Source organism: Pseudophryne corroboree, chromosome 3 (genome assembly GCF_028390025.1).
Source record: "Pseudophryne corroboree isolate aPseCor3 chromosome 3, aPseCor3.hap2, whole genome shotgun sequence".
Taxonomy (NCBI): domain Eukaryota; kingdom Metazoa; phylum Chordata; class Amphibia; order Anura; family Myobatrachidae; genus Pseudophryne; species Pseudophryne corroboree.
The window spans coordinates 506,678,415-506,813,394 of record NC_086446.1 but is presented as its reverse complement, the minus strand read 5'-3'; the positions used below and the strand labels follow the sequence as shown (position 1 = coordinate 506,813,394).

Here is a 134,980-nt window from a genome sequence, read left to right as displayed (position 1 = left end):
AATCTACTGGGGGCACAGCTACAGGGGGCATATCTACAGGGTGCACAGCTACAGGGGGCATATCTACTGGGGGCACAGCTACAGGGGGCATATCTACAGGGTGCATAGCTACAGGGGGCATATCTACTGGGGGCAAATCAACTGAGAGGCAAATCTGGGGCAGGGGTGGACTGGCCCACAGGGGTTCAGGGGAAACCACCGGTGGGCCCTACTGCCTGGGGGCCCACCCCTTCTTCTAGGGATCAGGTTCCAGACTGTACTGTTACTAATCTAGTACATTATCTAGTACATTATCTAATACATTATCATGCATGCACTACAGTATTACTATTTACTGTATATATTTTTCTAGGGGACCAACACTTGCAAAATGGTTAGGCAAACCAATGTGGTGGCTGGGCACACTCCCTCTAGAGACTGGCCACACCCCTAAACATGGGCCCCTACCACTGTATTCCCCCGGTGGGCCCTACATGCCCCAGTCCGACACTGATCTGGGGGCACAGCTACTGGGAGCATAACTGTGGCCATGCCCCTTTCCTATGAAGCCATGCCCCTGTTTTTTTTGCGCGCACTAACTGTTTTGCCGCGGGGTGGGTGGGTGGGGGGGAAATGGGCACCAGTAGAAACTTTCACACTGGGCGCCACAAGGTGTAGAACTGGCCCTGGTTGGGACCTGAATCAGGCCCTCTATGCCTGTACAGAGCATAGGGTGTCTGGCTGCGAGTAACATCATGGGCACTATTCAATTGTTTCTGCGCGATAGCATCATTTCAGCTCGCTACCCCCAGGGGTGGTAAGCATACCCGCCAACATTTTACACATAAAAATCGGTACAAATTAGAAAAGGGGGCGTGGCCACGGGTATTTTCTAATAGTTTCAATGGAAGTTTAGAGAGCCAAAAATCAGTATATACCATAAAAAAATGTACTGTACCTATTAAAAAGGTACAGTTGGAGGGTATGAGTAAGCTGAAATCTGCGAAAAGTGACCCATTTGGGACTTTTGCATCGCGCCCATTTGTTTAGTCAGGCTTAGTTACTTTACGCTGCTAAATCTGTCTGATATGTGCAATAAAATAGATCAATTGAATATCACCCTGCGATCTACCGTCACACCGCGATATAACAATTGAATGTTGCCCCATATGTCGCACACTTCAGTGTACACAGGAAGATCCTGGCTAATATGAAGTGAATTTCCCTGATGCCTCAATCACAATCATTAAAAAAAGAGGAAAAAAAAGAAACAGGTGCCCTGTGTCCAATTGGGGAGGAGGTCGTTAGGTCGACAAGCATTAGGTCGACATACATTGGGTCAACCACTGAAGGTCGACATGCATTAGGTCGACATGGTCACTAGGTCGACATGGTCATTAGGCCGACATGTACTAGGTCGACATGCAAAAAAGGTCGACATGAGTTTTTCACAATTTATTTTTATTTTTTCACCTTTTTCATACTTAACGATCCCCGTGGACTACAATTGGGAACGGTAACCTGTGCAGAGCACAGCGGAAGCGGAGTGAGGCACCTTGCCTGAAGCATGGCGAGCTAAGCGAGCCATGCGAGGGGACGCGGTGCACTAATTGGGGTTCCCGGTCACGAGAACGACACCAAAAACAGTCAAAAAACTCATGTCGACCTTTTTCCATGTCGATCTAATGACCATGTCGACCTAATGACTATGTCGACCTAATGCATGTCGACCTTCAGCGGTCGACTCATTGTATGTCGACCTAATGAATGTCGACTTAAAGAACCACACCCGTCAATTGTGTAGGGCGGCCAAGAGCAAACTCAGAGTTCTCTCCCCATTGTTAATCTGCCCCTGAGTTGGACACTGCACAGATGATGTTCTTGACAGCTCCCCCTGCACCCTCCATGGCATGGCAGCAATGTAAGATAGTCTCATTCTCAACTACAGTATTAACATTTTTCCCTTTAAGCAGCTGATTAAAAAAACAAACAAACAAACAAACAAACAAAAAAACAGCCCTACAAATGCTATTTTCCCCCACCAAACATCCCTTGTGTTAGAAATGTGAAGTTATGTTGCGGCCTGCTTTGAAAAACAAACCACTAACAAGTGGAAACCCACAGCCGCAGTGCTATGCAGAAATCCCTTTCAGAAGTCACATGAGCAGCGTTCCCAACTGATTGTGATACTGTAGTTGTGCTTAGGTGAATCACACAAGATTCCATGTGACACAGTCATACTCTAAGGGGGAACCCCCCTCCAACCCCTTCCCTCCCCTCCCATTCCTCCCTTCCCTCCCTCCCTTCCCTGTGTTATAATATATCCTGTACAGCTATAAAACACCACCTCGGCAACTCACAATGGCTAACACTAATAAAATGTATGTAAGTATTTTTATGAGCCTTCTTACATTTCAGAATCTAGCTGATTGAAAGGAAGATTTTTGTTTTACTGGTTTATTATTGTTTCAATTCAGGAAATAGAAAATACACATAAATACATTCATTTATGCAGTACAGTTTGCTCTAACACACAGAGATGCTGTGGTGCTGATGCAGATGTGTCCTCATACACTCTTGCCGCACTCGCGCCAAACAGTCCTACTTGGCATGCCAGGTCCCGTGTGACTCAACTTGTGCTGTGGTGCAAATAAATTGCAAAATATAAAGACAAAGGGGGTCATTAAGAGATGAATGCAGATCGTTGCATATGCAGTCACATCTGCGTTCATCTCTGCACATGCTGGGGGCCGCCCAGCACAGGGCAAGGCCACCCAACATGTATGAGGATGCCCCCCAATGCGTCCACGCATTGGATCTAGGGTTGACCCCTGGCAGCGCAGTCAGCTGCCATTTTTCCCCCGAAGCATCTGCTTGTGACTTCACGCAGTCGCCTCCAAAACAGTCCCAGTCCGCCCCTTTTTTCCGATGACACCCCCGCAATGCCTTAACCCTGCCCCCACAACTCTGTGGCCTGTCAATCACATTGCAGTTGTATCCAACGAGCAGTTTGGCACCACCGACAAACTGCGCTGTGGGCTGCTATAGCGGCAGGGTCTGAATGACCCCCATATTCCTTATTGAATATAAATGAAAGCTGCAGAATAAAGTAATTTAAAAGTTCAGGCACAATATTATAAAATATATGTACGTTTCTTAGATACACGGCTAGCTAGTGTGCATTAGTGTGTATTTGCACCAGCCCACATGCACCGGCAATTGCTGTGGCCACTGGCAGGGGTTTATAATAATAATTTTACTTATATACACTTAACAGACTGTAGACACAAAAATATACAGAGTCAATAAACGCATAAAAAAGATAATACTGAGATCATGGAATTACTACCGAGGATGTGGCAGTCATTTTGAGTCATCAGTTACAGGGATTATTCATCCTACCAACGAAGGGTCCTGGTAAAGCAGCCATTTTAGTTGCACTACATAGAATCACACCAGGCAGAACAAGCAATACCTGGAACTGATGACAGATAATGGACAAGAGAAAATGAAATGACAAGATATACGTCTCCGCGCGAGTCTGTATCCATTCGCAATTACGCACTTCTTTGCTGTATTAATACTACATTAGACTGCTCTTTTCCTCCTCCATACTGCCTCTTGAATCACAAGCAGAAATAAGTGTCACATACCTCCCAACCGTCCCGATTTTCACGGGACACTCCCTTCTTCTGAGACTGTCCCACCTGCGGTGTCCCGTGGTGAGGGTTGAGGTGGGGAGCAGTTGGGAAGCTCCTGTCACTCACTGATAGACGCTGTGTGCATCTATTCACGGGAGACAGAGGGTCTGGGAGCATGCCAGCAGCTCACAGAGTGATGGGCATGCCCCCATAGCGACAGAACACAGAAACGTGGCTCAGGATTGCGGCACTCCCGCAAAGTCATGCCCCCTTTTATATAGACCATGTCCCATTTTCAGCCTCGCCAGGGAGTCCCACGTTGCCATCTCCCGATGTTGGGTGGTATGGTATCAGATTAAGCAATCTGCATACATGCAACCTTTTTGTGGCCATGTGTAGTACAAATTGGCAGAGTTTACACTATGAAAATGGACCTACAAATTCCTACATCCAACTCGGCATAAGGCCCTGGGAGATTCATTACTGAATACATTAAAATGGAGCTGTCTACTACAGTGAATGCAGCTATTTTTGAGAACAGCCAGCCGCTTACTGGGAACTAGTGCCTCCAGCCACAGGCTTTGTAGTGAATAGACAGGCAAGATATTGGCTCAGAAAAAGAATTGCTACCACCACTGTAGACAATATAAATCATCAAATTCAATTACACTGTGTGTATGAGACAGGAGGACATTATCAACATTGACATATACATACACATACGTAAAAGCCTTAAGTACTTGTGATCACTAAATAATAAAAAATTTCCACAGGGAAAGAAAATATTTATTTTGTAATATGCCTCAGCAGAAAACTGCAGATACTCATATAAGCTGCCTCCTAACAAAGCTGCCAAAAGTCCTACATTTTCCAGATTCCATATGTCCATAGCACACAACTTTATGTAGCTACTAGGAAGGCTGAGAGCCCCTCACTGGGCCTCTGTCCCTAAATCCACTACAATGATCTTATTATTTCACATTGGTGACAGAGAGGCCTGCGGCATGGTCTAGGGAAAGTTACGAGTTTACAGACTTCAAGGAGAGGAAACAGAGGTTACTACGAGACCCCTGGCTTTCCTGTCAGATTTATCTGGCTACAAAAGGATCTGGGGGGGGGGGGGTGTTTTGTTGGGGGTTACAGGCTTTTAGAAATTCCCACAAACATTAATATAATCTTGGTTACACAAAGTGAAATGCATTTTTCTGTGACTTCTACAAAATAATGATTCATTCAAATTCCATGGCAGAAAACAGGCAATACTAACATATCTTAGATAAAAGTATATGGACAACCGAAACATAAGCAGACCCAGCAGGGGGTGTGGGTGGGGGGGGGGGGGAGTGTTCCAGTTGCCCAGAAACCCCTCTCCTTTTAGCCAGCTGTTCAAATTATGATTACAGTAGCAATAGTATATAATACACTTACTAGAGCTGCCACAACAACATAAAGTGTAAGGGACAGAGCAGTGCTGCTGCACATGCCCAGTTTAGCAGCTTCTTCTACCAAGTTTGCTGTATGTGGGGATCTAAATGCTCAATCAGTGCACTGGACCAGGGAGTAGCTGCCAGGAAGAAGAGGAAGGCACCTTACCATGAGGTGGGAGAGTGTGTGCTTTGAAGGTGCAGTTCTGTCTTCTACTGGTTCTTTAAAGTTTATTTACTATGTAAAGTTTAACCTTTTCATGACCGCTTAGTACAGAGGTCCTCAAACTCGGTCCTCAGGACCCCACACAGTGCATGTTTTGCAGGTCTCCTCACAGAATCGCAAGTGAAATAATTAGCTCCACCTGTGGACCTTTTAAAATGTGTCAGTGAGTAATTAATACACCTGTGCACCTGCTGGGTTACCTGCAAAACATGCACTGTGTGGGCCCCCGAGGACCGAGTTTGAGGACCTCTGGCTTAGTATAAGTTAAATATGTTGGATACAACCAATACCAGGGGTTCCCAACCATCTGTGCTCAAGCATGCATATCACTAAAACCTAGACAGTTAGTGCACCTTGAGGACTGAGATTGGAAACACTGGCCTATACCATCTACACCATTTGTAGTGTTAATTATTAATACTGTATTCCATACAATATCCAGTATATGAAAAGACCAACATGTACATATTCGTCCATGGTCGGTACTAGGTTCTTTTACCTCTCCCACCGACTCCCGCACTTGCTCCAGTGTTTTGTTGTTGACTACATTTGGAAACCCTCCTCTAGAAAAACTGTGTTTGCCCCTGTGAAACATCACACCTATGCATGCTTTTGGAAATGTTCAAAGGTGAAGATACTTCAACTTTAAAGCATAAAATAATTGTAATTATTATTATTATTATTATTATTATTATTATTGTTATTAAAATAAGGAAAATATTAAAAGCAAAAAATAATAAATATTATTATATAGAAAATAAATGCAGGGATAAATGGGAAAATAGTAACCTTAAAATAGCTGCATATCGCAGATCTCTGGCCTTTATACAGGTATATTGAATATAATACATCTGTGAAAGATAGTGGCACAGCCGTGGCAGACATGATGGCAGTCTAAGGGGTCTATTTACTAAGCCTTGGATGGAGATAAAGTACCAGCCAATCAGCTCCTAAATACCATGTCACAAGCTGGGTCTGGAAAGTTTCAGTTAGAAGCTGGTTGGCTAGTACTTTATCTCCGTGCACTTTATCTCCATCTAAGGCTTAATAAATAGACCCCAAATAAACAATATGACTGTATAGAATATTTACATTAATCAAGAACTAATAGCCTAAAAGTAAAAGCCTAGTAAAAAATATAATATACTACTAACACACTTCTCCAAACAAAAAATCATAGGCCTCAGGCCATACATTGCTGCCAGAGTAACGTCCAATAGAAAACTAAACCACCACCAAACTTACTCCAAACAGCAAATCAGAGGCCTGAGGCTAGTACAGGTGATTGGAGGTGGAGTATTTAGTGGAAGCTATAGCATTAATTACTATAAGGAACAGCAAATTAGAAACATGGAACAAAGTATTAAAAATCAAGCTTTCAAATATGAGTTATCAAATATAAACTTTTCCTACCAGCAAATCCCAGTTCTCAGGCCAATATAGGGGAATCAAGTCAGAGTAGCAGCTTGTAGAAAATTGATACATTAATTAATAAGTTACTAACATACTGAATCCAACCACCAAATCACAGGCCTCAGGCCAATACAGGCATAGTAGACAACTGATAATTAATCTGTTAATAACAAACTGAACTGTATTTCTATAAATTCGGTTTGGAGATAACCTGTTGACATTTTGATCTTCCATAGTATTATACACGCATTCATACTGTTGCCATCACTATTTAAATTCATTATACGATGATGATGATGATGATGATGATGATGATGATGGTGTTGGCGGTGGAGATTGCATGTCATACTATTTATCCATGTTGCTGGTAGCTGATGCTGGACTGCTTGTTATATATGATTTTACAGATTTTGATACATAGTTACATAGTTACATAGTGATGTTGAAAAGAGGCAAAATGCCCATTTGGTTCAAACTGTATTTTGTGATCAGCTGTTCATATTATAATGCACCTGCTGAAGTAATGGTTTAGTACCAATTGACAACTATGACTCTTACCACTCCCAGATATTAATGTCACTATGTTAAATGCTATAACCATGGGTACTTTTTCCAGTTAGAAATTTGTCCAGTTTGTCCTTAAATGTATTTACAGAGTCTGCCGTTATTACCTTCTCTAGCAGGGAGTTCCAAATCTTTATTGCCCGTACCGCGCAGAACCCTATCCTACATTGTGTACGGAATTTTCTCTCCTCTAGCCTCAGCGAGTGCCCACGTGTCCTATACAGAGTTCTTTTAATAAACAAATCCCCTGCTAAGTGCTAACTCCTTGTAATGACCCTGTACATATTTGAAGATATTAATAATGTCTTCTCTTAGACGCCTCTTTTCTAATGTATACATATTTATCCTAGTAAACCTTTCCTCATACTCCAGTGTCTCTAACCCTTTAATCAATTTAGTAGCTCGCCTTTGAACTCTTTCTAGTTCTATCTTTTTTATAATATTATAACACAATATTCAAGATGTGGACATACCAATAATTTGTACAGTGGCAGGATTACATCCTCGTCTCTTGTGTCAATGCCCCGTTTTATGCACGCAAGCACTTTACTTGCCTTTTTTGCTGCATTTTGACATTGTGTACTGTTATTAAGCCTATTATCTATGAGCACGCCCAAATCTTTTTCCACCACAGTTACCCCTATATTTTCCCCATTTAGAGTATAGGATGCATGTGTGTTTTTTGTCCCAAAATGCATAACTTTGCATTTTTCTATATTGAACCTCATTCCCCATTTAGACACCCAGGTTTTGAGCTTAAATAAGTCATTCTGTAGAGATTCCACATCGCTTTCTGACTTAATTACCTTGCACAGTTTAGTATAATCTGCAAAGATTGACACTGTGCTTTCCAGGCCTATTCCTAGATCATTGATAAATATATTGAACAGTAGCAGGCCAAGTACGGAGCCTTGTGGTATTCCGCTGACTACTAGTGCCCAGCTGGAGAACATTCAGTTGACCACTACTCGTTGTACTCTGTTATCCAGCCAATTACCTATCCGTGTACAAATAGTATATCCTAGGCCAAGTTCCCTTAATTTGATGATCAGTCTCCTGTGAGGCACTGTATCAAAGGCTTTTGCAAAATCTACATACACCACATCCACTGATTTTCCCTGGTCAAGATTCTCGCTCACTTCCTCATAGAAGCTAATTAAGTTAGTTTGACAATTTAATTAGCTTCTGCCCTTTACAAACCCAAGCTGACTTTTGCTAATAATCTTATTAACCTGCATATAATCCTCTATACTATCCCTCAAAATACCTTCCAATATTTTACCCACTATAGAGGTTAAACTAATTGGTCTATAGTTACCAGGATTATTTTTAGTTCCCTTTTTAAATAAAGGCACTACCTCAGCTATGCGCCAATCCTTTGGTACCATGCCTGATGTAATTGAACTATGGAAAATCAAGTATCGGGGTTTTGCTAGCTGCGACTTAAGCTCCATAATATACCTCGGATGAAAACCATCTGGGCCTGATGATTTATTAATCTTTATGTTGCTTAGTCTCTCCAAGACTACTTCCTCACTTAAACAAGCATCAAGCCAAGAGTCATTACCTTCACTATCGTTATGCACTACTCTCACCGTCTGATCCTCCCTGGTGAATACTGAGGTAATGAAATTGTTCAGTATTTCAGGTTTTATTTTATCATCGGTCATCAAAGCTCCCAATTCATCTTTTAATGGGCCTACGTTCTCCTTCTTTAACCTTTTACTGTTTATGTATTTGTAAAACTTTTTAGGATTGGTTTTACTCTCTATAGTGATTTGCTTTTCGTTTTACAATTTTAGCTGCCCTTATTACTTTTTTGCATTTTCTATTGCATTCCTTATAATGCTGGAATGACTCCTCCCCTTCGTTAGATTTAAATGTTTTGAAAGCACACCTCTTTTTAGACATTGCTTCTTTGACCTCCTTATTAAGCCACATAGGCTTAGGTTCAGTACTCCTTCGTTTACTGCTCATGGGAATGAATTTGTGAATATTGCTATCAAGCAACCCTTTTAAAGCTACCCACATTTCCGATGTGTCTTTACCATGAAACAAAACTTCCCAGTCAATGTCGTTTAGTGCCTATCTCAGCATATTGAAGTTAGCTTTTCTAAAGTTAAATGTTTTAGTTCCCTTATAGCTATTCTTCTTGAAACTGATGTTGAATGTGATCATATAGTGGTCACTGTTTCCCAAGGTCTCCCCAACTTTAGTGTTTGATATAATGTCCACATTATTGGTAATAACTAGGTCCAGAATAGTTTTACCTCTAGTTGGGTCCTCGACTAATTGACTCAAGTATTGATCCTTTAATGTATTTAAGAATCTGCTGTTCCTAGTTTTTACACATAAATCGTTACTCCAATTTATATCCGGATAGTTGAAATCCCCTAACACTAGGATGTCCCCCATTCCCGCAGCTTTTTCAATTTGCAGTAAGAGTTGTTCCTCGTCATGTACGCTAATATCTGGTTGCTTGTAGCACGTGTCAATGATTAGTTTCTTTGCTACTGTGCCCCCACTTGTGATCTCAACCCATAGTGATTCCATGTTATCTCCAGTCCCCTTGTAAATACCAAATATTAAGTTTGGTTTTAGAGATGGTTTAACAAAGAGACATACCCCTCCTCCTCCTTTTGGTAGCCCTATCCTCCTGAAAAGAGAATATCCCTCCAAATTCGCAACCCAGTCGTGAGAGTCGTCCTACCATGTTTCCGTAATACCTATAATATCAATGAATACATATAAGAGAAGAGAGCGCATAAAGTTTTATATATTTTTATTACAATTTAAAAATCCTAAAAATCCTTTCAACATTAATAGATGCATATATTACTAAAGTGCTAGTTGAACCACTCAATCAATAATCACTATAGTGCTGCTACAGATAAATCATTAATCATCGGTCTATACCAAACCAACTTAGTCCATATAATTATATTTAGTAAACAGCTGCCACTTAGTATCAACTCAAGTTCCAAGGTTACTTTTGTTTTCACTTAGATGTTTACTTTGTAGCTAACTGTCCCATACACGAAAAGACCACTCGTTGGGTTGAACCGTGGTATTTGAAATGAATAAATGCTGCAGCATTAGTTGTGTTTTACTCTGAATGACCACTTAAATAGATCTTTCACATGTGTTGGATATTTTTGATGTAGATAAAATATCCTTTCATCCACTTGAACAAGTGTTATAATATATATTGCAGGGATAGAATCTGTTGTTCGTCTATGGCACTGTTTCTCACCTCACTGCGGGCTGGGTTACACTTTCCCCGCTGTCTAGGAGCCACTTACAGCCGTAACATGCCGCCGCTGTTAGCTCTGATGTTCCCGTTTTGCTCCGCCCGCTTGAGTCAGATAAAACAGACCGCGATGAAAGCTCCCAGCCACGGTTACGTACCGCTCAATCTCCCCCTTTGCATCCAACTTCTCTCTGCCGGAGATCATAATATTATAGTCGGTAGGGAGAGGTAGAAGACGTACCGCTGGACTTTAAACCTGCTGGGGCCGTAGTGCTTCCCACCTCCGGAGTACGGGTGCACAAAACGGTGGTTTGTCAGACCTCGCCAGTCAACAGCTCCTGCAGCAGTGTGGTCCGTATCAGAGTCCCATGTGGATTTCAAAGCACAAGAGTAAGACACTCTTAACGCGTTTCTCCATTGTAAGATTCTAACGGTTTCCTCAGAAGATAGCCACCTGTATTATGCACCCTTATTTAAACAGAGTCTCCTCCAATCACATGTTCTTATTCATTATAAGGAACAGGTGTGCTACAGGTGTATATGCATATACGTTTCTCTATATATGACCAGCCAAATATATTTCATTCAACAGATAACAGGCATTATATCCTACATCTTTAAACCAAAAAATGAATATATTTTATACAATCAATCACATAAAAATTTCTTTAAAAAGATATTATTAATTTAATCATGATAGCACGTGAGGAATATAAATTAACATAATTTCGTCAATATAAAGGATAAGTGGATCCATAATGCTCTCCTAACTATCCACCCAGGATCTGGCCTGGTGGAGAGAGCCTCTGACTTACAATCAGTCATCCTGGGTTCAAATCCCATTCTGTCTTTGATATAGACCTCCATTTTCTTGTATTTATAATTTACTCTATATTATCCACTTATACTTTATCTGCAATACATTACAAATGTTACATATAATTCATTTAACGTTTAACCATAAAAATACTACCTAGTACCCAAACAGAACTATTCTTTTATTCCTGGTTAGATAAATACTTCTACTCCATAAAACCATGGTCTATCCAACTCTTAGGGAATTTTCTAATGGTTTCATAAGTAAACAAAGAATACCAATATATCCAAAACAATTTAGAGGACATATAAAGGAGAAGAGGGAAATAAATAAAGAGGAAGGGAATACAGAGGCAAACATACTATTATTACTACAAACTAAGCTCATATGTTATCATTTTTTAAAAGCCTAGAAAAGAGGAAAAAAGGGGGGGGGGAGGGGAGAGGGGGAAGGGGGAGGGAAGGAGGGGGAGGGGGTGGGGGGAGGGAAGGGAAGAGGGGGGAGGGGAAAAAAAGGAAGGAACAAGGAGAGGAAGAGATTTTATTTTTAATAAGACCGGCAAACTACTACTGACTAGGCTCATATGTTATTCATTTCTATATTATCATTAAGCCCCAAAGGGGATAATGAACCCAAAGAAAATATCCAGAAAGCCTCTCTCCTGCAGAGACAATTGAATCTATCACCCCCCCTAGCTGTAATGGGTATATGCTCAATACCCTGTAATTTCAAGCCATCTATTTTGCCCATATGTTTTTGTTGCAAATGCCTAGACAAACTATGTGTTTTTACTCCTTTCACTATATTTCGCCTATGTTCTAGAAATCTTGTGTTAAGCTTTCGAGTAGTTCGTCCTACATATTGAATACCACATATGCAAGTTATCAAATAAATTACATATGTGGCGTTACAATCAATACGACTTTTGATCTCAAAATCAATGTCATACGTAGTAGAATGAAAACAAGTACTCTTGTGCTCTAGATGCTTACAGGTCATACAACCCGCCCGTCCACATCTAAAGCAACCATTTTTTAGGGGGTCAGAACTAAGCCACGTTTGTCTATAATATCACACTGAGATTCTGATACAAGCCATTCCAATTCCCCCATTTTACCCGATATGCTTCTTGTGTTCCCAAGCATACATTTTAGCTTAGCATCTCCCTTGCCCATTTGTTTTAATGGTATCATATCTATATCTACAAGTGCCTTACTAGACTTACCCTTACCGACTGTTATTCTCTTCCCTCCCTTTCCACCCCATCATACTTAATACAGCCTTCCCCACTACATCTCTATTTTACCCATTAAGACTTTCTAAACCGCGCCCCAGATGTTAGTATCTTCCCTTATGCTATGGACATCATTTTCTATATACCGTATTGTTGAGCCATATTTGTCATTAGGTGATAAATTGGGAATATCTTGGGCAATACCTGTGTCAGTATTTCCAGTGTCAATACCCATGCAAATACCCTTGCTCTTGCCGTCTGATCTTTCGCTCCCCAAATAACATAACTTTAATGATCTTGCTGCAAATAACGTAACAGGGAGGAGGTGCCTAAATGGTTAACGTCTCTACCGCTACTTATTTTGGCACTACAAATTCCGCAGATTGCAAAATGTTGCCAGGATTTGGGTAAAAATAATTCCACTTGGAAGAATTGGCTTTTTTGGTCTTTTGCCCAGGCATGTCAATATGTTTCTTATCACTGGCAAGAAGTGCTTCCATTGGTGGATGACTTACTGTACTTTGACATCCTCCTGACTTCCAGCAACTTGTTCTTGCCCAACACATTCATCATCAACAACCTCATTAGTGTCATATAAACAATTATCCTCTTCATCATGTTGCACTTCTAAATTAGCATCCTCAATTTATAAACCATCATGATTACTTTTACTACTACCTTTTCCTCACATTTTCAGAGGATTCAGAAACAGAGGCTTCTCTATGATTACAATGTCAGAATCGAATTTTGAGACTCACACATAGCAATCGTGGACACCCTGTAATCTTTTGAGAATGTCAATATTGGGTTTATACATTCTATCCATGAAATTATAGCATAATTGAGTAAAGGAAACAGCACAATTATGTTATAATGTAGCACAAGCAAACAGCAGTTTATTAATAAACATTAGGTATTCAACAATGTATACTGGTTCATAACCACAGAATATTGGTGCATTGTCAACATTTCGTTACATGTGGGACCTGTGTCAAGATCTCAGTCCTGCCTGCTGAAATGAGCAAACCAATCTGACTGCTCTAGTAGGTCTATAAATACCCCAGCTAGAGCAGGCAGATGATTTTGCTCATTTCAGCCGGCAGTACCGATGTCTTGACAAAGGTCCTACAGGGCCTGAACCATTGATTTATGAGTGGATCTGGGTCATCCGAAGAAAGTGGAATACTTTGAGATTTAGCTCCCGGTCTGATGAAAAAGTTGGCTCGTTGGCTTGTCTGCTGAAAACTTGTGTTAGGTTTGTGGAGCACTATTTTAGTTGGACAGACAATTTGGACATTTGGTTAGTTGGATGGCTGGAGAAAAGTTAGTCTGATGGCCAGCATATGACTCTCCTCAGGGATCTGTGAAGTTTATGAACACATCTTAGGTGGTTATTCAGAGATGAATGCAGATTGCTGCATATGCAGCCAGATCTGCATTCATCTCCACACATGCTGGGGGCCACCCAGCACATGACAAGGCCCCCCAGTATGTGTGAGGCCGCCCCCTAAGCATCCGCAATTAGATTGTGCCCTGAAAACGGTCCCACCCTGCCCCCATTTTCCGCCCCTGCAACGTTTGTGCCTGTCATTCACATTGCAGCCGCATCCTTCAGGAATGTGTAGGAGTGCGGCTGCATCCAGGATCGGGCCCTTAGTGTTCTTTTTGTGCACTGATTTGATGGTTTTAAAGGTGACACATCTAGATTCAAAGCCAGAAGATGCCTGACTGGCTCTGGCTTTCGCAATAGGCATTCTAGTGCATGAAAGACCAGTAGCAGGACAACAACTCACAATAGATGCCATGCTCGGAGCCTTTCCTTGCCACTGCATGTGTTGTATGGCATGTTGGCAATTTTCTATTTTACCATACCTCCCAACTTTCCCGACAGTCCCGCTATTCGGACACTGTCCCACTGTCCCACCCGCGAGTCGCAGTGGGGGGAGGGGGGGGGGGAGTTGGGAGATCGTGTGATGCACATGGCATCTAAACAGTGCTGCGAAGTGAGGTGGGGGCTGCCCAGTTGCTCAGGGAGCGCTGGTCACGCCCCCAAAATTACGAAAACGGGGGTCAGATGGCAAGCTCCGCCCCTTCTGACAAGGCTCTGCCCCTTCTGATGAGGCCTCGCCCCCTTTCCGGCTGCGGCAGCACCTCCGGCGCAGCAGATCCCTCTTCCATAACGTCAAATGTTGGGAGGTATGATTCTACTACAGTAGCTTTTACCTTCATAGTTAGAGGTGATGTTTTCTTTAAGATTGTCAAGCATTGTTTAGATTTGGAGTGCCTTTTCTTACAACTTCTTCTTACCCCTTGACCTTCTTTAAAGTAGATGTTGAAGAAGTACAATGACTGCCAGCACTAGTACTGGGTTACTTCTGTTCTTCTATCCACTAATTCATAATTAATTGTTTTACACCAGGTCAAGAGTAAAGCAACTGGTTGAACTTAATTGTCACCACACCAAATGAAAGTACAGTACAATGTGATAGTGAGATGAGGGACTGTTACCTTTACAATGCAGTTTTATTAAAAGACTTGAGATTTCTTTTGACACCAGACATTTTTTTTTTTGCACTTTAATTATTTTGAGGTGCAGCTGATAGGGATACAACCACACCCGGTAAAGTACCGTAATATACACTGCCACTCAAAACACAGAATCTTCCCTTGAAATATAATTCAAATTAAACTATAAAAGGCTTCAGATTTTTTGGACACCAGTAAAAAAAAGTCTTTAGTATTTTACAGAGCATGGACACGGCCACTACCAATAAGTACACAATCTTCCCCTGAAATATGATTTAAATTGAAGACAAGATTTTTTTTTTTTGCATTTTTATTAATGTGAAGTGCAGCTGATGGGGACAAGGCTACACCCAGAAGTAAAGTAATATACGCATCTTGTTGAAACACAGTCTTGCCTTGAAAATTAAATATGATTTAAACTGAATTATAAAACACTTGAGGTTGTTTTTTATTACACAAAAAAAGTATTTTTTGCACTTTTATTATTTTTGGGGTGCAGCTGATGGAGACATGACCATACCCAGAAATGTACAGTAATATATGGTGTCTCTCAAAAACAATATTCCCTTGAAATACTGTATGATTAAAATTTTTATAATAAAAGCCAAGATGTAAAAAACAACAACTGGAAAATTTGTCTTCCTTGGGGTGCAGGACACTGAGATATAGCATAGTATTTTTGGACAGCTAAGCTTTAAATCTCACTGTCTCTGGCTTTATACACAAGTGGCAATATACTGTATACTGCAGTGTAGATAGATGCACAGACTCCAGTCTTCCTGTTTTCCAGGGAGGCTTCATGCCCTTTCCCAAGATAGCCACTGAGACCTCTACTGAGCATGTGCAGTAAGCATCATGAGACTGTGTTAGAGCATCACAATAGAAGACACATGTCAGAGCTGTTATCACCGGCAATATACAAGAATTTCAGCATCCCTGCACCATTACCGGTGTGCAGTATACACTCACTGGCTGGTGAGCTGTATGAAACTCTGCTCCACTTCATCACTAGTGTACATGTAACAGTGAGTATGGCTGTACCCAGAGCCGGCGCAAAGTGCTCAGCGAGGTCCGCAATGCAGGGAGGCGCCGAACTACACAGGCGCTCTCCCCACTCAGCTGTTCTGCTACAGCACTCGCTGACAGGCAGCAGCAGAGCAACAGCATCAAGGTGCCTCAGCACCGATCCCCCAGTGCTGTTGCTGCTGCTGTAGCTAGGAGGTGTTTTCCTGCAACAGCAGACTCAGAGTAGCCATCTAGTAGCCTAAGCGCCCATCCCTTCCCGCAAGCCCCGCTCCCTCCGCAGCCCGCGGCTCCCCCTGGATAGGGTAAGTTGAGGAAAGCTGCTTCTTTAATATCCCCTTTTCCGATCTCTGCACTTTCCAGTTCTTTGCTTAACCCCTGCTTCCCACCAGTTTCCTCTGTGCACCAAATATCCCACTCCTTTCTCCACTGTCAGCTCCACACTGTACTTTTCTGTTCCTGTCTCCTTAATTCTCCTATTGCGGTTATTATGTGTGTCAGGGGCACTACTATTGCACTATGGGCCTTATTCAGAGTTGGACGCAGCCGTTGCATTTGCGCGCACAGCCACGTCCAAAAGGTCTGCGCACACACAGCGGCTGTAGTGCGCGTATGTAACCCTTCACTCTGCGATTGCATCCTGGTAGGATGCAATCGTGTAGTGATTGACAGGCAACAAGCGTCCGGGGACAGCAACAGGTCAGGACAGCAGGAAATGCAGGCATGTCATGGCCGTTTTTGGGGCCAGCTGATGCATCGCGGAAACCTCAAATAGAGTTTGACCCCTACCTATGCAGCATGGCTGTGTACGCAGGGGTACCGCAGCCATGTTTTTACTCATCAGCTGGCCCTGAAAACGGCCATGAGACGCCTGTGTTTCCTGCAAGTGGAAACATGGTGGCTGTACTCTATTTGAGGTTTTCACAAAGAGATCGCATCATGGGGTGTGTGTAAACTGCGCTACTACTGTGGGCATTATGTGTGACTGTTGTGTGTCGTAACGCGAAAATGGGGCACTACTGTGTGGTGTAGTGTGCACTATGGGACTAATTCAGATTTGATCGCAGCAGAAAATTTGTTAGCTAATGGGCAAAACCATGTGCACTGCAGGGGGGGGGGGGGGCAGATAAAACATGTGCAGAGAGAGTTAGATATGGGTGGGGTGTGTTCAAACTGAAATCTAAATTGCAGTGTAAAAATAAAGCAGCCAGTATTTACCCTGCACAAAAACAAAATAATCCACACAAATCCTAACTCTCTCTGCACATGTTATATCTGCCACACCTGCAGTGCACATGGTTTTGCCCAACTGCTAACAAATTTGCTGCTGCGATCAACTCTGAATTACCCACTATGTGCGGTGTAGTTTGAAAAAGATTGTGCTACCGTGTGATGTAAACTGAATTGGGGGTACTATTGTGTGGCCACTCCCCTTCCTTGTGATACCACATCCCTTTTGTGTGGCGGAGGGAGGGCGCAAATTTATATTTTGCAGGGGGGGGGCGCCGAACACCCTAGCACCGGCCCTGGCTGAACCTGCTAGCTAGCAATAAACCAACACCACTGGTTAAGTAAGTAACTGGGCTGTTCATAGTTTGAGTCATTCGCTGGTGTTTGCCTATATAACTCTCTAACACATAATTTCCAACATAGTAAACATACACAGGAGCCTGTTTGCACTGGACTGCAGTTGCTAGCTAGTGTCTGGCAAACACATACACAGTGACAAAGATGCACACAGTGTTTTATACACTTCACACTCACTCCATCTACCCAGGGGCGGATACAGAAGAAAATGATAGGGGGGGCACCATGGAAGGGGCAAGTACATTTGCGTGCAGCTTTGGTGCATGTGAGGTCGCGCTTCTTATACCATGCCCACAGTTGTAGCGCTCATTATGCAATGTCCACTGTACTGGCAGTGCCCCTTATATAGACCCCATAGTAGTGGTGCCCCTTATGCAATGCCCGTATTGCCCCCAGTAGTAATGTTGCTTGTAGTAATGCACCCAGTCATTGAGCGCCCTAGTAGTTATGCCCCCAGTGGTAATGACCCTGCAGTTATGACCCCAGTTATGACCCCAGTAGTTTACCCCCGCCCCCTTTAGTTTAGCCTCCCAGTGGTAATGCCCCCAGTAGTTTGCCTGCTTGTAGTTTAACCACCAGTAGTAATGCCCCCCTGTAGTTTGCCCCATTGTAGTTTAGCTCCTGTAGTTATGCCCCCCTTGTAGTTTAGCCCCCAGTAGTAATGCCCCCAGTAGTTTGGCCCCTGTAGTTATCCCCCAGTAGTTTGCCCCCTGTAGTTATGCTTCCCTGTAGTTTAGCCCCCAAGTAGTAATGCCCCTGTAGTTAAGCCACCAGTAGTAATGCCCCTGTAGTTACGCTGCCAGTAGTAATGCCCTCCTGTAGTATGCCCCCAGTAGTTAGCCCCTTTGTAGTTGGCCCCCAGCAATAATGTCCCCCAGTAGTTTTCCCCCAGTAGATGCCCCCCAGTAATAATGTCCTCCAGTAGTTTGCCCCCAGTAGTAATGCCCCCTAGGAGTTTGCCCCCAGTAGATGCCCCCAGTAATAATTCCCCCAGTAGATGGCCCCCAGTAGTAATGCCCCCAATAGATGACCCCCCAGTAGTAATGCCCCCAGAAGATGCCCCCCAGTAGTAATGCCCCCAGAAGATGCCCCCCAGTAATAATGCCCCCAGTAGATGGCCCCCAGTAGCTGGCCCCAGTAGTAATGCCCCCAATAGATGACCCCCCAGTAGTAATACCCCCAGTAAATGCCACCCAGTAATAATGCCCCAAGTAGTTTGCCCCCAGTAGTAATGCCCCTTGTTGATGCCCCCCCCAGTAGTAATGTCCCCCCGTAGTTTGCCCCCAGTAGATGCCCCCGCTGCACTAAGGAAGAAAAAAACATCATACTTACCGAGCCCCGTTCCCGCTTCCAGACCGCTGCAGTCCTCCTCCTCTCTTGGCGTCCGCTCCTCAGTCAGCACTATGAGAGAGACGTCATGACTGACGTCTCTCCCATAGCGCACGCCGCACAGTGACAGCGCCGGAAGCCGGAGCTCAGTACTGAGCTCCTGCCTCCGGCTGCCGCTGTGCAGGGAGACGGGCGCCCACTGGTAACACAATCTCAGCGGGCGCCCGTCATCTCCCTGTGCGGCGCCGGGAGGGGACGGGGGACGGAGGCCACAAATGACAGGGGGGGCACGGGCCCGAGTGCCCTACCCCCCCTGGATCCGCCACTGCATCTACCTAGAACTCTCTAATGGCGTCTGTTGGAGCACAGCTACAGCCCATATCCTCTCCATATACTCTCCTGTGTGAAATGGCGCCCGATCATAAGGAAGGGACTAACGTGCAATCCAAAACATGAGAGAGCTAAGATTTCTGGAAAAATAAAATTTTACTTCATTTTGAGAACCAAACATGCTGGGAAGATCCAAGCCAGGACTCTGATCCGCTTGGAAACCCCAAGTCCGGGTGTTTCCAGATTTCAGCAAAACTGAACCACTCATCTGTAATAGAATATTGAATGTATATTTGTGGAGTCACACAAGGAACACTATATTTGTTTGCCTCCTTTTCTGGTAAAATAATCCACAAATCTTGAGAGTTAAGGATGGAGAAGTGCTGGAACACCCCACATTTGATTCCAACATACCCTGACAGCCAAAAACCTAAGGCATGCACTTTTATTACCCCATTCCCACCACCAGAGCCATATTTAGACCTCATTGGGCCTTAGGCAAGATACTGGTTTGGTCCACCCCTTTTTTTAAACACTATATGATTTATGTTTTTCTGGTAGGTGGACAGGGCTGCCTTATATTACAAGTATATTACAAGTACCTGGGCACATTAACATAAAAACGAATTGGTAAATGAACTATCATCTTGAATTGACATACTAATAATTGATATATGAATTATGATGTATATTACAATACAAGTTGAGTATCCCATATCCAAATATTCCGAAATACGGAATATTCCGAAATACAGACTTTTTTGAGTGAGAGTGAGATAGTGAAATCTTTGTTTTTTGATGGCTCAATGTACACAAACTTTGTTTAATACACAAAGTTATTAAAAATATTGTATTAAATGACCTTCAGGCTGTGTGTATAAGGTGTATATGAAACATAAATGAATTGTGTGAATGCAGACACACTTTGTTTAATGCACAAAGTTATAAAAAATATTGGCTAAAATTGACTTCAGGCTGTGTGTATAAGGTGTATATGAAACATAAATGTATTCTGTGCTTAGACTTAGGTCCCATCGCCATGATATCTCATTATGGTATGCAATTATTCCAAAATACGGAAAAATCCGATATCCAAAATACCTCTGGTCCCAAGCATTTTGGATAAGGGATACTCAACCTGTATCATGATCATGATGTATATTATACAGGTTGAGTATCCCATATCCAAATATTCCGAAATACGGAATATTCCGAAATACGGACTTTTTTGAGTGAGAGTGAGATAGTGAAACCTTTGTTTTTTGATGGCTCAATGTACACAAACTTGGTGTAATACACAAAGTTATTAAAAATATTGTATTAAATGTCCTTCAGGCTGTGTGTATAAGGTGTAAATGAAACATAAATGAATTGTGTTAATGTACACACACTTTGTTTAACGCACAAAGGGGGTCATTCCGAGTTGTTCGCTCGTTATTTTTTTCTCGCAACGGAGCGATTAGTCGCTAATGCGCATGCGCAATGTCCGCAGTGCGACTGCGCCAAGTAAATTTGCTATGCAGTTAGGTATTTTACTCACGGCATTACGAGGTTTTTTCTTCGCTCTGCTGATCGGAGTGTGATTGACAGGAAGTGGGTGTTTCTGGGCGGAAACTGGCCGTTTTATGGGTGTGTGTGAAAAAACGCTGCCGTTTCTGGGAAAAACGCGGGAGTGGCTGGAGAAACGGAGGAGTGTCTGGGCGAACGCTGGGTGTGTTTGTGACGTCAAACCAGGAACGACAAGCACTGAACTGATCGCAGATGCCGAGTAAGTCTGAAGCTACTCAGAAACTGCTAAGTGTCTATTCGCAATTCTGCTAATCTTTCGTTCGCAATTTTGATAAGCTAAGATTCACTCCCAGAAGGCGGCGGCTTAGCGTGTGCAAAGCTGCTAAAAGCAGCTTGCGAGCGAACAACTTGGAATGACCCCCAAAGTTATAAAAAATATTGGCTAAAATGACCTTCAGGCTGTGTGTATAAGGTGTATATAAAACATAAATGCATTCTGTGCTTAGATTTAGGTCCCATCACCATGATATCTCATTATGGTATGTCATTATTCCAAACTACGGAAAAATCCCATATCCAAAATACCTCTGGTCCCAAGCATTTTGGATAAGGGATACTCAACCTGTAATATACTTATAAGGCAGTCCTGTCCACTCCCCACCTACTATAAAAAATCAATCTTACATAATTGAATAATCATTATGTAGTAATAATAGATAATAGCTTGTTTACCGTACCTGCCTGTACTGCAATCCTCAGTCAGTCTGACTCTGACTTTCTCTGTCCCTCTGCTCCTCACTGTTACTGCATGCTGGCAGTGGCAGCTTCCATTGTGCTGGGGCTGGGTGGCGGCCCCTCCGGAGCTCTGCCAACAGTGTGACTCTAGGAGTGCTGGAGGAGGTCCGCATGACGTCATGACATTATGCAGTGGTCATGCAGTGCTCCTCTGGGAACGTTTTGCAGAGGCACAGAAAAGGAGCCCAGTGACAGTATTAAGGATATTAAGACTGGTCTGAGCCCCATTACTAAGAGTCTGTAAAACATTTAACTAGAAGCCAACCTTTGTGATGGATCATGCATGTTCCGGATATCGTGAGGGAACCACGGGCCTCTTGGGACTCAACGGCCCCTAGGTTACCTTGTGGGAAATCCGTATCTGCTCACCACCTACACGTGTGGAATGAGTCCTAGTGCTGTCAGCATAAAGCTGGTTTTCCTAGTTTGAAGGGTGGATTTGTTCCCCTTAGTGAATTCAGCTCAATGCTGAACATGCTGAGAGTGCCAGACATTATGGCAGGGGAACCCCATGCTGCGTGTTCCCCTGCCCAATCTGTCAAAGCCTAGTAGCTTTTTTGAGGTGACCCCATACTTTTTGTTGACCCAGTTTAGCCCCTACTGGGAACTGAATTATTGCACGCACGGTGATGGTCCGTCTTATGTGTGTGTTATGGCAATCTCCAGGGTGGGCAGTGAAACTGGTTGTGTACGGTGATGCTCCACCGCACACATAGGTGGTCATTCCGAGTTGTTCGCTCGCTGCTATTTTTAGCAGAATTGCTAATAGGCTAAAGTCCGGCAGTTCTGCGCATGCGTATGCACCGCAGGGCGCACGCGCTAAGCAATTTTACACAAAACTATTCTATTTTACTCACGGGCAAACAAAGCTTTCCAGTCGCTCTGTTGATGGGAGAATGATTGACAGGAAGTGGGTGTTTCTGGGTGGTAACTGAGCGTTTTCTGAGAGTGTGCTAAAAAACGCAGGCGTGCCAGCAGAAAATGCAGGAGTGGCTGGAGAAACGGGGGAGTGGCTGGCCGGACGCTGGGCGTGTTTGTGACGTCAAACCAGGAACTAAACGGACTGAGGTGATCGCAATCTAGGAGTAGGTCTGTAGCTACTCAGAAACTGCAAGGAAATACTTAATAGCAGAATTGCTAATCTTTCGTTAGCAATTCTGCTATGCTAAGATACACTCCCAGAGGGCGGCGGCTTTGCGTTTGCATTGCTGCTGAAAGTAGCTAGCGAGCGAACAACTCGGAATGACCACCATAGTAAGCAATAAATAGACGGTGCGATACACCAAAGAGTATATCAGAGTCTACAGATGCTGACAGTGGGCCTCATTCAGGTGTGCTTGCACCTATGCCCATCGTTGCAAAGTACCGATTTTCTGCACGTGTGCCAATGGGTCCTGCAGCATAGGAAGCAGAGAGGCAGAAGACTATCAGTGATTGACAATCTTCTGCCATCTAGGGGGTGGGGAGAGGGCGGTGATGCTCCATTTGTGAAAACAGCCTCTGCGACAGGCGGCTTGCGCAGCACTATGGGTGCCAGAAGACGCCTGATTGTGGGAGAGAGGTCCGATGCTATGTCCTATGAATCATTACTGCAGCAGGAGGTGTGTGCTTGTAATAAACGTCTCCTGCTGCAGGAAGAAATTAGCAGTGATAGCACCTGCGACCGCATCTGAATGACCCCCAGTGTGCAGCATCTCAATGCTTTCACAGTCAGACTTTATAGCTGCATTTGCATAAAGTGGCATCTCAGTCCATATCAGCCTTTAGTGTTTGTTCCTGAGATTTGGGGATTTTAAGTAAATATCTTTGTTTTAGGGGATAGCCATCAACTGGGTCATTGAAACTATTATTTATTTATTTGTATTTATTAATTTATTAACAGTTTCTTATATAGCGCAGCAAATTCCGTCCGTTGCACTTTACAATTGGAAACAACAGTGATAAAACAAAATTGGGTAATAGCTGACAATCATAGAGGTATGAGGGCACTGCTCGCAAGCTTACAATCTATAGTGAAATACAGATGTAGCCACACTCATTGCAGCTGTGCTTAGTCACGGGTGCGACTAGGTTGCCATGATGTGTGCGCTTGGTGGTGTGCACATGCATATATTCACACCCACAATGCATACACACTGCATTGCCTGGGTGCGAATAGGCACAGCCAGGCGCGGCTATTCGTTGCCATGATGCGTATGTATGTACGTATGCATCGCAGCAACGATGAGCTTGTCTACATCTGTAGACATTGATACACAAGGATAGGTGTTATCTATTGCACATTGGTCCCCCAGATTGCAAAGGTGGGCTGTTTGATATGGTCACGCAGCAATATTAACCTGGAGTCAGGAGAATGGGAAAGAGAACAAAGAGAAAATATTTGAGGATATGTGTAGACTGTACAGTGGGGATGTAATTGGATGGGAAAGTTTATGAAGGCTATGAGGGCAGTTCCGGAATTTGATAAGCTTACCTGAATAGGTGAGTTTTCAGGGAACGCTTGAAGGATTGTAGACTAGAGGAGAGTGTTATTATGCATCCTGAAGAAATTCTTGCAATCGTGAATAGGAGCGAATAATGAAGGAGGATGAGAGACCTAGATCATGTGAAGATATTTTGAGATAAGCAAAGAGATGTACATTGGTGTAATTTGGTTAATGGTCTTGTGTGTGAGTGAAAGTATTTTATATTAAATACGGTAGAATACAGGTAACCAATGGAGGGGTTGGTATCGTGTGACCGTAGGTCACCATAGCAACGCCGGGATTCCAGCATTGAGATGCCTGGCAGGGGGGCGAGGGCAATGAAGCCCCTTGTGGGCTTGCTGCGCTTGCCACACTGCGGGCTCGGTGGTGAGCTGCACTCGCCACAGGTTCTATTCCCACTCTATGGGTGTCGTGGACATCCACGAGTAGGAATAGTCCCTGTTAGTTGGCATGGCGACTGTAGGGATTTGAAGGGATGGGATGTCACATAACTACATCCCCAATGGAGGGACTGACAGAGTGGATCGACAGACAAAGAACATCTAGCAAGGAAAATTAGCATCGCATCTGCATTCAGAATGGATTGTAGTGGTGAGAGCCTATGTTTGGGAAGACCAGTCAGGTGACTATTACAATAATCAATGTGTGAGATAATGAGAGCATGGATTAGAGTTTTTGTAGTTTCTTGTTTAAGGTATGGTCGTATTTTGGATATGTTTTTTACATGCATGTAGCATGATTTTGAGACAGATTGCATGTGGGAACAAAGGACAGTTCATAGTCAAGGTTGACACCTAAGTAGCGAGCTTGTGGAGTAGGATTGATTGTCGAGTTCTCAACAGTGATAGAGATATCAGGTTGGTAACTACTATTAGTTGGTGGAAACATAATTAATTCTGTTTTGGAAATATGAAGTTTGATGTGGCGAGATGACATCCAAGGTGGAATGGCATAAAGGCATTCAGTGACATGGACCAATACAGATGGTGACAAATATGGGGAGGACAGGTACAGTATATTTGTGTACAGGTGATACTGAAATCCAAAAGAATTGATTAGTTTGCCAAGAGATGAAGAATAGAGAGAAGCAAAGGACTAAGACTGAGCCTTGCGGTACTCCAACTGATAGAGGTAGCTGAGAGAAGGTGGATTCTGAAAAGCGGACACTGAAAGAGTGATAAGATAGCTAGGATGACAAACAAGAAAGATGAGAAACAAGAAAAGGCTGTGTCCTGAAGATTGAAGTGTTTGTATGAGAAGAGAGTGGTCAACAGGGTCAAAAGCAGCAGATAGATCTAGAATAATAAAAAGTGAGTAATGACTTTGTAGTGACCAGATCATTCACTTCTTTAGTCAGTGCTGTCTGTGTGGAGTGTTGGGAACAATAGCCTGACTCAAGTGGGTCCAATAAGTTGTACGAGTTAAGAAAATGTGTGAGGCGAGTGTAGGCAAGTCACTCAAGTTGCTTGGAGTGACATAGGAACTGAGAGATGGGATGGAAGTTTGAGAACGAGTTTGGTTCAAATTTTTATTTTTAGAATGGTAGTTATCACTGCATGCTTGAACAGTGAAGGAAAGATGCAAAGAAAGAAAGGTTCAAGTGGCCTGCGCTAAAATCACTCCTTATACGTGTACAGTTTATTACAGGTACCTTTAAATGACCCGTGTTATTAAAATATCATATGCATATGTGATTTTACGGGTATGGTGTAACCCGATCAGGTCGCCAGCTGCATCAATTAGGAGTGCAGATCAACACAACCTTTTTTTTGTAGTGAAGGAAAGATACTAGTAGAGCGAGAGAGAGATTATAGATTTTAGTTAAGGTTGGGATTGGGATGAGCACAGAAAACAGAGCTTTACTTATCTGTGAGGGTATAGGATCAAGAGGAGAGATAGTAGAGTAGAATGATGAAAAGACTGTAGATACTTGGGGCAGGATGTAATGGAGTCCGAGATCGCCAGAGGTGCTGGATACTGGACGATCTCTGACATTTTTTTAAAGGTGCAATCACTTACAAGGCATGGTTTTGCCTTGTAAATGATTGCCCCTTTAAAAAAAAGTCAGAGATCATCTGGCATCTCGTACCTTCAGCAATCTCGGATGCCATTACATCCTGCCGCTCATCTTCATTTGTGGGATCAAATGAAGAGAAGGTGCCAGAGGGTTCAGGTAGAGAACTCAGCAGGTCACTGGCTGAGGAAGAGCATACCATTTGATATTGAATCTTATCAATCTTATCCTTGTAGTAGGAAGCAAGATCTTGCGCATTGATAGTGGCTGGTGGGTTTGGTGAGGAGGGTTGAGAAGTGATTTAAATGTATTATAAAGGTGCATAGAGTTAGAGGCTTGAACAGAGATGAGATTTTGGTAATATGTTTGTTTGGCAGTGTCCATGGCATTACGATAGGAATGGAAGATAGTCTTATATGTGAGGAAGTCACTTGAAGTATGAGATTTACAACACTGACATTCAACTTTATGTGAGAGTTTTTGTAGGTGTCTTGTTAATTTAGAGTGCCACGGTTGACATCTAGGCCTACGTGGAGTGTGATGTGTAGCTGGTGCCACTTCATCAAGGGTGGTTTCCAGAGTCTAGTTCAGGTGTGATACAGCCATGCAGAAATTGATGAGAGCAGTTGTTGCAGAGAGGTGGAAAGTTCTTAATTGTGTTAATATTTCTGCAGGTTTGAGGAGGTTTGGAGGACTTCAGTGACATTGAGTTTGAAGTAATGGAGGAGAGCATGCAGGTGACAAGGTTGTGATCTGAGAAAGTGAAGGGAGTGTTACTGAATTCATAAATTGAGCATAATCAGGTGAATACAAGATCAAGGCAGTAGCCCTCCTAATGAGTAGAGGAGTCAGTCCATTGAGAGAGGAGGTTAGATAGAGAAGTTTGGAGGCATAAGGAGTAGATTTCGGACTATCAATAGCAATATCGAAATCACCCATGATGATGGTGGAGATGTCAGAGAATAGAAAGAGAGGGGGCTAGGCAGAATAGTCTTCCAGAAATTGGTTGGGTTGCCCAGGTGGGCGATAGATAGCTGCAACACATAGAGAGAAAGGAGAGTATATGCTGATAGAATGTACTTAAAATTATGTGAATATGAGTTATGGAACCTGTGGTAGAACTGTGTATATGAAAGACTTGGAAAGTAATATGCCAACCCCAACTTCTTTACTGTTACCAAGCCTGGATGGAGGTGTGGGTGAAGTGGAGACCACCATATAACAATGCTTCAGGGGAGGCTGTGTCTGTGTGAGCCATGTGTCTGTTATAACCAGTAGTTTGAAGTTGTTAGATATGAAGAGGTCATGGATGGATGTTAATTTGTTGCAAACAGAGCATACACTAGATAAGGCACATTTTAGTGATATGGAGTGCAATGGGAGACGTGACAGTTATGAGGTTAGCTGGATTTCTATATTACTGCAAATCAGGTGAATGTGAGTGGGCAAGTGGTTGGGGCCCGGATTCAGTTCAATATCACCAGTTACTAGAAGCAGGAGAAAGAGCTAAATATTCTTGTAGGAGTTTTTTTTATGGGAACAGGTTGTGGATGTTATTGTCAAAGTATAAACATAAGTAAAAAGCTCAAGAGTTTTAATAAGAGGGGAGTTGATAATTGAGCTGGCAATATGTATAGAGGGTTGAGTTGCAGGAAGAATGTAGGCTGTAATTGTATTGAAAAAAATACCATGAAGTGTAATGAAGAAAAGCAGTTGGTGGTACATGGTGTGTTTAAAGTAAAACTAACGTTATTCAGGCTTATAATGTAATGAAGTTGCATCTAAACAAATACTATGGCTAATTAACACAGGCTACCAGTGAGGCAAATTTGGAGATGATGAAATGTTATAAATTAAACTGTATTTGACAATCAACAGCAGATATGAACCGTTGATGGCTATTGCTAGCTGTAGACACATGAATGCAGCGGGCAAATCAGAGAAGGGTGGGGCTAAGCAGGGACAATGTGAAAAAACACTATTGCGGCACAACTGGACTTCTGCCACAAAACCATTGACCATTGGTGGAAACCATTGATGGTTGCTAACCATCGATAGTTGACAGTCATACCTTTTTAGGGAATCACTCATACTTAATACTGGGCATGCTGCAATCTTATCTTCCAGCCTGGTTTCAGAGTAGGCAGCTATGTGTGCAGCTTAGCCACACACACAATTTGGTGTTTCAGACACAAAAAGATAGCAATGTACTCTGGCAATGCATATGCCCTATTTCCAGGATATCATTTCCAACCTTTCTTTATAATATCCATTGCGCAGGGCATCAAGTCAGCCTCCAGCTCCAGTGGAACTACAATCCTGAGCAGTGATAGCGCTGTACAGTAATGCAGCAGGAGGTGTCTATTACAAGCAGATGCCTCCTGCTGCAGTAGTGATCCCCATGGTGCCGCACAAGCCGCCTGTCACAGAGGCCTGGAAATCTCCATTTTACGACGGAGATCCCTAGCCTCTTCCCTCCTGCTAAATGGCAATGACACGCCTCCGTTTTCACAAATGGAGACCGTTGCTGCACCCTCCCTGCCCCCCAGATGGCAGTAGACTTTCAGTTACTGACAGTCTGCTGCCGTCCTGCTACCTGTGTCACAAGACCCGTTCTACGCGTCCTGTGCATGCACAAAGTACCGAAAATCAGTACTTTGCGATGATGGGCACAGCTCCAACCGCATCTTAATCAGATTAACCAAATATGGGCATGCTGTTGCTACTAGCTGATACCGTATGTACTACCAGTTCCAGTGTATCAAAGGGGAAGAGGTTACAATACCGCTATTTGGGATCCCGGAGGACGCAATCCCGAATCCCGACTAGCGATGAAATTCCGCCGCCGGAATCAGAGGGCCACAGGCTGTTCTCCCTCTATGGTTGTCCAGAGGGAGAATATAACTTGTGGTGAGTGCAGCAAGCCACTGTGTCCGCAGCATGGTGAGCGCAGCGAGCCTGCAAGGGGCTTTCTAGCGCTTGCCCCGCCTGCCGGCATAATGTCCGGGATCCCGCTGTCGGTATACTGACGGTCGGGATTCTGGCCGACGGTTTTTCATACTGATCCCGTATCAAAATAATCCCTGTCTGCTTCTGTGTAACTACAAACAGCATTGGTGGTGATTCCGAGTTGATCGCTCGCTAGCAGTTTGTAGCAACCGTGCAAACACTAAGCCGCCGCCCTCTGGTAGTGTATTTTAGCTTAGCAGAATTGCGAACAAAATGATCGCAGAGCGGCTATCAAAAAAAATTGTGCAGTTTCAGAACAGCTCCGGACCTACTCAGCACTTGCAATGAGTTCAGGCTGTTCAGTTCCTGTTTTGACGTCACGAACACGCCCTGTGTTCGCCCAGCCACGCCTGCGTTTTTCCTGGCACGCCTGCGTTTTTTCGAACACTCCCTGAAAACGGTCAGTACACACCCAGAAACGCCCTCTTCCTGTCAATCACTCTGCGGCCAGCAGTGCGACTGAAATGCTTCGCTAGACCTTGTGGAAAACTGCATCGGCCCTTGTGAAAGTACGTCGCGCGTGCGCATTGCGCCGCATATGCATGCGCAGAAGTGCACTTTTTTTGCCTGAACGCTGCGCTGCGACTGAAAACAGCTAGCGAACAACTCGGAATGACCCCCATTAGCAGGCTAGGCTATATGAGACTTGTAGTTCCACAACAACTAGGGAGTCAGAGCCTACAGAATTCTGCAGTGAGTTAAGCACACAAAACAAGGGCACTTGTGACAAATGTCACATTCCTCGGTGACATCACTCAGAACAGAATGAGTAAAGCCACTTCTGATGTCCTCCCCACTCCCTGCATCCTCCTCGCTCCAGTCTTATTTATAGAACGCGATCTCTGCTCGGGAGTGATGTCTGCGACACACCCGCCAGACAGCGTCATGGGGCGTCTTTTCTGTTAAAGGGAAACTTATATCCTCACACTTCTAGCATCTAACCTCAAATAACTCATTCTGACCACCGAGGGGGAACGACACGCATCTCCTGGATCTGCTGCATCTGGCTGCTCTCCCTACAGCTGCTTTCTCATTGGGGTGGAAACCACTAACCTTCACAGCTAACACTCGGTAAGTTTTCATATACCGTACAGTTGATATTAGCTAAAGTTTGTATTAGGATACAATGTGCATGCAGTGTATGTTTAATGAAACAATATTTATTGCTTTAATGCAGCATTGTCTCTTATCTGTGTTATGCGTGTATTCTCTCATGCATGTACAGTATTTGGCTAGAGGCTGATCGCTGTGGTTCCTGCTGTCTTTGCATTACGATGTTGGGTGTGCCTTTGATTCATCGCACTGATAATACTGCATATAACGGGACGCACACCCATGCCGTTATGCTAACACTTGTCTTCCCCCCTCTATGTAACAGGTTATACTGTTCACACTTTTTCCAATTCTCTAATGGTTTTACATGCTTCATTGAGGTTTTTTATTGTAATTTTTTTTTATTGTAATGATTTTTTTTAAATCGTAGTACATAATAGCTGTATACTAAAATAATAGGTTCAGATATACAGATATGATTAGTAAATAATAGCTGTATACTAAAATAATAGGTTCAGATATACAGATGTGATTAATAAATAATAGCTGTATACTAAAATAATAGGTTCTGATGTAAAGATGTGAATATATTTGGAAATGACATTATATTAATGCTAATTTGGGGTGTAAGATATATTCAGTGAATGTGAAACTGCACCTAAATAAGAGCTCTTGTTTTTATGCTTATTTATGACAGTAACAGAGTGTATTTTTATTATTTGTAATCCTCAAACATAACCCTATTCACTGGAAGACACTACCTGAAACCATTGGACCATATTTTGCTCTAGATATTGGGGTCTGTGTAAAATGTAGAAAATGACATATTTGTAGCAAGTCCTTGATGTGCTGTACTAGAAATGTTCAAGTGTCTGACAGAATCATATGTAGGATATCTGCACTGGATTTCTGTATCTTTTCAGGAAGCCAGATTCTGCTCAGTTTGAGATGGAAACTCCAAATTCCACACTTTCATTAATCCTAAATGTCAGTCACGAAAAAATAATAATAATAATAAAAAGCCTTGGATACTAACTCACAGTCCTGGAAGAACTTGGAAACAGATGTGGAGAATTTGGAATTCTGGGTGTGTTGGTTAGAGGAAAAGAAACCTTGGTGTTAACTCTTTGGTGCCAAAGCTGGACAATTTGGAATTCTGGGTGTGTTCTGGTTAGAGAAAAGAAACCTCGGTGCTCTTTGGTGCCAAAGTTATGGTTACAATAAGGATGGTTAAACATGCACAGAAGTAAAACATTAACACTACAACATTTTGTCATCACTAATTGCTGCTGAGCAAGCAAACACAGCAGTTCTACTAAAGATACGTCCAACTTGCTTCAATGGGGGATAAAATCCTTACTAACAAATCGCCCCATAAAAATGATTGAGTTGTGATGCCCAAGCTCCCCCTGGTGGCCAATGGATGGATAGATACAGATTGACACACCCATGGCTGGATCTTATCCTGCAGTATTCCCTCTCAGTGACTTCAGAGAGCTGTTGCTGGTGGGAGAAGAATAACAGGGAGAGAGGGAGACAGTGGAATTAAACCAAAGTTTTATCTATTTCTGCAGGAATCCAAATACTTGACTGAAAATGCTCCTTTTACTGCTTGGGATCATTCTTCTGCATATTGCCGTCCTGGTGTTGTTATTTGTGTCCACAATCGTCAGTGTAAGTAATTAAAACTTTTATGCCAAATTTTTTTATGCAGATAAAGTAATAGCTTTAAACATGTGTGTCCACATACATGTATCTGGGGAATCTAGACATTGATGTCCATGTTTAATCTTGTTGTTATTCTTGCATAATTTTTACCATGTGCCACAAATGTATTGGATACAAAATATGTCTATTTTATCTGCCGCTATTATAGAAACTAGTTAGTTTGCCTTTCCAGAACTTGTAATAAAAAGATTATTTTATATATTTAGAGTTTATTTTTTGTAAATGATAAGAAATGACTGTATGTGTGTGTTTCTGTATAACGTTGCAGAGACTGAAAAGGAACAATACAGTAAATTTATTATTTATAACTATGGAAAGAAAAATAAACATTGTGTATTCTCATTATAAGCTTTGTCAGGTGACTAGACGTAAATAATATATAGGCTGTCTCTGCTAGTCTGGACAGAATCTGTTTTCCAGATGTGCAGGGGAAGGGGGCGCCATATATTTCATATGCATTGTGTGCTTCTTGGAGGGAAAGGGCTGTGATGAATTTTGCACTGGGATTGAAAATGTGAAATTTGATGCGTGATATGCGTGGAGCGACTCAGCTGGAGGCTGCCTATTCCCATACACATACACTATACAGCTTGTAAATGAGGTGGGAGTGTTACTGGTTCTAACATTTCTCATACGTAAACTAATAAGTTGCCCAAGGCATGGGATTTTGGGGGTTGGATTTAAAACTACAACCAGATGAGAGCCTTGTCGATTTATTTTCCCTTCCTATCAAAAGGACATTATTGAAAAGCATGAAATAAAAAGCTAGCTGGTCATAGAGTATAGTGTCACAAAGTGTCCTTAGTCAGATTGAACCAAAATATGGTACTTTCAAAGTGACTTAAGGCCAGTACTCACTGGCAGATGTGGGGAGAGATGTGTGCTGGGGGAGCGGGGGTGTGTGTGCTAATTTCACCCAGCGGGTGGAGTGAGCGACCCGCTAGATTGGCCTGAGAGATCACTGCTTAAAATCTAAGCAATCTAGTCAGATTGCTTAGATTTTAAGAAGCGATCGCTCCGTGAGTACCCCCCTTATACCTTATACATAAACAGAAGCCATTATTGCAGATGGCACAAATTTGCTTCAGGGTCTTCTATTAAAGAGACGCTGTGGACTCCTCCCATCTGCAAACATGGAGATTCAGGGTTAATTGTCATTCAGACAGTGTTGACAGAGTGTTTCCTTGCTGGAGTCCTTGGTATTTTAGGGATTACCTACGCCAGAAACGTACACACCACCGGCACTATGGTTGTTAGGGATTGTGTGTTAGTTTATAAACAGCCCCAACCCCCTACCTGCGTGCTGCGAGCACTGGCTGCCGCCCAATGTTGGCTGCTTACAGGATACAGGGCTAGGTTAGGAAATGCTGCATCTTCATGATCAGTACTTTATGGCAGGAGTTTTCTGGAAAAGTTTTTATTGCTTTACTTCATTAGAGCTATTTCTAGAACATATAGTTCAGTTTTAGAAGAAATGAGGGTTTAGTCTTACCTAAAATAAAATTAGTTTTTAATAGTGTCTGTATTTCAGCAGTACAGACTGAATGCTTTATGCTGATGTATTTAAAATGTTATGCATGTAATTTTTTATATATATATATATATATATATATATATATATATATATTTATTCATATATTAGGGACAATATCTTGTTTTGTTCAGAGTGACTTATATCTGGATGTATCATCTCATACTGGGGCAGATTTATTAACCTGGAGAAGGGATAAAGCAGTGATAAGCGCAAGGTGATAACACACCAGCCAATCATTACAGATTTGCAAAATGACAGTTAGGACCTAATTGGCTGGTGCGTTATCACCTTGCACTTATCACTTCATTATCCCTTCTCCAGAGTGTAGTATGGTATGCCGGCGGCAGGGCTCCCGGTGGCCAGCATACCGGCGCCGGAATCCCGACCGCTGGCATACCGACAGCTGGGCAAGGGCAAATGAGCCCCTTGCGGGCTCGTTGTGCTTGCCACTCTGCGGGCACTCTACACGCTCCATGCTATCTATTCTCTCTCCAGGGGGGTCATGGACCCCCAAGAGGGAAAAAAGGTGTCGGTATGCCAGGTGTCGGGATTCCGGCACCAGCATACTGTGCGCCGTGATCCCAACAGCCGGCAAACTGAAGACCACCCCTTCGCCAGGCTTAATACATCTGCCTCACTGTTTTATGTTCTCTATAAAGAAATGGGAATAGGCTGCCGGGGCTTCTTGGGAAATTCTGGATTATTCTTCTATTCCTGTCCTTGTACGGGCTCTTTACACATTCTATTGGATTTATATTTGCTAAAAACACATAGGACTGGTCTCTTACGTATGCTTAGCAATCCTGTAGGGTCCCTGGTCAGAGATTACCATCTCTGTTCTTAGTAGGGCTGTATGGTCCCTGGCCAGAGTTGCTTCAATAAAAAGCAATCAGCACATTGTGTAATGTCTATAAAGCACTGGACATGGTAGCACTTAGCCTAATGGTCAGATAACAACCCCTGTAGATAATAATGAATGAACTCACCGTCAAATAGGCAGAACATGAGACTATAGTAACTCATAAGAATAGACTCTTCCCTTACAATTACTTGTGATTAGAGCGCTATGTTATGTTTTCATAATGTGTAATCTTTCCCATAGGGGTCATAGGTGTTGGCAACAAAATCGGTACAGTCTGGGCAGGTCAATGGAAGGGGTTAAGGCACCTGACAAAATAAGCAGCGCCCCCTCCTGGCCTTTATAGATGCTAACGCCACTCCCAGTTACACATTATTCTGTTGATACTGCGCATAAAACAAAAAGGGTAACAGTAATGATTTTATCAGCCCACAGTGTCTATAGTTAGTGTGAGCATTGTAAGAATGGCAGTCCGTATGGCAATGTGCAGCAGAGTTAAAGGGCCTCCTGTTTGCTTTGTGATTCTAACACTCTGGATTTTTTTCTTTCTTCATCAGAGCTGGCTGGTGAATAATAGCTATTCGGCAGATCTGTGGCAGAATTGCAGTGAGGGCGTCAGCAGCACATGGAACTGCCTCACTGCCTCAAACAATGGTGAGTAGACCTGTGGTGAACGATAGGTGAAAGGCAGGATACCCATAAAACCATCAAAATCTCGACTGAGGCATCAAAGGAAGGAATTTAATGATTGTACTTACCTACAGTATCATATTCCCACTTATCAGGTGTGGTAATTTTTCCAGCAACTACCAAGTATATACTGTAGCTAGATGGATGGATGTGTCCTCACTTACTGGGCATCTTAACGCCATTTGGAGTAGTAGTGTACTGTATTTATCATTTTCTTTAAATTTAGATTCTTAGTCACATTGCAGGTGCAGCTGATATCCGCTCACAGTGTACTAAACATCCTAGGCTGCGGCTTTAACTGCACAGGAATTGGTATAACCTGTACAGTCCCAGATCAAGCACATGATAATTGGAATGGGGAAAAGACGCAGCTGCTCACATCGGAGCCCTAATAACACAGATTCAGCTGTCAGGATCCTGGCGGTCAGTATACCGACACCGGAATCCCGACAGCCGTCAATGCCTCCAGCCAGAATCCTGGCGCTATTTCCAGTCGTACTGTCCACGACACCCACCTAGTGGGAATTGATCCTGTGGCGAGCGCGTTTTTAGACCTTGTAATTATAATTTCTTGTCACCTCGATTCGTAGCAACAAGAATCTAAGATTTGCCAGAATGTATTAAAACACTTGCAGGTGGATGCAGTCAATTAGCTGGGTGTCGTAATTCCGGCAGTCAGGATACTGACACAGGAATCCCGACATACGGCAATGCCGCCAGCCGCAATCCTGGTGCAGCAGGGCTATTTCCACTTGTGGGTGTCCACAACACCCATAGAGTGGGAATAGATCCTGTGGCAAGTGCAGCGAGCCACCCAGCCCACGGCGTGGCTAGTGCAGCGAGCCTGCAAGGGGACTCCTAGCACTCGCTTGCTGCTGGCACTCTGGGGGACAGGATGCCGTTGGCTGTATTTGGACGGCATCCCGTCCGCTGGTAAAGCATACAGAATCCATATATGTATGTGTATATATATATATATATATATATATATATATATATAGCTATACACACTCACACACACATAATTTTTTTGCTGACCCCTTGTTGTATAAGTAAAGGATAATGATGATTTTAATATCACACCTGTCTCTTGATAAACTGGGCGCCAGACTACACTATAACTAAACAAACCATAAATCACTTTGGAGGTTATTTATGAGCTTTGCCCTTTCAATTCTCAAATAGATTGGCTACAACTTGGATAAAAATAGAGTTATGGACCATTGCTTCTACTTAAATCTCAAGTTTCAAACTAGTTGAAGAACTCTCCAACTTCATAGCTGGAATAAGTGTTGTGAAAAATATTTTCCTTGTAGTGCCCTCTTGTGGTGGATTGGTGTAGCTGTAAGTCATTTATTCATGGTTGAATCCACAATAGTTAACATGGTGGAAAATAACTCGTGAGTCATTTGGCTGCCGCTCAAACATTTGTCCATGATTCTGACACATAACATTCTACAGCTGTAGCGTCACTTTGTTATAAAATAAAATTACTTTTTTACTTGATAATTCTTACGATGAAAAGTCCACAGCCACATATTTGTTAGGCAGCCTGTGTGATAAGGTTTTCTCTTACAGTATCTTAGGGAGATGTCATCATGGAAGGCTACTGGCAAAAAATAAAACATTTTTTGGGTGTGAGGGATGGTGATTTTGCGAAAAGCAAATAAACCAGCCACCATTTTTTGTAGAGTGGTATCTTCTTATTTTTTGGAGGGCGAAGGGGGGCTGTGCAGAGAAACCATTTCTATTTATGGGGACGCTGTAAGGAGAAACCATTGATTGTAGTTTGAAGTGTTCTTTTGTAAATACAAGCATGCCTACCATTTTCTTCATACAGCTTGTTGGATGTCCTCAAAATTGGAAATGCATTTTGTGTGCTTAACCACTAAATGGAATTCAGTAGTAGGCTACACGAATAGGAATCAGTGACATCGCCTAGGCACAATATGTCCCAGTGAAGTCATTAGTTCCTAGTGAACCGGAAACATCTTAAAACTGGCTGCCTGATTGCACTTTAGAGTTAGACTATTATTATCATTCTTTATTTATAGGGTGCCAAAAGAGGGCAAACCAAAAGACCGTATGGGGGAAATAAATTGTTTTGTGGGTGCCCACTGGAGCTATTCAGTTGTTGAATTGCTCTGTTGGGTGCCATCTAGTGGCAACCGTTGCAAAAAAATGAATTGGATTACCCCCCCCCACACACACACACTTCCTTTGTAAAGTAGAAGAGCACAATGCATCAAAAAATGACAAATAACAGCTCTCAACACAGCTAATGATGCAAGGGATTATTCAGCAGAAGGTGTAACTTGCACCCATGGCATGGGACATTGATAGAGATGCAACCAACAAAATAGCGTGTGAGAGTCCAGGGACAGAGCACCTAAGGAGGAGGTGTGAAGTGTAGCTGGTGTGCAAGAGAAGTAGGTAGTGAGAACAGGAGGGCCATGTCCATTGGTGTTGACAATCTAAAAGGGAGGAGGGAGACAAACAGATGACACAGGGAGATAGTCAGTGTATGGGAACCGAGGGCAGGAAGGAAGAGTGATAGAGATGAAGGATGCAGTGGAGTTAGAAAGGGCCATGCCTTGCACATGCGTGAGCAGCTGGAAAAGGATTTTGTAGGGGAATTGGAGCAAGTGCAGGACTTAGCAGAAAGGAGAGGCAGGTGTTGAGCCTGAGAAGAGGAAGATAAGTCTAGCTGCAGAGTTTAGAACAGATTACAAGCGAGATGAGAGCAGCAGAGGTCAATTTGGAGGAGGTTGCAGTAGTAGACTAGAGATGAGAAATTATCAGAGAGTAGGCAATCATTTTAGTTGCATCCTGGGATAGGAAGGGTCTGATGCAAGAGATATTGTGGAGCTGGAAGCGACAGGATTGGGCAAGTTTAAATGTGGGGGGCGAAGGAGAGATGGGAGTCAAAAATGACACCCAGGCAGCAGATTTGGGGGACAGAGACTATCCCAATTAACCAGATTAGCAGTCCACAAAATAGAAGTGGTGCTTTTGTGACGATTGGGGGCGTGATTTGTGCAGTTTAGGAGCTGGTCTATTTTTCTAATATTTTGCCAATATATATATATATTGGAAGGTATGCCAATTTTGCAGTGTCAGATCTGTTGTGTTCTGCCATTTGGGGGCCTTTGCATAATGAATAAGCTGCTGGTACATCCCAGTGCGGATTCTTCCTTCTTTCTTTAACACATGTGCTCAGCAGTGTCCCTCATTCAGTGATTAGCAAAGACTCTTGAATGTAAGAGACATTAATATCATAGCCCACACTTGCACTTGACTGTACCGTCTCCCGTCTCATTCTATAGAAAGTTAAGGCATGTCACAGTTACAGTAGCTGTGCACCAATTCATCACAAGGTAAAAGATGGAATAACTTTAAATCCGATTTTCTTAAAGAGACCATCCAAAATATTCCACCTTGGTACTGATAGGCCCATTTCAAGCTAATCACTTTTGTGATTGAGCATTGAAGTATTTTATAAAGAGGTGCAATATTGTTTTAACACTATCCAAATACTGTAAATTCTAATAAATAAAATAATAGTCACTTTTTTTTTTTGTACTGAATAAGGTAGGGAGAAAGGATGTAGAGTAAGAACCCAGACAACTATTTTATCAAAATCACTAGAAACATTTTGGAATCGTTACCTGAGAAAGGGGTCTATTCATGGAGCAGTGAAAAGAGTGGAGAAGTGAGACAGTCGAGAAGTTGCCCATGACAACCAATCAGCTGCTCTGTATAATTTTATAGTATGCAAATTATAAATGTTACTTCAATGCTGATTGGTTCTTCTCCACTGGCTCACTTCTCCACAGTTTTCACTGCTTCATGAATAGACCCCATAGAGATAGTTTATAGTCATCTTTAACATACAGATGTGTTCTCCTACAACTAGCCTCAATATACCGTGCGGCTTGACATGCCTGACGGGAGTGACCCGCCAGGTCCCATGCAACTCTATTAGCGCCGGACAACTTTTTGCATCTTTTTACTCAAAAATGAGTCTTAGTCTTAATGTCATGCGATTAGGATACTCCTGGAGACTGTGCTAATTAATTTGATATGTGGCACTTGTATATCTGTGTGCAACTCAGTCTGTATATGAAGCATGTCGAAACTGGGCATGGAAAAAAGCTGCAGCCGCTGTATCGTAGCATTTTGTATACAAATTCAGACTCATTCGCACACAGATATACCAGTGTCTTCTGGTGCTAGTCACATCGCATTGCAAATAAGATGCATTTTCAGGTAAAAAGATACAATAAAGACACAGAGTTGCAAGGGACCTGGCGTTCCAAGAGAGACTGCAGCAATAATGTATGAGGGCACATCTGTATGTCTATTTCTGCAGCAGAATCAGTAAATTGCAAACCTACTGATTAACTGGTAGAAGGGAGTTAAAATACAAGAATTTGTTTTACATCAAAATCATCCAAATGTATGGTTAACCATCACATGTTAGAATTACATTATCGATACGTAGTAATAAATAAGTTTAAGTAAGAGATGAAGTATATACATTTCTCAAAATAATTAGGGTGGGATATAATGAAGTCCGAGTTCAGAACTCATGGCTTGTACATGATTGCCCCTTTAAAAAAACATCCATGTTCAGCCGGCATCCGGTACAGCCGACGAACTCGAACTTCATTACATCCTACCCTTAATGTTCTAACTATAGGAGTCTTTGAAATATTAGTGGAATAGTCTCATGGCTGAGGATAGGGACACATTGTACAAAGGCTCAGCACAGACTGACTGATGGATAGTACACCTTTATTTTATGTGAATATAAAATGTTCTAGTAATATGTTGCATGTGTAAATACTAAATAATTCAAAAGTAGTGTTCCATTGTCTAGAGAGATCCTGCTTGAACATTCCAATAAAAGCATTATGCTTTATTAAATGTGTCCTTCATTATTAGACTATTAGAGCCTTATGGGTATACTGGGGTTGTCCCTCAGAGAGAGCATTACTAGACTATTAGAGCCTGGTGGGTATACTGGGGTTGTCCCTCAGAGAAAGTGTTATTAGACTATTAGAGCCTGGTGAGTATACTGGGGTTGTCCCTCAGAGACAGCGTTATTAGACTATTGTAGCCTGGTGGGTATACTGGGGTTGTCCCTCAGAGAGAGCATTACTAGACTATTAGAGCCTGGTGGGTATACTGGGGTTGTCCCTCAGAGAAAGCGTTATTAGACTATTAGAGCCTGGTGAGTATACTGGCCTTGTCCCTCAGGGAGAGCATTACTAGACTATTAGAGCCTGGTGGGTATACTGGGGTTGTCCCTCAGAGAGAGCGTTATTAGACTATTAGAGCCTGGTGAGTATACTCAGGTTGTCTCACAGAGAGAGCGTTACTAGACTATTAGAGCCTGGTGGGTATACTGGGGATGTCCCTCAGAGAGAGCCTGGTGGGTATACTGGGGTTGTCCCTCAGAGAGAGCGTTATTAGACTATTATAGCCTGGTGGGTATACTGGGGTTGTCCCTCAGAGAGAGCATTACTAGACTATTAGAGCCTGGTGGGTATACTGGGGTTGTCACTCAGAGAGACCTTCATTAGACTATTAGAGCCTGGTGGATATACTGGGGTTGTCCTCCAGAGAGAGCCTGGTGGGTATACTAGGGTTGTCCCACAAAAAGAGCGTCATTATGCTATTAGAGCCTGTTGGGTATACTGGGGTTGTCCTGCAGAGAAGAGTGTTTGTCTTCTGGGATGATTGCTGGTTTCAGTTTTTATGAAACTGTGTGGGAATAACACAATGCTTATACAATTTGTGTTCTTTCATTTGTTCAGTAATGCATTGACTTTCCCGATCCATACATGTGGCACCAGCTACATAGGCTGTTCCGTAATTGTCCATTCAAGATGCTTTGATTGATGTGTCTTGAAGCGTGTACAATGGAAACTTAAACCACTGCAACTGTTTTAAGCACTGAAACTTAAAACAGTTGCGTGAGCAGTGTTTTTGTAAAAGTCCCTCAAAGTGTTCATACATAGAAGACTGGGCCTAATTCAGACCTGATCGTAGATGTGTGAGAAAACAAACATCTACGATCAATTTTTCTGACATGCGGGGGGACACCCAGCACATGGCAAGTCCGCCCTGCATGCCGGTTTCAGCCCCACACCCCGCAGACATGAGAGAGAATCCGACAGTGGCAATGCTTTCACATGTTTAGTGTAGCCCTCTGCCTGCGCATAGCGATTTTTTTCATATCAGTGTCAGGGTCTGAATCAGCCCCACAATCCAAACAGCTGTGACTGGATCTCTGACAGATTTAACTATACATGTACCTACTGTACACACGTTTGACTTAATCTGTGAAACCTGACTGTTCAGTTGGATTAACAACTGAGAACTTCCAAATAGCCTATGGAAGTTGGTCCACTTGACCATCATAAACATTTTGGGGTTAATCCTGCTAGCTGAGATCCCTCATAGCAGAATAGGAGTGGCTATGTACTGCATTTACAGTACCTCACAGATCTGCTATATACTGCATTTATGGTACCTTTGGACTCGCAGATTTTTATTTGCAGGGGTGCATATAAAAATGTGTGAGCCCGGGGCAAGCCCGCGAGGGTACAATGGTGCATATACAAAACAAAATACCCTAAAACAAACAAAGAATGAATAACACATTAACGTGCTGTAAGGGCAATAGAGAACCTCCCTCTTCTGTCACTTCCTGGTCATTGCCATGAAGGGAAAATACAGTGCGAGTAGTAAGAAAGGCTATAATGCATATGTGAAGTGTGATACCCGGGTAGCGCCGGGTCCGTCAGGTTAGCATTTCCTTTTATTCTCTTCAATGGCAATAACCGCATAAACAATGATGGGACAGCAGTCTCTGGGAATCAGTAGTGCGACGTCCGCAAACTGAGATTCTTTTCGGTGCGTTCTCCCCCTATTCGCTGGGGGCTCTCTGCAGTCTGTGTAAACGGGATCTCTCATGGACTTATCACTGGGGGCCTTCTACCACATGTGGTTTCCTACCATTCACCCAGATAGTCCTCTCCCAAAGACTCACACCTCCTGTCTAGGGTACCCCTGAAGGTGGGGCTCCCCTTTGTTTCTTCCACTGATTGCTCATGCTGTTGCTGCTCTCACACTGCGGATCTGAATATTTCTTGCTCTTCCTAGCAGCACCTACATGCTGCTCCATAATTCCAGGGGCTGTGGGATGCCATGCCTGTACCACAGCCCTAGCATGGGCTCTCATCCCTGGTCACTTAGCCTGTGCCTTCCATTCCCAGTTATCAGCTCACACTGAACTCCAGCCTGTCCTTTCTTCCTTGTCCTAAACCCCCCCCCCCCTTCCGACATGTGGCAGGGTCTGCCAAAACTGGTTTAACTGGTTTGGGTCATAAACTTCCCCACTCACTGATAAGAATCAAATGGCTTTTGGAATTTCCAATATCTGTTAACATTCCAGTATGCCACATACACCACTGCTAAAATCTTGCGTGTCCCCACACAATATACCCATGAGCTTGCAAAAAGTCTAGCAAGGAACAGTCTCTTATACTGTACAGCAAGGTCAAAACATAACACACAATAAACAAGCATAATTGCAGTATACATCACACACAATATAACAATCACATGAGCAGAAAAACATGGTATGCAAAACATCACTTTAAACACAAATCACATATACTGCTGCCTTTTTCCTGTGAATTACAGTCCTGGGTCACAGATGATCATGAATGTTCTAACATCTTCTGGCAATTGTGCCAGACACTTAGAACCTGCCCCTACCGGCCCTTGTCTCCCCCACTTTGCTGTGTCAAAAGAGATAGGTGGCTCTCATGGGCCCCTCCCAATAAAGTTTTCCCCAAATTGTTGGTACCGATCCTGTTTGTGACGCCAAATGTGACACCCAGGCAGCACCGGTCCGTCAGTGATTTTAAAGCATTTTTCGCCAGGCCATCTCATCACAAACAGCAAGCAGTTTCTTCACAGTTCAGACAGGGTTATCACGACAATCACATGTAATTTCTTGTTCTCCTCTCTCCAGCACAATATTCATATGGGTTACATCAGGTTAGCATTTCCTTTCATCCTCTTCAATGGCAATAACCGCATAAACAATGATGGGACAGCATTACATTACAAACCTGCGCAGTCTCTGGGAATCAGTAGTGCGGCAGCCGCAAACTGAGATTCTTTTCGGTGCATTCACCCCCTATTCGCTGTGGGCTCTCTGCGGTCTATCTAAACGGGATCTCTCATGGACTCATCACTGGGGGGCCTTCTGCCACACGTGGTTTCCTACCACTCACCCAGATAGTCCTCTCCCGAAGACACACCTCCCGTCCTGCTGCTAGGGTACCCCTGAAGGTGGGGACCCCCTTTGTTTCTTCCACTGATTGCTCATGCTGTTGCTGCTCTCACACTGTGAATCTGGATATCTCTTGCTTTTCCTAGAAGCACCTACATGCTGCTCCATAATTCCAGGGGCTGTGGGATGACATGCTTGTCCCACAGCCCTAGCATGGGCTCTCATCCCTGGTCACTTAGCCTGTGCCTTCCATTCCCAGTTATCAGCTCACACTGAACTTCAGCCTGTCCTTTCTTCCTTGTCCTAAACCCCCCCTACATGTGGCAGGGTCTGCCAGAACTGGTTTGGGTCATAAACTCCCCCACTCACTGATAAAAATCAAATGGCTTTTGGAACTTTCCAATATCTGTTAACATTCCAGTATGCCACAGAAGCACATTATTAACGGGAAAAACATACAATACATTGATTCATCCCATCCTGAGTGATTTCACTAGAACTTAATAAATTGATAGGCTGCATTCTCACAAGTACTGATTCAGCCTATACAATGTGTTAGAAACAGAAGCAACCAGTGGCGGATGCTGCTCGTAGACTGCAGCACAGACCACACATTGCAGGGGGAGGCGAGTTAATACATTTAAACATACATGTAACGTATGTAATATATGTGCTGGGACTTACCACAGACATCAGCAGCGCTGCACCCAGGACACAGCACTCAGCTTGTCTTTCCTCTGTAAGCCCGCCTCCAGACTCCTGTATAACTAGCCAATGGGAGTCTGCGGGCGGGCTTATACAGGAAAAGTGAAGCTGAATACTTCGTCCCGGGTGCAGCAATGGCTGTGAAATGCACAGAGCTGCTGATCCCCGGGGTCAGGCAGCCAGCACATATAGTACATACAACATTACATGTATGTTTATATGTGTTAACCCCCCGCCCCCATGGGCAGCAACCGCCACTGGAAGCAACTCAATATCCTTCCGCTTTCATTACCTTCAGCTGATGTCCATTTGTACCAAAAGAATGTCTAAAAGATCCTGGCCAACATATATGATCGTTCATTTAGCATCTGCAAGGTTTTCCAAGTTTAGACAATTGATGGATAATGCTTGCATACAATAACTTAAGGCTCTTGTGCTCTTTTATAATCTATAAAAATTAAATGTTATCAACATGTTAAGTGCTTTTCTGTTTATAGAGTATGAATCAGTAACAATTTTGTATGTTCATTTACAGAATGGCTCCAGTCTGTCCAAGCAATGATGATCCTATCTATAATCTTCAGCGTTTTGTCCCTGTTTCTCTTCTTCTGCCAGCTGTTCACCCTTACAAAAGGTGGACGCTTCTACCTAACTGGGATCTTTCAAATTCTTGCAGGTAAGTGATACTATGATTCTGTCATATTTTCAAAAAAGTTTTCTGCTTTTAAAGGTTGCGTTTTGCAATGGTACGAACACAAAATATCAGGCTACAGCATTATCTTGGTTTTGCTGGGTATATTTGACTAGGGTCAGGACATCTATAATTAATTTTTAAAAACGGGTTACACGTAGACATTCAGTAGAGTAAGTGGTTGGCGCTAAAGCCTGTAGTCAGTAGGAACTTTACATTAGCAGCAGCAGCACAGAGCACTTTAGCTCAGTTAACATGTATTTTCTTAAGTAAGTTTGAAGTTAGAATTTTCTGGGTCAGTGAAGGGAAACCGGATACTCTATGTTTTGACCTCCTAAAAATTTGCATTCAGTAATAATTATAATTAACACTTTTAATCAAAGAAGGAGACACCATATATCTTATACTAGACCTTAAGGGCCCTACACACTTGCCAATGTGTGAGGCCGATATGAACAATGAAATTGTTCATATCTTTGTGTGTATGCACCAATGATGCGAGGCCCCACAGTCATTCATCGTTGGTGCCGGCTCGTTTATGCCTGCAAGCCAATATGGACAATAACGTCCATATTAGCATGCAGGGCTATGGAGCCGGGTGACGTCAGGGAGTGAAGAAACTTCACCCCCCCACCCCCGCCGCCGGTGTCAGCCGTCAGGCACCTTTGGCGGCAAATCGACAAATGTGTAGGGGGCATTAGATAATAGTCAAATCGCACACTAACCCCAAAACCCTCATCGGGCCCTTACAATGTCCTTACATACTAAGCAAAGCCATAGACCCTTAAGTTCCCATTTACCCTCAATTCCCTCTTAGACTGCTCAATAAAGGTGGTAACTGCCTGTTGCCCATAACTTGTCTAGACTTGCATAGCATCTGATTGTATAACAACAGTATGAATCTGTTTGAGGCAGCACACCAAATAATATTGTGGGTGGGATGTAATGATGCCCGAATTTGGCGGCCATGCGGGATGCTGGCCAAACTCGGACGTTTTTGTAAAGGGACAATCACTTGCAAGACAAAACCATGCCTTGTGTAAGTGATTGCCCTTTTAAAAAATTCTGCGAGTTTGGCCGGCATACCGCACGGCCGCCAAATTCAGGCAGCATTACATCCTGCCCACAGTGTTATTGGTTAACTTACACAACTGTAACCAACATGGAGTTTTCACGTTTGGTTGAAGTTGTCCTTTTAGTTAAGTATTTCCAAAAATACAGTTACCATGTGTGAAGGAATGTCTGCAGAGTTCATATAAATGCGTGCTAGAGATTACTATTCATCCTTCCATTCAGTCGGGCATTCTATTTGAGTTCTGGATTATCAGCTTTCCGTGCTGTTGCATAGCTGGTCGCTGACTCATTGTGGGATATTAATTGGGCAGCTGTCTGTTCTTAATGGTTACATTGGTACCTAAAATACCAGTGATATGCTAGCAAATATAAGTTATTGTAACATGACATTGCTATCTTGTATATATATCCCCTTAGAAACCAAAAATACAAATGGGCTAATTTAATTAAATGGTGTCATGTGCATAAATTTTCTGGAATGCATAACACTGAGCAAGTGTTTGTTTCTAATTCTATGCTTTATTAGAACCTCAATGGGTTACATCCGATTTGTGCATACAGCACTGCACCATTTTATTAGTGAAGGAACACAATTGAGATGAAAAATTCAGTAGACTTTAAGTTAGGGGGCGTGATGTACTAAACGGAAAATGGGGTAAATGCCCGTTTACCGTATTTTTGGAATGTACTATGCCCCAGCCGCCGGGTCAGTGCCGCGGAGGGGTTTGCCAGCTTTTGCTGGTAATACCACATAGAAGCCTATGGGCTTCTCTCCTCAGCGCTACGTGAGGGATCCCTGCGCAGGCCCCCGTCACCCTGCGCATGCGCAGACTGACTCCCCGGGCCGAATCCTGGAAGTCAGGCTCCCGCTGGGGATCACGGAGGACAGCTTTTATCGGAAGAGCTGTCCTCCGCAATGCTAATCGCATTTGTAAGTAGATCGTGGCGTTAATACATCCCGCCCCAGGGAGCAGAGCCATCTCATCTTCTGTTCTCTCTTTGTTACTGTATCTTCATCCCTGACTGTACAGGTTTGCAGAATATGGTGGCACAATATTAGCAAAATATATTTATAAAATTATTACCAAGAATAGTGTGCATAGAAATAATTGATTATTATAATATTGGGATGCATGCCTGCCCGTCTACCCTCTAATTTCAAAAACGTCTTTCATTCCTTTAGAATTAAAAGTTGATAATGGTGTTCTATTTACAGAGAATGTGTTATTTCATGTCATCAGATACTATCGACTGGATGTAATGGCGTCCGAGTATGCCGGAGGTGCGGGATGCCGGCCGAACTCGGAGGTTTTTTAAAGTGGCAGTCATTTACAAGGCATGCCTTGTAAATGACTGGCACTTTAAAAAAATGTCTGGGTTCGGCCGGCATCGCGCATCTCCAGCATACTCGGACGCCATTACATCCCGCCGTTTATGTCTGAGTTTCACATATATTATAGGACAACACCTCCCAAAACAAACAAAAAAATAGCTCATATTGTGCCAATAAAAGTATAAGTACCTTGTAAGCACCATTGATGGATCTGCCGGGGGCACTGATGACTGCAAAGGTTGCATGCCGCACTCTGCTCAGCTCTCAGCGCTGCCCAGCAAACTGCTCACTGGCATTGCAGGAAGGAGTGTGGTATGGGACCATTATAGTCATAAGGCATCCTGGTGGATACAGTGAAACGTGCTTATAAGGTAATTATATTTTTCTTTATTTGAACTTTTTGAACGTCACCTAAAACTATTTTGTTTTGTTTGGGTCATGTAAAATATGCATAGAAGATCCATAATTATACTTGCAGCAGCTCTTTAATTGTTCAAGGCAGTTTAATCTCTGCGCCACCACCCTCTTCATGATCTTTGAGTGACATTATTCTTGTCTTCCAGGAAATGCCACTGACACAGTCTTGCTGTTCTTTAAATGTCGGTGCCACACAAGTAGGAGGTTTGGCTTGTTCGAGCCAAATGACCTGGCCTACAAAATGCCCACTTGTGCATTTTCGTAAACAAAGCTCTCATTGTGACACAGTCACCCCAGCCAGGAATGTAGGTGTCCTGCGGCCAGTTTAGAATGCAATAATAAAGGAATGGCCGGTGCCACAGAATATGCTGCAGCAGACAATGCAGTTCTCACAAGTACATTATAAACTGAAAAACAAAGGCCACTTAGCGAAAGGTCCTAGCACTGTTACATAACTCTGTAAACCAATTTTCATGAACATTTCACCATTGCTGGTATTTGACATGAGTGAAGAATAATTTTACTTGTGTACTGAATTTCCTGTCAGTCTGGTAGCAGAAAATAAAAGATTGTTATAAGCTATACAATAAAACTGTATATAGTGTATACTTGATGCTAAAGCTAGTCAGTGCATTGTACATTGATCAGCTGCAAGAATTTTGAGCGTATAGGATGGCAGGGTTGAGTATGGATGACCGGCGGTCACCTTACCGAAGCCGGGATACCGGTGTCTAGATTGCCGGTGGGGGTGAGCGCAACAAAGCCCCTTGCGGGCTTGCTGCGCTCGCCACGCAGTGGGCTCGGTGGTTCACTACGCCCGCCACAGGTTCTATTCCCACTCTATGGGTGTTGTGGACACCCACAAGTGGGAATAGTCCCTGTCAGTCGGCATGCCAACTGTTGGGCTTTCCACCCGAAGAGATTCCGGCCTCGGTAGAGTGACCGGTGGTCACATAACTGCATCCCGGATGGCACTACAATACTGACCTGCAGCCATACACCTGAGACAGGCACTGACAACGAAGCACAGCTCTTCTCAATAAAGTAATTAGCGTACTCGCTTGTGATTAGCTTACTCCTGGTTTACTGGTCAAATGTTCAGCCAAAGAAACCTATACATCAGCAATCACAAAAAAAACTATTTGCAGACTCTTGAGGGTTTTTTTCCCCAGTTTTAAAGATTCCCCAATCCACCAATCTGGGCCCATACATTACAGATATGTAGATCATTTTCAGCAAATACAGATCTGCCAATCTTGAAAGGCTCTTCAGTTTACTAGAAATGGCCTGTAAATCTGCTGATTGTTACCATACACTAGCAATCTACAGCCCCAATTAATCTGTGAAATCCATCATGTTGGACAATCTGATTTACCACTCCCAATCGATTTTTGTTTGGAATCTGTGATCTGAACCCCATTCATTTCAGATTTATTTATTCAATTGTCTGAAAAATGCCAAATTGCCCCAATTGAATGCTGATGTCAATCAATTTAGAGGGAGAAGGTATTTTCTAATTTGCTCTAAAATCCTCAGTAAATTATTTCCAGTTGTGACAGGAGCTACTGCAAATTGATGGTAGCTGAAAGCTGAGAGACTATTCATAGAAGATAAAGAACAACAAACCCAGATGAGAAATCAGCTATTCCAGAGAGAAAATGTTTACCAATATAGTCTGTAAATGTTAAATACTTTTTAACTTTTATGAATGGGTGCTACCCCTAGTGGACAATTTGTCCGTAAATATGGTAGAATGCTTATTTAGCCTTAGGATGCAACATATTTTTTGGGGAAAAAATTCTCAGATGTACGAATATCCTATTTTTAGAACCTATGGTTTCAAGTAGTGATGAGCGGGTTCGGTTTCTCGGAAACCGAACCCCCCCGAACTTCACGCTTTTTACACGGGTCCGAGGCAGACTCGGATCTTCCCGCCTTGCTCGGCTAACCCGAGCGCGCCCGAACATCATCATCCCGCTGTCGGATTCTCGCGAGGCTCGTATTCTATCGCGAGACTCGGATTCTATATAAGGAGCCGCGCGTCGCCGCCATTTTCACACGTGCATTGAGATTGATAGGGAGAGGATGTGGCTGGCGTCCTCTCCGTTTAGATAGAGAGTGAGACACTTGATTTACTGGAGCATTAGGAGTACTCAGAGAGTGCAGAGTTTTGCTGATAGTTATACTAGTGACCACCAGTTTTATTTATTATTTAATATAATCCGTTCTCTGCCTGAAAAAAAACGATACACAGTCACATACCATATCTGTCCTCAGCCTCAGTGTGCTGCATGATAATATCATCTATGTATATCTGACTGTGCTGAGTAGTGCTCACTGCTCACACAGCTTAATTGTGGGGGAGACTGGGGAGCAGTTATAGCAGGAGTACATATTTAACAGTGCACACTTTTGCTGCCAGAGTGCCAGTGTGACTGACCAGCAGTGACCACCAGTATATTGTCTGCCTGAAAAAGTTAAACACTCGTGTGGTGTTTTTTTTTTTATTCTATAAACGCATTCTGCTGACAGTGTCCAGCAGGTCCGTCATTCATTATATTTCTATCTTCTTCATACTAGTAGTTTAGGAGTCTGCAGTGCTGACAGTGTCCAGCAGGTCCGTCATTATATAATATATACCTGTCCTGCAGTAGTGATATATATATATTTTTTATATCATTATCATCCAGTCTATACTAGCAGACGCAGTACGGTAGTCCACGGCTGTAGCTACCTCTGTGTCGGCAGTCGCTCGTCCATAATTGTATACCTACCTGTGGTGGTTTTTTTTTTTTCTATCTTCTTCATACTAGTAGTTTAGGAGTCTGCAGTGCTGACAGTGTCCAGCAGGTCCGTCATTATATAATATATACCTGTCCTGCAGTAGTGATATATATATATATATATATATATTTTATATCATTATCATCCAGTCTATACTAGCAGACGCAGTACGGTAGTCCACAGCTGTAGCTACCTCTGTGTCGGCACTGGCAGTCGCTCGTCCATAATTGTATACCTACCTGTGGTGGGGTTTTTTTTTCTATCTTCTTCATACTAGTAGTTTAGGAGTCTGCAGTGCTGACAGTGTCCAGCAGGTCCGTCATTATATAATATATACCTGTCCTGCAGTAGTGATATATATATATTTTTTATATCATTATCATCCAGTCTATACTAGCAGACGCAGTACGGTAGTCCATGGCTGTAGCTACCTCTGTGTCGGCACTGGCAGTCGCTCGTCCATAATTGTATACCTACCTGTGGTGGTTTTTTTTTTTTCCTATCTTCTTCATACTAGTAGTTTAGGAGTCTGCAGTGCTGACAGTGTCCAGCAGGTCCGTCATTATACAATATATACCTGTCCTGCAGTAGTGATATATATATTTTTTATATCATTATCATCCAGTCTATACTAGCAAACGCAGTACAGTAGTCCACGGCTGTAGCTACCTCTGTGTCGGCAGTCGCTCGTCATCCATAAGTATACTAGTATCCATCCATCTCCATTGTTTACCTGAGGTGCCTTTTAGTTGTGCCTATTAAAATATGGAGAACAAAAATGTTGAGGTTCCAAAAATAGGGAAAGATCAAGATCCACTTCCACCTCGTGCTGAAGCTGCTGCCACTAGTCATGGCCGAGACGATGAAATGCCATCAACGTCGTCTGCCAAGGCCGATGCCCAATGTCATAGTACAGAGCATGTAAAATCCAAAACACCGAATATCAGTAAAAAAAGGACTCAAAAATCTAAAATAAAATCGTCGGAGGAGAAGCGTAAACTTGCCAATATGCCATTTACCACACGGAGTGGCAAGGAACGGCTGAGGCCCTGGCCTATGTTCATGGCTAGTGGTTCAGCTTCACATGAGGATGGAAGCACTCAGCCTTTCGCTAGAAAAATGAAAAGACTTAATCTGGCAAAAGCACAGCAAAGAACTGTGCGTTCTTCGAAATCACAAATCCACAAGGAGAGTCCAATTGTGTCGGTTGCGATGCCTGACCTTCCCAACACTGGACGTGAAGAGCATGCACCTTCCACCATTTGCACGCCCCCTGCAAGTGCTGGAAGGAGCACCCGCAGTCCAGTTCCTGATAGTCAGATTGAAGATGTCAGTGTTGAAGTACACCAGGATGAGGAGGATATGGGTGTTGCTGGCGCTGGGGAGGAAATTGACCAGGAGGATTCTGATGGTGAGGTGGTTTGTTTAAGTCAGGGGAGACACCTGTTGTCCGTAGGAGGAATATGGCCATTGACATGCCTGGTGAAAATACCAAAAAAATCAGCTCTTCAGTGTGGAAGTATTTCAACAGAAATGCGGACAACATTTGTCAAGCCGTGTGTTGCCTTTGTCAAGCTGTAATAAGTAGGGGTAAGGACGTTAACCACCTCGGAACATCCTCCCTTATACGTCACCTGCAGCGCATTCATCATAAGTCAGTGACAAGTTCAAAAACTTTGGGCGACAGCGGAAGCAGTCCACTGACCAGTAAATCCCTTCCTCTTGTAACCAAGCTCACGCAAACCACCCCACCAACTCCCTCAGTGTCAATTTCCTCCTTCCCCAGGAATGCCAATAGTCCTGCAGGCCATGTCACTGGCAATTCTGACGAGTCCTCTCCTGCCTGGGATTCCTCCGATGCATCATTGCGTGTAACGCCTACTGCTGCTGGCGCTGCTGTTGTTGCTGCTGGGAGTCGATGGTCATCCCAGAGGGGAAGTCGTAAGACCACTTTTACTACTTCCACCAAGCAATTGACTGTCCAACAGTCCTTTGCGAGGAAGATGAAATATCACAGCAGTCATCCTGCTGCAAAGCGGATAACTGAGGCCTTGGCATCCTGGGCGGTGAGAAACGTGGTTCCGGTATCCATCATTACTGCAGAGCCAACTAGAGACTTGTTGGAGGTACTGTGTCCCCGGTACCAAATACCATCTAGGTTCCATTTCTCTAGGCAGGCGATACCGAAAATGTACACAGACCTCAGAAAAAGACTCACCAGTGTCCTAAAAAATGCAGTTGTACCCAATGTCCACTTAACCACGGACATGTGGACAAGTGGAGCAGGGCAGACTCAGGACTATATGACTGTGACAGCCCACTGGGTAGATGTATTGACTCCCGCCGCAAGAACAGCAGCGGCGGCACCAGTAGCAGCATCTCGCAAACGCCAACTCTTTCCTAGGCAGGCTACGCTTTGTATCACTGCTTTCCAGAATACGCACACAGCTGAAAACCTCTTACGGCAACTGAGGAAGATCATCGCAGAATGGCTTACCCCAATTGGACTCTCCTGTGGATTTGTGGCATCGGACAACGCCAGCAATATTGTGTGTGCATTAAATCTGGGCAAATTCCAGCACGTCCCATGTTTTGCACATACCTTGAATTTGGTGGTGCAGAATTATTTAAAAAACGACAGGGGCATGCAAGAGATGCTGTCGGTGGCCAGAAGAATTGCGGCACACTTTCGGCGTACAGGCACCACGTACAGAAGACTGGAGCACCACCAAAAACGCCTGAACCTGCCCTGCCATCATCTGAAGCAAGAAGTGGTAACGAGGTGGAATTCAACCCTCTATATGCTTCAGAGGTTGGAGGAGCAGCAAAAGGCCATTCAAGCCTATACAACTGAGCACGATATAGGAGGTGGAATGCACCTGTCTCAAGCGCAGTGGAGAATGATTTCAACGTTGTGCAAGGTTCTGCAACCTTTTGAACTTGCCACACGTGAAGTCAGTTCAGACACTGCCAGCCTGAGTCAGGTCATTCCCCTCACCAGGCTTTTGCAGAAGAACCTGGAGACATTGAAGGAGGAGCTAACACAGAGCGATTCCGCTAGGCATGTGGGACTTGTGGATGGAGCCCTTAATTCGCTTAACAAGGATTCATGGGTGGTCAATCTGTTGAAATCAGAGCACTACATTTTGGCCACCGTGCTCGATCCTAGATTTAAAACCTACCTTGGATCTCTCTTTCTGGCAGACACAAGTCTGCTGGGGTTCAAAGAACTGCTGGTGAGAAAATTGTCAAGTCAAGCGGAACGCGACCTGTCAACATCTCCTCCTTCACATTCTCCCGCAACTGGGGGTGCGAGGAAAAGGCTCAGAATTCTGAGCCCACCCGCTGGCGGTGATGCAGGGCAGTCTGGAGCGACTGCTGATGCTGACATCTGGTCCGGACTGAAGGACCTGACAACGATTACGGACATGTCGTCTACTGTCACTGCATATGATTCTCTCCCCATTGAAAGAATGGTGGAGGATTATATGAGTGACCGCATCCAAGTAGGCACGTCAGACAGTCCGTACTTATACTGGCAGGAAAAAGAGGCAATTTGGAGGCCCTTGCACAAACTGGCTTTATTCTACCTAAGTTGCCCTCCCACAAGTGTGTACTCCGAAAGAGTGTTTAGTGCCGCCGCTCACCTTGTCAGCAATCGGCGTACGAGGTTACATCCAGAAAATGTGGAGAAGATGATGTTCATTAAAATGAATTATAATCAATTCCTCAGTGGAGACATTCACCAGCAGCAATTGCCTCCACAAAGTACACAGGGAGCTGAGATGGTGGATTCCAGTGGGGACGAATTGATAATCTGTGAGGAGGGGGATGTACACGGTGATATATCGGAGGATGATGATGAGGTGGACATCTTGCCTCTGTAGAGCCAGTTTGTGCAAGGAGAGATTAATTGCTTCTTTTTTGGTGGGGGTCCAAACCAACCCGTCATTTCAGTCACAGTCGTGTGGCAGACCCTGTCACTGAAATGATGGGTTGGTTAAAGTGTGCATGTCCTGTTTATACAACATAAGGGTGGGTGGGAGGGCCCAAGGACAATTCCATCTTGCACCTCTTTTTTCTTTCATTTTTCTTTGCGTCATGTGCTGTTTGGGGAGTAGTTTTTGGAAGGGCCATCCTGCGTGACACTGCAGTGCCACTCCTAGATGGGCCAGGTGTTTGTGTCGGCCACTTGGGTCGCTTATCTTAGTCACACAGCTACCTCATTGCGCCTCTTTTTTTCTTTGCGTCATGTGCTGTTTGGGGGGTGTTTTTTGGAAGGGCCATCCTGCGTGACACTGCAGTGCCACTCCTAGATGGGCCAGGTGTTTGTGTCGGCCACTAGGGTCGCTTAGCTTACTCACACAGCTACCTCATTGCGCCTCTTTTTTTTCTTCTTTGCGTCATGTGCTGTTTGGGGGGTGTTTTTTGGAAGGGCCATCCTGCGTGACACTGCAGTGCCACTCCTAGATGGGCCAGGTGTTTGTGTCGGCCACTTGGGTCGCTGAGCTTAGTCATCCAGCGACCTCGGTGCAAATTTTAGGACTAAAAATAATATTGTGAGGTGTGAGGTGTTCAGAATAGACTGAAAATGAGTGGAAATTATGGTTATTGAGGTTAATAATACTTTGGGATCAAAATGACCCCAAAATTCTATGATTTAAGCTGTTTTTTAGGGTTTTTTGAAAAAAACACCCGAATCCAAAACACACCCGAATCCGACAAAATAAATTCGGTGAGGTTTTGCCAAAACGCGTTCGAACCCAAAACACGGCCGCGGAACCGAACCCAAAACCAAAACACAAAACCCGAAAAATTTCCGGTGCTCATCACTAGTTTCAAGCAGACACATGTTAAAAATGATGCACTGACAGCCTAGTAATCTCTCTCCACCCAAGCACCTGAAAATAATGTAAGCTGAATATATAAGCTTGCGAGCAGGGCCTTCCTACCTCTATGACTGTTTGTTATTACCCAGTTTTGTTTTATCATTGTGTCCAGTTGTAAAGTACAATGCAATTTGCTGTACTATAGAATAAACTGTTAACAAATAAATATATATATATATATATATATATATATATATACACAGAGAGTAAAAACCACAGCACTCACCGCACCAGAAGCGGGGCACAGCTATGCACTTACCACTCACAGGGTGGGGTGCATGTAACACTGCACTCTCCACCACAGAAGCGGGGTACACAGCTGTACTTACCACTCACAGGGCGGGGTGCATGTAGCCCATGACCACATCGCTCTAATAAATACAAACAGAGAACCCAGCACTCACCAAAGTACATTACATCTAGCAGGCAGATGATGCAGCAGTGTGGTAGTCAGGTTTTAAGACTCTGTGATAGTGTAGGACCTGTATGAAGGTGGGGTACCTTGAATCGGTATACAGGCTTCCGTGCATTGGCCAATCCACCAACTAAACCCCCATCATTTATTTATTGAATTGTTGAGGATAAGTGAGTTTACTTTGGTGAGTGCTGGGTTCTCTGTTTGTATATATATATATATATATATATATATATATGACCAATATAGACTTACCTCTAGTTTAGAGGTACATATACAGTATATCTTGAACTGAACTGTAGCCATAGGAACTTAAGTAGCCAATTAAATTGTTTTTAACACTGGACTTCTCATATATGGCTGAAAATATTTCTGTTTAATTCTAAATTCTTGTTTCTCTTCTTAGGGCTGTGTGTGATGGCTGGAGCCATCATCTTTACTGTGCGGCACACAGAATGGAATAAGGACCCCGCGGCCAACTTTGGATTTGCCTATATCTTGGCATGGGTGGCTTTCCCGCTAGCCGCTATTAGTGGCATCATTTATGTCATCTTGAGGAAGCGTGAATAAACACCACCACATCTGGAAAGATAAAAGCTCAATACAAAGTTTAAAGGGGATCCTAAAGAAGTGAAACCAAAAATTTCAACCTCCCCTCACCAAAGAGAGAGAGTATGGTGGGGGCAGGTTCCTGTGTTAATTGAAGATGTAAATAGTATCTATGGTTTAAAAACCTATTTATAACACTTTTTACATATATGTACATAGTATTGTTTGCTTATTTTGACCTCTAGCTTCTGTAAGCTAAAAAAAAGTATTTGTGTCTACTACAAAATATATTTTTTGTGTGGACAGCATCCCAAAAACAAGCCAATTTGTGTGCCTTAAAATAAGATATGAACAGTCTTAACCTGTACCAATTCCTACCCCATATGGAGTGAAATGCAATTACCTGCATTAAAAACATGGCTTCCTTAGCAGATACAAAATGGCTGATGCTAGAGCAAGAGAGGTGCTTATAGTGCAAAGGCTGTTTTGAAGCTAATACTCCATAGCAGTTAAGTGTTCACCGGGCTCATACATAGAGAGAGGCTAGGGACCTGGATGGAACTTATACAGGGGTAGAGGCCGCAGTGCGCCGGTCAGCGAGCCAAAGCAGAATTGGCAATGAGGCTGAGCTAGCGGGAAGGTCATTCTTCAAAATGCCATTTGACTTTTGCACTGAAACCACGCCAAAGTACTGTGGAAGATTTTTATCATTTGTGAATATGACAATCAAGCCTTGTTATATTTCACCTCTTTGGGCATTGTGATGAAAACAATAACGTAATTATCTCCTTCTCACACCAATGTGTGGAGGCATTGCTAAACACCACAGTTGGTTTGTGGCAAAATCCTTTAACGTTGGTTTCTTTGTGTTATTGCTTTCTCAAGTAGTGTTTTCTTTTTCTGGCCTTCTCATTAAGGGGCAAAGGTCTTTTTGAATTGACCCTACACTGCCAGCGGAGCTTGCAAATTTTTGCAACACCAAAAAGTGAGATGGACTTGACCAGCTGGATGTGTGCCTGTCTCTATAAAGAGATTTCAAAGAAATTTAGAAATGTTTGAAGAAAAGTACAATATATGTTTATTTTTTATTTTAACCAATGTGCATGTATTATACGTAAATAAATATATAAATAAATATATATAACAAGGTAGCCAGAATTGTTTACCAAATGTTTTGCTTCTAAAAAACCAACATAAATAATTGACTTATCATTTCTGAAACCTGACTGAAAGAAATTAGAAGTAGTTTCTCACCATGTAGGATAAAATGAAAAACTGGTGCTATGATAATTTTTTTGGACCATTCCTTATATTTTAACACTTGTCTAATTTCTGACCCAGTAACAGCTTATGTTTTTCGTTTTCTTTACTGTTTTGTTATTTTCAGAATAAAACCATTGAACTTGTCTAGTTCTCTAAAGTGAGGTCTATGTGAATATTTAATAAAAAAAAAAAAATGGCTGCTTAGAAGACTGGTGAAGTGATTATTGTAAGCTCTGTTATGAATTGATGATGATAGGGTCACATGATTCAATGACAGAAGTGGACACTGACTTTGTCTGATTCATTAGAGGCAGATTTTGTGGTAAAGTGACACAACAGTAATTCTATGTACTGTGCATCAGTAGATATGGTGAATAAATTACAGTACTTAAGGGTCCCCTGACACTCAAAACCCGTGGAGGCAACCATTTTCAGACCTGCAACTCTATTCATTCACTGAGACCTAGTTGAGACCTTGATTCAAATGGTATCTTGTGCATTTTCATAGGTTGGATTCTCATAAGAACTGGTTCATCTTACAACAGCTTGGCTGGGGAACCGGTTAAATTACACACACTCACAATGCTAAGACCAGAATCTCGACTAGCGGTGAAACACCACTGCCGGAATACCGGCAAGGTAGGTGATTCTCCCTCTATGGGTGTCCACAACACCCATAGAGGGAGAACACTGCTTGTAGGAGACAGGGGCCCCATCCCCCCCTAAATACCATATGACATGTCCAACCACACCTGCAATTTACCAAGTCCACATCCAATATGAAAAAGGTTGGCCGCTTTTGGGTGCTAGAGACTTGAATTATCTGAGATTATTAGAAATACTGGGGGTAAATAACACTATAATCTATAACATTAATAGGAATTCTACAATATTTCATACTCAGAAGACCACCATGCTGGGTGGGACATGTTTTTCTGAGGAATATACATTTGCACTTTTAAAATGACTTGGTCTGGTGATTAACTATATGGCCCTCTCCAATGTGTAAAATACTAATCTGGACTCTTTAGTTCCTGCTAGTCTTTTTACTTTATGTTTTCCATTGTTTGTACCAAATATCTGTGCACTAAGAAGAAAAAATTAAATAAAATTCAGAGTAACTCAATTGCTGTATGTCTGAGCATCTGTCCATATTGGAAACAGAAAATAAGCTGATTTTATGAGGTTTTCCTAATTTAATGCCTGCCTCCCAACAGTCCCTATTTAGGATGAACGGAATGGTCCTAACTAGGGGCCTAATTCAGATCTGATCGCAGCAGCAAATTTGTTAGCTAATGGGCAAAACCATGGGGTTCATTCCGAGTTGATCGCTTTCTAGCTATTTTTTGCAGCGCTGCGAACAGATAGTCGCCGCCTATAGGGGAGTGTATGTTTGCTTTGCAAGTGTGTGATCGCATGTGCAGCCGAGCGGTACAAAAAAGTTTTGTGCAGTTTCTGAGTAGCTCAGAACTTACTCAAGCGCTGCGATCACTTCAGCCTGGTCTTGTCCGGAATTGACGTAAGACACCCGCCCTGCAAATGCTTGGACACTCCTGCGTTTTTCCAACCACTCACAGAAAACGGTTAGTTGACACCCACAAACGCCCTCTTCCTGTCAATCTCCTTGTGATCGGCTGTGTGAATGGATTCTTCGTAAAATCCATCGTTCAGCAACGATCCGCTTTGCACCCGTACGATGCGCCTGCGCATTGCGGTGCATATGCATGCGCAGTTCAGACCTGATCGCAGCGAGAAAAACTTAGCGTGTGCGATCAGGTCGGAATGACCCCCTCCCCCATGTGCACTGCAGGTTGGTCAGATATAACATGTGCAGAGAGAGTTAGATTTGGGTGGGGTGTGTTCAAACTGAAATCTAAATTACAGTATAAAAGTAAAGCAGGCAGTATTTACCCTGCACAGAAACAATATAACCCACCCAAATCTAACTCTCTCTGCACATGTTATATCTGCCTCACCTGCAGTGCACATGTTTTTTTTGCCCATTAGCTAAAAAATTTGCTGCTACGATCAGATCTGAATTACCCCCTAGAGGTCAGAGCGTTGGGACGTATGTCCTGTTCTTAGCTATTTTGCATAGTGGTGAATGGGTGGTGCACATACCTGCTTTTGGTGTGCACAGTATTCCCTGATTCCCCAACTTAAAAAGTAGGAAGATATGTTTTAGACTCCACTTTCCAAAATATTACACATATATTGCAAATACAACCATCTAAATCTATGAAAATGGGAGTGACTTACTCAGCGGTACAGCAAATCATCTTGCCGAAAGAGGCCGATACTTAAAGCAACATTGTCATCCTTTTCATCCCTTACCCAAGTTAATATAAGCATATGTATGAAAGTAGAATATACTATAAAAGATGAAAATTGTTGAATTACTAAATCTACAAACAAAGAAAATAAATTAATATGTGAACTAATTCCATCATGTTATAGGCCCTACATACTGGCAGATATCCTGTCGAGGTGCCCAACGGCCGATGCGGCGGTGGGGGGGGAGGGGGGGGAGAGTGAAGTTTCTTTACTCCACCCGGCTCCATAGCACTGCATGCTGATATGGACGAGATTGTCCATATTGGCATGCATGTATAAACGAGCTGGCACCAACGATGAACAAGCGCGGGGCCGCGCATCGTTCATCATTGGTGCCTACACACTGAAAGATGTGAACGATATCTCGTTCATTACTGAACGAGATCGTTCATATCTTTCAGTGTTATCGCTGAGTGTGTAGGGCCCATTACTCTATAAGCAGGAGGTCATATAAAAATGAATAGATGACTTCTTTTAAACACACCGCCAAACTTGTTTTCTCTGACCTGATTCCACATAATTTGCATGTATGATTAGATTTAGAGTTCTTCTTGTATTAACTCTTTAAAATTCTCTTACTGGTAAGGAGATAATGTTGGCGGGGATACAGCAACCTCCCATCAATCTGTCATTCATTTCACTTGTATTTTCTGCTCCTGAGATACAGGGGGACATTGAAAGATTTATAGGAGTGACGTGTACAAAATCAAATTGAAATTGCAATGTAAAAATACAGCTGTGCAGCATTTGTGGGCTTCACACAAAAGCAACCAATATTTACCCTGCATGCAAAAAATAACTGTATTTGCAGCCCTTGCTTTGCTACATGGTTTATCTAGGTGCAAAGTTGTCCAGGTCTGCATGTGACCTGCTGAATATGAGAGCGGAGAGTATTTTACTGCAATTCAACGGTGTTTACAGCAAATATGTTAGAGTAGGACTTACAGCAATGTGGAAGCCCTGACATGGCGTGCAAACTTAAATCTTTTGCTCAAAATAGAAACTAATTCCTCAGGCTTCCACAGGTTTGCAGTGGGTATAAGCATTGGCAATAAGTGTCGTTCTGTTTCCTCAAATATAAGAAACTTGTATTGCAATGTGGGTATCAAAACAGAAACTGATGCGTTTCCACCCTTGGCTATCTACATTACAGATGGCTGACCAGTACCACAATATGCAGAAACAAATAACTTCAATACCAACTGCTGGAATTTAAAAAAATAGCAGAACCATTACCAGTAATCATGTAACATACATCTAACTAAGAAACATCCAAAATACAATCATAGCATTGCATCACTTTATTACATCATTTAGCAAATTTTCCAACCATTTTTGAACGTCTATGTGTTTCTCCTCAATCTCCTACTCACACTATCTCCCAGATATATAGTATTATTATTACAGCCCCCACCATTTACCATTTCATGGGAAAAAGATCTCCAAGATCTAGTTACACAGTTTAATTGGGAATCAACATTTCAAAACACTTAAGCGAGCTCCCTCTGCTTATCCACGCTAGAAAATCTTTATAAGATTCTGTATAGATGGTATGTAATTCCCCTAATTCTCAATAAGATGTATCCCACTTTATTTGGCCAATGTTGGAGATGTAAGTCTGCTCTAGGGAGTTTCCTACATATACGGTGGAATTGTGCTCCTTATATCTCCATATTGGTCTGGGATGTTTAAATGCTCAGAGTTAATGCTCAAAGGTGAGGTGCCCAAAGATCCAGGATTCTGGTTACTCAATTTAACCTCTGCTAGCACAAATACCTATAAACACTCGCTGCTCAGACACCTTAATAACACATCCAAGGCAATAATCCCTCGATCAAAGATTGGCTCAAGAAAATTAAGTATTTCATGGAGATCTTATCTCTTTCTCTTCAGGGCAAATCTCTAACTTTGCCGCTATTTGGCTATCATAGCTTGAATTTAAGGAAACACCCACATATCGAACTTATATGAGTTCATAAGTTGGTTCCTGGTGTTTTTGAATTTCTATTTAAACCACCTACGAGTATTACCTCCCGTCCCTTGCGAATTTAGGGGGTAATTCAGATCTGATCGCAGCAAAAAAATTGTTAGCAGTTGGGAAAAACCATGTGCACTGCAGGTGGGGGCAGATATAACATTTGCAGAGAGAGTTAGATTTGGGTGGTTTATTTTGTTTCTGTGCAAGGTAAATACTGGCTGCTTTATTTTTACACTGCAATTTAGATTTTAGATCAAACACACCCCATCCAAATCTAACTCTCTTTGCACATGTTATATCTGCCACACCTGCAGTGCACATGGTTTTGCCCAACTGCTAATAAATTTGCTGCAATCGTATCTGAATTAGGCCCTTAGATTGCTGGAAGTGGAGATGTCCATACCATGTTTACTTTATACCTCCATAGCTCAACATCCTGTTTTCACTAGGGTTACTCATTTTCTCTTGCCTTTCTTACTCATTTCTTTCTTTCCTTTCTCTCCTTTTTATTTTTTTCTCCTATCAACTGTTACGACATTGAGTTACGAAGATAGACAACTTTATACTGTCTAACATGTACGCAGTTACTTCTGGAAGACACGGTACATAGCATTGATATGTCCCCAGCTTTGTGTCATCAATTTTTTATTGGTATTGTTTCGATGTATGTGTCTATCGCTCTATCTGTATGTCCATTATTTCAATAAAAAAAACTTTACATAAAAAACAAAATACAATAATATTTTACACAAGACACTGCAAAAACTCTAATCCATGCACTTATTATCTCCTGCATTGATTATTGCAAGAGTCTCCTTACTGGTCTTCCCAAAAATAGTCTCTCACCACTGCAATCCATTTTAAATGCAGCAGCAGACTGAACTTCCTTGCTAGATGTTCATCGTCTGCGAATCCACTATGTCAGTCCCTCCATTGGTTACCGGTATTCTACCATATTCAATATAAAATACTTTTACTTACATACAAGGCTATTAACCAAACTGAGTCAACATACATCTCTTCGCTCATCTCCAAATATTTCCTTACCGGACCTCCCCACTCTTCGCAAGATCTGAGTAACTCTGTGGAATGCCCTCCCCACGCACAATAAGACTCACCTCTAGTATCCGAGCTTTCAAGCGTTCCCTGAAAACTCACCTTCAGACAAGCTTGTCAAATTTCGGGCCCACCGACATAACCGTCAATGTCTCCTATCTAATTACATCCTTTCTGTACAGTCCTCACATATTTTGTCTTTCTTCACTTTCACATCCTCCTGACACTTGGCCAACTTTGCTATCTGCCAGGGCCATAATGACCATACAATCTGCCAGGGCCATAATGCCCTGGCAGAGTACTTAATAGTACCTATCCTTGTGAATCATTTACTATTAACCTATAGATTGTAAGCATGTGAGCAGGGCATTCCTACTTCTAAGTCTGTCTGTTATTACCCAGTATTGGTCTATTACTGTTCCAATTGTAAAGCAACGGAATATGCTGCGCTATATAAGAAACTTGTTGATAATAATAATAATAATAATAATAATAATAATAATAATAATGATAATAATAATTATAATACAGTGATCAATAAAAATATGGTATTATATTGACAATTACAAAAATATCATCAACATGATGATATTGCCTGACATACTGTAGCCAAACAATTATTACATACATTAAAAAAACAGCAAACATTGTAACCTGAACATGGGTACTGGGCAGAATATTAAATGTATGGAAACACAACAAATCACATACCATACAGAAACAACATGACATAGAAAAAGAAATGGACAGACATAAAACAAGGCAGAGGAGTAATGAGAAACATATACTGTAAACTTAGTGGTCTATACGGGTAGCAGAAGATGTGGTCTCTAAACACTTGAAGTGGCAGTAGGGCAGTAGGGTTGGTTGAGGTGATAATGGGTATGTTGGAGTAGGTGAGTATATTGGTCAGAGAGGATGGGGAAGAAGGTGAGGAGAGGATGAGAAATTGATGGGAGGCTAACGAGGATAAAAACATGGAAAATGTGGAGAGACATGGAAGGAAGTCAGTGCTTCCCCCATCCATATAATAATGTTTGCTTATAACGTGCCCATCTGTGCTGTATAGGGCATATTATTGAAGACCTTGCCAATAAAAACTTAAAATGTAGAAGGATGGGTAAGATACATTAGGAGGAGGATCAGACTGTACTGTAACAGTGACAGGAGGGTAGGAGTAATAGGCAGGAAGGATGGGAAAAGGTGGTGGGGGGCAATAGGGACTAAGTAGTAGGGTGGGGGCGGAAGGAGGGTGGAGATCCAAAGGGCAAGATGTGAGGCCTTCTAGGATGTGTGCAAACATGGGTAAAATTATAGAAAATGTAGGATGGGCAAGACCTGAGTAAAGCTGGGTACACACTAGATGACATGCAATCGATACAATGTGGCTTATGATTTCCCTGGATCTCCCAGACAAACAAAATTGGGGCTAATTCAGTAAGGATAGCAAATTCTGCTAATCAGCAAAATTTGCTATTCTTTGGATCGCATGCTGGGGGCCGCCCATCGCTGGGCAAGGGCGCCCAGCATGCTGACCAGAGCCTCCCCCAGTTGAACAAGCAGAAATTGCGGAGCGTTCGCCATTTCTACTTGTTAGCAGAAACTGTGGGAGCCTCCTGCTGGTGCAGTTTAGCTACGGCCGCAGGAGACTCCCCACCAGTTTCCTGATCGCAGCGGCTGCGTGTGACGCAGCCGCCGCAATCACACCCTTGACACGCCCCTGTTTGTCTACCTCCACCCACTGTTCGTGCCGCCCGTCCCCGCAAAGCTCCGTCTCCTCCCTGGAAACAGAGCGTTGCCGCCCCCGCCCCGCGACTGCCTCTGCCTGATTGACAAGCAGAGGCAATCGCTTTTTTCTGTGGTCCCCCTGCAGAAGATGTGGGCGCATGCGCAGGACAGGCGCTGCGCATGCGCCTGCATCTTTTCAGCAAAAATTCCAGACACTGCGAATTAGCCCCATTGTGCGTACACACTGAACAATTTTACAAATGACCAAACGATATACATGAGTCGTCTGACACTACCAAATTGTTGGGTTTCAGCTTAATTTAAACATATAGTTAGTTGTTGGTAGCGTACACACTGGGCGATTTGCACCAAGTTGCGGGAGACATTTTTTAAATTGAGCTGCACGTCCAGTCAAATTTGTCACAACAATGTGTCATTATCTGCAAATTGTTTTAAAAGGTCTAATGTGTACCCAGCTTTAGAGTGAAGAGAGGGGGGATGACCTGAAGCAAAATCAATAAAGAAGGGGCATTACCTTGTGGAGTCCATCAGCCCCAAGCAACATGAAGGAAGTGCTGCACCAAAACCAGGTAAAATACAATTCATATATATAAAAAAATAAAAATAAATACTGTGTGTGTGTGTGTGTGTGTGTGTGTGTGTGTGTGTGTGTGTGTGTGTGTGTGTGTGTGTGGTACTATTATTTAATGTACTTTTTGTAAAACATTAGAATGATGTTCTTCAATCCCTTTATCGGGTTGCTGAATGTGCAACTCAAAATGGTGGCAACCACCAGTAACTGTCTATAAAATGATAAGTTTCCATTTGAGAACAAAGAGATGTACTTGTACGTGGTAATCCTCAAATTCAGATGTTTTAGCTTATGTGACATTTCTCCACAAAACTATTTGACAAATCATGTGACACAAGTGACATCACTATGGCTCACTAATATTATAATTTACAGTAATTACATCACTACTCTCCAATGGTAAATGGGATATTTTACGTGTACATACCACTTGTATGATAATTACTGCAATTACTGTATTTGCAGTCTTATTTCTCATATTGAACAATAGTGTAAGTATGCCCTCTGCTGGAAGTTAGCAGCATAGCACAGCAGCAAACAATTATTGGTATGGTATGAGCTGTGACTACATTTAAATGATTGGGTACCAAAGTAATTGCCACCTATAAACTAGATAATGAAAATCACTTTCCAATCCCCATTTAAATCAGTCTGGAAAGTAGATGAACTTATAATGAACTTATAGACAGCTTATTGCTTCCCCAACTCAGGGAAGAATAAATGCAGCCTTACACGGTACAATTTTTCCACTTGGCCCAAATGTCAGGATCAGAGTCTGATTATGCCAAACACATACAGTAAGTGGATTATACCAGCTGTACAGAACCAGGGGTGTAACTAGAACTGTGTGGGCCCCATAGCAAAATCTTGAAAGGGCCCCTCCCCTCCCCTTGTCATGACAATGCTGCTTAGCAAGAAAAGGAGTGCGAGGGGAGCAAGAGAGAGAGACAAATAGGGTGTCAGGGGGAGAAAGAGATAGAAGAGGGAGAAAGAGAGAGGAGTGTTTCATGGAAAAATATAGAAAGAGAGAGAAGCAAGAGAGAGAGAGAGAGAGGTTGTCAGGGAGAAAGAGAAAGAAAGGGATGAGAGGGGAGAGACAGGGCATCAGGGGGAGAGAGAGAGAGAGAGAGAGAGAGAGAGAGAGGTGGGAGGAGTAAGAGAGAGTGAGGGGAGCGAGCGGGAGTGAGAGAAAGAGAGTGTGTCAGGGAAGGAGGGAAAGAGAAAGAGGGGAATGAGAGAGTGAGCGAATCAGTGAGAGACAGAGAGGGAGAGATGAAGGGTGTCAATGAGAGATTGAGAGAGAGAGAATGAGAGAGAGAAAGGGGGGTGTCCGTCAGAGAGAGTGTCAGGGAGACAACAACCGCGTCAGGGAGAGAGAGAGAGTGAGATACAGTGTCAGAGAGAGAGATGCAATTACAGTGTCAGGGAGAGTGAGAAAGAGAGAGACAGTGTCCAGGCCTGGTGAAAGGGGGGGACAAAGGGGACACTTTTGCAGGGCCTCGAGGTTCAGCGGGGCCCCAAGGATCAGGAACACAAATAACAGGGCCACAGTGCCAATACTGCTTTTTAAAGTGTATGCTCCAACTGCTCAATTTAAGTAGGAAAACAATTAACAGGCCCCCTAAACCCTCCATCCTCCTTTTACCCCATCACTTTGTCCAATCCCTGTGGTCCATGCTGTATTGCCATCATTATTCATGTTGTTACGCTGGCGCTTTTCTGTATGTCCCTGCCACCAAAGAGCTGGGTAGCCCAGCAAGAAAACCACCTGCCGGGCTCACTGATGGTCTGAGTCAAAGGCTCCATTTTTTTTTTAAAGATCCCCTCTGCCAAATTAAGGGGGTTGTGGGGGCCCCACAGATATCAGTGTACTGGGCTCCAATATTTCTGTTGCTGGCCCTGACCCTAACCCAGACCCATAAACTTACTCTAATGCCTGCAGTAAAATTCTCTGTTTCTATGTATATAGTGTATTGTAAGAAAATATCTGCAAATCCAACAGTACGGTAAGTGCGGTATATACTTGCACTTCTTCGCGGGGTGAGAACTTCTCCCCTTATGGAATTCAGCCCTATGACTAGAGGTTGTGTGTTCCCTGTGCAGCAGTCACAGAAAGGGTTAATCTCTGCAGCTTGTTGCCCAAATTACATTGTAGCATTTTTTTTCAGAAGTGGAGCTGAGAGCTGTAACCCACAGACCGCGCCCCCTAAACGGCAGCCAAACGCCGCCAGCCCGCCCCTCCCGCCCAGCGACCACCTCTGCCTGTCAATCAGGAAGAGCCGATCGCAGGGCTAAGACAGCCGTCGGCTGTCTGGCATGCGCCAGCGCACAGTGGCGCAGGTGCATGAGCAGTTCAGACCTGATTGCTGCTGTGCGAAAACGCACAGCAGCGATCAGGTCTGAAATAGCCCCCTAGTTTGTAGACCAGGGCAATAACAAGATTTCATTTTACATTGCAACATTATTGGAATGAGATATAGGGATAGAGAGGTGCTTTACTAGGGCTGTTCCTTGCTTTGTGGACTGTAGCAGCAACATTTCTATTCTGCAGAAACACTAGAAGTTTGAACTATGGCCCTCATTCCGAGTTGGTCGCTAAGAGTCTTCGCAACGCAAATGTACGAAATGTAAGTATCTGCGCATGCGCAAATGCGTGATTACGCATGCGCGAGTACATACGTACGACAACTGTGCAAAATTACTCAGAAAATAAAAAGCCGTAACTGGCAAACGAAAACGAGGAGTGGCGTGGGCGTGGCGGAGGCGAGACTTCGCAATGCTCCGACATGGGCGTGAAAGTGGGCGTACAGTGTGGGAGTATGCAACTCGCAATGGGCGTGTTTTTCGCAAATAAACATTGTCGCTGTTAAAACTAACATAGGACACCGTAGCAACATTCACGCAGCAGCCGAGTAGGTCTGCAGTTACTCTACATTTGCGAAGTACTGGTACAAGTGTGTATGCAGTAATTAGCAGTTAATTGGATAGCACATTCATCTGATGTCCAATTACTTGTTAATTAATGAGCAGATGAAAGTTACCAACCAGCAATTGTCTGAACACACATTACATGTTTATTCTACTCACATATAAATCTCACACACTGCCAAATAAGGGTGTGATTTTTGTTGAAGTTGTTGTGTAAGCATTTTTTAAACTTGATTTAATGTGTGTAAGACTCCCAAATACAAACAAGTGAAAATATTTGTGAAAGTGTTTGAAATCTGCAACTTTTTTGACAAATAAACCAACACCCACATAATGCAGCATACACTTTAATTTAGTCTTAAAAGTCACTATAATATTTGATTATAATATCTGACAATGTTTGAAATGATGTCCTGTTGACCATAGATATTTATAAAAAGCGTCGTGTCTGTTTACTTAATATGGACATTAAAGTGTGGTGCAAAGCATACTTTTTTTGGTGTTTTTACCAATTTTTAAGGAGAATTTGCAGATTGGTCTACAAGTGTCTATATGCTGACCTAATCTTTCTGGAACTGCATTACCTTGAAGAAACTGCTCAAATTTTCTAAATATCTTTTTTATTACTATAATAATATTTCACAACATTTAAACAACATGGCTCCACGTGAGTCGCACAGGCAGAGATGGACCAAGCAGCAAGCAGATGGCACTGACAATCATTAGATAGGAGAACTCAGTACTCTGCAAAATTCTGCTTCTGACAAAAGTATATTTTTTAAGCATAAATAAAACATGACACACCCTGCCACACACAAATTTTAAACCAAATGAGAAAGAATTAGGATCCACCACACAAACACAACAATACATAGCACACTAGTAAGAGGAAGATGGCTCTGGTGTTTATACACATAAACTCACAGGCTACAATACATCCAAACAGAAAGAATACATTTCACTAAGAGGGAGTTATCCATTCTGGCCACACAAGCCAACTCCAAAAATACATAGAGGCAACATCAAAAACATGGGTGCTGCCCATCTGGAGAGACATCATTTTCTTCTTTTTCTCCCCGCCTGAGGCTGTTCTTCTTTGGAAGGTCTGCGGAGCGACCTTCGTTGGGCCTGCCCAGTGGGCTGTTCTTCCTGGGCAGGGGCAGGGGAGGGAGCCGATGTGGGTGGCTCTCTGCCACTGTGGGCAAGGGAGACAGCGATGGCCTGGAGCCCTTGCAAGATGTTATTTGCAAGGCTTTGGAATGAGGAGGCAAGTTGTTCTTGGCCCTGCCTGATCTCTGCCAGACCTTGGCAGAGTTGAGCAACACCTTGCTCAACACAGGTTCGGTGCTCAGTGAGCCGGACAGCTATCTGGCTTACCTCCCGGATGACCCCGTCTTGAAACCGATTTAGGCTCTCACCATACCTAGCGATTTCAAGCAGGATCTCCGGGATAGCAGAGGGTTGGGTGGGGGGGCCAGTAGGAACCTGCAGAGGTGGGATTTGTTGGCCCACACTGCCAGACTCACTAGGTCCCTCCACCTCAGCCTCAACCACATAACCGTCCTGTGACTCAAACGGATCACCCCCCTGTGCTGTGTTTTGTGGCAAGCAAATAGAAGAATGTGTGGGAAAAAAGTTGGATACAAAATTAGTTTATTATTATAAATACTGTCAAAATTACAGACAACTAAATGTGTAAACTTACCTTCCAAGTCATGTCCCGTCAGGATCTCAGGCAGGTCCGTGTCCATATGAGACACCCCTTGGCCCTCCTCATAACTGACACAGGGCATCGCCATCTCCTCCAAGTCAGTATACTCCACAGCGACAGGTGCTCCTCCACCTGTAGCCCTTGAGGCATTCCACTCCGCAGCCCTCTTTGCCTTCAGGCGGGATTTGAAGTCGGCCCACCTACATATGTATTGTGAAAGAGGGACAAAGTAGAGTCTTATTATTTGTCTAAGCTAATATATAGGACACGTGTTCTGCTTGTGTTTGCTAGACATAACATCACATGTAACAACATTTTTTAGTCAACTTATCACTGAAAAATGACTGTCAATATGCACTTACCGTCGTCTTACTTCCTGTGATGTTCTGACGACAGAGCCAACTTCATTCACAGATTTTGTGATGTCTCTCCAGATGCGATCTTTTGAAGCCGCCCCCATGTTTTTTGGCCCTCTATGGATTTTGGACATGGCCTGCGTGACCAAGACACGCAACTCCCTCTTAGTGAATGCAGGCTGTCTTTTCTTCCGTCTGGAGGTAGCCTGTGAGGTTTCTTCTTGTTGGTCATCACCATCTTCCTCCTCACTAGCAGCTTCTGTCTGTTGTGTTTGTGTGGCTAAAGCCAATTCTCCCTCAGTTTGGTCACTATGTGTGTGTGGCAGGGTATCCCCAGTCAATTGTTGTGGTTCAGAAGCAGACATTTGCAGAGTACTAGGTCCTGCCTCTTCAACATCCGCAGAGGCGTATTCCAACATGCGCCTTTGGCAATCTAGGCGTCTTTTCCGCAATGCCATCTCCTGCTCTGCAATGCGGTCCATCTCTGCTGCGATTTGCTCACGAGAAGCCATGTTTGTGATGACGTGTGTACGCCGAGGTGTGTGCTTATATACCTACGTGCGTAGCGTTAATTCACACAGGTGTACACTGTTAATCTGGTTAATGATTGCACTGCTTATTTAAGGGCCTACTTTGCACGCTGTGAGTGTAGGTAGTTTGGAGTTTCTTTCACTTGAGTTTGTTGGCTTGTGCGTGAAGGTGCTATAGGAATTTTCAGAGTGAGTAATTGTCAAGCATACATTTGTCCTTTCGTTTGCGTTTAGAATATAGTCAGTGTAGCATTTTGTCTGCGAATTTTCGTTTGTGAGTATTCTGGAATTCGTCTTGTTGTTCATTTTTTGATTTAAAAGTGTTAATTTTATGTTGATTGTTTGTTATTCTTTTTTACACATATATATTTTGCTAGTCCATTTTTGCAAATAAACCTGTGCTTCATTGCTTTTACTGACATTTTTGTTCTCTTGTAGGAGAATTGTTTTGGGTGACGTAACCCTAGTCTATTTTGTTTATTTTGTGTGCTATATAACACAAATAGTTCCTTGCTTTATTTTGGATCAGGTAAGTTCCCTGGGCCTGTGTGGGTGCCTGTTTGGTTTATTGGTCTGTATGTTGTTTTTGACTGTCATATTTGCTCTCTTGTAGGAGATTTGTTTTGGGTGACATAACCCTAGTCTATTTTGTTTATTTTGTGTGCTATATAACACAAATAGTTCCTTGCTTTATTTTGGATCAGGTAAGTTCCCTGGGCCTGTGTGGGTGCCTGTTTGGTTTATTGGTCTGTATGTTGTTTTTGACTGTCATATTTGCTCTCTTGTAGGAGATTTGTTTTGGGTGACGTAACCCTAGTCTATTTTGTTTATTTTGTGTGCTATATAACACAAATAGTTCCTTGCTTTATTTTGGATCAGGTAAGTTCCCTGGGCCTGTGTTGGTGCCTGTTTGTGTTTGTTCAAAGTGTTTTGATTATGTTTGTTTTCCATCTTGATAATAAATGTTATGTTTTTTACCGGGATTGATCAGCAAAGTAGTGTTGTTCTTGGCTGGACTAGCTACTAAAGGGCTAACTTTTTGTTTGTTTTATTTAAATGTTTTTAACCAATTATTCATAATTTTGTAGTAGGTGTTTGTGATGTGTTTGATGTTCTGTTTTTTTAAATAATAGTATTTTTAACAATTACAATTTAACATATGTAGCTTTCATTATAAAAATAATGTTGTTTTTCTTTTTTTTTATAATATTCTTTTTGGTCCTGAATTGAACCCAGAAAAAATGTCTTACGCTCCTGCAGTAAGTTGACACCCCCTTTTTTTACAAATTTTTTGCTTGCATATTTTTTGGACTTTGTTTTTGTCTTATTCAACTTTTTTTTTTTTTATAAAAGTGTGTGATGTCTATATTTATCGCAGCAGAAGCCCTACCTCCCCAACCCACGCCAGCACTCCCACCCCAACCGCCAGCCCCACAACCACAACCGGCTCCTCATCAACCAAGGCAACGGAGGCGTGCTAGGCCACCAATTTTCCGACCCCGTGTCCTACTTTTTGGGATGCCAGATGATGTGGTTGTACGTAGATACAGGCTGCCACCACATCTAATCCTAGACACTCTCTCCATAATAGAGAGTGATCTGGAGTCTGAAATTCGGTATCCTACAGCAATACCACCATTGACACAATTCCTTGCTGTGTTACATTTTTTGGCAACAGGGTCTTACCAGCATGTGGTTGGAGACCTGGTTGGCATGTCGCAGGGCCAGTTCAGTAAGGTCCTGCGGCGTGTCTGCCAGGCTTTCCTCAAGCGTGTGAAGCAATTTATTGCTATGCCTTTGGATGTTGGTGCCCTAGATGTGGTGAAGCGGCAATTTGCGGAAGGTGGTAGTCGCTTCCCACATGTTATTGGGGTTGTGGATGGCACACATGTAGCTATTCAGCCACCAAAACATAATGAAGAAATTTATAGAAACAGGAAACTGTTTCATTCTCTGAATGTAATGGTTGTTTGTGGGCCATCCCTCCAGATCCTTTCCCTGAACGCAAAGTTTACTGGAAGTTCCCATGATGCGTATGTCATTAGACAATCAGGGATATGGCACAGATTAAGATCAAGTCAACGAGCAGACATGTGGTTATTGGGTGAGTTGTTGCACATATTTCTTACAATTTAATTTTTTTTTCTTCAAAATTTACTATTTCTAATTTTGGTTTTTCCTCAAACAGGAGACCGTGGATATCCTTGCACCCCCTGGCTCATGACTCCTTACCGTAATCCCAGGCCAGGACCACAGACGGCATTTAACTCCGCGCTTACTGCCACTAGGCAGCTGGTGGAGCGCACAATTGGGGTCCTTAAAGGGCGGTTTCGTGTGCTCCACCGCACTGGTGGCGACATCATGTATTCGCCGGAGATGGCAAGTAAACTAGTGGTTCTGTGCGCAATACTACACAATATCGCGGTAAGGAGTAGCGTAGAGCTTCCTCAGACAGAGGAATTGCCTGATGAGGAGCCAGGGGTTGTTCGACACTTCGGTGGGGGGAGTGTTACACGGAGGGGGAGCCAAGTCAGGGCAAGCATTGTTGCTGAATATTTCAGGTATAGTGTTTTTATATTATCTTTTTTTATCCAAATTAAAATCACAGTATGCTTATGTATTATTTGTAATGTTGACATTTTGTTTGATATTGTAAGGTCATTGTGTAATGCTTTTGGTGTGTTGGAATGTGTATTTTTTTTGATACTAAAAATCCGTTAACACGTTAAGCTTTCAATTTTAGATTTGAAATGTAAAAAATGTGATGATGCTAAATAGTGTCCTTATTTGTTTTATATCCTAAAATCCTGATTATTTAAACAAACACACAAACAAATGAAATTGAATGTTGCCCACTTTGTGACTGTCCAGCTGAATGATCACACAAACTGTGGTGAGTACACAGATATTTGTAGGAATTTTTTCCAAACTGTGTGTCTCTGTGTCTGTGTTTGTGTTTTTTTTTTTTGCTAAAAATTTTGCTAATGCGAATGCGTATTTCCGCTCGTGCGAAATAACACTCTGCTCTTCACAGCATTGCAAAGATCAATAAAGTTATTAGAAATGACAACATAGATTTTTGACCAATCACATGCTAACAGATACTATAAATATATGCCCAAATAAGGAAAACGCCATTGCCATGATGCGTGCTGCACCTTTCACCAGGCGGGAGCTCCGCGTCCTGGTTGCGGTGATGGACCGCCGCGTAGGCCGCGTTGGGCGCTTCATCCCAAATCGGGTTAAGCGCGAGGCCTACGCGGAGGTCCGCCGCCTGCTGCGGACTCGCGTCCGCAGCAGGCGGACAATCATCCAACTAGCGCGGAGATGGAGTGATCTCCGCAGGAGGACGCCAGAGCTGTTGGCGGAGATCCGCCAGCAAATACGGGCTATGCATGCACGCAGTAAGTTACATTACATAAGATTCTTAGCAAAAATTTAAGAAATTTACACTAAGTGGTAGGCTAATTGCAACGCTGATTGTCCATTTTTATAACATAGGACAGTGTGTGTGGTTAGGGCAAACAGTACTGACTGTAGCAAAGTGTCACCAAACAAGTGCATGTTTTCCAGAATTAATAACCAGGCAGGAAACTGTACCCAAATACTTGATCAGTGCTGTCTATATAATAAGGTGCCTTGAATAGTTATCTGGTGATGTTGCCTAGACCAATCAATATGACTCAATGGAATAGATTAAGGAATGAGCTTCAAAGTAAAAGTTTTGACTCATTTTGTTTGCTGTGGGCAACATGATGATGTTTTTAAAATGTGTATTTTTAAGAAAAACAAACCACAGTCTTTTACATGGAACAGAACAGTGATTTTTCACATTGTTTAGTATGTAATTTAACATGCAAAATAATTTTTTTCACAAATATCATTATAGGACGAGAACAACGGCAGACCTCTCAGCCCCCTTCCCCTTCCCAGTCCCCCTCCCCTTCTCACTCCCCCTCCCCTTCTCACTCCCCCTCCCCTTCTCAGTCCCCCTCCCCTTCTCAGTCCTCCTCAGCTTCGCAGTCCCCCTCAGCTACCCAGTCCCCCTCAGCTTCCCAGTCCCCCTCAGCTTCCCAGTCCCCCTCAGCTTCCCAGGCCCACTCCACTTTCCACTCCCCTTCTCACACCACCTCTCTATCTCTTTCTGTGACCCCTTCTCCTCCTTCCCATACCCCTTCTCCTTCAACTTCAAACTCACCTTCTCAGCCCCCCTCACCCTCTATTGGCTTAACTTTCTCTCCGCCCCCCTCGCCCTCTCAATCAGACCCACCCTCTGAAATTACATCCCCAATCCAGCCTCCTTCCCCCATCCAGCCTCCTTCCCCCATCCCTCCTCCTTCCCCAATCCCTCCTCCTTCCCCAATCCCTCCTCCTTCCCCCATCCAGCCGCCTTCCCCACCCAGTGAGTGGGCAGAAGAAGCACCTGCTGAATTAACTGTCAACCATCATGTTGCAGAGGAAAGTAAGTGTTTTAACATGTTCTCCAAAAATGATTACCTACTTACACTTACAATGCCAAAACATGCAGTGTTGTACTGTTGGAATTCTTGTACCAAGGACAAATCTTTGTGTTATTCTTCATGGTCTACATGTTGTATTTACATTTTTGTGAGTGTCATTATATGTACAGTGTTTATGTGTGCAATGTTTTGTGTGTCCACTCTAGGTCGACACTCATTAGGTCGACAGGGTTGCCAGGACAACAGGGTTTATATGTGTTAGGTTTTCAGGGAAACAGTTAGACCTGAGTGGAGTTTAGTATGTTGTTGGTCTTTTACACTTGTGCCTGTGTAGTCTTAATATTTGCACTTACAAATCACATGCTTCACTTTGTTATGCAGCCTAATGACACACTGATTTGTGGTGTGAAAGTTACACTCACAAAATGATTATTGGCTAAAGTCAAACCTGTTTGACCTTATTTAGTAAGGTCAGCTTTCAGGGAGTGTGGGCATGCTAGGATCTGTTGTCCTTCTGAAGATGTTGATATGCAGTGTGATGATGCAGGACCAAACCCATAAAAAAAATCATAAATACACTCCAGATGTAAATGAATGCCAACATGGTGTAACATTGACGAAGATGGTAGTTATCTTTAACATGGGATGTCGCCCATAGCAACCAATAAGATTATACTTTACAATTGGGGAACCACTTCTACAAGATAATATTCTTATTTTTCCTTGTTTGCTATGGGCAACGCTCCATCTTAAATATAACTCACATAGTAGTAAATGTACCCCATGGTCTCGTAAACGGGAAAAATTTATTAAAAAAACCCAGAGCAGGCTTGTGTGTTTTTCTGCTAATGATTGTACCATAAAACAGCCATGATGTAGTAACTTTGCCATTAAGCAGGCCTGTCCAAACTGCGGACCTCCAACTGTTGAGAAACTACACATCCCAGCATGCCCTGACACAGCTTTGGCTTTCCCTGGCCCCAAAACTGAGTCAAGGCATGCTGGTATATGTAGTTTCACACCAGCTTGAGGGATGCAGTTTGGACATGCCTGCATTAAAGTGTGCTTTGTGCCTTGCTTGTATAATAAGTAATGTGAGTAAGTTATTAATGTTTATGTTATCTCTTAATTTCAGATGTTGCCGTTGGAGATCCCACATCTTTTGCGGACATTATTGCCAACATGAGGATACATCTCCAGGCCTTGCTGGGTCTTGTTGACCAAATGCAAAAGTTGTTTTAATTTTTGTTTAAAAAAAAAAAATATGTTTATATTATAAAGAAACAAAAAAATAAAAATAAAATAAAATTTGTTTTCAAGTTAAGCGGGTGTTTATTATTTATTAATGCAATGAAGGAACTGCAGAATGACGAACAGACATTTATTACCTTAAACATTTCATACATCTAACGTAAGTTTGTTTAAAATGTAAAAAAGACATATGTTGTTATTGTCTAAATAAACATGCAAACACCTTCATTCACATACTAAAACTCTACTTAAAAAATAAAAATAAAAACATTAGACCAAGCACATTGCAAACATCTATATTTATATTAAAATTCTAAAATAATTTAGGTACAATTATGGCTACAAAGTGTTCTTCAGGTATTTTAAAAAGACTTAATTGATCTTGAACATTACAATTCATTTCACTAATTGGATTTGTAATTGAGGAGGGCTTGTGGACTTTTAATTGGAAGGTGTTATTCCACTTAATAGTAAAAAAAAACCATTGTGGTGCGTTTGCCCGCAAAAGTGAGCACTTTTAATGATAAATGTGTAAATATACTACAACTTAGTATTTTTACGATGAAGTATGTGTTAATGCGATGGTTTCGCATTGCTGCGATGTTTTCGCATTGCTGCGATGTCATTTGGCGTACGCCCACTTTGTGTAATACTGCGTACGAAAGAGCAAAAATACGTTGGGGGCGGATGTTCGCAAATTTACTACACTAACGCAACTTTGCAAATATGTTGTGCGAACGAAAAACTGAGCGATCAACTCGGAATGAGGGCCATGGTTTTGCCCAACTGCTAACTTCTTTGGTTTCCTAAAAACGCTGAATAACCCCCTCAGTACCGCAAGTCCCGAGTTTCAGTGCATCTAGGCAGCAGCAAAGTGTCCACAGAAATGACATAAAATGTTCCCAAGTTAATTATGTTTAAGTAGCAAGGGATAAACATAGTTAAAATATAAAATATCAATAATATATCTCTGTTTTACAAGTAAGAATGCTGGGACCTGCAGTGTAACAGCTGGGGAGCTGAATGCTGTCGATATTTGATCAATACTACATAAAATCCTAATATGAGGTTGTTGTGTATTTCTTTTGTTCTTTCTTAGCTCCTGTGCCAGTCTGCAGATGTCTCAGCAGGGGTTAAAGTGAGCCGAAACGGGGCGGAACTGCATTCTGTTAATTCCACTTGGACCGCCTCCTCTGGCTCACCTCACCCGATGTGTGCCCGGCGCCACAGGGAGATACCGGGCGCCCGCTGAGATTGTGCTACCAGCGGGCTCCCAGCACTCTCTTCACAGCGGAAGCCGGCGGCAGGAGCTCACTACTGAGCTCCGGCTTCCGGCTCCCAGCTCTGTCAGTGCGCGCTATGGGAGAGACGTCATGACGTTTCTCTCATAGTGCTGGGAGCCGGACGCCAGGAGGATCACAGTGGTCGGACGCGGGAGCGGGACTTGGTAAGTATAGTGTTTTTTAGGTTTTTTTTTAAACATATGTGTGACTGTATTAGCAGCGCGTCTACTGGGGGCAAGGTACAGGGGGGCAAGCTACAGGGAGCTAACCACTGGGGCAATCTACTGTAGGCAAACTACTGGGGGCAAGCTACAGGGCGCAAAATACTGGAGGCAAGCTACAGGGGGCTAACCACTGGGGGCAATCTACTGTGGGCAAACTACTGGGGGCAAGCTACAGGGGGCAAACTACTGGGGGCAAACTACTGGGGGGCAAGCTACAGGGGGCTAACCACTGGGGGCAATCTACTGTGGGCAAACTACAGGGGGCAAACTACTGGAGGCAAGCTACAGGGGGCTAACCACTGGGGGCAATCTACTGGGGGCAAACCACTGGGGGCAAACTACTGGGGGCAAGCTACAGGGGGCAAACTACTGGGGGAAAGCTACAGGGGGCAAACTACTGGGGGAAAGCTACAGGGGGCAAACTACTGGAGGCAAGCTACAGGGGGCTAACCACTGGGGGCAATCTACTGGGGGCAAGCTACAGGGGGCTAACCACTGGAGGCAATCTACTGGGGGCATAACTACTGGGGGGCAAACTACTGAGGGCAAGCTACAGGGGGCTAACCACTCGGGCAATCTACTGGGGGGCAAACTACAAGCAGGCAAGATACTGGGGGCAAACTACAAGTGGGTTAACTACTGGGTGCAAGCTACTGGGGGCAAACTACAAGGGGGCAAGCTACTGGGGGCAAACTACAAGGGGGCAAGATACTGGGGGCAAACTACAAGGGGGCAAGATACTGGGGGCAAACTACAAAGGGGCAAGCTAATGGGGACAAACTACTGGGGACAAGCTACAGGGGCTCATTACTACTAGGGGCATAACTACAGGGGAGTATTACTACTGGGGGCATAACTACAGGGGGCATTACTACTTGGGGGCATAACTACAGGGGCTAAACTACTGGGGGCATTAATACAGGGGGCAAACTACAGGGGGGCTAAACTACTGGGGGCATTACTACTTGGGGCAAACTACTGGGGGCAAACTACATGGGGCTAAACTACAGGGGCTAACTACTGGGGGCAAACTACAGGGGCGCATTACTACTGGGGGCATAACTAAAGGGGCGCATTACTACTGGGGGCATAACTACAGGGGCATTACGACTGGTGGCATATTAACTACAGGGGCTAAACTACTGGGGCATTACTACAAGGGGGCTAAACTACAGGGGGGCTAAACTACAAGGGGGCAAACTACAGGGGGGCATTACTACTGGGGGCATAGCTACAGGGGCTAAACTACTGGGGGCATTACTACATGGGGCAAACTACATGAGGACTAAACTACTGGGGGCATTACCACTGGGAGGCTAAACTAATGTGGGGGTAAACTACTGGGGTCATAACTGCAGGGGCATTACCACTGGGGGCTAAACTACTGGGGGCATGACTACTGGGGTTAAACTACAGGGGGCTAAACAACTGTGGGCATTACTACAGGCGATATTACTACTGGGGGCAATACTACACAGGGGCATTACCATTAAGGGCATTACTAATGGGGGCACTACTAATGAGGGCATTGTAAAGGTGGCACTTCATAAGGGGCATCACTCCTGGGGACATAAGGGGCACTACTACTGGGGGCATTGCATAAGGGGCACCACTACTATGGGCTCTATATAAGGGGCACTATAACTGTGGGCACTACCAGTACAGTGGACATTGCATAAGGAGCACTACTACTGTGGGCATTGTAAAAGGGGGGCTACTGCTGTGGGCATTGCGTATTACAGGGTGCTACTACTGTGGGTATTATGTGTATTAGGGGTACTACTACTGTGGGCATTATTACTATTGTGTGACCACGTCCCTTTCTTTTTGAGACCACGCCCCTTTTGCACGTGCAATACCTTTATTGCATGGGCGCCGGGGGGGAGGGGGGGTGACTTCCACCACCTCTCTAGGACCACTTTAAGCACTGTGTCTCAGTATTCATATGGTTAAGTACCTCCAGTATTGACCAGCTCTTATGAGTGCATATGGGGTTGTGATTTACTGCAATATAGAGCAAACCACAGCCAATGATTGAGCTATAAGGCACAGAAATATAACTGTCCTCTCACGCAGGCTTGTAGTTCACAAGGGGATCCGGTCTTTAGGTCGACAGCACTTAGGTCGACACTCATTAGGTCGACCACTATTTGTCGACATGCATTATGTTGACATGGTCTATAGGTCGACATGGACAAAGGTCGACATGGACAAAGGTCGACATGAGTTGTTCAAATTTTTTTGACCTTTTTCATACTTTACGATCCATGTGGACTACGATTGGGAATAGTAACCCGTGCCGAGCGCAGCGTAGCGGAGCAAGGCACCTTGCCCGAAGCATGGCGAGCAAAGTGAGCCATTTGAGGGGATATGGTGCACTAATTGGGGTTCCTGGTCACTTTACAAAGAAAACGACATACATTTTTTATAAAAAAACCTCATGTTGACCTTTTCCCATGTCGACCTTGTTCATGTCGACCTAATGACCGTGTCAACCTGTTTCAGGTGTCAACCTAGTCACTGTTGACCAATAGTGGTCGACCAAATGACTGTCAACCTAGTTACTGTCGACCCTATGATCCACAACCATTCATAAGACAGCAGGCCTGCAGTGTGCAATGGTGGAGGAATAAAAGTATATATTGAGTGTCTGGGGGTGGCAATTCAAAAGCAGCATGAGTGCTAGATGTGGGCAGGTTGACTGGCAATGCGCAAAGGTGTAGTGCTTTGTGTATGCTCATGTCTGGTGTAGACAAGTTTGTATGGACATTGAGTGTGTTTTGATTGGAGTCAATGGTTTTAGAGCTTGTTCTCAAAGGTAGTGCACCAGTAGTGTAAGTGGACCACAAAGTGACCTACTGATGATCACTATGAGTAATGTCACAGATCACTATGAAAACAGCATGACCCCTCTACTCAGTCCCACGCTGAAAAGTGTTTAGTAGCTCCCTGGTCCCACGGTACCAGGAAAATGATTATGCCTGATGATCCCAGTATAATGGACTGAGGTTCTAAAGAACACTGATTATTAAACTAAAATTGTAAAAAATAGACATACAATTGATATAAATAAAACACACCTTAAAGTGATTCACTTTGTTGACATTTCAAATAAAAATATATATTTTATTCTTCAATGATCCATGCTAGTCCAATAGCAAATAAAACACACATACTCTTGATCCGGTGTTGTCCAACAGTGGAAGGGGAAAAAACAAAAACTGAAAAATCTATGTGACTGAAAATAAGAATTTACTCACCGGTAATTCTATTTCTCGTAGTCCGTAGTGGATGCTGGGGACTCCGTAAGGACCATGGGAATAGACGGGCTCCGCAGGAGACTGGGCACTCTAAAGAAAGATACAGTACTATCTGGTGTGCACTGGCTCCTCCCTCTATGCCCCTCCTCCAGACCTCAGTTAAGGAAACTGTGCCCGGAAGAGCTGACATTACAAGGAAAGGATTTTGGAATCCAGGGTAAGACTCATACCAGCCACACCAATCACACTGTACAACTTGTGATAAACTTACCCAGTTAACAGTATGAACAACAACTGAGCATCACGCAACCGATGCTACATAACCATAACCCTTTGTTAAGCAATAACTATATACACGTATTGCAGAGAGTCCGCACTTGGGACGGGTGCCCAGCATCCACTACGGACTACGAGAAATAGAATTACCGGTGAGTAAATTCTTATTTTCTCTAACGTCCTAGTGGATGCTGGGGACTCCGTAAGGACCATGGGGATTATACCAAAGCTCCCAAACGGGCGGGAGAGTGCGGATGACTCTGCAGCACCGAATGGGCAAACACAAGGTCCTCCTCAGCCAGGGTATCAAACCTGTAGAATTTTGCAAAAGTGTTTGAACCCGACCAAGTAGCAGCTCGGCAAAGCTGTAATGCCGAGACCCCTCGGGCAGCCGCCCAAGAAGAGCCCACTTTCCTTGTGGAATAGGCTTTCACTGATTTCGGCTGCGGCAATCCCGCCGCAGAATGAGCCTGCTGAATCGTGTTACAGATCCAGCGAGCAATAGTTTGCTTTGAAGCAGGAGCACCCAGCTTGTTGGATGCATACAGGATAAACAGCGAGTCAGTCTTCCTGACTCCATCCGTTCTGGTTACATAAATCTTCAAAGCCCGGACTACGTCCAGCAACTTGGAGTCCTCCAAGTCACGAGTAGCCGCAGGCACCACAATAGGTTGGTTCAAATGAAAAGATGACACCACCTTTGGCAGAAAGTGCGGACGAGTCCGCAATTCTGCCCTGTCCATATTGAAAGAAGATGGATAGGGCCGAAATCTGGACCTTTATGGACCCTAATTTTAGGCCCATAGTCACACCTGACTGTAGGAAGTGCAGGAATCGACCCAGCTGGAATTCCTCTGTAGGGGCCTTCCTTTTGCTAGGATTCGGCGTTCAACCGCCATGCCGTCAAACGCAGCCGCGGTAAGTCTTGGAACAGACAGGGCCCCTGTTGCAACAGGTCCTGTCTGAGAGGCAGAGGCCATGGTTCCTCTGTGAGCATTTCTTGCAGTTCCGGGTACCAAGTCTTTCTTGGCCAGTCCGGAACAATGAGTATTGTTTTCACTCTTCTTTTCCTTACGATTCTCAGTACCTTGGGTATGAGAGGAAGAGGAGGAAACACATAGACCGACTGGAACACCCACAGTGTTACCAGTGCGTCCACAGCTATCGCCTGAGGGTCCCTTGACCTGGCGCAATACCTTTTTAGCTTTTTGTTGAGGCAGGACGCCATCATGTCCACCTGTGGCAGTTCCCACCGACTTGCAATCTGCGTGAAGACTTCTTGATGAAGTCCCCACTCTCCCGGGTGGAGGTCGTGCCTGCTGAGGAAGTCTGCTTCCCAGTTGTCCACTCCCGGAATGAACACTGCTGACAGTGCTTACACGTGATTCTCCGCCCAACGAAGAATCCTGGTGGCTTCCACCATCGCCACTCTGCTTCTTGTGCCGCCCTGGTGGTTTACATGAGCCACTGCGGTGATGTTGTCTGACTGAATCAGCACCGGTTGGTTGCGAAGCAGAGGCTCCGCTTGACTCAGGGCGTTGTATATGGACCTTAGTTCCAGGATATTTATGTGCAGACAAGCCTCCAGACTTGACCACAACCCTTGGAAGTTTCTTCCCTCGGTGACTGCCCCCCATCCTCGGAGGCTCGCATCCGTGGTCACCAGGACCCAGTCCTGTATGCCGAACCTGCGGCCCTTGAGAAGGTGAGCACTCTGCAGCCACCACAGAAGAGACACCATGGCCCTGGGGGACAGGGTGATCAGCCGATGCATCTGAAGATGCGATCCGGACCACTTGTCCAACAGATCCCACTGAAAGATCCTCGCATGGAACCTGCCGAAGGGAATGGCTTCGTATGATGCCACCATCTTTCCCAGGACTCGCGTGCAGTGATGCACCGACACCTGTTTCGGTTTTAAGAGGTCTCTGACTAGAGTCACGAGCTCCTGAGCCTTCTCCGCCGGGAGAAACACCTTCTTCTGGTCTGTGTCCAGAATCATGCCCAGAAAGGGCAGACGCGTCGTAGGAATCAGCTGCGATTTTGGGATATTCAGAATCCAGCCGTGCTGTTGCAACACTTCCTGAGAGTGTGCTACGCTGATCAGCAACTGCTCTCTGGACCTCGCCTTTATGAGGAGATCGTCCAAGTATGGGATAATTGTGACTCCTTGCTTTCTCAGGAGCACCATCATTTCCGCCATTACCTTGGTAAATATTCTCGGTGCCGTGGAGAGCCCAAACGGCAACGTCTGGAATTGGTAATGACAGTCCTGTACCACAAATCTGAGGTACTCCTGATGAGGTGGATAAATGGGGACATGCAAGTAAGCATCCTTGATGTCCAGAGACACCATAAAATCCCCCTCTTCCAGGCTTGCAATGACCGCTCTGAGCGATTCCATTTTGAACTTGAATTTCTTCAGATAAATGTTCAGGGATTTTAAATTCAAGATGGGTCTGACCGAACCGTCCGGTTTCGGTACTACAAACATAGTGGAATAGTAACCCCTTCCCTGTTGAAGGAGAAGAACCTTTACTACCACCTGCTGGAGGTATAACTTGTGAATTGCTGCCAGCACTACCTCCCTTTCCATGGGGGAAACTGGCAAGGCCGATTTTAGGTAACGGTGAGGGGGCGTCACCTCGAATTCCAGTTTGTATCCCTGAGACACAACTTGTATAGCCCAAGGATCCACCCGTGAGCGAACCCACTGGTGGCTGAAATGTCGGAGACGCGCCCCCACGGCTCCTGGCTCCGCCTGTGGAGCCCCAGCGTCATGCGGTGGATTTAGTGGAAGCCGGGGAGGACTTTTGTTCCTGGGAACTAGCTGCGTGGTGCAGCCTCTTTCCTCTACCCCTGCCTCTGGCAAGAAAGCATGCACCTCTGACTTTCTTGCTCTTTTGCGAACGAAAGGACTGCATTTGGTAATACGGTGCTTTCTTAGGCTGTGGCGGGACATAAGGCAAGAAATTTGATTCCCAGCCATAGCTGTGGAAACTAGGTCTGAGAGACCGTCCCCAAACAATTCCTCACCCTTATAAGGTAAAACCTCCATGTGTTTTTTAGAGTCGGTATCCCCTGTCCATTGCCAAATCCATAAGACCCTTCTGGCAGAAATGGACATTGCATTTACTCTAGAGCCCAGCAGGCAAATGTCCCTCTGGGCATCCCGCATATATAGGACCGCGTCCTTGATATGTGCCAGGGTCATTAGAACAGAGTCCCTGTCCAGGGTATCTAACTCCTCAGACAGAGTATCCGTCCATGCTGCTACCGCACTACACATCCAGGCCGAAGCAATTGCTGGCCTCAGCAGCGTACCAGAATGTGTGTAAACAGACTTCAGGATAGCTTCCTGCTTTCTATCCGCAGGATACTTTAGGGCGGCCGTATTCTGAGACGGCAGGGCCACCTTCTTAGATAAGCGTGTCAACGCCTTGTCTACCCTGGGGGAGGATTCCCAGCGTAACCTGTCCGTTGGCGGGAAAGGATACGCCATCAGCAATCTCTTGGAAATTACTACCTTCCTATCAGGGGAATCCCACGCTTTTTCACATAATTCATTCAATTCATGTGACGGGGGAAAAGCCACTTCTTGCTTTTTCTCCCCATACATATAAATCCTCTTGTCAGGGACAGGATTTTCCTCAGAAATGTGTAACACATCCTTCATTGCCACAATCATGTAGCGGATGGCTTTAGTCATTTTAGGCTGCAACTTTGTATCATCGTAATCGACACTGGAATCAGATTCCGTGTCGATGTCTGTGTCAACTAACTGGGATATTGGGCGCTTTTGAGACCCTGACGGCCTCTGCGCTGTGGGAGCAGGCAAGGGTTGAGACCCCGACTGTCCCAAGGCTACAGCTTTATCCAATCTGTTATGTAAGGAGCTTACATTATCATTTAACACCTTCCACATATCCATCCAATCAGGTGTCGGCCCCGTCGGGGGCGACACCACATCTATTTGCACTTGTTCTGCCTCCACGTATCCTTCCTCATCAAACATGTCAACACAGGCGTACCGACACACCGCACACATACAGGGAACGCTCTGACTGAGGACAGGACCCCACAAAGGCTTTTGGGGAGACAGAGGGGGAAATTTACTAAGCTCCCGATTTTGACCGAGATGCCGTTTTTTCATCAAAGTGTCATCTCGGTAATTTACTAAACACTAATCACGGCAGAGATGAGGGCATTCGTAATTTTTTGCAAGTCCAAGTAAAAAATTACGAATGAATACACCATCGGTCAAAACGCGGCTGTTTAAGTATGAATCTCGGTCATTTACTAAGAAGTGCAAAGCAAAAAACAAACAAACACTGCCGTGAAAAATTACAACTCGTAAAAAAGTGCTAAAAAAAAACAGACCTTTTTTTTTTATTCGTGATTGGATAGGCATGCACGGATCCATGAGATCCGTGCATGTATATCAGTGGGAAGGGGTGGGAAAGTGCTTATTTTTTCAAAAAAAATTGCGTGGGGTCCCCCCTCCTAAGCATAACCAGCCTCGGGCTCTTTGAGCCGATCCTGGTTGCAGAAATATGGGGAAAAAAATGACAGGGGTTCCCCCATATTTAAGCAACCAGCATCGGGCTCTGCGCCTGGTCCTGGTCCCAAAAATACGGGGGACAAAAAGAGTAGGGGTCCCCCGTATTTTTAAAACCAGCACCGGGCTCCACTAGCTGGACAGATAATGCCACAGCCGGGGGTCACTTTTATATAGTGCCCTGCGGCCGTGGCATCAAAAATCCAACTAGTCACTCCTGGCCGGGGTACCCTGGGGGAGTGGGGACCCCTTCAATCAAGGGGTCCCCCCCCCAGCCACCCAAGGGCCAGGGGTGAAGCCCGAGGCTGTCCCCCCCCATCCAATGGGCTGCAGATGGGGAGGCTGATAGCCTTTGTTGTAAAAGAAAAGATATTGTTTTTAGTAGCAGTACTACAAGGCCCAGCAAGCCTCCCCCGCATGCTGGTTCTTGGAGAACCACAAGTACCAGCATGCGACGGAAAAACGGGCCCGCTGGTACCTGTAGTACTACTACTAAAAAAATACCCAAAAAAAGACAAGACACACACACCGTGAAAGTATAATTTTATTACATACATACACACATACATACATACTTACCTTATGTTCCCACGCAGGTCGGTCCTCTTCTCCAGTAGAATCCAAGGGGTACCTGTTGAAGAAATTATACTCACGAGATCCAGGGGTCCAGGCTCCTCGGGAAATCCAGGGGTAATCCACGTACTTGAAAAAAAAAAAAAAACGGTGTCCCGACCACGCACTGAAAGGGGACCCATGTTTGCACATGGGTCACCTTTCCACGAATGCCAGAAACCCACTTTGACTGATGTCTAAGTGGGTTTCTTCAGCCAATCAGGGAGCGCCACGTTGTAGCACTCTCCTGATCAGCTGTGTGCTCCTGTCCTCACTGACAGGCAGCACACGGCAGTGTTACAATGTAGCGCCTATGCGCTACATTGTAACCAATGATGGGAACTTTCTGCCCTGCGGTTGACCTAAAGTGACGTCACCGCTGAGCAAGAAAGTTCCCAGCATTGGTTACAATGGAGCGCATAGGCGCTACATTGTAACACTGCCGTGTGCTGCCTGTCAGTTAGGACAGGAGCACACAGCCGATCAGGAGAGTGCTACAACGTGGCACTCCCTGATTGGCTGAAGAAACCCACTTAGACATCAGTCAGAGTGGGTTTCTGGCAGTCGGGAAAAGGGGATCCATGTGCAAACATGGGTCCCCTTTTAGTGCGTGGCTCGAGTGTCCGTTTTGTTATTTTTTTCAAGTACGTGGATTACACCTGGATTCCCCGAGGACCCTGGACCCCTGGATCTCGTGAGTATAATTTCTTCAACAGGTACCCCTTGGATTCTACTGGAGAAGAGGACCGACCTGCGTGGGAACATAAGGTAAGTATGTATGTATGTGTGTATGTATGTAATAAAATTATACTTTCACGGTGTGTGTGTCTTGTGTTTTTTTGGGTATTTTTTTAGTAGTAGTACTACAGGTACCAGCGGGCCCGTTTTTCCGCCGCATGCTGGTACTTGTGGTTCTCCAAGTACCAGCATGCGGGGGAGGCTTGCTGGGACTTGTAGTACTGCTACTAAAAACAATATCTTTTCTTTTACAACAAAGGCTATCAGCCCCCCCATCCGCAGCCCATTGGATGGGGGGGGACAGCCTCGGGCTTCACCCCTGGCCCTTGGGTGGCTGGGGGGGGGGACCCCTTGATTGAAGGGGTCCCCACTCCCCCAGGGTACCCCGGCCAGGGGTGACTAGTTGGATTTTTGATGCCACGGCCGCAGGGCACTATATAAAAGTGACCCCCGGCTGTGGCATTATCTGTCCAGCTAGTGGAGCCCGGTGCTGGTTTTAAAAATACGGGGGACCCCTACTCTTTTTGTCCCCCGTATTTTTGGAACCAGGACCAGGCGCAGAGCCCGATGCTGGTTGCTTAAATATGGGGGAACCCCTGTCAATTTTTTTCCCATATTTCGGCAACCAGGATCGGCTCAAAGAGCCCGAGGCTGGTTATGCTTAGGAGGGGGGACCCCACGCAATTTTTTTTTAAAATTTTACAGTGTTTAATTAAAAAAAAAAAAAAAATAGAACCCCAGCACGGATCACACAGATCCGGCCGAGATTAATTGTAAAAAAGTCGGCAGTGTTTTGCTAATCACTGCCGTAAAAAACACAAAAAAAACACGAATGACATCGACATCGGAAGAAAAGAAAAACCCGAATACGACAGCTTAGTAAATCCATCGTAACAAATTCAAAAAGTTGCAGTTTTACACTTTCGATGTCATTCGTGATTGAACTTTGACCTGAAACGGGAAAATACGAATCTTAGTAAATTTACCCCAGAGAGAGAGTATGCCAGCACACACCCCAGCACTATATAACCCAGGGATAACACTGAACCTTAGTGTTTACCCAGTAGCTGTTTTTTTTTTATATAAATATATCTGCGCCTAAATTTATGTGCCCCCCCTCTCTTTTTTACCCTCTATTGCACCTGTATACTGCAGGGGAGAGCTTGGGGAGCGTCCTTCCAGCGGAGCTGTGAAGAGAAAATGGCGCTGGTGTGCTGAGGAAGAAGGCCCCGCCCCCTCAGCGGCGGGCTTCTGTCCCGCTTCTCATGTGTAAAAATGGCGGGGGCTCGCACATATATACAGTGCCTGACTGTATATATGTATAATTTTGCCATCAGGTATCTTAATTGCTGCCCAGGGCGCCCCCCCCTGCGCCCTGCACCCTACAGTGACCGGAGTGTGTGGGTGTGCTGCGGGAGCAATGGCGCACAGCTGCAGTGCTGTGCGCTACCTTAAGTGAAGACAGGAGTCTTCTTCCGCCGATTTCGATGTCTTCTTGCTTCTGCTGCTTCTGTACTTCTGGCTCTGCGAGGGGGGCGGCGGCGCGGCTCCGGGAACGGACAATCAAGGTTAGGTACCTGTGTTCGATCCCTCTGGAGCTAATGGTGTCCAGTAGCCTAAGAAGCGCAACTTAGCTGCAGTGAGTAGGTTTGCTTCTCTCCCCTCAGTCCCACGTAGCAGAGAGTCTGTTGCCAGCAGAAGCTCTCTGAAAATAAAAAACCTGACAAAATACTTTCTTTTCTAGCAAGCTCAGGAGAGCCCACTAGGAGCACCCAGCTCTGGCCGGGCACAGATTCTAACTGAGGTCTGGAGGAGGGGCATAGAGGGAGGAGCCAGCGCACACCAGATAGTACCTAATCTTTCTTTAGAGTGCCCAGTCTCCTGCGGAGCCCGTCTATTCCCATGGTCCTTACGGAGTCCCCAGCATCCACTAGGACGTTAGAGAAAGAATGATTAAAGCAATGAGTCTCTTTGACTCCCCTTAGCCTGCAGTCGATCACAAGTGGAGTTCTGTCAATAAAAAACACCTCTTTCAGTACAAAGGCTCAGTCAATACAAATAACTCAGAAAGGATCATTAACAAAGTGTCAAAATACAGAGGAGTAACCCAGATGCTGTTTCTTTCTTCTTTGAGGTCCTATGTGACTATTACTGTGTAATTGTGCAGATGTGTACCGGATGCACATTGTGTGGGGTGTACAATGTCAGGAAAAGCAGGGGATTAAGATTTTGTTCCTTTGTAATGGGAGAATTTAGGTGTACTGGTGCATAGTTTGCTGGAGGTGGGCTGGATGCAGTGATGTGCCTTATTTTATTCCCAATTGCAAATATTTTGTGCTGCAGAATGAGTAATTACAATGAACGTCAAGGGCGGTAGAACTCACAGTTAGGGGGTATAGTATAGAATCCTGACCAGGCAACTCCTCTAGAACAGGGGTGGCCAGACTTTTGGAGTCGGCGATCTACTTTGAAAGCTGAAAAGCTTTTGTGATCTACCTAGGTGAAATAATTGCGCGCGCCGCAGGCGCGCGTCCAAAAAATGGGCGTGGCATAACAAAAAAGTGGGCGTGGTATAACGGAAAAAGGGACGTAGCCTTGCTGCACAGAGTGTAATGACTGTCTCGCACGAAATAACACATTGGCCTCCACAGGTAAAAACCTCAAACACATATGCCCCCACAGTGCCAGATACACATATGCCCCCACAGTGCCAGATATGCCCCCACAGTGCCAGATACAGATATGCCCCCACAGTGCCAGATATGCCCCCACAGTGCCAGATACAGATATGCCCCCACAGTGCCATGTGCCCACAGTGCCAGATATGCCCCCACAGTGTCAGATACAGATATGCCCCCACAGTGCCATGTGCCCACAGTGCCAGATATGCCCCCACAGTGCCAGATCACAGATATGGTCATTCTCTGCATCACATGCTGAGCACAGGAACTGAGTGGGGAGCTATTAGCAAATTCATTGCAGGCAGGCTAAAAAATGATATGTCAAATTAGACAAGTCAGTAATAACACATATATAAAAATATTACAGGTTATGGCAAAATTCCAGGAAGAATAGCAATGGCTCCACTTGCCCTTCAATGCAAACTGCCATGACTGATGCCCTGCTCAAGTAGCAACACTTAAAATAAGACCTCCTTTAATTATTCCATTAGTGCTGAGCCTTCCCCTCCAAGACAATGTACCTGAACTGCCTGGTCTGCTGGATCGCTGGCTGGCTCCCCACTGGGCTGGCACTGTCAGTGTGCCTGTTCCCGCCTGAGCTGACTGGATCAAACAAGATCCAACAGGCGCAGAGACTCCTCAGTTCGCGTTCCCAATGATGCATAGCGCGGGTGCGCGGCTGACGTCATGACGTCACCCACGCAATGCATCATTGGGAACGGGACTCACAGAGGTGGCAAGTTACACTGGAATGCAGAAGTTGGTAGCGATCTACCGGCGGGAGCTCCGCGAGCTACCGGTAGATCGCGATCGACCTTTTGGCCACCTCTGCTCTAGAAGATATGTCTTCTAATGGTACAGTAGAGGTAATCTGTCTCCATTACAATTTCATTTGAATGCATTCTATGTCATCCAGGAGGAACATTTGATATGGGAAGCACAATAACCAATGTACTAAAACATTATATTGTAAAATCTTGAGACATGAAAGACATCATAAACACAAAATCAATAAAAAATCGACCAAACATTGACCAAAATCGACTGTTAGTAAATATACCCCTTAGTCTTAATCCCACAAGAAATCAGAAAAGAAATGTTATTTATAAAAGGAGCAATAGAGGATCAGTGTTTTGGGATCAATCTACACACACTCTGTTGTTGTATCAGATTCCAGCAAGAAGATTACTGAATCACCTTGTCTTTAATGAAGAGATCTACATTGGCGTTATTATTACAGCTTGGGGCTGTGTATGTGTGATACTAAACAGATGGTGCTGGGCACAAGGGGCAGCCCTTTAATGAAAGGGACTTTGCAATTCATGAGCGTTAATGATGTCCCCACTCTAATTCTGAAGATGTTCTGCTTTCCAGACAGAGCGTTGTGTGTGTATTATGTCCTGTAGGACACATCCTGCATGCTCTATCAATTAAAGGTCTTCTACCCCAGGGACTCCACTGTGAATCCCTGTCACAGAGACAGTCAGACATTATATATAAAAAATAAATAAAAAATAATTATATATATATATATATATATATATATATATAAACCTCAGAGAGGGATTAGGTCATATCTCGTACTACAGTTCTTTTGTGATTAAGGACCACTATTATTACCATAAGAACTAAGAGATGACAAATAGACCTCCAGAAAAAAAACAAAGAAAGAGAGTTTGTATTATCCATTATAGTTGTACTAGATTAACTATATGGAACAATAGGACAGATTTATAATTGAAATATAATATTCTACAGGATAGTATTGCGCAGGTATATAATGTTGTACATACTAAAATCATTTTGAGTGGAATTACATAGGATAATATATGGCAGTCATAATTAGAAAATTTTGTAAGTTTAAAGAATAGTATTAGGTTTAGTTCAAAATTTTAGCTGATAATACTGGGCAGAATTACAATATCTAATAAAGATCTGTTATTATATACTACATACTTTATACTGTTACCAAATTATCCTTCAAAGATCAACAACCTCGAACAAAATTAGTTTTAAGGTTAATTTAATGAGGACCCCACTCTGAAGAGTGTAATATGCTACCTTGGGCAGCATGGCTGGCGTAGTGTTTAGCGTTACTGCCCCACAACACTAGGGGTGGATTAAGGTGATTCAGCTTCAATTGAAAATGTCCAAAAATCGCAAACAGGCGATTTTTGAGCATTTGCGCATGTGCAGCGGCCGCATAACGTGTGCGTGAACTTTCACAGTGCGATTACACTGTGATTGACAGCAGTGGGCATTGGGGGGGGGGGGGGGGCGGTGGTGCGGCGTTATTGAAGAGTGGTCCGGATAACGCAGGCATGTCTGGACATTTTAGGAGCTGCTGTGTGACATCACACACAGCTGCTGTGGCAAAAAACATGGCAGCGGTGAGCGTGCCTTCACAGCCAGGCTGCGCATGCAGGGGTTGACCCCAGTTGCTGCGATTGGCATCTAATTACGGTGCAATCGCAATTGGATTGCGATCACAGCACTGGGCGGCACTTAGCATGCTGGGCAGCCTTGCCCTTTGCTGGACGGCCCCCAGAATGTGATCGTATGCAGTTGCAGTTTTGCTATTTTACACACATGTATTCACTTTCTGCATACAGGGGTGCATGCTGAGTTAGATGCGTGTCAAAATCGCAAATGCAAAATGCACACTTTCCTTAGCAAACAGAGCTGGCCGTATATGCAAGATGCTGTCAGTATGGCAATGGTACATATATGCAGCTCCTGTACTCATGGAGACAACAGCAGTATATGAGGTGGCTTCACAGTGGTAGTAGTAAAGGCTGAAACAAGTAAACAAACGTATTGCACACCCCTCAAATTTATATAGGGTGAGGCAAAAAACCCTCTCATACAGGTTAAGAAAGAAAGGCATGGTAAATTCTATTAAAAATTTGAGTACATAATCTAAAAGTGCATGGGATACAGTTTATTTTCAACTGGTTTTGAATATGAGGTTGTCATTTCTGGGAGAATAGCAGCCTTCAGTTCATTAACGGTTCTTGGGCTTAATTCAGACCTGATCGCAGCAGCAAATTTGTTAGCTAATGGGCAAAACCAGGTGCAGTGCAGGTGGGACAGATGTAACATGTGCAGAGAGAGTTAGATTTGGGAGTGTTATATTGTTTCTGTGCACTGTAAATACTGGCTGCTTTATTTGTACACTGCAATTATGATATCAGTTTGAAAACACCCCCACCCAAATTTATCTCTCTCTGCACGTTATATCTCCCTGCAGTGCACATGGTTTTGCCCATTGGCTAACAAATTTTCTGCTGCGATCAGGTCTGAATTAGGCTACTTGGTCAATGTTTTAAGGCCTCAGCTTGGCTGTGTAGAGACCTTTCATGAAGCTCATACCTCCCAACATTTAAGAGATGGAAAAAGGGACATCTACACGCGCGAGTAGCGTGCGCGCCCAGAAAGGGGTGTGGCCTACTAGAAAGGGGGTGTGGCTTCACGGAGGCCCCACGATCGCTAGCCATGCCCCGTGGCATGCCCAGCGCTCTGGGAGCTGCTGGCATGCACCCTCTCCCTCTGTCTCCACTGAATAGATGCTGTGCACAGCGTCTATTCACCGCAGACAGAGCCTCCCAACTGCCCCCTTCCCCACTGCGGGAAACTGCGACATGTGGGTGGGACAGCGGGACAGTCCCAAAAAAACTGGACTGTCCCGCGAAAATCGGGACAGTTGGGAGGTATGTGAAGTTGATGAGGCTTGTTTTCAGCACAGTATTGAAAATTATGCTTGCTAATTTAGCCATACAAATGAAAGTAAGCTTCATCAAGAATTTCAGGGATAACACCGGAAATGAGCCGTGGATTGATGTGAAACTTCAGAAATCTACTACAAATGTGTATCACGAATGAAGACCACCATCTGGGTGACATTATATTCAAAACCAATTGAAAAGAATATGTATTACATGCACATTTAGATTCTGTACTAATATTGTGAATCACATTTACCATGGTTTTTTTTTGTTTACCTTTAAAATCTTGGCATTTTTTGGAGGGTTTTTGCCTCACCCTGTACATATAAAATTGGAAAAATGACACATACAGTACTTCATTAATTATGGTAGGGTGCACAGTCACAAAAGAATTCCATAGTACTATCCATCCTTAAATCACCAGAAAAAAGGAGCAATCTTCTTGACTCCCTGAATAGTCCAGCAATCTCCCTGATTGCACCTTACCCCCATTAAGTAGCCGTTACATTCTTGGGGTGGGGGGGGGAAGAAGTCATAGATACATGCATACATATTGGATCATCAGTGCCATTTCCCTGTATTGGTTGCATACCTCCCAACCGTCCCGATTTTCGCTTAATTAGTAAGCTGTCAGATGGAATCCATGGAGATTTAAGAACAGGTTGGTCCATTCATTGTGAAGCCTCCACGACTCCTTCTCCTGACTCGATCAGTCTGCACATTGCATCTTGACATCTTCCCGCATTTTCTGTGAATGAGGCTCCGCCCCTCCTGACAGACCCACAAATCACAGTTTTTCCGGTAAGGGGGTGGAACCTAATTCATAAAGATACTGTAGGGGACAAAATTATGGTACTCAGAAACCCCCCTGCGTGCTCCACTGTATGATCCCTAAGAGGATAATAATAGGAGTAAAATGATGTAATCATTTGTGTGCAATAGTTGATTAGGTTTTTTAAATGTGGTTATTTAAATATATAATAATTATTACATAGAAAATACCTAATTTTTTATGTCTTGCAAAGCATTTGTACATTTCATAATGCCTCACAGTCTTATCTCAAAGAAAGGTTAATTATTAATGCCAGTTTTTATCCTTTGCTCCCAGGTGCTCTGCTCTTCATTAGAGACCAAAGGTTAAAGGTCCAGAGGGAAGACTGGTCACTTGTTATTCCCAGCATGAGATGTATATACCATCATGCTAGACTCTAGAGATGCAAATTTTCTTTTAAAAAACCGGCACTGATGCTGACAGATACGCTTCCTATTTTCTAAGCATGTATTGGTGGAACATAATGACTTGCATGTAAATTGCAGCATAACACTGGTGGGGAGAGATTGATGATATAATGTGCATTTTAATGTCACAGCGGGAGGGGCTGACTTCAATTCTCATGCTGGATTGACATCAGGGAGAGTACCAGACACTCTTGCGAGACCACCCAACCTACTTTCCATAGGATAACTGTGTGTGCAAAGGAAAAGATGAGAGGGGTACCAATGGCTGTTTTGAATCCTGGTGCCTCATCCAGAGCCAAGGCATAGGTAAAAAAGCCTGTCAGCACTGCTTATTGAAAGCCATCTGGCAGATTATTGCAAATAGTCTTTGCTCCATACTTTCCATAAACTGTTATCCTCTCTCACCAGTAATTCCAGGCTTGGAGCATCTCACCAGTCAGGGATATTGCATGGAAGACAACGGACCACAAATGGATTGCTTCTTTTGCAAACATCTTTACCACTGCTCCATTCAAATAAATGTACTATGCACTGTACATATAAACAATGACATCCAGTCCAACCTCACAGCCCAGGTCTTGCCAATTAGGGCAAACATATGCTCTAATAGTGGTTGAAAACGTATGCTCTAATAATGCCCTTACCTGCCTACCCAGTGTTTATAGAGGGGTGATGTATAAAGAGTTGGAGAGATATAAGGTAGAGTAGTTGCCCAATGCATCCAATAAGCTTCTATCATTTCAAATGACAGTTAAAAGTTGATTGGTTGCTTTCACCAACTTCCCCACTTTATATCCCTCCAAGGTTTGAAACATCATCCCAGGGTTTGGCCAGATTTTATAAATGTCTTCTTTGTCTTTGTTATTAAATGGCAGCATACACATCGGCTGTGACGTTTCTGCAAAAAACGCATTGGCTGTCAGAGGATAATTTCACTTTACAAGCCATATGGATAGCTGAATGCTTGTCAGAATTGCATGCTTCAAAATCTAGAGGTGTGACCTGTGACGTTCCTTTCCCACAGGTATTTAAGATATGAGATTTTGAATTTAGAGCTTGACTCCCAAGGACGTTACATGATTGTGGACACAGAAATAAAGGGTACAAAATATACACTTGTGAATCTTTAAGCCCCTTATGTTGCTACAGGGGAGTTCCTTCGTCATCTCCTGCAGATACTGGCAAGCAGATCTTCTTGTCCACTTGTGGTGGGTGGATGCTTCAACACTGTGGATGATCCCATCCCTTCTTTCACCACAGCATTTACTACACTTATTCTGAAGTCGGGGAGAGATCCTATGCTGGTGGATTGCTATAGGCCGATCACACTGTTAAATACTGACTTTCAAATATTTTTGAAAAATCTTGGCCAATAGACTGCAACTGATGCTTCCTGATCTACTAATGCTCTTCAATTAGGTTTTGTTCATGGACGCCACTCAGTGAAGGCAATTTAAACTGTTATAGCAGCAACAGTAGCTTCTACTCAGAACCATAGAACTAAACATATGCTACTTAGTCTGGATACGCATAAGGCCTTTGACACTGTAGCCTGGACCCATTTGTTTAGGGTGTTGGAATGCAGAGATTTTTATAACAATTTTATTAAACTTATTCACTATTTCTACTCGGCACTAACAACATTGTTTATTAGTTATTGACATGACAGGAGAAACGTGGATAATGTAACGCTGCAATAAACAGGGCTGCCCGCTCTCGCCGCTTCTCTTTAATTTATCGATAGACCCACTGTTTAAAATTCTTCAGGCCTCTCCTACATTTGAAGGAAACCCTATAGGGGAGTTGGGGGTAAAATTAGCTTCATTTGCAGATGATGTTCTATTGTACATAATCCCAGAGACTCCCTTGCTCACATTTTAGATCTTTTAAGTGACTTTGACAGTGTGTCAGGATTTGAGTAGAGATGAGCGCCTGAAATTTTTCGGGTTTTGTGTTTTGGTTTTGGGTTCGGTTCCGCGGCCGTGTTTTGGGTTCGAACGCGTTTTGGCAAAACCTCACCGAATTTTTTTTGTCGGATTCGGGTGTGTTTTGGATTCGGGTGTTTTTTTCAAAAAACACTAAAAACAGCTTAAATCATAGAATTTGGGGGTCATTTTGATCCCAAAGTATTATTAACCTCAAAAACCATAATTTCCACTCATTTTCAGTCTATTCTGAATACCTCACACCTCACAATATTATTTTTAGTCCTAAAATTTGCACCGAGGTCGCTGTGTGAGTAAGATAAGCGACCCTAGTGGCCGACACAAACACCGGGCCCATCTAGGAGTGGCACTGCAGTGTCACGCAGGATGTCCCTTCCAAAAAACCCTCCCCAAACAGCACATGACGCAAAGAAAAAAAGAGGCGCAATGAGGTAGCTGTGTGAGTAAGATTAGCGACCCTAGTGGCCGACACAAACACCGGGCCCATCTAGGAGTGGCACTGCAGTGTCACGCAGGATGGCCCTTCCAAAAAACCCTCCCCAAACAGCACATGACGCAAAGAAAAAAAGAGGCGCAATGAGGTAGCTGTGTGAGTAAGATTAGCGACCCTAGTGGCCGACACAAACACCGGGCCCATCTAGGAGTGGCACTGCAGTGTCACGCAGGATGGCCCTTCCAAAAAACCCTCCCCAAACAGCACATGACGCAAAGAAAAAAAGAGGCGCAATGAGGTAGCTGTGTGAGTAAGATTAGCGACCCTAGTGGCCGACACAAACACCGGGCCCATCTAGGAGTGGCACTACAGTGTCACGCAGGATGTCCCTTCCAAAAAACCCTCCCCAAACAGCACATGACGCAAAGAAAAAAAGAGGCGCAATGAGGTAGCTGTGTGAGTAAGATTAGCGACCCTAGTGGCCGACACAAACACCGGGCCCATCTAGGAGTGGCACTGCAGTGTCACGCAGGATGGCCCTTCCAAAAAACCCTCCCCAAACAGCACATGACGCAAAGAAAAAAAGAGGCGCAATGAGGTAGCTGACTGTGTGAGTAAGATTAGCGACCCTAGTGGCCGACACAAACACCGGGCCCATCTAGGAGTGGCACTGCAGTGTCACGCAGGATGTCCCTTCCAAAAAACCCTCCCCAATCAGCACATGATGCAAAGAAAAAGAAAAGAAAAAAGAGGTGCAAGATGGAATTGTCCTTGGGCCCTCCCACCCACCCTTATGTTGTATAAACAAAACAGGACATGCACACTTTAACCAACCCATCATTTCAGTGACAGGGTCTGCCACACGACTGTGACTGATATGACGGGTTGGTTTGGACCCCCCCCCAAAAAGAAGCAATTAATCTCTCCTTGCACAAACTGGCTCTACAGAGGCAAGATGTCCACCTCATCTTCACCCTCCGATATATCACCGTGTACATCCCCCTCCTCACAGATTATCAATTCGTCCCCACTGGAATCCACCATCTCAGCTCCCTGTGTACTTTGTGGAGGCAATTGCTGCTGGTCAATGTCTCCGCGGAGGAATTGATTATAATTCATTTTAATGAACATCATCTTCTCCACATTTTCTGGATGTAACCTCGTACGCCGATTGCTGACAAGGTGAGCGGCGGCACTAAACACTCTTTCGGAGTACACACTTGTGGGAGGGCAACTTAGGTAGAATAAAGCCAGTTTGTGCAAGGGCCTCCAAATTGCCTCTTTTTCCTGCCAGTATAAGTACGGACTGTGTGACGTGCCTACTTGGATGCGGTCACTCATATAATCCTCCACCATTCTATCAATGTTGAGAGAATCATATGCAGTGACAGTAGACGACATGTCCGTAATCGTTGTCAGGTCCTTCAGTCCGGACCAGATGTCAGCATCAGCAGTCGCTCCAGACTGCCCTGCATCACCGCCAGCGGGTGGGCTCGGAATTCTGAGCCTTTTCCTCGCACCCCCAGTTGCGGGAGAATGTGAAGGAGGAGATGTTGACAGGTCGCGTTCCGCTTGACTTGACAATTTTGTCACCAGCAGGTCTTTCAACCCCAGCAGACCTGTGTCTGCCGGAAAGAGAGATCCAAGGTAGGCTTTAAATCTAGGATCGAGCACGGTGGCCAAAATGTAGTGCTCTGATTTCAACAGATTGACCACCCGTGAATCCTTGTTAAGCGAATTAAGGGCTGCATCCACAAGTCCCACATGCCTAGCGGAATCGCTCCCTTTTAGCTCCTTCTTCAATGCCTCCAGCTTCTTCTGCAAAAGCCTGATGAGGGGAATGACCTGACTCAGGCTGGCAGTGTCTGAACTGACTTCACGTGTGGCAAGTTCAAAGGGCATCAGAACCTTGCACAACGTTGAAATCATTCTCCACTGCGCCTGAGACAGGTGCATTCCACCTACTATATCGTGCTCAATTGTATAGGCTTGAATGGCCTTTTGCTGCTCCTCCAACCTCTGAAGCATATAGAGGGTTGAATTCCACCTCGTTACCACTTCTTGCTTCAGATGATGGCAGGGCAGGTTCAGTAGTTTTTGGTGGTGCTCCAGTCTTCTGTACGTGGTGCCTGTACGCCGAAAGTGTCCCGCAATTCTTCTGGCCACCGACAGCATCTCTTGCACGCCCCTGTCGTTTTTTAAAAAATTCTGCACCACCAAATTCAAGGTATGTGCAAAACATGGGACGTGCTGGAATTTGCCCATATTTAATGCACACACAATATTGCTGGCGTTGTCCGATGCCACAAATCCACAGGAGAGTCCAATTGGGGTAAGCCATTCCGCGATGATCTTCCTCAGTTGCCGTAAGAGGTTTTCAGCTGTGTGCGTATTCTGGAAACCGGTGATACAAAGCGTAGCCTGCCTAGGAAAGAGTTGGCATTTGCGAGATGCTGCTACTGGTGCCGCCGCTGCTGTTCTTGCGGCGGGAGTCCATACATCTACCCAGTGGGCTGTCACAGTCATATAGTCCTGACCCTGCCCTGCTCCACTTGTCCACATGTCCGTGGTTAAGTGGACATTGGGTACAGCTGCATTTTTTAGGACACTGGTGACTCTTTTTCTGAGGTCTGTGTACATTTTCGGTATCGCCTGCCTAGAGAAATGGAACCTAGATGGTATTTGGTACCGGGGACACAGTACCTCCAACAAGTCTCTAGTTGGCTCTGCAGTAATGATGGATACCGGAACCACGTTTCTCACCACCCAGGATGCCAAGGCCTCAGTTATCCGCTTTGCAGTAGGATGACTGCTGTGATATTTCATCTTCCTCGCAAAGGACTGTTGAACAGTCAATTGCTTACTGGAAGTAGTACAAGTGGGCTTACGACTTCCCCTCTGGGATGACCATCGACTCCCAGCGGCAACAACAGCAGCGCCAGCAGCAGTAGGCGTTACACGCAAGGATGCATCGGAGGAATCCCAGGCAGGAGAGGACTCGTCAGAATTGCCAGTGACATGGCCTGCAGGACTATTGGCATTCCTGGGGAAGGAGGAAATTGACACTGAGGGAGTTGGTGGGGTGGTTTGCGTGAGCTTGGTTACAAGAGGAAGGGATTTACTGGTCAGTGGACTGCTTCCGCTGTCACCCAAAGTTTTTGAACTTGTCACTGACTTATTATGAATGCGCTGCAGGTGACGTATAAGGGAGGATGTTCCGAGGTGGTTAACGTCCTTACCCCTACTTATTACAGCTTGACAAAGGGAACACACGGCTTGACACCTGTTGTCCGCATTTCTGGTGAAATACCTCCACACCGAAGAGCTGATTTTTTTGGTATTTTCACCTGGCATGTCAACGGCCATATTCCTCCCACGGACAACAGGTGTCTCCCCGGGTGCCTGACTTAAACAAACCACCTCACCATCAGAATCCTCCTGGTCAATTTCCTCCCCAGCGCCAGCAACACCCATATCCTCATCCTGGTGTACTTCAACACTGACATCTTCAATCTGACTATCAGGAACTGGACTGCGGGTGCTCCTTCCAGCACTTGCAGGGGGCGTGCAAATGGTGGAAGGCGCATGCTCTTCACGTCCAGTGTTGGGAAGGTCAGGCATCGCAACCGACACAATTGGACTCTCCTTGTGGATTTGGGATTTCGAAGAATGCACAGTTCTTTGCTGTGCTGCTTTTGCCAGCTTGAGTCTTTTCATTTTTCTAGCGAGAGGCTGAGTGCTTCCATCCTCATGTGAAGCTGAACCACTAGCCATGAACATAGGCCAGGGCCTCAGCCGTTCCTTGCCACTCCGTGTGGTAAATGGCATATTGGCAAGTTTACGCTTCTCCTCCGACAATTTTATTTTAGGTTTTGGAGTCCTTTTTTTACTGATATTTGGTGTTTTGGATTTGACATGCTCTGTACTATGACATTGGGCATCGGCCTTGGCAGACGACGTTGCTGGCATTTCATCGTCTCGGCCATGACTAGTGGCAGCAGCTTCAGCACGAGGTGGAAGTGGATCTTGATCTTTCCCTAATTTTGGAACCTCAACATTTTTGTTCTCCATATTTTAATAGGCACAACTAAAAGGCACCTCAGGTAAACAATGGAGATGGATGGATTGGATACTAGTATACAATTATGGACGGGCTGCCGAGTGCCGACACAGAGGTAGCCACAGCCGTGAACTACCGCACTGTACTGTGTCTGCTGCTAATATATAGACTGGTTGATAAAGAGATAGTATACTCGTAACTAGTATGTATGTATAAAGAAAGAAAAAAAAACCACGGTTAGGTGGTATATACAATTATGGACGGGCTGCCGAGTGCCGACACAGAGGTAGCCACAGCCGTGAACTACCGCACTGTACTGTGTCTGCTGCTAATATATAGACTGGTTGATAAAGAGATAGTATACTCGTAACTAGTATGTATGTATAAAGAAAGAAAAAAAAAACCACGGTTAGGTGGTATATACAATTATGGACGGGCTGCCGAGTGCCGACACAGAGGTAGCCACAGCCGTGAACTACCGCACTGTACTGTGTCTGCTGCTAATATAGACTGGTTGATAAAGAGATAGTATACTCGTAACTAGTATGTATGTATAAAGAAAGAAAAAAAAACCACGGTTAGGTGGTATATACAATTATGGACGGGCTGCCGAGTGCCGACACAGAGGTAGCCACAGCCGTGAACTACCGCACTGTACTGTGTCTGCTGCTAATATATAGACTGGTTGATAAAGAGATAGTATACTCGTAACTAGTATGTATGTATAAAGAAAGAAAAAAAAACCACGGTTAGGTGGTATATACAATTATGGACGGGCTGCCGAGTGCCGACACAGAGGTAGCCACAGCCGTGAACTACCGCACTGTACTGTGTCTGCTGCTAATATAGACTGGTTGATAAAGAGATAGTATACGCGTAACTAGTATGTATGTATAAAGAAAGAAAAAAAAACCACGGTTAGGTGGTATATACAATTATGGACGGGCTGCCGAGTGCCGACACAGAGGTAGCCACAGCCGTGAACTACCGCACTGTACTGTGTCTGCTGCTAATATATAGACTGGTTGATAAAGAGATAGTATACTCGTAACTAGTATGTATGTATAAAGAAAGAAAAAAAAACCACGGTTAGGTGGTATATACAATTATGGACGGGCTGCCGAGTGCCGACACAGAGGTAGCCACAGCCGTGAACTACCGCACTGTACTGTGTCTGCTGCTAATATAGACTGGTTGATAAAGAGATAGTATACTCGTAACTAGTATGTATGTATAAAGAAAGAAAAAAAAACCACGGTTAGGTGGTATATACAATTATGGACGGGCTGCCGAGTGCCGACACAGAGGTAGCCACAGCCGTGAACTACCGCACTGTACTGTGTCTGCTGCTAATATATAGACTGGTTGATAAAGAGATAGTATACTACTAATATTATATATACTGGTGGTCAGGTCACTGGTCACTAGTCACACTGGCAGTGGCACTCCTGCAGCAAAAGTGTGCACTGTTTAATTTTAATATAATATTATGTACTCCTGGCTCCTGCTATAACCTATAACTGGCACTGCAGTAGTGCTCCCCAGTCTCCCCCACAATTATAAGCTGTGTGAGCTGAGCAGTCAGACAGATATATAATATATATAGATGATGCAGCACACTGGCCTGAGCCTGAGCAGTGCACACAGATATGGTATGTGACTGACTGAGTCACTGTGTGTATCGCTTTTTTCAGGCAGAGAACGGATATATTAAATAAACTGCACTGTGTGTCTGGTGGTCACTCACTATATAATATATTATGTACTCCTGGCTCCTGCTATAACCTATAACTGGCACTGCAGTAGTGCTCCCCAGTCTCCCCCACAATTATAAGCTGTGTGAGCTGAGCAGTCAGACAGATATATATAATATTATATATAGATAATAGATGATGCAGCACACTGGCCTGAGCCTGAGCAGTGCACACAGATATGGTATGTGACTGAGTCACTGTGTGCTGTGTATCGCTTTTTTCAGGCAGAGAACGGATTATAAATAAAACTGGTGGTCACTATCAGCAAAACTCTGCACTGTACTGAGTACTCCTAATGCTCCCCAAAATTAGTAAATCAAGTGTCTCTCTAATCTATTCTAAACGGAGAGGACGCCAGCCACGTCCTCTCCCTATCAATCTCAATGCACGTGTGAAAATGGCGGCGACGCGTGGCTCCTTATATAGAATCCGAGTCTCGCGATAGAATCCGAGCCTCGCGAGAATCCGACAGCGTCATGATGACGTTCGGGCGCGCTCGGGTTAACCGAGCAAGGCGGGAAGATCCGAGTCGCTCGGACCCGTGAAAAAAAACATGAAGTTCTGGCGAGTTCGGATTCAGAGAAACCGAACCCGCTCATCTCTAGATTTGAGGTGAATTTGACTAAATCTGTGGGGATGTATGCGTCACGCTCGGCTTGAGTTGAGGATCTGACGACTGACAATTGACTGAGGGAACAGCTTTCGGCAAAGGAAGGAAACGAGGTGGCTGAATATTGGGGGTAATTCCAAGTTGATCGCAGCAGGAAATTTTTTAGCAGTTGGGCAAAACCATGGGGGTCATTCCGAGTTATTCCCTCGTTATTTTTTTCTCGCAACGGAGCGATTAGTCGCTAATGCGCATGCGCAATGTCCGCAGTGCGACTGTGCCAAGTAAATTTGCTATGCAGTTAGGAATTTTACTCACGCATTACAAGGTTTTTTCTTCGTTCTGGTGATCGTAATGTGATTGACAGGAAGTGGGTGTTTCTGGGCGGAAACAGGCCGTTTTATGGGAATGTGCGAAAAAACGCTACCGTTTCTGGGAAAAACGCGGGAGTGGCTGGAGAAACGGAGGAGTGTCTGGCCGAACGCTGGGTGTGTTTGTGACGTCAAACCAGGAACGAAACTGACTGAACTGATCGCAGATGCCGAGTAAGTCTGGAGCTACTCAGAAACTGCTAAGAAGTGTCTATTCGCAATTCTGCTAATCTTTCGTTCGCAATTTTACTATGCTAAAATTCACTCCCAGTAGGCGGCGGCTTAGCGTGTGCAATGCTGCTAAAAGCAGCTTGCGAGCGAACAACTCGGAATGACCCCCCATGTGCACTGCAGGGGGGCAGATGTAACATGTGCAGAGAGAGATAGATTTGGGTGTGGTGTGTTCAATCTGCAATCTAAATTGCAGTGTAAAAATAAAGCAGCCAGTATTTACCCTGCACAGAAACAAAATAACCCACCCAAATCTAACTCTCTCTGCACATGTTATATCTGCCTCCCCTGCAGTGCACATGGTTTTGCCCAACTGCTAAAAAATTTCCTGCTGCGATCAACTTGGAATTACCCCCATAGTTCTTACTCATGGATTGAAGAGTTGGCCCAAAGATGAAGAGGGGTAAGCAATGAGGGCAATGACTGAGAACAATACACTGAAGAAAGATTAATTCAGTTTTAATGAGACTTCAATAATACACCGCAAATAGGAGATAAGTCCGAGTGAGTTCTGAAGAACAAAATGTTCGTGACTTGTAGACAGTGCTGAAGAATACTGAATGGAGAAGTGACTTGTGATTTGTAAACGATGCTGAAGAACACTGAATGAGGAGACGACTTGTGATTTTTAAACAATGTTGAAGAACACTGAATGAGGAGATGGCTTGTGATTTGTAAACAATGCTGAAGAACACCAAATGAGGAGATGACTTGTGATTTGTAAATGATGCTGAAATACACTGGATGAAGAGATGACTTGTGATTTGTAAACAATGCTGAAGAACACCAAATGAGGAGATGACTTGTGATTTGTAAATGATGCTGAAGAACACTGAATGATGAGATGACTTGAAGAACGATGTTGAAGAGAGGATCACTGTGAACACTGATAGCAAACGATGACCCTCTACCAGATAGAGGACCCAGCAGTTAAACCACAAGGGCAGGTGGACTGGAAGCAAAGGACTGCAATAACAGAACTGACCATCGGGTAGCCTCCACAGAACCAGGATACCAGGGGTTAACCTGGGAACAGAGAGCTTGAGCACCTTTACAGCAGCAAGTAACTTGAAGCAATGGCACCATAGTTAAGCATCCACCCCTTTTTATAAGGGGACACAGCACCGGATAGGCTGGATGCGAACTGGGATACCTATTGGCTTGGCTTGGTCTCCAACATGGCGGATCCCTGCACAGAGGACACATGTGGAACCAGCACACAGCCACTACTTCTGGCCTCAGCCTCCCACGCGCTGCACTCCAGCAACAGGACACTTGGAAACAGACACCTCCGGCTGCCATGCTCCACTCCCCAGGACCCGGACCCTGGCCTCCAGACGCCCGTCAGCTGCACCGGAGGACCTCGTTGCCGCAGCTCCTATCAGCCGCAGCCACACCAGCCAACTAACAGGAAGGCCGCAGGGACCAGAACTGGAGGTAAGACTCTGAATGGTGATAGTATGGTGCCGGGGTCACAAAACATATGTGGAGACAACAAATTTCTTTAACTTGGGCAAAATTCCACATTGTTTATTTAGGTATCAAACTTACAAAATATCCCTCAGAATTATATAATGTAAACATAAAAGAAGCAGACACAGCTATCTTGTCTGACTCTGTACTGAAGGACTGAAACCAGTGTCGGATTTTACCACCTCAGCTCAGTGATCCAGCTGCAGTCCTATTGAAAGTGCTAACTGCCAGTAGCAGGCTGTTCCATTGGATGGTGTTCTCTCCCTCTGGGACTGCCAGACTAGACAGTGATTAGCAGAGAGCATGCTTCCAGTAGGAAGCCACTCCCTACCTCTCGGACAGCCCTGTCCTGCTTCTATGGGCTGCAGCTGATGCATTCCATAGAAGCCAGTGTTTTATGCATGAGCAGCCCTGCAGCATCTTGTGCACATGCACTGGTTCCGACGCCTGCCAGATCCACTGCACATGTACCAGGACCCAGCTGGAGGGGTTGGCTCTCTCCGGGCATGGCATATGTAGTGGCAGCCCCCTCCTACCAGAAAGTAGAAGCCCCCACTGGCAGGAACCATTTGTTGCTCTCTTACCTTGTCAGAGCCAACCTAAAAAGAATAACCACTTTTCCATGCTTTTTGTACCTATGCATTCCTTACTTCTATTGCTCAGAAGGGAGGATGTGGGCAAAATGAATGCTTTGTTTAGACGTTTCATATGTAAAGGCAAAATACCACGTATAGGGGTAAATGTAATAGGGTCTGAGTTGCTGAAGCTCTGGGATTTCGTCCGAGAACAGCTGTATTTTTAAAGCGTTAATCATTTACAAGGCAAAACCAGATTGATTTTGCCTTGTAAATGATTGCCGATTTAAAAATACAAAAAATAAATTGCGGACCTCCGGCAACGTAGACCCTATTATATTTACCCCATAGCGTTGTTTCAATTGCAACAGTAAAAGTTAATGGGGGTATCAATTTCCTGCATATCGAATCTTGTAACTATACAGCTTTGATGAGATACCTGTGCGATTGGCTGTCTGAAAGTTAAATATATGCTAACACTGCATTGGAAAACGTTTTTACCAGACGGCTACTTGATAAAATTTCTCCGTAGATTTGGTGCTGAGATTGATTAGGATATTAAAGACAATAGTTTATTGTGGGGTATCTATAAATGATGATATGTCCTTCAACGCTCTAGCAATCTAAATGCTCACAAATCCTTTTTTGTGTTAAACAGGCTTTTCTCTGCTTACGGCAATTCACAGAACGGGTTACCGTGGAGAAGTCCATCACCATACTTTAGCTTCTCCATGGAATTCAGGTCAGCCATCTCAGGATGGAGCAACCTGAACTGCGGTGCAGTAACTGCAGGGAAGCTTAATGCTTCCCTGCTCTGTCCGCACCTGACGCTATCTCCACCCTCCTGACCTCCCAACAGTCACTGCGGCCTGTCGGGAGCTCAAGAGCGGCACATGCGCAGAGGGACCCACCGGCTGACTCCAGACATTGCAGTAGGGGTCCGCTGGAGGAGATAGTGTTGCTGGAGCCCTGGACACCGCAGCGTTTCACCTAAGTGGTGAGTGTACGTGAATTGCTACTTATCACAGCTATACATCGCATCGAACCGATGCGATGTATACTAATAAGTAACAATTACGTTTTCATTTTCTTTATGAATAGACCCCTTAGGGATGTTGGCTGTGTGGTAGACTTTACTTCCAAGAAACCAAGGGGCGTGGCATTGCAGGAAATTACTACCTTATACCACAGTTTTGCAACCTGCACACCTAGACATTGGCCACCACAGGATAAAAAAAAAAAATCCTGATTCATACCCCTTGCCTTTTTCCTCCATACTGTAATATCACTTACACATTATGCCCCACATCGTAATGCTCGTGACACATTATATCACACACCATAATGCCTTTTACACAATATGCCACACACCATAATGCCCATTACATATTATCCCACACACCGCAATGCCCGTGACACATTATACCACACACCATAATACCTCTTACACAATATGCCACACATTGTAACGCCCGTTACATATTATGCCACACACCGCAATGTCCCTGACTGATTATTCCACACACCATAATGCCCATGACACATTATGCCACACACTGCAATGCCCCTGACACATTACTCCACACAATGCAATGCCCCATACACATTATTCCACACTGTAATGCTGCTGACACATTATTCCACACACCGTAATGCCCGCAATACATTATGCCACACACTATAATGCACATTACACATTATGCCCCAGAGTAAGGCTTCTAATTACTTTTAAATTACCTACTTATTGTCAGGGGTACCATGCTTGTTACCAGGGGTTTCATGATCATTGCTAGAGGTTCCTAGTTTGTTGCCAGGGGTTTCATGGTCGTTGCCAGGGGTTTCATGCTCGTTGCCACGGGTTTCATGCTGGTTGCCAGGGGTTTCATGCTCTTTGCCAGGGGTTTCTTGCTCTGGATTCCATGCTCAGTACCAGGGGTTTCATGCCTTGGGCTCCATGCTGTGAGTTCCATGCCTGTTGCCAGGGATGTAATGCTTGTTGCCAGGGGTTTCTTGCTCGGTGCCAGGGGTGTTATGCTCATTGTTAGGGGTGTCATGAAAGAAGGTGCAGCTTTGTAGAAAGCTGCATCCTCTCCGGTTGGTGTCAGTGCTGTGCGCTCCCGGCACTTCCAAGTAGCTATAGCCCTGTGCTCACTGTCAGACGCTAAAGGTCAAGTATGACCTCTAGCGTCTGTCTCCTCCAAGCCGGAAGAGTGCTATGGACTGGTGGGAGGAGTCAATTGTGGACTGCGGGGGTAATTCAGAGTTGATCGCAGCGGCAAATTTGTTAGCAGTTGGGAAAAACCATGTGCACTGCAGGGGGGGGGGGGGGGGGGGCAGATATAACATTTGCAGAGAAAGTTACATTTGGGTGGGTTATTTTGTTTCTGTGCAGGATAAATACTGGCTGCTTTGTTTTTACACTGCAATTTAGATTTCAGTTTGAACACACCCCACCCAAATCTAAAGGGGGTACACACGGAGCGATGTTCAGCTAATTTCTAAGCAATCTGACTAGATTGTTTAGAAATTAGCTGAACATCGCTCCGTGTGTAGGGGTGCCGGCGACAGCGATGCGCGGTCCCACGCGTCGCTGTCGCCGGTGCTAGATTGGCCTGCATGCAGACACAATCTAGTAGGTTGCTCATTTCACCGCTGGGTGAAATGATCGCCCCCCGTGTCCGCCCCCCCCCCCCTCACTCAGCACACTGCGCTGTGCTGAATGGGGGGAGAGATGTGTGCTGAGCGGTCTGTGCTAGACCGCTCAGCACACATCTCTGGGGAAATCTCCCCGTCAGTACAGCCATTTACTCTCTCTGCACATGTTATATCTGCAGTGCACATAGGGGGTCATTCCGAGTTGTTCGCTCGCAAGCTGCTTTTAGCAGCTTTGCACACGCTAAGCCGCCGCCTACTGGGAGTGAATCTTATCAAAATGCGAACGAAAGATTAGCAAAATTGCGAATACACACTTCTTAGCAGTTTCTGAGTAGCTCCACACTTACTCGGCATCTGCGATCAGTTCAGTGCTTGTCGTTCCTGGTTTGACGTCACAAACACACCCAGCGTTCGGCCAGACACTCCTCCGTTTCTCCAGCCACTCACACGTTTTTCCCAGAAACGGTAGCGTTTTTTTGCACACACCCATAAAACGGCCTGTTTCCGCCCAGAAACACCCACTTCCTGTCAATCACATTACGATCACCAGAACGAAGAAAAAACCTCGTAATGCCGTGAGTAAAATACCTAACTGCATAGCAAATTTACTTGGCGCAGTCGCACTGCGGACATTGCGCATGCGCATTAGCGACTAATCGCTCCATTGAGAGAAAAAAATAACGAGCGAACAACTCGGAATGACCCCCATGGTCTTTCCCAACTGCTAACAAATTTGCTGCTGCGATCAGCTCTGAATTAGGCCCTGCCCCCGAAATCGAGCAGCGACAGCAGCCAGCATTGGTCAAGCGACCCGGGTTGACAACGGGTTGACAACTGCTGATCTAACACAAAGGCAAAGACCAACCATGATCTCTTATTGACCTCTACATTGCATAAGGATTGGGGCCTGATGTAAATAATGTACATGTTAAATGTAGTTAGTATAAAACTGCTCCAGTATAGTAAGTGATTGGGCAAATGAATGATCATGGGAAAGGCTGGTGACTTACCAATTGAGGTGACTGGATGTTGGTGGTTAAGCCATAATTTGCCCAGATTTACCTTTTATTTGATTTTTTGATGTTTATTAGTAAAATGTATTTCAATTTTGAATAGTAATGTTTACATAGTGCACCTGCATCTTTTCATTCTATGTGTAGTACTAAAAGTCTCGGCAAGGTAGCACCTCTCATTACAAGTAGCTAGGGTGTGCAGTCTAGGGCCCCTCCCCCTAAATATACAATATTATGTGTATGCATCTGCAGGTTGAAACTCGTTCAGTCTGGATTGGCAACCCTCCAGGGCCAGATTAAGGCTTGGGGGTGCCCAGGGCATTTAAGACCCCCAGTGGAAGACGAGGAAATGTATAGATTGTGCATACCCTCCTACATGACCCATTCCAGGAGGGATAAAATGCTCTCTATATGGACTTCTCTCTTACTATATGATTGGTGTCACCTGTGTTGAACTATTTAATAGATAAGAAAGGTGTTTCAACACAGATGATTGCAATTATAATTTAAGACAGCATGTTATTCCTCCATGACTGGGTCATGTTAGGATGTATGGATTGTGTATATTAAATTTAACACAGTGGGGTATATTAGATTTAGGGGTATATGCAATTGCGGTCGAATTCCCGAAATTGTCGAAAAACTGGACTTTTTCGGCCAAAAAAAAAAATCGTCAATGCAATTCAGTACTTTCCGTCAAAAAAAATCGGACTTTCAAAATTCGACTTTTTGAAATTCAACATTTGTCAAATTCGACTTTTCTGCAATGGTACAAATGCGGCAATTCGACAAAAGTATATTCAATTGAAGTTTGGAAATTCGACAACAGTGCTTTTAGACAGTAAATTCGTCATTTTCAATCCGCCACACTTTGGTGGGTGAATCTAATAAAAAAAATTTAAAACATGTTTTTTTTTTTTTTTTTAATTGGTAATAGCATTTCTATTTATATTAGAAGGGATTAGGTACTTGGATTGACTTTTTGGGAGGCACAAGTATTATTTAAATATTTTTAAAAATATATAGATATTTTTTTTTAAGATGGAATGGTAAAATCCCGGAAAAAAATGGCGTGGGGTCCCCCCTCCAAAGCATAACCAGCCTCGGGCTCTTCGAGCCGGTCCTGGTTCTAAAATTCCGGGGGAAAAATGGACAGGGGATCCCCCGTATTTTTAAAACCAGCACCGGGCTCTGCGCCTGGTGCAAAAAATACGGGGGACAAAAAGAGTAGGGGTCCCCCGTATTTTTTACACCAGCATCGGGCTCCACTAGCTGGACAGATAATGCCACAGCCGGGGGTCACTTTTATACAGCGCCCTGCGGCCTTGGCATTAAATATCCAACTAGTCACCCCTGGCCGGGGTACCCTGGGGGAGTGGGGACCCCTTCAATCAAGGGGTCCCCCCCAGCCACCCAAGGGCTAGGGGTGAAGCCCGAGGCTGTCCCCCCCATCCAAGGGCTGCGGATGGGGGGCTGATAGCCTTGAGAAAATGACAAGAATATTGTTTTTTTCTGTAGTACTACAAGTCCCAGCAAGCCTCCCCCGCAAGCTGGTACTTGGAGAACCACAAGTACCAGCATGCGGGAGAAAAACGGGCCCGCTGGTACCTGTAGTACTACTGGAAAAAAATACCCAAATAAAAACAGGAGACACACACCTTGAGAGTAAAACTTTATTTCACACCTGCCGACACACACATACTTACCTATGTTGACCCGCCGACTGCCACGTCTCCTGATCCGACGATCCGGGGTACCTGTGAATAAAATTATACTCACCTCAATCCAGTGTCCAGATATAAATCCTCGTACTTGGCAAAACAAATAAACGAACACCCGACCAAGCCGGACTGAAAGGGGTCCCATGTTTACACATGGAACCCCTTTCCCCGAATGCAGAGATCCCCCCCCCCCCGTGACAGCTGTCACAGAAAGGTCTCTTAAGCCAATCAGCGAGCGCAACGTCCTGGCACTCTGCTGATTGGCTGCACGTCTGAGCTGTCAGACAGCGCATCGCAAAGCCTCTCCATTATACTCAATGGTGGGAACTTTGCGTCAGCAGTGAGGTCACCCGCGGTCAGCGGCTGACCGCGGGTAACCCCACCGCTGACGGCAAAGTTCCCACCATTGAAAGTAATGGAGAGGCTTTGCGATGCGCTGTCTGAGCTCACACGCGCATACAGCCAATCAGGTGAGTGCAACGAAGTAGCGCTTCCTGATTGGCTGAAGGGACCTCTGTGACAGGAGTCACGTGGGGTCCCGGCATTCGGGGAAAGGGGTCCCATGTGAAAACATGGGACCCCTTTCAGTCCGCTGGTCCGGGTGTTCGTTTATTTGTTTTGCCAAGTACGAGGATTTATATCTGGACACTGGATTGAGGTGAGTATAATTTTATTCACAGGTACCCCGGATCGTCGGATCAGGAGACGTGGCAGTCGGCGGGTCAACATAGGTAAGTATGTGTGTGTCGGCAGGTGTGAAATAAAGTTTTACTCCCAAGGTGTGTGTCTCCTGTTTTTATTTGGGTATTTTTTCCAGTAGTACTACAGGTACCAGCGGGCCCGTTTTTCTCCCGCATGCTGGTACTTGTGGTTCTCCAAGTACCAGCTTGAGGGGGAGGCATGCTGGGACTTGTAGTACTACAGGAAAAAACAATATTCTTGTCATTTTCTCAAGGCTATCAGCCCCCCATCCGCAGCCCTTGGATGGGGGGGACAGCCTCGGGCTTCACCCCTGGCCCTTGGGTGGCTTGGGCGGGGGAACTCTTGATTGAAGGGGTCCCCACTCCCCCAGAGTACCCCGGCCAGGGGTGACTAGTTGGATATTTAATGCCACGGCCGCAGGGCGCTGTATAAAAGTGACCCCCGGCTGTGGCATTATCTGTCCAGCTAGTGGAGCCCGATGCTGGTGTAAAAAATACGGGGGACCCCTACTCTTTTTGTCCCCCGTATTTTTTGCACCAGCACCAGGCGCAGAGCCCGGTGCTGGTTTTAAAAATACGGGGGATCCCCTGTCCATTTTTTCCCTGGATTTTTAGAACCAGGACCAGCTCGAAGAGCCCGAGGCTGGTTATGCTTTGGAGGGGGGACCCCACGCAATTTTTTTCCCCGTTTTTTCCCGTTTTTTAAAAATCGGAACAAAATCCGTCAAATCGGGCGTTTTTCGTCAGCGGGACTGTCGAATCCGTTTTTTATTGAATATGGTCAATTTCAGCACCCACTTGCCGAAATTAGATGGTCGAATTGTGTTGGATAAAAAACGGACGAAAAATTGCCGCGATTCGCCGCTAATTGCATATACCCCTAAAACTAATAATTTAATAATGCCTAGTTACTGTTTATAGCTCCACATAATTGAATGACAACTATTTTATACAAATTTCTTGTAGTGGAACAAAGACAACTTAACCTTAGAATACACATAGAAAAAAATCTATAATTTATCCTGTCACATGCAAGAACAGCAGCAGCCTCTGTGCTATTTACACACTGGTACAGGACTCAGGAGGACTCTGTATGTGTGTGTGTCTCTCTCTAGACTAGTGTTTTTCAACCACTGTGTCCTGGCACACTAGTGTGCCCTGAGCAGTCTCCAGGTGTGTCACCATAGAAGCAAAGCCAGGCCCGTCAGTGTTTTGCCGCTACTTAGGCCCTGGAACGATCAATACTGGTGGGTTTAGTGGTTGCAGAGCCAGTTCTAATTTTGGGCCCGGGCAGTGTTGGTCTCTTTTGGCTTTCTCAGATGTGGCTCAGGCGTTACCTATGGAGAAGCTGCGACATGACACCCTAGGACATGCAACTGCACCATGCATCACCATTATATTTGAGTGTGCCTTGGCAATATTTAAAACTTGTTCAGTGTGCCGCGAGATGTAAAAGGTTGAAAATCTCTGCTCTAAACTAGGGATGAGCGGGTTCGGTTCCTCTGAATCCGAACCCGCCCGAACTTCAGCTTTTTTCCACGGGTCCGAGCAGGCTCGGATCCTCCCGCCTTGCTCGGTTAACCCGAGCACGCCCGAACGTCATCATCCCGCTGTCGGATTCTCGCGAGACTCGGATTCTATATAAGGAGCCGCGCGTCGCCGCCATTTTCACACGTGCATTGAGAGTCATAGGGAGAGGACGTGGCTGGCGTCCTCTCCGTTTAGAGAAGAGAGAGACACAGTATTTTGGGGAGCATTATTAGGAGGAGTACTACTATACTGTATACTACTATACTACTTGCTGAAGTGATATTTATAGAGTCATAGGGAGAGGACGTGGCTGGCGTCCTCTCCGTTTAGAGAAGAGAGAGACACAGTATACTATTTTGGGGAGCATTATTAGGAGGAGTACTACTATACTGTATACTACTATACTGCTTGCTGAAGTGATATTTATAGAGTCATAGGGAGAGGACGTGGCTGGCGTCCTCTCCGTTTAGAGAAGAGAGAGACACAGTATTTTGGGGAGCATTATTAGGAGGAGTACTACTATACTGTATACTACTCAGACACAGTATTTTGGGGAGCATTATTAGGAGGAGTACTACTATACTGTATACTACTCTACTACTTGCTGAAGTGATATTTATAGAGTCATAGGGAGAGGACGTGGCTGGCGTCCTCTCCGTTTAGAGAAGAGAGAGACACAGTATTTTGGGGAGCATTATTAGGAGGAGTACTACTATACTGTTACTACTCTACTACTTGCTGAAGTGATATTTATAGAGTCATAGGGAGAGGACGTGGCTGGCGTCCTCTCCGTTTAGAGAAGAGAGAGACACAGTATGTTGGGGAGCATTATTAGGAGGAGTACTACTATACTGTATACTACTCTACTACTTGCTGAAGTGATATTTATAGAGTCATAGGGAGAGGACGTGGCTGGCGTCCTCTCCGTTTAGAGAAGAGAGAGACACAGTATTTTGGGGAGCATTATTAGGAGGAGTACTACTATACTGTATACTACTCTACTACTTGCTGAAGTGATATTTATAGAGTCATAGGGAGAGGACGTGGCTGGCGTCCTCTCCGTTTAGAGAAGAGAGAGACACAGTATTTTGGGGAGCATTATTAGGAGGAGTACTACTATACTGTATACTACTATACTACTTGCTGAAGTGATATTTATAGAGTCATAGGGAGAGGACGTGGCTGGCGTCCTCTCCGTTTAGAGAAGAGAGAGACACAGTATTTTGGGGAGCATTATTAGGAGGAGTACTACTATACTGTATACTACTCTACTACTTGCTGAAGTGATATTTATAGAGTCATAGGGAGAGGACGTGGCTGGCGTCCTCTCCGTTTAGAGAAGAGAGAGACACAGTATTTTGGGGAGCATTATTAGGAGGAGTACTACTATACTGTATACTACTCTACTACTTGCTGAAGTGATATTTATAGAGTCATAGGGAGAGGACGTGGCTGGCGTCCTCTCCGTTTAGAGAAGAGAGAGACACAGTATTTTGGGGAGCATTATTAGGAGGAGTACTACTATACTGTATACTACTATACTACTTGCTGAAGTGATATTTATAGAGTCATAGGGAGAGGACGTGGCTGGCGTCCTCTCCGTTTAGAGAAGAGAGAGACACAGTATACTATTTTGGGGAGCATTATTAGGAGGAGTACTACTATACTGTATACTACTCTACTACTTGCTGAAGTGATATTTATAGTCATAGGGAGAGGACGTGGCTGGCGTCCTCTCCGTTTAGAGAAGAGAGAGACACAGTATTTTGGGGAGCATTATTAGGAGGAGTACTACTATACTGTATACTACTATACTACTTGCTGAAGTGATATTATAGAGTCATAGGGGGAGAGGACGTGGCTGGCGTCCTCTCCGTTTAGAGAAGAGAGAGACACAGTATTTTGGGGAGCATTATTAGGAGGAGTACTACTATACTGTATACTACTCAGACACAGTATTTTGGGGAGCATTATTAGGAGGAGTACTACTATACTGTATACTACTCTACTACTTGCTGAAGTGATATTTATAGAGTCATAGGGAGAGGACGTGGCTGGCGTCCTCTCCGTTTAGAGAAGAGAGAGACACAGTATTTTGGGGAGCATTATTAGGAGGAGTACTACTATACTGTATACTACTCTACTACTTGCTGAAGTGATATTTATAGAGTCATAGGGAGAGGACGTGGCTGGCGTCCTCTCCGTTTAGAGAAGAGAGAGACACAGTATTTTGGGGAGCATTATTAGGAGGAGTACTACTATACTGTATACTACTATACTACTTGCTGAAGTGATATTTATAGATTAGATAGTGTGACTGTAAGTGTATTATCTGACTTGTGGGGGAGACACTGACAGTGGGGAGCAGTTAGAGTCTGAGAGCAGGACTCAGGAGTACATATAACGTACAGTGCACACTTTTGCTGCCAGAGTCAGTGCCACACTGCCATTGTTGTGACCACACTGACCACCAGTATAATAATATATTTTGTGATTGTCTGCTTAGGACTCCGAGTACTAGTTGCAAGTTGCAACGTGACCTGACCACCAGTTTAATAATCAATCACCACCAGTTTAATATATATATAATTGTATATAATATATATATATAATATTGTATACCACCTACCCGTGGTTTTTTTTTTTCTTTCTTCTTTGTACATACTACTATAGTATAGTAGCTTACTGTAGCAGTCTGCGGTGCTGCTGAGCTGACAGTGTCCAGCAGGTCCGTCATCAGTCATCATTACCAATACCTAATAAATATATTATCTACCTGTCCGGCTGCAGTACTAGTGATATTATATATACATACATATATATATTGATTTCATCTCATTATCAATCATCCAGTCTATATTAGCAGCAGACACAGTACGGTAGTCCATGGCTGTAGCTACCTCTGTGTCGGCACTCGGCAGTCCATCCATAATTGTATACTAGTATCCATCCATCTCCATTGTTCACCTGAGGTGCCTTTTAGTTGTGCCTATTAAAATATGGAGAACAAAAATGTTGAGGTTCCAAAATTAGGGAAAGATCAAGATCCACTTCCACCTCGTGCTGAAGCTGCTGCCACTAGTCATGGCCGAGACGATGAAATGCCAGCAACGTCGTCTGCCAAGGCCGATGCCCAATGGCATAGTACAGAGCATGTCAAATCCAAAACACCAAATATCAGTAAAAAAAGGACTCCAAAACCAAAAATAAAATTGTCGGAGGAGAAGCGTAAACTTGCCAATATGCCATTTACCACACGGAGTGGCAAGGAACGGCTGAGGCCCTGGCCTATGTTCATGGCTAGTGGTTCAGCTTCACAGGAGGATGGAAGCACTCAGCCTCTCGCTAGAAAACTGAAAAGACTCAAGCTGGCAAAAGCACCGCAAAGAACTGTGCGTTCTTCGAAATCCCAAATCCACAAGGAGAGTCCAATTGTGTCGGTTGCGATGCCTGACCTTCCCAACACTGGACGTGAAGAGCATGCGCCTTCCACCATTTGCACGCCCCCTGCAAGTGCTGGAAGGAGCACCCGCAGTCCAGTTCCTGATAGTCAGATTGAAAATGTCAGTGTTGAAGTACACCAGGATGAGGAGGATATGGGTGTTGCTGGCGCTGGGGAGGAAATTGACAAGGAGGATTCTGATGGTGAGGTGGTTTGTTTAAGTCAGGCACCCGGGGAGACACCTGTTGTCCGTGGGAGGAATAGGGCCGTTGACATGCCTGGTGAAAATACCAAAAAAATCAGCTCTTCGGTGTGGAAATATTTCACCAGAAATGCGGACAACATTTGTCAAGCCGTGTGTTGCCTTTGTCAAGCTGTAATAAGTAGGGGTAAGGACGTTAACCACCTCGGAACATCCTCCCTTATACGTCACCTGCAGCGCATTCATAATAAGTCAGTGACAAGTTCAAAAACTTTGGGTGACAGCGGAAGCAGTCCACTGACCAGTAAATCCCTTCCTCTTGTAACCAAGCTCACGCAAACCACCCCACCACCAACTCCCTCAGTGTCAATTTCCTCCTTCCCCAGGAATGCCAATAGTCCTGCAGGCCATGTCACTGGCAATTCTGACGAGTCCTCTCCTGCCTGGGATTCCTCCGATGCATCCTTGCGTGTAACGCCTACTGCTGCTGGCGCTGCTGTTGTTGCTGCTGGGAGTCGATGGTCATCCCAGAGGGGAAGTCGGAAGACCACTTGTACTACTTCCAGTAAGCAATTGACTGTCCAACAGTCCTTTGCGAGGAAGATGAAATATCACAGCAGTCATCCTGCTGCAAAGCGGATAACTGAGGCCTTGGCATCCTGGGTGGTGAGAAACGTGGTTCCAGTATCCATCATTACTGCAGAGCCAACTAGAGACTTGTTGGAGGTACTGTGTCCCCGGTACCAAATACCATCTAGGTTCCATTTCTCTAGGCAGGCGATACCGAAAATGTACACAGACCTCAGAAAAAGAGTCACCAGTGTCCTAAAAAATGCAGCTGTACCCAATGTCCACTTAACCACGGACATGTGGACAAGTGGAGCAGGGCAGGGTCAGGACTATATGACTGTGACAGCCCACTGGGTAGATGTATGGACTCCCGCCGCAAGAACAGCAGCGGCGGCACCAGTAGCAGCATCTCGCAAACGACAACTCTTTCCTAGGCAGGCTACACTTTGTATCACCGGTTTCCAGAATACGCACACAGCTGAAAACCTCTTACGGCAACTGAGGAAGATCATCGCGGAATGGCTTACCCCAATTGGACTCTCCTGTGGATTTGTGGCATCGGACAACGCCAGCAATATTGTGTGTGCATTAAATATGGGCAAATTCCAGCACGTCCCATGTTTTGCACATACCTTGAATTTGGTGGTGCAGAATTTTTTAAAAAACGACAGGGGCGTGCAAGAGATGCTGTCGGTGGCCAGAAGAATTGCGGGACACTTTCGGCGTACAGGCACCACGTACAGAAGACTGGAGCACCACCAAAAACTACTGAACCTGCCCTGCCATCATCTGAAGCAAGAAGTGGTAACGAGGTGGAATTCAACCCTCTATATGCTTCAGAGGTTGGAGGAGCAGCAAAAGGCCATTCAAGCCTATACAATTGAGCACGATATAGGAGGTGGAATGCACCTGTCTCAAGTGCAGTGGAGAATGATTTCAACGTTGTGCAAGGTTCTGATGCCCTTTGAACTTGCCACACGTGAAGTCAGTTCAGACACTGCCAGCCTGAGTCAGGTCATTCCCATCATCAGGCTTTTGCAGAAGAAGCTGGAGACATTGAAGGAGGAGCTAACACGGAGCGATTCCGCTAGGCATGTGGGACTTGTGGATGGAGCCCTTAATTCGCTTAACAAGGATTCACGGGTGGTCAATCTGTTGAAATCAGAGCACTACATTTTGGCCACCGTGCTCGATCCTAGATTTAAAGCCTACCTTAGATCTCTCTTTCCGGCAGACACAAGTCTGCTGGGGTTGAAAGACCTGCTGGTGAGAAAATTGTCAAGTCAAGCGGAACGCGACCTGTCAACATCTCCTCCTTCACATTCTCCCGCAACTGGGGGTGCGAGGAAAAGGCTCAGAATTCCGAGCCCACCCGCTGGCGGTGATGCAGGGCAGTCTGGAGCGACTGCTGATGCTGACATCTGGTCCGGACTGAAGGACCTGACAACGATTACGGACATGTCGTCTACTGTCACTGCATATGATTCTCTCACCATTGAAAGAATGGTGGAGGATTATATGAGTGACCGCATCCAAGTAGGCACGTCACACAGTCCGTACTTATACTGGCAGGAAAAAGAGGCAATTTGGAGGCCCTTGCACAAACTGGCTTTATTCTACCTAAGTTGCCCTCCCACAAGTGTGTACTCCGAAAGAGTGTTTAGTGCCGCCGCTCACCTTGTCAGCAATCGGCGTACGAGGTTACATCCAGAAAATGTGGAGAAGATGATGTTCATTAAAATGAATTATAATCAATTCCTCCGTGGAGACATTGACCAGCAGCAATTGCCTCCACAAAGTACACAGGGAGCTGAGATGGTGGATTCCAGTGGGGACGAATTGATAATCTGTGAGGAGGGGGATGTACACGGTGATATATCGGAGGATGATGATGAGGTGGACATCTTGCCTCTGTAGAGCCAGTTTGTGCAAGGAGAGATTAATTGCTTCTTTTTTGGTGGGGGTCCAAACCAACCCATCATTTCAGTCACAGTCGTGTGGCAGACCCTGTCACTGAAATGATGGGTTGGTTAAAGTGTGCATGTCCTGTTTATACAACATAAGGGTGGGTGGGAGGGCCCAAGGACAATTCCATCTTGCACCTCTTTTTTCTTTCATTTTTCTTTGCGTCATGTGCTGTTTGGGGAGGGTTTTTTGGAAGGGACATCCTGCGTGACACTGCAGTGCCACTCCTAGATGGGCCCGGTGTTTGTGTCGGCCACTAGGGTCGCTTATCTTACTCACACAGCTACCTCATTGCGCCTCTTTTTTTCTTTGCGTCATGTGCTGTTTGGGGAGGGTTTTTTGGAAGGGACATCCTGCGTGACACTGCAGTGCCACTCCTAGATGGGCCCGGTGTTTGTGTCGGCCACTAGGGTCGCTTATCTTACTCACACAGCTACCTCATTGCGCCTCTTTTTTTCTTTGCGTCATGTGCTGTTTGGGGAGGGTTTTTTGGAAGGGACATCCTGCGTGACACTGCAGTGACACTCCTAGATGGGCCCGGTGTTTGTGTCGGCCACTAGGGTCGCTTATCTTACTCACACAGCTACCTCATTGCGCCTCTTTTTTTCTTTGCGTCATGTGCTGTTTGGGGAGTGTTTTTTGGAAGGGCCATCCTGCGTGACACTGCAGTGAAACTCCTAGATGGGCCCGGTGTTTGTGTCGGCCACTAGGGTCGCTTAGCTTAGTCATCCAGCGACCTAGGTGCAAATTTTAGGACTAAAAATAATATTGTGAGGTGTGAGGTATTCAGAATAGACTGAAAATGAGTGTAAATTATGGTTTTTGAGGTTAATAATACTTTGGGATCAAAATGACCCCCAAATTCTATGATTTAAGCTGTTTTTTTAGTGTTTTTTGAAAAAAAACACCCGAATCCAAAACACACCCGAATCCGACAAAAAAAATTCGGTGAGGTTTTGCCAAAACGCGGTCGAACCCAAAACACGGCCGCGGAACCGAACCCAAAACCAAAACACAAAACCCGAAAAATTTACGGCGCTCATCTCTACTCTAAACCCTCATTAGATAATAGATTACACAGGACTCAGACACCCAGTTGGGGAGGAGGAGAAGCTGGGATCTCTGTTTCACTTACATTTCTCTCCACCCTCCTATCTCTCCTCTGGTCGGAAAGCTCAATCAGTAGCTCATATAACCTGATACTCTGCCTGCAATGCATACTGCCCTGCTTGCATTCTGGCTGTCTGGTTCTGCTACTGCTTGAGAGAGAAAGCTAGGTAAGTCAGTGTGCCCTGCCCATAGGGCCCCCTATCAAAGGGGGGCCCGGGGTACAGTATGCCCTGTGACCCCCTCCCCCCTTAATCTGGCTATGCAACACTCCCCACCTGTCACTGATTGTTGTTAAGTAGGGAACTAGCATTTGAATGCACATTGAATAAGGCACAATTACAGATAAGACCTTTATACATTTATATAGTGTCAGTTGTGCGATGAGCATAAGTGCGTAGGGTCCCTGAACCACTCTGGCTAGGCCACTTCAGGGCATCACCATTTAACACTTATTTTAACACTTTATATCACTTTCTTTATTTTTTTTTTATCAATGTAACATTTTTAAGGTGCTCATACACTAGGACAATATCGTGCCTTATGGCACAATATCGATGCATCGGGCCAATATATAGCGAGTAAGTTGACCACATTGTGTGTGGTCCACTTACGATTATGATCTAAGGTGCGCTCCCGGGGGTCGTAAGCAGGGCTTTCAGATCTTACCTGCAGCAGGTAAGATCTGGCCCTGTCACTTGCGATGATGTGCTTTAATGTTAGATCACATGCAATCTAACATTAGCACATCGAAAGTGAGGTGACCTGGACTCACGATATCGTGAGTCCAGGAGCTGCCGGTGGCTGGCGGGGAGTTGAAGGGGTATCGCCAGTGCCGTAACTAGACTTTTTAGCGCTGTGTGCAAGAAACAGTACCGGCGCCCCCCCCCCCCCATATACAAATCAGGGCCAGTGTGCACCGCTGGCACGCACAAAAAATATGGGGTCATGGCTTTATGGGGAAGGGGCGTGGCCACAGAGCTCCCTTTTACACATTACGGCAGGCAGAGCTCGCTTTTATACATTACAGCAGGCAGAGCTCCCTTTTACACATTACGGCAGGTAGAGCTCCTTTTTACACATTACGGCAGGTAGAGCTCCCTTTTACACATTACGGCAGGTAGAGCCCCCTTTTACACATTACAGCAGATAGAGTCCCCTTTTATGCAATACATCAGGTAGAGCTCCCTTTTACACATTACGGCAGTCAGAGTTCCCTTTTTACACATTACCGCAGTCAGAGTCTCCTTTTTACGATTACGGCGGCAGAGTCCCCATTTACACATTACAGCAGAGTCCCCCTTTTTACACATTAGGCAGCAGAGTCCCCCTTTTTACACATTAGGCAGCAGAGTCCCCCTTTTTACACATTATGGCAGCAGAGTACCCTTTTTACACATTACAGCAGCAGAGTATCCCTTTTTACACATTAGGCAGCAGAGTCCCCCTTTTTACACATTAGGCAGCAGAGTCCCCCTTTTTACACATTACAGCAGCGGAGTGGCACACTGGGGGAGAACTAGGGAGAAAGCAGATAAGAGGAACACTGGGGGAGAGCTAGGGAGAGAGCAGGTCAGAGGAACGCTGGGGGAGAGCAGGTGAGAGGAAAGTGGGAGGAGAGTTAGGTTTAGAGCAGGTGAGGGACACATGGGGGGTGGGCTAGGGTAAGAGCAGGTGAGAGGAAAGTGGGGGGAGAGCTAGGGAAAGAGCAGGTGAGCGGCACACAGGGGGAGGGCTAGGGAGAGAGTAGGTTGGAGGAACGCGGGGGGAGGGATAGGGAAAGAGCAGGTTAGAAGCACACTGTGGGAGAGCTAGGGAGAAGGCGGGTGAGAAGAACACTGGGGGTTAGCTAGGGTTAGAGCAGGTGAGGGGCACGCGGGAGGAGGGCTAGGAAGAGAGTAGGTGAGAGTAACATGGGGGGAGGGCTAGGAAGAGAGCAGGTGAGAGTAACATGGGGGTAGAGCTAGGGAGAGAGCAGGTGAGAGTAACATGGGTGGGGGCTAGGAAGAGAGCCAGTGAGAGTAACATGGTGGGAGGGCTAGGGAGAGAACAGGTGAGAGTAACATGGGGGGAGGGCTTGGAATAGAGGTGAGCGGCATACAGAGGGGAGCGCTTTGGAGAGTGCATGTGAGACCCACCAGGGAGGGGGGATGAGGGGTTGTAATAAGTCCCTACCCTGTGGTGGTGTGCACTCCTGTGAATCCGACTGAATTGAGATGTGCAGTGCTGACAGGCGCTGGTGCATGGGTCCCTGCTCCATCCACGCCTTCCCCGGCTCTTCCGCGGCTGCAGCTCTCCCTGTCAGGTGCCGAACGCTGTGTGGGCGCGCATGATGATGTCATGCCCGGCATTGAGGAGCGCAGCTGAAGGGATTGGTGAACAGCATGCTCAGCCTCCTCCCCCAAGATCAGCTGCTGCCGGGTGACACAGTCCTCGTCCTCCACTCCACTTAGAAACGCTGGTGAGCGGAGAGGAGCGGAGCAGTGCACACTGCAGCCCAGTCTGGGGTGGGAGAGGAGAAGGAAGGGGGATGTTGAGGACGGCACCTGGTAGACCACACCGTACTTGGCAGCACTACAGCGGCAATGGTGGGCGGGCTGTAGTGTGGCGTGGCCCTGTGGGTGCCTGCAGAGATTTTTCTGCCTCACAGCACATTGCGCTGCATGCATTGCACCTCTCGCCCACACCTAGTTATGGCCCTGGGTATCGCATGCACTCCGTCGTTCTAGTGTATGGGCACCAATACACACATTTTTCACTCTTGTAACACTCCTAAGACTAAGCAGCTGCTTTCACTCACCTAACACTCTGTAACACTTCACTGCTACCTTTCATTTGTGTGATGCCTTGGGATGGTTTGACTGGGCTACTACGGGGTTGCCCCGAGCCCCAGAATGTTAATGACTTACCCAATGAGGTGACCTGGATGTTGATGGGTAAGCCCATAACTTTGGCCAAATTTATGCAACTTCTTATTTGATGTTTAATTGTAAAATGTATTTCAGTTTTGAATAGTAATGTGCATAGTGCACGTGCATCTTTTCTTTCTATGGGGGGTATTCAATTAGGGGAGTTTTTTCGCCTAGGTGAAAAAAACTGCACTTTTCGCAATTTTTTAGGGTGAATGGGGATTCGCCCTATGCAATAGCAGGGCAATATTTTTCACCTAGGCGAAACATTCGGCAGGAGCGAAAAACATGTGGATTGGTGAATCCATGTGTTTTTGTGCCGGCTAAAGCGTGGCCTGTTTTCACAGATTTTTAGGCATTTTTCGCCAATGCTTTTTCAGGAATTGACAAAAATGCCTGAAAAACAGGCGAAAATAGCCCGCAATACGCAGGGAGGTAAATTCGATAGCTCCAAAATTGGCAGAGCTAATTGAATACCCCCCTAAGTGTAGTACTAAAAGTCTAAGGGCTCCTCCCCTTATATATCCAAATAAATGATTAGCAACTTATATAGCACAGCTGGGTATGCAATATATACTGGTTGGACTGATATATCTTGCTAGTATTCTAAAGCTGATGGGTAAAGAGTAATTAGGCTGTTTTTAAATTCTTATTGTATGACAGAAATGTTTTCTTTTGGCTGAGTCGAGTGAAACACTTGTACAATCATATTTTCGATGCAGTTTCTCTTTTGATTTCACTTACGTTCGGAAGTCCCTATCAAAGTGGCGATTCATGCATAAACACCTTTACAATCTACTGTAGTTTGCGATCCACGAAAACTTAAAATATCGGTAGAAAACACCATGACAGATTTCAGGCTACGCTGATGCTCGATGTAAACACAGCATAATGACCTGGAAAAGGGACAGATTAACAGCACACAAAACAAACAAATCGAATGAGAACTGGAAACATCACACTACCATATTCTACAGTAGTGCTGAGTGTGGAATACATTCTAGTAACGTCCCATCATAAGTTTCTACCAAAGTTTGTATTGTTGCAATGGTAATAGTACTGCAAGCAGTGAGAGATCTTACCTATGGGCTGCAGGAGTGCAGCCCCCCCAGGTAAAATCCACCATCTCAGTGAAGCCAGATGCAGTCCGTGAGACTGCACTGGCTTCACTGTGACTGGCAGTGACTTCCTATTAGAAGTCCTACCTGCCAGTCACAGACACTGCAGGCCATCCCATTGGGAGGTGTTTCCTCCCTCTGGTACTGCCAGACCGGGCTGCGAATACCAGAGCTGCCTTCCTGTAGGAAACCACTCTCTGCCTTTCAGGCAGCTCTAGGTAGCTTCTATGGACTGCAGCCGATGCAGTCCATAGAAGCCGGGAGTTTGCACATGCGCATTACCGTTGCTGCTACGGCACATGCGCTGGTCCTGGCATCTGTGAATGACACTGTACACTGCAGATGCTGGGACCCAGCTGGCCAGCGGCGGCAGGTACAAGGGAGCAGGGACCCTGGCGACAGGGACAAGGGAGCCGGCAGCACGGCCAGTAGCAGCCCCCATCAATTCCCATATGCCACTGAAACAGTTGATTTGTGACTTCTGGAATTTTCTGCATATGGATAACCCTAACCAAAATAGGTGATAAAAGCATGTGATAAATGCCTAGACAAGAGGTTCCCAACTTTCTTCATTCATAGCACCTCTAGACCAAAAGTTTCTTAAGAGATTCAGCAAAACATATTCAATTAAGTAAATTGTGCTTATACGTCATCCTTAGGCCAGTTATGTGGTGGTGGACACGGTTGCACTTCTGTTTCTACACACATTTTTGCGTACGTGCCTACTTTCCCGGAAGTTGCGGAAGGCTCCCGATTTTTGTGGTAGCCCCCGCCTCCTCTGGAAGAGCAGGCAGATCTCCCGCATCCTGCTCGGACCCTATTGATGCAGGCAGGATGGAGAGATTCCAACCGGTATTTGCGGGTCCGTGTGGTGGGGGAGGGGCCAAAACGATGTGAATCATGCTATGTATTTGATGATGTCCCAACCCGCCCCCGCTCCCCCTACCTCCCCCTCCCCCTTCCCCCTAAGTTCTCTGCAGCATCTATAAAAAGTAGGTACAGTAAGTATGATTTTATGACTAGCAGCCACCAGTGCTGGCATTGCCTGTCACATTGACATTAAATAATTTGATTTAATATTGGCTCACCAACCTCTGGCACCCTTGTGTGTGCCCTGCTGCACCCCAATAGTCGGTGTCGGACTGGGGCATGAAGGGCCCACCGGGGGAATGCAGTGGTAGGGGACCCATGTTTAGAGGCTTAGCTAAGCATTGGTGAGTGCATAATATATAGTAAATACTGCTACTGCATGCATGATAATGTACCAGATTAATAACAGCAATGCACTCTAGGATTTACACCATAGTCCTGTGCAGTATAATGTAGCATATGTATAATATGTAAGTCAAGTGCACAATCTGGAACCTGATCCCTAAGGAAGGGGTGGGCCCACAGGCACTGGGGCCCACCAGTGGTTCCCAAGTTCCCCTGTGGGCCAGTCCAACCCTGCCAATAGTATACATGTGCTGATGTTGGTACGTTTTAACAGGAGTATGAAGTAAGCTACATGACTTAATTATGCATGCCCACAAAGGCAGGGCTGCTGCTGGAGGAGCATCATCAGAAACATTGGACAGGGCAATCGAAAGTGTGAACATATTTCAGTTCTTGTCCTTTACTTTACCATCCTAAAATGAACAGTTTTCTTCTAATAAAACATGATCGAAAGTGTGTACTTACTCTTAAAATATCTCACGACTAGTTTGCGAATCGAAAGAATTGATCAGTGGTCGAAGTGGAAATTTTGAAGTGGGGGTATGCAAAAGTCAAGGATGTAATTATGCGCGCGCGACAGAAAAGGGGGCGTGGTCACCCAATAGGGGCGTGTCCCATGTAGTAGAACCCCTTATACTATCTAGTACTGGTGCCCCTTTCACATTATAGCACACTGAATGAGCTGAAATTCACATTATAGCACACTGAATGAGCCAAAATTCACCTTGTAGCACACTGAATGAGCCGAAATTCACCTTGTAGCACACTGAATGAGCCGAAATTCACCTTGTAGCACATTGAATGAGCCGAAATTCACCTTGTAGCACACTGAATGAGCCGAAATTCACCTTGTAGCACACTGAATGAGCCGAAATTCACCTTGTAGCACAATGAATGAGCCGAAATTCACCTTGTAGCACACTGAATGAGCCGAAATTCACCTTGTAGCACACTGAATGAGCTGAAATTCACCTTGTAGCACACTGAATGAGCCGAAATTCACCTTGTAGCACACTGAATGAGCCGAAATTCACCTTGTAGCACACTGAATGAGCCGAAATTCACCTTGTAGCACACTGAATGAGCCGAAATTCACCTTGTAGCACACTGAATGAGCCGAAATTCACCTTGTAGCACACTGAATGAGCCAAAATTCACATTGTAGCACACTGAATGAGCTGAAATTGTGACAGCAGGGACAGCCAGAGTGACGACAGGGAGAGAGACAGTGACGACAGGGAGAGAGAGACAGTGACGACAGGGAGAGAGAGACAGTGACGACAGGGAGAGAGAGACAGTGACGACAGGGAGAGAGAGACAGTGACGACAGGGAGAGAGACAGGGAGAGAGAGTGACGACAGGGAGAGTGACGACAGGGGGAGATACAGGGGGAGAGAGTGACGACAGGGAGAGAGTGACGACAGGGAGAGAGTGACGACAGGGAGAGAGTGACGACATGGAGAGAGTGACGACAGGGAGAGAGTGACGACATGGAGAGAGTGACGACAGGGAGAGAGTGACGACAGGGACAAAAGGGAGAGTGACGAGAGTGACGACGGGGGGAGAGAGTGACGACAGTGAGTGACGAGAGTGGCGACAGGGAGAGTGACGACAGGGAGAGTGACGACAGAGAGAGACATTGACGACAAAGAGAGAGAGACGGGGAGAGAGAGAGACGGGGAGAGAGATAGAGAGACGGGGAGAGAGAGACAACAGTGATGACAGGGAGAGAGTGTCGACAGGGAGAGAGTGACGACAGGGAGAGAGTGACGACAGGGAGAGAGAGACGACAGTGATGACAGGCAGAGAGAGACGACAGTGATGACAGGGAGAGAGAGACGACAGTGACGACAGGGAGAGTGACGACAGTGAGTGACGAGAGTGACGACAGGGAGAGAGAGTGACAACAGAGAGAGACAGTGACGACAAAGAGAGAGAGACGGGGAGAGAGAGACGGGGAGAGAGAGAGAGAGACGGGGAGAGAGAGACGACAGTGACGACAGGGAGAGAGTGACGACAGGGAGAGAGAGAGACGACAGTGACGACAGGCAGAGAGAGAGACAGTGACGACAGGGAGAGAGTGACGACAGTGACGACAGGGAGAGTGACGACAGGGAGAGTGACGACAGAGAGAGACAGTGACGACAGAGAGAGAGAGACGGGGGAGAGAGTGACGACAGGGAGAGAGTGACGACAGTGACGACAGGGAGAGAGTGACGACAGTGACGACAGGGAGAGTGACGACAGTGAGAGTGACAACTGTGACGACAGGGAGAGTGACGACAGGGAGGGTGACGACAGGGACAGTGACAGTGACGACAGGAACAGCAGGGAGAGAGGTGACAGCAGGGGAACATTACCTTATTTGTTGCTGGCAGCAGTGAGTTGGCGCCGGGCGGCTGGTGAGCGGGGCCGGCGGCCGGCTGGTGAGCGGGAGCAGCGGGCGGATGGTGAGCGGCTTGCGCGGGCGGCCGGCAGTGGTGAGCAGCTGTGAGCTAATACAGCGCTCTACATAGCCGCCGGCCGCCGCGCAGGGACGGGGAGCACCATGTGCAGCAGGATGGCCACTTCCCTCGCCTCCTGCTGCATTTTCTGGGCTCATTTCCGGGTCAGTAGAAGAAGTGGAGGTATAGCATACCGCCGTATACCGCCCCACTTTGACCACTGCCGATGATTGTATAGGTGTCTACCTAGCTTTAGCCATTTCTGACATTAAGTAATTTTTAACAACATAGCAAAATAGAGTTGCATGTGCTATCAGAAGTATCCACATGAGGGCGCACCAGCCTTTCCCATGACCAGAGCAAGCAAACTCCCCAGTTTGCCTGGAAGTGTCTATTTGATATAATGTGGTTACGCCGCATTATATTTAATGGGGAACATTGCAAGGAAAATCCGGTTATGAGTCTTTTCTTAATCCCACTGGCAGGAGCCAGAGGCAGATAATTCTGTTGACATCAAGGGAGTCTTTAGTAGCCGTTAATTCCAATACTGTATTTGTCCCGACATTAAAAATAAAGCCTGCGGCTTATATTGTGCTGGAATGTGAGTTACTTTTTATTGTAATTTGGCCTGACTAAATGATATCTCAGGGAGGTACATCAGGGATTAAACAGTCACTTACTTATCTTTCATCACATCCTGTGACCTACGGGCCCAGAAATATCAATGTACAAACAGCAGTCTGCAATCTGAAGATGAAACATAGAGAGAAATGTCCTGAAACACATATGAGGCACTATCAAATGTTAACACTATCCGACCGAAACATCATTTACCAGATGCACTGGGGTCCACAATTCTTGAACAGTGACACACTGCTCTCCTCTCTACAAATACAGCTCTGACTGTTTGAAGAAAACCAAGAGGGTGATACTGTCCCTCACCAGTACGTAAGCAGAGAGCGATGTGTGGGACTGTGCTGTAAGGATAAATATACTTGCATTTCAAGCCCTTAGTGTTAGTGAAATTAATCTTGAGGGCGGCATGTACTAAGCAGTGATAAAAGTGGAGACGTGAGCCAGTGGAGAAGTTGCCCATGACAACCAATCAGCACTCACATAACATTTATAATTTACATACTATAAAAGTATGCAGAGCAGCTGATTGGTTTACATGGGCAACTTCTCCACTGGCTCACTTCTCCACTTTTATCACTGCTTAGTACATGCCCCCCTTAATCTTTAAGAGAAAAGAAAGTACTGTCACTTGCCAGGCAGTACATGTGACACCATCATCATATCCTTTTTGTCACACAGTGCCTGGAGCTCATTACATGACAAGCTAGGAGTAGTGGAAAAAAATTATAATGACACACCTAGAAACTTATCTACGGATAAACAAAAGGAGTAGCATTTTGGCACTTTATATATATGAATAACTGGTGAGAACACAATTCTTTTTTTTTATTTTATAAATATGTTTTTTTTTATTGATTGTGACGCAGTATAAACAAAGAATCAAACAATGGCCCTCATTCCGAGTTGATCGCTAGCTGCTTTCATTCACAGCGCAGCGATTAGGTAAAAAAGCGGCACTTCTGCGCATGCGTATGGGGCGCAGTGCGCACGCGCAACGTACTTTCACAAAAGCCAATGCAGTTTCACACAAGGTCTAGCAACGCTTTTCAGTTGCACTGCTGGCCGCAGAGTGATTGACAGGAAGTGGGTGTTTCTGGGCGGTAACTGACCGTTTTCGGGGAATGTGTGTAAAAACGAAGGTGTGTCGGATAAAAACGCAGGAGCGGCTGGGGAAACGTAGGCGTGGCTGGCCTAACGCAGGGCGTGTTTGTGACGTCAAAACAGGAACTAAACAGACTGAAGTGATCGCTAGCTAGGAGTAAGTCTCGAGCTACTCAGAAACTGCAGAATCTTTTTTTGTAGCAGCGCTGCGATCCTTTCGTTCACACTTCTGCTAAGCTAAGATACACTCCCAGAGGGCGGCGGCTTAGCATTTGCACTGCTGTTAAAAGCAGCTAGCGGGACACTTCCGGTTCCGGCGCCCATGTGAGGAGAAGCTGATTGCTGCAGCTCTCCTGCACCCTCAGTAACCGGAGCACACAGCGCCTCCCGCTCGCGGCTTTTCTCCGCACCTGGCGCACACTACCTGTGGGAAAGTGCTGGGGATTGGATGGAAAGGTTTCTGTCCTCCCCCATGCCCCCTAAAGCCCAGAGATCGAGGTCTGAAAAGCGGCCGGGGGAATCCAAGATGGCCGCAGCACCTAGCTCACAAACAAGTCTGCAGGCTGCTGGCAGCATTAAACAGGCTTTTGCAAAACACATTTCTCCCTCAGGTGAGCCTGACTGTTCCCCTGCCTCTCCAGTGACTTATGCTGATGTAGTGAGAGTTGTTAGGGATGCCATGGAGCCTATCATGGATGCACATGCTGCTAAAATGCAGCAGGCAGTAAAAGATCTAAAATCCCAAATCAAGCAGTTATCTAAGACTGTTCTTACAAATGAACAAAGGCTGGGGGAGACTTTTCAGGATGTTGGGGATCTTAAGCACAGATATGATGAGCTCCAGAAATCTCACTTCCAGCTGCTGAACAAGGTTGACGATCTTGAAAATAGATCGAGGAGATCGAATCTTCGGGTGCTGGGGCTCCCTGAGTCACTGAAAGGACCTGATTTCACTCTTTTTTTTACAAACGTCCCTCCTTGATTTGTTGCATATCCAAGATGAATGCACTGGCTTAGTTATCAAGAGAGCCCACAGACTGGTCCCCCACGTTCTTCACCTAATAGCAGACGTGTGGTTATATTTAAATGTCTGAACTTTCTCCATAAGGAGGCAATATGGACGGCATCCAGGAGGCATAGGAATTTACAATGGGAGGGAGCTCGTTTGGCCATTTTCCAGGACTACTCCGCGGAGGTATCCCGGGCACGTCGGGAATTTACCCCCCTTTGCTCCCGTTTGGTAAAGGCGAATAAAAAATTTGCTCTGCTCTTCCCTGCAAGACTACGCCTGTTTGATGGAAATTCTTTCCGGGACCTTACAAATCTTGCAGATGCAGAGGCTTATGTTTCTGAGGCATCCAAGGCAGATAACGACTCCTCTCAGGCGGATGACACCCTGGATCGAGATGGCTGAGTATTGCTCCTGGACTTCTCTGTTTCCGGTTATGTCTGCCAATTTAATTATTGCTGTAGAATCTGCTGCAGGTGTTTTTTCCCCCAAAAGAGACTTTGGTCTTATACAGCGGGCTGAACCTTTTTGTCTTGTTTTATGTTTTAGATTTTTCTTATTCATCTGTTGTCTTTTTGTGGCTATGTAATCTTTCTAGATTGGTTATATATGCTTAGCGGAGATATCTCCCCCTACTTCTTATGTGACAGGCTGCGTTTTTCTTTTTCTGTAACATGCTTTGTGTGCTCTGATATTTTCTTGTTATTTTTCCTATGTATATTTTCATATATTATGTTGCCGAGGGTGGGTAAGGGCGCCCCCTCCCTCATTTTTCCTCAGGTTTTCATAATTCTGGCTGGCTCATTAGCGGTCTATGACGGCCTCTGTGCTTGCTTGAACCGGTTGTTCTCGTTTTCTGAAGTTATGATTGCCCTTAGCAGGACTTTCTTTCACAATGTTAATGTTATATTTTGTGTGTTTTCTATGTTTCTGTACCTCTTTTCTTCTCCCCCTCCCCTTCTCCTCCTTATGTGTCCACCCCGGTATGATTTGTATCCGTTTTTCGGCGGCTGTAGATATCATGATTACTGCGCAGGTGTTCAGGTTTTCCCAGTTCATTTGATGCATGGGGTGTAGTACGGGTGACCGGCGGTCTCCTGACCGCCGGTCACCTTACCGACGCCGGGATCCCGGCAGCATACCGACGCCGGGATCCCAGCGGGGAGGGGCGAGTGCAGCAAGCCCCTTGCGGGCTCGCTGCGCTCGCCACGCTGCGGGCTCGCTGCGCTCGCCACGCTGCGGGCTCGGTGGCGACCTGCGGTCGCCACGGGTTCTATTCCCACTCTATGGGTGTCATGGACACCCACGAGTGGAAATAGTCCCTGTTGGTCGGCATGCCGACCATCGGGATAGTGAGCCGTCGGGCTCACGGAGGAGGTCATGTGACTGTCGGTCAGCCGACCGGCGGTCACATGACTACCACCCGATGCATGGCTAGTTTGAGTGTCGGCACGTGGAATGTGGGAGGGATCAACTCCCCAGCTAAACGCAGAAAGATTTTGCTCTATCTTCGGAAGGTGGGGATGGATGTTGTTTTCATTCAGGAATCTCACCTTATGCCAAATGAGGTGGTAAAACTGAACACTATGGGTTGGTCTGTGGTAGCCTCTTCCTCCTTCTCTTCTAAGGCTAAGGGAGTGATTATTTTAGCACGGCACACGGTCCCTATCTCTGTCCATGCGATTTTAGATGACACTCAGGGTCGGTATGTACTGGCAGATGTCACATTGTATGCATCCAGGTTCCTACTTTGTAATATTTATGCTCCCAATCAGTACTCTAAGCAATTTTATACGAACATGGTCACTAAGCTACTAAGGTACTCTGAAATTCCTATAATCTTGGGTGGAGATTTTAATTTATATTCTTCTCCAATCTTGGATAAATCCCCCCTTCCTCGCGCTCCCCCCTCGTTACCATGTATTGGTATCCCCTATATTTGCTCGCAGTTGTCCTTAGTGGATGTGTGGCGCGCATGCTACCCATTAGAAAGGGAATTTACATGCCTCTCAGCTGCGCACCACACGTTCTCGAGGATTGATTATCTGCTGTTATGTGACTCCTTTTTCTCAAAAGTGGCTGACTCTAAAATTGAGGATATCTGTATTTCGGACCATGCTTTATGCTGGATGAAATTGATGCTCCTCTCAGAAAAATCCCCTTTTCGCTCCTGGCACTTCCCCTCTCATTTAAGTGGCTCTCTGAAATTCTGCTCCTCATTAAATGCAGCGTGGCTGGATTATCATACGCATAATGGAGAAACTCTGAGCGAGGATCCTGCTCTTTTCTGGCAGGCGTCAAAATCAGTTATTCGGGGGCACATTATGTCCTATAGTAAAAAAAGGGATTTAGATTTAAACTCACAATATTTGGAAGCCCAGGCGGCTCTTACTCACTCTTTTCAGGAATTTAAATCCACCCCCTACCCTTCTACTATGGAACGGTACCTTACACAAAAAACACTGTTTGATACCCTCCTTTCTCAAATGGAAGCTAAATATTCATTTTCAAGAGACTGTGGCATTTACAGATATGGCAATCAGTCTGGCAAACTGTTATCCCGTTTGTTAAAAGGCAGACACCCTAAAGTGGTCATTCACTCTCTGCTCACCCAAGGTGGGGACAGAGTACGGCCCTCGGCCGAGATTGCTGAGGTTCTACAGTCTTTTTATACCACTCTTTATGCACGTCCTGTTATTAACCAGACCCACAAGTCTAGCTTTTGGTCTTCTACTGATCTGCCTCAAATGTCAGAGTCACACTGTACCTCTCTTCTTGCACCTATCACCACTGAGGAAGTTTCTTTAGCAACAGCTGGACTGAAGACTGGGAAGACTCCGGGCCCTGACGGTTTTGCCAATGACTACTATAAAATTCTATCTACTAGACTGTGCAAACCTCTTTCTGTCTTATTTAATTCTTTTATGCAGGGTGCTTCCTTGCCCCAATATTTTAATTCCGCAGTCATAAAGGTTATCCCGAAGCCTGGCGGGGATCCTGAGTCTCCCAGTTCTTATCGTCCGATCTCCCTTCTAAACACGGATTATAAATTGTTCACTAAAATCCTCTTGAATAGACTCAAATTCATAGTCCCTGATATAGTTCATACAGACCAGACTGGATTTGTCTGGGGTCGGCAATCAGTGAGCAATATCCGAAAGGTCTTGACTGTTATGCAGGCCTTTCAGCTTTCCAAACCCACTGACACTAATGTATTA

General features: G+C 44.8%; 2 protein-coding genes and 1 long non-coding RNA gene across 4 annotated transcripts; all 3 read left to right on the top strand.

The window, feature by feature from the left end:
- The first annotated feature begins 30,050 nt into the window (after positions 1 to 30,050).
- PMP22 (peripheral myelin protein 22) lies at positions 30,051 to 58,580 on the top strand. Its single transcript, XM_063961023.1, has 5 exons — positions 30,051 to 30,227; positions 31,784 to 31,883; positions 34,888 to 34,984; positions 44,575 to 44,715; positions 56,049 to 58,580. Exons 2-5 carry the CDS (start codon positions 31,806 to 31,808, stop codon positions 56,210 to 56,212), a joined length of 480 nt encoding a protein of 159 aa, XP_063817093.1. The 5' UTR covers positions 30,051 to 30,227; positions 31,784 to 31,805; the 3' UTR covers positions 56,213 to 58,580.
- Positions 58,581 to 59,505: 925 nt separating this feature from the next.
- LOC135056172 (uncharacterized) lies at positions 59,506 to 68,508 on the top strand. Its single transcript, XR_010243906.1, has 3 exons — positions 59,506 to 62,368; positions 65,027 to 65,140; positions 67,694 to 68,508. It is a non-coding gene; the product is annotated as an uncharacterized LOC135056172 (long non-coding RNA).
- A 4,176-nt stretch (positions 68,509 to 72,684) lies between these two features.
- Positions 72,685 to 76,451, top strand: LOC135057949 (uncharacterized). 2 transcript variants are annotated; one of them, XR_010244486.1, is made up of 5 exons: positions 72,685 to 72,771; positions 72,856 to 73,228; positions 73,539 to 73,560; positions 74,557 to 75,129; positions 76,263 to 76,451. XR_010244486.1 is itself a non-coding variant. In XM_063963644.1 (4 exons), exons 2-4 carry the CDS (start codon positions 73,503 to 73,505, stop codon positions 76,367 to 76,369), a joined length of 738 nt encoding a protein of 245 aa, XP_063819714.1. In that variant the 5' UTR covers positions 72,685 to 72,771; positions 72,856 to 73,502; the 3' UTR covers positions 76,370 to 76,451. The 2 variants fall into 2 exon arrangements, 1 of the variants encoding a protein (XP_063819714.1); XM_063963644.1 differs by having other exon boundaries at positions 72,856 to 73,560.
- Positions 76,452 to 134,980: the final 58,529 nt, after the last annotated feature.

Excerpts from the sequence above, each read along its gene's own strand:
- PMP22 (XM_063961023.1), top strand. The coding sequence starts at position 31,806 with ATGCTCCTTTTACTGCTTGGGATCATTCTTCTGCATATTGCCGTCCTG. Across the intron at positions 34,985-44,574 it reads CCTCACTGCCTCAAACAATG|AATGGCTCCAGTCTGTCCAA; the intron begins GTGAGTAGACCT and ends GTTCATTTACAG. Across the intron at positions 44,716-56,048 it reads GATCTTTCAAATTCTTGCAG|GGCTGTGTGTGATGGCTGGA; the intron begins GTAAGTGATACT and ends TTCTCTTCTTAG.
- LOC135057949 (XM_063963644.1), top strand. The coding sequence starts at position 73,503 with ATGAAATTGAATGTTGCCCACTTTGTGACTGTCCAGCTGAATGATCAC. Across the intron at positions 73,561-74,556 it reads GAATGATCACACAAACTGTG|GACGAGAACAACGGCAGACC; the intron begins GTGAGTACACAG and ends ATATCATTATAG. Across the intron at positions 75,130-76,262 it reads CCATCATGTTGCAGAGGAAA|ATGTTGCCGTTGGAGATCCC; the intron begins GTAAGTGTTTTA and ends TCTTAATTTCAG.